We start from the raw sequence: 138,900 nt of genomic DNA on the forward strand, positions 1-138,900 counted from the left end.
TCTCGCAGTACTACCACTACTACCTGCACCAAAAGATGCCCAAAACTCAAGCGCAGAAGCTACGACTTACCTTGAGCAAGGAGCAGTTCATGATGGTAACTATTACTAACTTTTCATTATTTCAAGCAGTCAACTATATGTTTCGTGCTCACATGTCATGCTTCCAAAATTTGCATAGGTTGTTCCTCGTTGGTGCTATGGAAGGCATGACGGATGGGCGAGTTTGGTGGATAGGTGGCTCGGCGCCGATGCAGAGTTTGCTACCAAGAGCATCAAGGCCCGGGCTAACCGTGGAGACGACGGGACACACGGCCAAGGAAACAGGAACCACTGGGGCTTCAAGGCCATGAAGGTATATCTATGTGCATGATGCATTTTTGTTCTTCTTTACGTCATGTTCTTATGTATGGCTGACTTCTATTTGACGTTGTAGGAGGACAAGTTGAAGAGGCCGCTCTCAGACATGGAGTCGTGGAAGCTGGCCCGCGAGCGGAGTCATCGCAAGGAGGGCGAGAGCCAGTACTACGGCAAGACCGAGGAGCACCTGGGGTCTTACATTCATCACTATCAGGAGTTGCATCCGGATGTTCTTGTTGCTGAGGTCGCCCAGTCTCAGATCGACGACACGGCGGTGGTGGCCATCCAGGGGAAGAAGAATGGCCGGTATCCATGTTTCGATGGCTTGATCACTCCTTCGATCTCGTACACACGGCTTCGGGCTAGCAACCCGAGCCAGTTAGAGAGTACGGGGCGTTCACAAACTCCCTTAGCCCGCCAGCATGTTGTAAGTACTTCCTCTTTATCTTTTTCTATCTTGCATTCTCAGTTTATTTTCAGCATTGCTCACTTAGAAACAACCTAAATTATGTAGGCATATAAGGAGTTTGTCGAGCATAGGAATCTCGAGGTGCGGGAGTACTTGAAACGAGTGAAAGCAAACGATGATTACAACCGTCAGATGATGACGGTTAGTTTTGCCCTCTTAAAACCAACCTAAACTTTTGCACTTTCATTCCTTCTGATCTTCTAGTTTGCTTGTTTAACTAACATTCAGGCTATGTTGGCGTCTTGGACTAACCGCACAGATCCACCACAAATGGGACCCCCACCACCACCTGCGGGAGAACCCCCACACATGCCCACGTTCGATGAATGGGTGGCACTAGGCAGTGATGGTTCGGTTAGTACATTTGCCTAACTACTAGCAAACTAGTTCTCATTCATGAAACACTATCATATCATATTTACCGTTAGAATCTTTTTTGAAACATGTAGGGGACCGGTGGCTCGACTCCTGCTCCGTCGACCCCAGTCACTCCGATCTGGCAGAGTGGTGGTTGTCGCGATGACGGTTTTGGCGGAGGTGGTGGTGGTGGTTTTGGCGGAGGTGGTGCTTTTGGCGGAGGTGGTGGTGGTTATGGCGGAGGTGGTGGTTTTGGCGGGGGTGCTCTTGCTTGATGATTCCGTGCATGTGGCCATCGTGCCATGCCTTTCATATTCCTATTTTTATCATGTTTCATGTCTTGCACTACTTTTATGTTCATGAACTTCCATCGGTGATGATCTTTAGATGATGTGATGAACTTGAGTATGTTTAGATGATGATGGTGAACTTGAGTATGTTTAGATGAACTTGAGTATGTTCACATGATGAATTGTCATATTTCTGCATAATTTCATATTGTTCTGTTTTGAAATGCTGTCAAATGAATTGGAAAAGAGAAAACAGGGAAAATAAAAAAAACAAAAAAAACTATGCCTACGGCAAAGCCGTCGGCATATATACGCCCAGGAGTTACGAGGGCTTGCCACGTGGCAAACTATGCCGACGACTTTGTCGTAGGCATAGCCCTGCTGCCAGGAGAAACCAGGAGCTGCCACGTGGTAGACATATGCCTACGGCAAAGCCGTCGGCATAGATTTCCAGCTATGCCGACGGCTTTGCCGTAGGCATAACCCTGCCGCCAGGAGAAGCCGGGGGACGACACGTGGCGCAGGTATGCCGACGGCTAGGTCGTCGGCATAGATTTCCATCTATGCCGACGGCCAAGCCGTCGGCATACCTGCGCCACATGTCGTCTCCTGAATCGCGCTGTTGACGGCGCCGTCCGTTGCCGTCAGACGGAAAACAACGCCGACGGCTAAACTATGCCGACGGCTATCCCACGGCCGTCGGCATATGCACCTATGCCGACGGCTATACTACGCCGATGGTCTGACACATCTACGCTGACGTGATCTACGCCGACGGGGCTATGCCGATGGCGGCCGTAGGCATAGATCTATGCCGACGGCAAAGGACCTATGCCGACGGCCCTGAGCCGTAGGCATAGCCCGCGAGTCCGGTAGTGTTGCCAAGCGCCAAGTAGACAACTTCATCATCGGTGGGGCTAAGAAGAGGGTACATGGGGGTTAAGTTGGTGGGCAGATCATTGCCGAATCCACCGAGTTGCACAAGGTCCATGACGTGGACCTTGTACACCAGCTCCTAGTCCATCTCTTCTTTGCGCAGCGACCAGACGGACACGGCGCGGTTCTTGTTCTGGACATGATCGAGGAAGACGTCGACGGACACAAACAGCACGGTGTTGTTGACGACGCCCACGGTTTGGTAGGCTTTTGGCTGTGCCACCCGAGTGTTGCTGCGGGAGTGATCCACCGACTTTGCGTTGGCCAACTCTTTTGGCAGGGGAAAGATGTCAAACTTGAGCAAGGGCTCGTTGCCACCGCAATTGTTGAAGAGAGTGTCCCAGTGGCAGTACACGCCGCCTCGCAGAAGATCCGCCCAGCAGCCCATGCCGTCGACCGAAAAGGTGACATCAACTTGGTAGTATGGGGAGCTCTTGCCGCTGATGCATGAGGGAAAGCCAGCAAGCTTGACCTCAGACCATGGCATGGTGGAGGAGCCGGGCCGCCATACCAAGAGGGCATCCCCCTGTTGGTCCATCTTCCCCAATAGGACCAGCGCGTAGTCATCCCCGCAGGACGGGCGCGCAATGAGAAGGCGACGAGTGAGGCCCGTGAATATCCAGGAGGGGTCTTCCGGCGCCGGGGCCATGTGAAGCGATCCCCGGACAGCATCGTAGACGACATAGATGATGCGGCTGAATTCATGTAGGAATGTCGTCGTGAGGACGATGACGCCCTCGTCCACCGCTTCGACCGTGGTCAGCGGGCTGCCGCCTTTGAGGACCAGACAAGACAGATTTGTCGAACTGTCGTCTTCATCCTTGGCAAGATGCACACCGATGTGTAGGCTCTGGACTACCTCGTCGGCATAGGGCTGCATCACGGGTGAGAACCCCGAAGCCTTCCTTTCTACACACCTGAGAATCCTGAACGGTTGCTCGGCGATATAATCGAATTCATCTTCGTCCTCGAAGTCCGTGCGCACGCGGCGGTCCAGCAGGCAGCCGGGCGGCAACCTATCTACCTCTGGAGGTAGAGCCATGGAAGCAGCGGCGGGGCGACAGGGGAGGGGGCCGGCGCGGCGCGGGCGGCGGAGGCTAGCTGGCGAGGGCGCGCGAGGCAGGAGACGCCGATCCAGGAGCGAGAGGCGCGGTGCGTTGGCCAACGCGTGGACGCGACGATTATGAATCCTTTCCAAATAATAATGCGAGTAGGATAAGGATTCATCACGTACGCTTATAGTTGGACACTGATCGAGTAGGTTAAGGAGTTGGACACCTAATAGAACCTTCTCGGTCTCAGTCCTTAGAGCAAATCTAGCAAATTCGCTAAAACCCTGTTCCGCAAATCTGATATAAGGGCCATTTGAAAAAAAAAATGCAGTATCGTGAGGCCTTCGACTCGCAAATGTTGACATGTAGTAGAATTTATATAAATGTACAAAATTTATATAAAACCTAGTCATGTCGTACTTGCACTAGCATAAAAAGGGTCATTAGTCCCAGTCCATAAGAGCCTCAGTCCCGATTTTTGAATTTTTTTTCTCGATTTTCAAATTTCTGAATTATTTTATAATTTAATCTCTAATCACCCGCCCCTTATCACTGCTCAATTTAACCTCTAATCTCTAATCACCCCTCATCATTCGAAATCATATAACTTCCCGACCGGTCACCTATCCCTCTCACTACTCCGGCCCGAGCACGCTTAACTTTCGGGTTCTATTCTCCTTCGTTTTCAAGTCTGGACTTGTTGTTTTCCTGACAATAGTAAGATGTCAATCCTATTAACCCTCGGGAGTTTAGCTTGAGCATGAAGTCACACATTTCACTGTTTGAGTTTGAAACTATTATTGTGCAAAACAATAATTATTTAGTAACACTAATATTTCTTAAATAAATAGTTTGACCATAGTTTGACCAGATTTGACCAAAATTCAAAAAAACCGAAATAATTATTTAGTAACACTAATATTTCTTGAATAAGTAGTTTGCCCATAGTTTGACCATTGTTATACCACAATTTGACCAGATTTGACAAAAATTCAAAAAAACTGAAATAATTATTTAGTAACACTAATATTCTTGAATAATTATTTAATAACACTAATACTTCTTGAATAAGTAGTTTGACCATAGTTTGACCAGATTTAACGAAAATACAAAAAAAAGTGAAATTTGAGCATAACTTTTTTTCCTTTTAGAATTTGAGGATTTTAAAAATTTGTAAACAGGTCGTAACATTTTGATATATTATACGTTTTTTTCCGACATCGTATGCAAAAGTTATAGCCGTTTTACATTTTCCCTACATTTTTTGCAAAACATGTCCAAATTTAAGTTCTTAAATTTTCCTAACTAGTAGAGGTAGTAATATAACTACCTCTCGAAGAATTTTATTTTTTGAAGTTTTTATCATTTTCTTTTGATTTTTTCAAAACAAAAAAGGCGATCCGGGGGAGGGGGTAGAGTTTGAAAATGGGACCTTTAGTCCCGGTTTGAGACACAAACCGAGACTAAAGGGCATCGCACCACTATTAGGGAAAAGCCTAGCAGCTGCGCGGGTTTTAGACCTATCAGTAGCGCGGGGTTATGCGCTACTGATAAGGCGCTACAGCTAACGTGTAGCAGTAGCGTGCCTCCTCCCACGCTACTGCTAAATCGACTTAGTAGTAGCGAGTTCCCGGAGGAGCGCTACTGGTAATTAGTAGTAGTGCTTCTCCCTGCCCGCGCTGCTACTATTGTTTCGTATTTTATTTCTTTTTAATTTCATGTTGTATTCGTACACCTTTACACACGTTTTCATACAACAGGAATTTAGAAATTGTTTTTACATCATAATGAGTTATTACATCACAGGGTGAAAGAACCGTGTGGACTAGTTTCAAGTGGATAATCTGTGGTTCTTTCACCCAATGATATAATAAATATCATCATCATATCATATCATTAACAACTTATCATCATCATCATCATCATATCATTGGTCACTAGTCGTAATCACAAGTACTCCTCACATCATCAACTCTAACACATTGTATCACATAAAAAACATATTGTACCTCATAGGACCTACTACATTCTCTTAGGACCTACTATATTCTCTAAGGTAAAATAGCAAAAAACAAGATAGCCCCTGACTCTCCATTATGGAGAATGGAGATTATCCTGTCTCCAATTCTTGTCTTTCGCTTAATGTTACTTCCAAGAACCTCCTTGCGAATGTCCAAACATTTTTTCCATTCTTTGATTAGCATGTGTTCACCGCTTTTAGAAATTCGATATGCACAGGTGAGCTCCTTAGATTCACCCGGCTGTATGTTCATAACTGCAATGCGACCATTCTGATACATCAGATGAGGCACACAATCCATCGGGATTTCCTGTTGAAAAACATAGTAATAACTTCGTAGTTAGCAATGATGTACTAGTTTTAGAAGTATGCAAAAGATGCACGGATGTTGTAATAGTAAAAAATCTTACCAGGGTATCTCCATAGAAGTTAACGTGGTTCAACACGTGCACTAGTGGCACGTATTCACCATAATTTGGAGGAGTTCGATAATAAGTATTGTAATTCTCAAGAAAAGTACAATAAGCAATCAGATGACTTTTCTCCTTATAAGTTAATTCGGAGCCATCAGTGTAGTGGATTTTGTCTACCATCTTCTGCACATTCTTTGAAGATTCAAAATAAGCTGTCAATGGAAATAGGTTGTCAACTATTTTGAAATAAACAATATAAATTAGTTAATAACTATGTTTGAGAAACTCACATTGCGGTAGAATCGGAAGGGTATCAACAAGGACCCAAATGTCCATATTGTCTTGCTCGATGTCAGGATTACCAAGATCCATGGTGACAATCATACCCTCATAAAAACCATACATTTTTGCAAAGTGCTTCCCAATTTTGGCAACCAAAATGGGTTACGCTCTGAGAATTGTACAGATTTACTTCAAAATCGATATCATGATGGGTCCTTAGGTGTATTTTCTTTGTTTCATAATTTTCATGGTCTTCAAAACCCATCATCTCCAAGACATAGCGTCTTGCATGGCATGGGATAAGCTAGTCGAATTGTAAAAGATGAAAATTAGACATTGAAATAGTTGAGTCATGCTTAATTACGAAAAAAACACTTATCGTTGTTGCGTACCGTTTCAACATCGAAGGTCTCCTCGAGCTTAATGATGAAGCGCCGATCTTCATCCAGCTCAACGAACCTGTCGCACATACCTCGATCATCGTGGCACCAGCTGCACTCCCCCGGGAGACTGTCGTCGTCCGAGTACGATATTTCCTACGTTCATAATTCAAAAATTAAACTTGTACATATTCTAGCACAAGTCATGCCAGAATTCACGGAAAAATCCGGCATGACCTTTGCTAAAAAAGGACATATCGAGCGCCTGAAATTTGCCGGAACGGAAATTAATCAACACTCTGGCAAAACATAAGCCACTCGAAGGTGTAACCAAAACATGAAACAATTGCTTAAACTAAAAAATAACAACAAATATGACATGTTCAACTAGTTCTATTAATTCAACTAGTTCTTACTAAATATAAACTTAGTATAAAAAGAAAAAAACTAGTTCTTTCTAAAAATAAAGTAGTTCAACTAGTTATTAATTTACTTACTATACTAGTTCAACTAAAACTTAACTAGTTCTATTAATTCAACTCGTTCTTACTAAATATAAACTTACTATAAATAGAAATAAACTAGTACATCTACTACTACTAATTAACATCTAACTACTACATCTACTACTAATTAACATCTACTACTGCTAATTATACAACTAGTTTACCATCACTACTAGTAATTAATATCCACTACTTCTAAAAAATCGTTATCTATGAACCCTAAATTAACATCCACTACTACTAAAATCATCTACTAACTAAGCAAAGAGAGAGGGGTGGGGAAGGTGTGGGGGCTTACAGAGGGAGAGACGGTGGCGGGGAGGTGCTCGGCGACGGAGGGGCGGCGAGGGAGGGCTCGGGATCGGGAGGCGGCGGTCCTGGGCGGCGGGCTCGGTCGAGGGCGGCGGCGGTGAGGTCGAGGGCGGCGAGAGTATGGTCGAGAGCGGCGGCGGGCGGCGGCGGTGAGGTTGAGGGCGGGCTCGGGCGGCGACAGTGAGGGCAGGCGCGCTCGGGCTCGGACGGCGGCGACAGGAGTAGGGGAACAGGCCGGGGGGAAAGGAGGACTTAGCGAAATTTTGAGCCGGGGGGTGGTTAACTCGAACTAGCAGTAGCGCTCATATGGAAAACGCGTTATAGCTAACTTATCTATAGCGCGCTTCAGTGAAAACCGCTACTGCTAATGGAAGCAGTTATATAAAAAAATATACATTGGTCATCATTGATCTTTTTGTGTATAATCTAAATAGTCATAATGAATCCTCACTGTACCTGTATAGGTACAGGCGAGGATTCATATTGCAACCACAAATCATACACATATAGTTCAATGAAGACCAAGTGCTCGAGATAGGTTGAGAAGTAGCATATTTAAGGTGGTAAACACCTTGTTCGCTTAGCAGTATGGGACTAAACTTAATTAGTTGCGGTGATACTTAGCAGTAGCGTGTTATGAAGAAAACTGCTGCTACTAAGTTCTTTAGCAGTAGCGCGTCCATGGGAAGGGCGCTACTACTATATCTAGCCTGGGGGCAACACCGTGGCAATTATAGTAGTAGCGCTCTTTCACCTAGAGCGCTACTGCTACTTAGTCATTAGTAGCGCTCTTTTCTGAAGCTCGCTACTGCTAATTAGCAGTAGCGTTTGTTTTTAAGCCGCGCTGCTGCTAATATTCTGTGTATAAGGTTTTCCCTAGTAGTGCACCCTTTAGTCCCGGTTCGTGTCTCAAACCGGGACTAAAGGTCTAATCTTTAGTCCCGGTTTGAGACACAAACCGGGACTAAAGGGCATCGCACTCTTTAGTCTCGGTTCGTGTCTCAAAGCGGGACTAAAGGGCTTAGGTGAACCGGGACTAATGCCTTAGCCGCACGAACCGGGACCAATGCTCACATTAGTCCCAGTTTGTGACTGAACCAGGACTAATGTGAATATTGCCCTGTGACCAAAGCCCTGTTTTCTACTAGTGTTGTTCACACCCAAAATCATGTGCATAAATGAATGCGCAATCAAACAAAATAAAACACGATCAAATCACCACCGACCATTAAACAAATCAAGCAACATCATCATTATTGCGAAGATCGCCGCCACCACCACCAGCCATAGAACCTCGATGACCATCTTCATCCACATTGACCTCCACCTCCATTGCCGAAAGCTTCACCACCTCCACCGGGAACACCACCAAACCCACCACCACCACCAATGCCGAAGCCAACACAACTCTAAACCCACCACCACCACCAATGTCGAAGCCAACACAACTCTAAACTCACCACCACCACCACCACCAATGTCGAAGCCAACACAACTCCAAACCCATCACCACCACCAATGCCGAAGTTCGTCTGCATGCGGCGGGCCAGCAGGTACCCAGGTGGCAACCTATCTAGGTGTGGAGGTAGAGCCATGGAAGCGGCGGCTGGAAAACAGGGGAGGGAGGCAGGGGGAGAGGGGAGGGGGCAGGGCGGGGTAGGCTAGGTTTTCCTTTTTTAAAAGATGCTAGATTTTTCTTGGGGAAGATGGCGATGGGGAATCTTGTGGCAGATGTGGACGCATGAGGTAGGTGGCTAGGTGCACAGTCGACCCGCTAGCTCTTTCGGTCTCTTGGACGTCCACGCAAACTTGACCAACTAGGCCCAGCTGGACCGGCTCCCCACACGCGAACATGGGCAGGCTCAGGTGCGGGGCGGGGCTCCCGTGATTTTTTCTGTTTCTTTTTTTTGTTTTCTTTTATTTGTTTCTGATTCTTCAAAAAAGTTTGAGGTTTCAAAAAAAGTTTAAAATTTCAAAAAAAATGTTCACTAATGCAATAAAAATGTTCATGAATTCACAAAAAAAATGTTTGCAACTTCACAAAATGAACATTTCTTGAATTTTGATGAACATTGTTTGTATTTTGATGAACACAATCTGATATTTGCATGAACATTTTTCAAATTTACTAGTAGGATGCCCGTGCTATGCTATGGGGTCACACAAGATTCGTAGATTTAAGTTATAGTGAGGAACATATATGTTGCTATAAACAATAAAAAATACCGACACATTGATTGAACAATGTTATAGTTGATGTGTACATATTTAAGCATGATCAAACATATGGTATCCAATCGATAAACCGTGTAATCAAAGCCAAACATTTCGTTTTTCATCTGGGTGGATTTAAGTTATAGTGAAGAACACATATGTTGCTATAGACAGTAAAGACGCGATGTTATATTGTTGATCTGTACATATTAAGCCCGGTCAAACTAAACCATGTCATCGAAGCCAAACATTTCCTTCTCCATCTTCGCCTCGCCAGAAGACTTGTTGTTTTTCCTACTCACCTTTCGCATTGCTCACTCTATCCAGAACTTGCCCAATACTGCAAGCTGCAGGAAACCACAAAGTTTGTTTAGGGTACAATACAAAACTTGCCAACAGACACAAAATTAGTACATGCACATAGACACAAAATTAGTACTGGACATGTTCTTACTCCAGGTTTTATGCAACTGGGACAACCCTAAATAACATACAACAATGCAATTGTGGTGTTGTTCAACAAGACATCTCGTCTTCTATTGGAAGTTTGACACCACGCAAACAGAAAAGAATTCTGAGCAAAAACAGTAGTCGCATGGTGACATGAAGTTTGCCGAAATTACAGAGATAAGACATTCAATCACAGCAATAGAAAATTGTTCGTGAACATACATGCAGTCCTAGATCAGTAGTCTTCACTGAAGCCTGCTACACGACTAATTTCTTTGTAGACATACACTGAGATAAATTAGTTTGATTTATTAACAAACTAACAGAAGAATAGATGCAATGGACTCACCATGCTCGTCATTGACCCTTTGCGAAGCTACCTTCTATCCTGAAATCTGCAGGAAAAATCAAAATCAACATCGGAGACACATTAGAACGAGCTTATCTCGCGAAATACACACCTAATCGAACAGGAAGTAAACTTAAAAAGAATCCATGACAGACATACATGCCCATCTTCTATTGGCAGTTTGGCATCGGATCCACCGGGAAGGAGTAGTTCGCTACCGGCGGAAATCCTCTGTGCCTGCAACATCCGGGCATACTCATGGCGGTCCTACCGCTGGTAGCCTCCATGGGCAGCACAGAAAAAGGGCCTGACGCCGGCACACCATCATCACCAACTCGGTCTTTTTATAGAAGTAGATCTCTTTTACATTTCCTGCTTACTTCAAAGGAGCAAATGTAACCCAATATGTTTAATTGGTAACTGAAAGCAGGCATCATAGGTTAATTATCAACATAGATTCATGCATAATCAAACATAATTTGAGCAGATAAAACATGATGTCACATTTTGTATTGGAAATAGACTTAAATTTGTAACTTTTAACATTCAGCATCAAAACTATGAGGATGACTTTATGAAGAATATGCTCAAAACTTATGATTGTCTTGGCCAAAATAAACAAACTGCATAGATATGTACCAATGATTTTTTTACAATCAGTACCTGGCTAACCGCACTCATGCAATGAGAGAAACATGGTAGTGCAGTACTACACATGTAGGGAAGTGTGAAAGGAACAGAGCATGTGATTCTGAATCAAACTTGCAACCCGTTCTCCGCACCAAAAATCACCAAAAACACACCAGATGAAATACCTAGCAGCAATGTTTTGCCGATTAGACCATACTGACTCCATGAACATCCAATTCAATTGGGGTCTCAGGGGCTGCATGGAGGACCCCTGGACCTTCTTGAAGCATGCCCTGAAGGAGAAGTTCGTGCAAGCATGGACGGTGATCTATCTAGAAGGTACAGCTCCACCAAGCGCTCAGGAAGAAAAATCTAGAACTATGAGAACCCCAAGAGCTGAAGCATTGCAAGCCCAGATATTCACCCAAAGTTAATGTCAAAAGCACCCGGTGCTTCTACTACATAACTGAAATAGATCAAACCAGCCTTTGTGTGTCATTTGGTGCTTTGCTGGAGATCTAGTTACAATTCAAAGGCCCGAATAGAAAAGATGCAGAAATTACGAACCTGATATTTATAGACTATGTAGTACATTGGACACTGTTATTTGACCACAAACATGGTCGAGTACTTCAATCAACTCAGAAAAATCTCTTCTGCCAGGCTGAGGGCTTCCAATCGAGATGGGGATAGCAGCAAGGTGTGCAAGTAATGGAACAGATGACTTATGTGGGAGGAGAGACCAGTTGCAGACGACATAGAGGTCCTAGGGGAGTAACGCTTACTCGAAGGGGATGGCTGTGGAGCACTTCTGCCGGGAGGGATTAGTAGCTGGCGATGCCGTTGCCGAGGATGCGTAGTGGGTAGCAGCATATGTGGAGGTCGGCGAGGAGAGGGGGGAGGTGGTGGGTGGCGGAACTGCTGCATTAGAGCCTTGGATGAGGAAGCAGAAGAGTCCTCATGGACTCCGGGGACGGACAGCACCGACGGCGAACTTGTCGACATAGGCATCGAAGGAGAAGGGGAAGGGGAGGAGGAGATGGCAGTGAGAAGGGAGAGGTGTTGGGCATCGGTCTGCTGCATCGGAGGAGTAGGCAGGAGACGCGTTGCAGACTCGGTGAACGGATGTCGCCGGTGACGTACTTGCCGATGTCGGCGTTGTAGGAGACGAGCTAGGGGGAAGGAAGAGACGATGGGGAGGAAGGTGGATGTGGGTGTGGGCGGTTAGGCTGCTGCGGTAGAGAGGAGTTGGGAGCGGACGGCGTCGGCGGTGTGCAGAGCGGCAGCAGCTGCTGCCACTTCGATTCCACTTTTTTCCAGAAGGGTCAATTGCTTGGCTGAGTGGATAAGGCGGGACTGGATGGATATGGAGGAAGAAAATGAGGGGTTTCTTTGTAAACATGAAGTGGAGTTGCTCCTATGCGTCAGATGTAGATCAGACGGTCAAAAATGATAGATGGCAGGAACACCAATGATACGTCTCCAACGTATCTATAATTTTTGATTCCTCCATGCTATATTATCTACTGTTTTAGACATTATTGGGCTTTATTATCCACTTTTATATTATTTTTGGGACTAACCTATTAACCAGAGGCCCAGCCCAGAATTGTTATTTTTGCCTGTTTTAGGGTTTCGAAGAAAAGGAATATCAAACGGAGTCCAAACGGAATGAAACCTTCGGGAACGTGATTTTCTCAACAGATAAGACCCGGGAGACTTGGACCCTACGCCAAGGCACGTAACAGGAGGCCACGAGTTAGGGGGCGCGCCCTACCCTACCAGGCGCGCCCCCACCCTTGTGGGCCCCCTGTTGCTCCATCGACGTACTTCTTCCTCCTATATATACCCACGTACCCCCAAATGATCAAAAACGGAGCCAAAACCCTAATTCCACCGCCGTAACTTTCTGTATTCACGAGATCCCATCTTGGAGCCTATCCCGGAGCTCCGCCGGAGGGGGCATCGATCACGGAGGGCTTCTACATCAACACCATAGCCCCTCCGATGAAGTGTGAGTAGTTTACCTCAGACCTACGGGTCCATAATTAGTAGCTAGATGGCTTCTTCTCTCTTTTTGGATCTCAATACAATGTTCGCCCCCTCTCTTGTGGAGATCTATTCGATGTAATCTTCTTTTTGTGGTGTGTTTGTTGAGATCGATGAATTGTGGGTTTATGATCAAGTCTATCTATGAATAATATTTGAATCTTATCTGAATTCTTTTATGTATGATTGGTTATCTTTGCAAGTCTCTTCGAATTATCAGTTTGGTTTGGCCTACTAGATTGATCTTTCTTGCAATGGGAGAAGTGCTTAGCTTTGGGTTCAATCTTGCGGTGTCCTTTCACGATGACAGTAAGGGCAGCAAGGCACAATATTGTATCGTTGCCATCGAGGATAACAAGATGGGGTTTTCTTCATATTGCATGAGTCTATCCCTCTACATCATGTCATCTTGCTTAAGGCGTTACTCTGTTTTTAACTTAATACTCTAGATGCATGCTGGATAGCGGTCGATGAGTGGAGTAATAGTAGTAGATGCAGGCAGGAGTCGGTCTACTTGTCTCGGACGTGATGCCTATATACATGATCATACCTAGATATTCTCATAACTATGCTCAATTATGTCAATTGCTCAACAGTAATTTATTCACTGCTACGTCTTGAGCTTGCGTTGGTTTTCCCCGAAGAGGAAGGGATGATGCAGCAGAGTAGCGTAAGTATTTCCCTTAGTTTTTTGAGAACCAAGGTATCAATCCAATAGGAGCCCATGCTCAAGTCCCTATTACCTGCACAAAGCGATAGCTACTCACAACCAACGCGGTTAGGGGTTGTCAATCCCTTCACGGTCACTTACGAGAGTGAGATCTGATAGATATAATATTTTTGGTATTTTTGGTATAAATATGCAAAGTAAAAAGTAAAAGTAAAGTAAAAGCAAAGCAAGATTAAAGTAATGGAGATTGATATGATGAGAATAGACCCGGGGGCCATAGGTTTCACTAGTGGCTTCTCTCAAGAGCATAAGTATTCTACGGTGGGTGAACAAATTACTGTTGAGCAATTGACAGAATTGAGCATAGTTATGAGAATATCTAGGTATGATCATGTATATAGGCATCACGTCCGTAACAAGTAGATCGAAACGATTCTGCATCTAGTACTATTACTCCACTCATCGACCGCTATCCAGCATGCATCTAGAGTATTAAGTTAAAAACAGAGTAACGCCTTAAGCAAGATGACATGATGTAGAGAGATAAATTCATGCAATATGAAATAAACCCCATCTTGCTATACTTGATGGCAACGATACAATACGTGCCTTGCTGCCCCTTCTGTCACTAGGTAAGGACACCACAAGATCGAATCCAAAGCTAAGAACTTCTCCCATGGCAAGAACTACCAATCTAGTTGGCCAAACCAAACGGATAATTCGAAGAGACTTGCAAAGATAACCAATCATACATAAAAGAATTCAGATAAGATTCAAATATTATTCATAGATAGACTTGATCATAAACCCACAATTCATCGGTCTCAACAAACACACCGCAAAAAGAAGATTACATCGAATAGATCTCCACAAGAGAGGGGAGAACTTTGTATTGAGATTCAAAGAGAGAGAAGAAGCCATCTAGCTACTAACTATGGACCCGAATATCTGAGGTAAACTACTCACACTTCATCGGAGAGGCTATGATGATGTAGAAGCCCTCCGTGATGACGGCCCTCTTCCGGCGGAGCTCCAGAACAGGCCCCAAGATGGGATCTCGTGGATACAGAAAGTTGCGGCGATGGAATTAGGTTTTTGGCTCATGTTCTGATCGTTTGGGGGTATGTGTGTATATATAGGTGGAAGAAGTACGCCAGAGGAGCAACGAGGGGCCCACGAGGCAGGGGCCACGCACTAGGGGGGCGCCCCACCCTCGTGACCGCCTCTTTTGTTCCTTGGAGCAGGGTCCAAGTCTTCTGGATCATGTTCGGTGAGAAAATCACGTTCCCGAAGATTTTATTCCGTTTGGACTCCGTTTGATATTCCGTTTCTTCGAAACACTGAAATAGGCAAAAAAACAGCAATTCTGGGCTGGGCCTCCGGTTAATAGGTTAGTCCCAAAAATAATATAAAAGTGGGAAATAAAGCCCAATATAGTCCAAAACAGTAGATAATATAGCATGGAGCAATCAAAAATTATAGATACGTTGGAGAAGTATCAGGCATCCCCAAGCTTAATTCCTGCTCGTCCTCGAGTAGGTAAATGATAAAAAGAGAATTTTTGATGCAGAGTGCTACTTGGCATAATTTCAATGCAAATCTTCTTAATTGTGGTATGAATATTCAGATTAGAAAAATTCAAGACAAAAGTTTATATTGACATAAAAAATAATACTTCAAGCATACTAACAAAGCAATTATGTCTTCTCAAAATAACATGGCCAAAGAAAGTTATCCCTACAAAATCATATAGTCTGGCTATGCTCCATCTTCACCACACAAAGTATTTAAATCATGCACAACCCCGATGACAAGCCAAGCAATTGTTTCACACTTTAACTTTTTCAATCTTCACGCAATACATGAGCATGAGCCATGGATATAGCACTACAGGTGGAATAGAATGGTGGTTGTGGAGAAGACAAAAAGGAGAAGATGGTCTCACATCAACTAGGTGTATCAACGGGCTATGGAGATGCCCACCAATAGATATCAATGTGCGTGAGTAGGGATTGCCATGCAACGGATGCACTATAGCTATAAGTATATGAAAGCTCAAAAAGAAACTAAGCGGGTGTGCATCCAACTTGCTTGCTCACGAAGACCTAGGGCAATTTTTTGAGGAAGCCCATCATTGGAATATACAAGCCAAGTTCTATAATGTAAAATTCCCACTAGTATATGAAAGTGATAACATGAGAGACTCTCTACTATGAAGATCATGGTGCTACTTTGAAGCACAAGTGTGGTAAAAGGATAGTAACATTGTCCCTTCTCTCTTTTTCTCTCATCATTTTTTTATTTGGGCCTTTTCTCTTTTTTTATGGCCTCTTTTTATTTGGGCTTCTTTGGCCTCTTTTTTATTTATTTTATTTTTCGTCCGGAGTCTCATCCCGACTTATGGGGGAATCATAGTCTCCATCATTCTTTCCTCGCTGGGACAATGCTCTAATAATGATGATCATCACACTTTTATTTTTCTTATAACTTAACAATTACAACTCGATACTTAGAACAAAATATGACTCTATGTGAATGCATCTGGCGATGTACCGGGATATGCAATATGACAAGGATGGAATGTGTCATGATGAACTAGATGGTGGAAAGTTGCATGGCAATATATCTCGGAATGGCTATGGAAATGCCATAATAGGTAGGTATGGTGGCTGTTTTGAGGAAGGTATATGGTAGGTGTATGATACCGGCAAAAAAGTGCGCGGTATTAGAGAGGCTAGCAAAGGTGGAAGGGTGAGAGTGCGTATAATCCATGGACTCAACATTAGTCATAAAGAATTCATATACTTACTGCAAAAATCTAGAAGTTATCAAAGCAAAGTATTACGCGCATGCTCCTAGGGGGATAGATTGGTAGGAAAAGACCATCGCTCATCCCCGACCGCCACTCATAAGGAAGACAATCAATAAACAAATCATGCTCCGACTTCATCACATAACGGTTCACCATACGTGCATGCTACAGGAATCACAAACCTTAACACAAGTATTCTTTAAATTCACAACTGCTCAACTAGCATGACTTTAATATTATCACCTCCATATCTCAAAACAATTATCGTGCTTCAATCTTTTCTTACTATTCAACACACTCAAAAGAAAGTTTCACAAATCTTGAATACCAAGCATATTATTATTAAGCAAATTACCATCCTATTAAGAGACTCTCAAAATAATTTAAGTGAAGCATGAGAGATCAATAGTTTCTTTAAAACAAATCCACCACCGTGCTCTAAAAGATCTAAGTGAGGCACATAGAGCAAAATTATAATGCTCAAAAGATATAAGTGAAGCACACAGAGCAAAATTATCTAGCTCAAAAGATATAAGTGAAGCACATAGAGCAAAACTACTTAGCTCAAAAGATATAAGTGATGCACATAGAGTAAAACTACTTAGCTCAAAAGATATAAGTGAAGCACATAAAGTATTCTATCAAATTTTAATTCATGTATGGCTCTCTCAAAAGGTGTGTACAACAAGGATGATTGTGGCATATTAAGACACAAAGACACAAATAATACAAGACGCTCCAAGCAAAACACATATCATGTTGGTGAATAAAAATATAGCTCCAAGTATTACCGATGGAAGTGGACGAAAGAGGGGATGCCTTCTGGGGCATCCCCGAGCTTTGACTTCTTGGTGTCCTTGGATTATCTTGGGGGTGCCATGGGCATCCCCAAGCTTAGGCTCTTGCCACTCCTTGTTCCATGATCCATCAAAAGAATTCACCCAAAACTTGAAAACTTCACAACACAAAACTCAAAATAGAAAACTCGTGAGCTCCGTTAGCGAAAGAAAACAAAAGACCACTTCAAGGTACTGTAATGAACTCATTCTTTATTTATATTGGTGTTAAACCTACTGTATTCCAAATTCTCTATGGATTATAAATTATTTTACTAGCCATAGATTCATCAAAATAAGCAAACAACACACGGAAAACAGAATCTGTCAAAAATAGAACAGTCTGTAGTAATCTGTAGCTAGCGCAAGATATGGAACCCCAAAAATTCTAAAATAAATTGCTGGACGTGAGGAATTTATCTATTAATCATCTGCAAAAATAATTAACTAAATATCACTTTCCAAATAAAAATGACAGCAGTTCTCGTGAGCGCTAAAGTTTATGTTTTTTACAGCAAGTTCAACAAGACTTTCCCCAAGTCTTCCCAACGGTTCTACTTGGCACAAACACTAATTAAACAAAAAAAACACAACCAAAACAGAGGCTAAATAATTTATTTATTACTAAACAGGAGCAAAAAGCAAGGAATAAAAATAAAATTGGGTTGCCTCCCAACAAGCGCTATCGTTTAACGCCCCTAGCTAGACATAACAATCAAGAATAGATCTAGGTATTCCCATCTTTGGTAAGCAATCCATAAGTGGTCCTCATAATAGATTCATAAGGTAATTTAATTTTATTTCTAGGAAAGTGTTCCATGCTTTTCCTTAATGGAAATTGGAATCTAATATTCCCTTCCTTCATATCAATAATGGCACCAACCGTTCTAAGGAAAGGTCTACCAAGAATAATAGGGGAAGAAGGATTGCAATCTATATCAAGAACAATGAAATCTACGGGCACATAATTCCTATTTGCAACAATAAGAACATCATTAATCCTTACCATAGGTTTCTTAATAGTGGAATCTGCAAGATGCAAGTTTAGAGAGCAATCATCAAAGTTACGGAAATCTAGTAAATCACACAAAGTCTTGAGAATAGTAGAGACACTAGCACCCAAATCACACAAAGCATAAAACTCATGATCTTTAATTTTAATTTTAATAGTTGGTTCCCACTCATCATAGAGTTTTCTAGGGATAGAAACTTTCAACTCAAGTTTTTCTTCATAAGATTGCATCAAGGCATCAGCAATATGTTCAGTGAAGGCTTTATTTTGACTATAAGCATGTGGAGAATTTAGCACGGATTGCAACAAGGAAATACAATCAATTAAAGAGCAACTTTCATAATTAAATTCCTTGAAATCCAATATAGTGGGTTTAGCAACATCTAGATTTTTATTTCTTTCAATCCCACTTTCATCAATTTCATCATTAGGATCTAAATACTCCGAATTTTTAGAATGCCCTCTAGGTAAAGGAAGATCATATTCAGTTTCATCAAGATTCATATTGCAAAACAAAGATTTAATAGGGGACACATCAATAACTTTTAGATCTTCATCTTGATTTTCATAGGTATTGGAAGAACACGCTTTAATAAAGGCATCTTTGGAAGCACGCATCCTAGCGGTTCTTTCCTTGCACTCATGAATGGAAATTCTCATAGCTTTGAGAGACTCATTGATATCATGCTTAGGAGGAATAGATCTAAGCTTTAAAGAATCAACCTCAAGAGAAATTCTATCAACGTTTCTAGCCAAATCATCAACTTTAAGCAATTTCTCCTCAAGCAAAGCATTAACATTCTTTTGTGAATTCATAAACTCTTTAACATTATTCTGAAATTCAGAGGGCATCTTATTATAATTTCCATAAGAGTTGTTGTAGGAATTAGCATAATTATTAGAAGGATTACTAGGATATGGCCTAGGATTAAAATTCCCTCTATAAGCGTTGTTACCAAAATTATTCCTACCAACAAAATTCACATCCATAGATTCATTGTTATTCTCAATCAAAGTAGACAAAGGCATATCATTAGGATCAGAAGAAACACTCTTAGTAGCAAATAATTTCATAAGTTCATCCATCTTTCCACTCAACACATTAATTTCTTCTATCGCATGCACTTTTTTATTAGAAGATCTTTCAGTATGCCATTGAGAATAATTAACCATAATATTATCTAGGAGTTTAGTAGCATCTCCTAAAGTGATTTCCATAAAAGTGCCTCCCGCGGCCGAATCTAAAAGATTTCTAGAAGCAAAATTCAATCCGGCATAAATTTTGTATGATCATCCACAAATTCAAACCATGAGTAGGGCAATTACGTATCATTAATTCCATTCTCTCCCAAGCTTGTGCAACATGTTCATGATCAAGTTGTTTAAAGTTCATAATATCGTTTCTAAGAGAGATGATCTTAGCGGGAGGAAAATACTTAGAGATAAAAGCATCTTTGCACTTGTTCCATGAATCAATACTATTCTTAGGCAAAGACGAAAACCAAGCTTTAGCACGATCTCTAAGCGAAAAAGGAAATAGCTTCAATTTAACAGCATCATTATTGACATCTTTTTTCTTTTGCATATCACATAAATCAATGAAGCTATTCAGATGAGTAGCGGCATCTTCACTAGGAAGGCCCGCGAATTGATCTTTCATAACAAGATTCAATAAAGCAGTATTAGTTTCACAAGATTCAGCATCGGTAAGAGGAGAAATCGGAGTGCTAAGGAAATTATTATTGTTGGTATTGGTGAAGTCACACAATTTAGTAGTATCTTGAGCCATCGCGACAAGCAAGCAATCTAACACACGAGCAAACAAAAAGCAAGCGGGCAAAAAGAGGCAAATAGAGAGGGGGGATAGGGAGAGAGAGGGTGAATAAAATGGCAAGGGTGAATGGGGGGAGAGGAAAACGAGAGGCAAATGGCAAATAATGTAATGCGAGAGATAGGGATTGTGTTGGGTACTTGGTATGCTGACTTTTTGCATAGAATCCCCGGCAACGGCGCCAGAAATCCTTCTTGCTACGTCTTGAGCTTGCGTTGGTTTTCTCCGAAGAGGAAGGGATGATGCAGCAGAGTAGCGTAAGTATTTCCCTCAGTTTTTTGAGAACCAAGGTACCAATCCAGTAGGAGCCCACGCTCAAGTCCCTCGTACCTGCACAAAGCGATAGCTACTCGCAACCAACGCGATTAGGGGTTGTCAATCCCTTCACGGTCACTTACGAGAGTGAGATCTGATAGATACAATATTTTTGGTATTTTTGGTATAAAGATGCAAAGTAAAAAGTAAAAGCAAAGTAAAAGCAAAGCAAGATTAAAGTAATGGAGATTGATATGATGAGAATAGACCCTGGGGCCATAGGTTTCACTAGTGGCTTCTCTCAAGAGCATAAGTATTCTACGGTGGGTGAACAAATTACTGTTGAGCAATTGACAGAACTGAGCATAGTTATGAGAATACATAGGTATGATCATGTATATAGGCATCACGTCCGTAACAAGTAGATCGAAATGATTCTGCATCTACTACTATTACTCCACTCATCGACCGCTATCCAGCATGCATCTAGAGTATTAAGTTAAAAACAGAGTAACGCCTTAAGCAAGATGACATGATGTAGAGAGATAAATTCATGCAATATGAAATAAACCCCATCTTGTTATCCTCGATGGCAATGATACAATACGTGCCTTGCTGCCCATTCTGTCACTGGGTAAGGACACCGCAAGATCGAACCCAAAGCTAAGCACTTCTCCCATGTCAAGAACTACCAATCTAGTTGGCCAAACCAAACGGATAATTCGAAGAGACTTGAAAAGATAACCAATCATACATAAAATAATTCATAGAAGATTCAAATATTATTCATAGATAGACTTGATCATAAACCCACAATTCATCGGTCTCAACAAACACACCGCAAAAAGAAGATTACATCGAATAGATCTCCACAAGAGAGGGGGAGAACTTTGTATTGAGATTCAAAGAGAGAGAAGAAGCCATCTAGCTACTAACTATGGACCCGAAGGTCTGAGATAAACTACTCACACTTCATCAGAGAGGCTATGATGATGTAGAAGCCCTCCGTGATGACGGCCCTCTTCCGGTGGAGCTCCGGAATAGGCCCCAAGATGGGTTCTCGTGGATACAGAAAGTTGCGGCAGTGGAATTAGGTTTTTGGCTCCTGTTCTGATCGTTTGGGGGTACGTGTGTATATATAGGAGGAAGAAGTACGCCGGGGGAACAACGAGGGGCCCACGAGGCAGGGGGCGCGCCCTAGGGGGATGTGCCCCCACCCTCGTGACCGCCTCTTTTGTTCCTTGGAGCAGGGTCCAAGTCTCCTACATCACGTTCAGTGAGAAAATCACGTTCCCGAAGATTTTATTCCGTTTGGACTCCGTTTGATATTCCGTTTCTTCGAAACACTGAAATAGGCAAAAAAACAGCAATTCTGGGCTGGGCCTCTGGTTAATAGGTTAGTCCCAAAATAATATAAAAGTGGAAAATAAAGCCCAATATAGTCCAAAACAGTAGATAATATAGCATGGAGCAATCAAAAATTATAGATACGTTGGAGACGTATCATTCACCCACCGTAGAATACTTATGCTCTCGACAGAAGCCACTAGTGAAACCTATGGCCCCCGGGTCTATCTCTGTCATATCAATCTCCTACTACTTAGTTATTTACTTTGTTATTTCCTTTGCCTTTATTTTACTTTGCATCTTTATCATAAAAATACCAAAAAATATTATCTTATCATATCTATCAGATCTCACTCTCGTAAGTGGCCCTATAGGGATTGGCAACCCCTATTTGTGTTGGTTGCGAGGATTTATTTGTTTTGTGCAGGTGCGAGGGACTCGCGCGTAGCCTCCTACTGGATTGATACCTTGGTTCTCAAAAACTGAGGGAAATACTTACGCTACTTTGCTGCATCATCCCTTCCTCTTCGGGGAAAACCAACGTTGTGCTAAAAGAGGTAGCAAGAAGGATTTCTGGCGCCGTTGCCAGGGAGGTCTACGCAAAAGTGAACATACCAAGTACCCATCACATACCCTTATCTCCCGCATTACATTATTTGCCATTTGCATCTTGTTTTCCTCTCCCCCACTTCACCCTTGCCGTTTTATTTGCCCTCTCTCTCTCTATCCTCCATCTCTTTCTCTATTTGCCTCTTTTTGTCCGCTTGCTTTTTGTTTGCTTGTGTGTTAGTTTGCTTGCTTGTCACGATGGCTCAAGGTAATACTAAATTGTGTGACTTCACCAATGCCAACAACAATGATTTTATTAGCACTCCGATTGCTCCTCTTACCGATGCTGAATCTTGTGAAATTAATGCTGCTTTGCTGAATCTTGTCATGAAAGATCTGTTCTCCGGCCTTCCTAGTGAAGATGCCACTACCCATCTAAATAGCTTCGTTGATTTGTGTGACATGCAAAAGAAGAAAGATGTGGATAATGATATTGTTAAATTGAAGCTATTTCCTTTTTCGCTTAGAGATCGTGCTAAAGCTTGGTTTTTGTCTTTGCCTAAAAATAGTATTGATTCATGGAACAAGTGCAAAGATGCTTTTATCTCTAAGTATTTTCCTCCCGCTAAGATCCTCTCTATTAGAAACGATATTATGAACTTTAAGCAACTTGATCATGAACATGTTGCACAAGCTTGGGAGAGAATGAAATTAATGATACGCAATTGCCCTACTCATGGTTTAAATTTGTGGATGATTATACAAAAATTTTATGCCGGATTGAATTTTGCTTCTAGAAATCTTTTAGATTCGGCCGCGGGAGGCACTTTTATGGAAATCACTTTAGGAGAAGCTACTAAACTCCTAGATAATATTATGGTTAATTATTCTCAATGGCATACTGAAAGATCTACTAATAAAAAGGTGCATGCGATAGAAGAAATTAATGTTTTGAGTGGAAAGATGGATGAACTTATGAAATTATTTGCTAATAAGAGTGTTTCTTCTGATCCTAATGATATGCCCTTGTCTACTTTGATTGAGAATAATAATGAATCTATGGATGTGAATTTTGTTGGTAGGAACAATTTTGGTAACAACGCGTATAGAGGAAATTTCAATCCTAGGCCTTATCCTAGTAATCCCTCTAATAATTATGGTAATTCCTACAACAATTCTTATGGAAATTATAATAAGATGCCCTCTGATTTTGATTCTAATATTAAAGAATTTATTACTTCGCAAAAGAATTTTAATGCTATGATTGAAGAAAAATTGCTTAAGATTGATGATTTGGCTAGGAACATTGATAGAATTGCTCTTGATGTTGATTCTTTGAAACTTAGATCTATTCCACCTAAGCATGATATCAATGAGTCTCTCAAAGCCATGAGAATTTCCATTGATGAGTGCAAAGAAAGAACCGCTAGGATGCGTGCTAAGAAAGATGCCTTTATAAAAGCGTGTTCTTCTAGTTCCTATGAAAATAATGATGAAGATCTAAAAGTTATTGATGTGTCCCCTATTAAATCTTTGTTTTGCAATATGAATCTTGATAATGATGGGACTGAATATGATCCACCTTTACCTAGAAGGCGTTCCAAGAATTCTGAATTTGTTGATCTTGATGCTAAATTTGATAAAAGTGGGATTGAAGAAATTAAAACCCTAGATGTTGCTAAACCCACTATTATGGATTTCAGGGAATTTAACTATGAAAATTGCTCTTTGATTGATTGTATTTCCTTGTTGCAATCCGTGCTAAATTCTCCTCACGCTTATAGTCAAAATAAAGCGTTTACTAAACATATCGTTGATGCCTTGATGCAATCTTATGAAGAAAAACTTGAATTGGAAGTTTCTATCCCTAGAAAACTTTATGATGAGTGGGAACCAACTATTAAAATTAAAATTAAAGATCATGAATGCTATGCTTTATGTGATTTGGGTGCTAGTGTTTCCACGATTCCAAAGACTTTGTGTGATTTGTTAGGTTTCCGTGATTTTGATGATTGCTCTCTAAACTTGCACCTTGCGGATTCCACTATTAAGAAACCTATGGGAAGAATTAATGATGTTCTTATTGTTGCAAATAGGAATTATGTGCCCGTAGATTTTATTGTTCTTGACATAGATTGCAATCCTTCATGTCCTATTATTCTTGGTAGACCTTTCCTTAGAACGATTGGTGCAATTATTGATATGAAGGAAGGAAATATTAGATTCCAATTTCCATTAAGGAAAGGCATGGAACACTTTCCTAGAAATAAAATTAAATTACCTTATGAATCTATTATGAGAGCCACTTATGGATTGCCTACCAAAGATGGCAATACCTAGATCTATTCTTGCTTGTTATGCCTAGCTAGGGGCGTTAAACGATAGCGCTTGTTGGGAGGCAACCCAATTTTATTTTTATTCCTTGCTTTTTGCTCCTGTTTAGTAATAAATAAATTATTTAGCCTCTGTTTTGGTTGTGTTTTTTGTGTTTAATTAGTGTTTGTGCCAAGTAGAACCGTTGGGAAGACTTGGGGAAAGTCTTGTTGAACTTGCTGTAAAAAACAGAAACTTTAGCGCTCACGAGAACTGCTGTCATTTTTATTTGGAAAGTGATATTTAGTTAATTCTTTTTGCAGATAATTAATAGATAAATTACTCACGTCCAGAAATTTATTTTAGAATTTTTCGGGTTCCAGATCTTGCGCTAGCTACAGATTACTACAGACTGTTCTGTTTTTGACAGATTCTGTTTTTCGTGTGTTGTTTGCTTATTTTGATGAATCTATGGCTAGTAAATTAGTTTATAAACCATAGAGAAGTTGGAATACAGTATGTATAACACCCATATAAATAAATAATGAGTTCATTACATTACCTTGAAGTGGTCTTTTGTTTTCTTTCGCTAACGGAGCTCACGAGATTTTCTACTTTAAGTTTTGTGTTGTGAAGTTTTCAAGTTTTGGGTAAAGATTTGATGGATTATGGAACAAGGAGTGGCAAGAGCCTAAGCTTGGGGATGCCCATGGCACCCCCAAGATAATCTAAGGACACCTAAAGCCAAAGCTTGGGGATGCCCGGAAGGCATCCCCTCTTTCGTCTACTTCTATCGGTAACTTTACTTGGAGCTATATTTTTATTCGCCACATGATATGTGTTTTGCTTGGAGCGTCTTGTATTATTTGAGTCTTTGCTTGTTAGTTTACCACAATCATCCTTGCTGTACACACCTTTTGAGAGAGCCATACATGATTTGGAATTTGTTAGAATACTCTATGTGCTTCGCTTATATCTTTTGAGTTATATAATTTTGCTCTAGTGCTTCACTTATATCTTTTAGAGCACGGTGGTGGATTTGTTTTATAGAAACTATTGATCTCTCATGCTTCACTTAGATTATTTTGAGAGTCTTAATAGCATGGTAATTTGCTTAAAATCCTAATATGCTTGGTATGCAAGATTAATAATAAAACTTTCTTATGAGTGTGTTGAATACTAAGAGAAGTTTGATGCTTGATGATTGTTTTGAGACATGGAGGTAATAATATCAAAGTCGTGCTAGTTGAGTAGTTGTGAAATTGAGAAATACTTGTGTTGAGGTTTGCAAGTCCCGTAGCATGCACGTATGGTAAACGTTATGCAACAAATTTGAAACATGAGGTGTTATTTGATTGTCTTCCTTATAAGTGGCGGTCGGGGACGAGCGATGGTCTTTTCCTACCAATCTATCCCCCTAGGAGCATGCGCGTAGTACCGAGGTTTTTGATGACTTGTAGATTTTTGCAATAAGTATGTGAGTTCTTTATGACTAATGTTGAGTCCATGGATTATACACACTCTCACCCTTCCATCCTTGCTAGCCTCTTCGGTACCGTGCATTGCCCTTTCTCACATTGAGAGTTGGTGCAAAATTCGCCGGTGCATCCAAACCCCGTGATATGATACACTCTTTCACACATAAACCTCCTTATATCTTCCTCAAAACAGCCACCATACCTACCTATTATGGCATTTCCATAGCCATTCCGAGATATATTGACATGCAACTTTCCATCATTCCGTTCATCATGACACATTCATCATTGTCATATTGCTTAGCATGGTCATGTAGTTGACATAGTATTTGTGGCAAAGCCACCATTCATAATTCTTTCATACATGTCACTCTTGATCCATTGCATATCCCGGTACACCGCCGGAGGCATTCATATAGTTGTATGTCATCTTTTGTTGATATACAAGCCATCTTTTGTTCTAGTATCGAGTTGTAATCATTGAGTTGTAAATAAATAGAAGTGTGATGATCATCATTTTCTAGAGCATTGTCCCAAGTGAGGAATATATAAAAAGAGAAAGGCCATAAAAAGAGAAGGCCCAAAAAAGAGAAAGGACATAAAAAAGAGAAAAGGCCCAAAAGAAAAAAAATGAGAGAAAAAGAGAGAAGGGACAATGTTACTATCCTTTGACACACTTGTGCTTCAAAGTAGCACCATGATCTTCATAGTAGAGAGTCTCTCATGTTATCACTTTCATATACTAGTGGTAATTTTTCATTATAGAACTTGACTTGTATATTCCAACAATGGGCCTCCTCAAGTGCCCTAGGTCTTCATGAGCAACAAGTTGGATGCACACCCACTAGTTTCTTCTGTTGAGCTTTCATACATTTATAGCTCTAGTGCATCCGTTGCATGGCAATCCCTACTCCTTGCATTAACATCAATCGGTGGGCATCTCCATAGCCCATTGATTAGCCTCGTTGATGTGAGACTTCCTCCTTTTTGTCTTCTCCACATAACCCCCCTCATTATATTCTATTCCACCTATAGTGCTATGTCCATGGCTCACGCTCATATATTGCGTGAAAGTTTATAGGTTTGAGATTACTAAAGTATGAAACAATTGCTTGGCTTGTCATCGGGGTTGTGCATGATGATAACATTCTTGTGTGACGAAAATGAAACATGACTAAACCATATGATTTTTTAGGGATGAACTTTCTTTGGCCATGTTATTTTGAGAAGTATTATCATTTTTATGTCAATATGAACTTTTGTCTTGAATCTTTCGGATCTGAATATTCATACCACAATTAAGAAGAATTACATTAAAATTATGCCAAGTAGCACTCCGCATCAAAAATTCTGTTTTTATCATTTACCTACTCGCGGACGAGCAGGAATTAAGCTTGGGGATGCTTGATACGTCTCCAACGTATCTATAATTTTTGATTGCTCCATGCTATATTATCTACTGTTTTGGACATTATTGGGCTTTATTATCCACTTTTATATTATTTTTGGGACTAACCTATTAACCGGAGGCCCAGCCCAGAATTGATGTTTTTTGCCTGTTTTAGGGTTTCGAAGAAAAGGAATATCAAACGGAGTCCAAATGGAGTGAAACCTTCAGGAACGTGATTTTCTCACCGAATACAACTCAGGAGACTTGGACCCTACGTCAAGACAATAACAGGAGGCCACGAGGTAGGGGGGCGCGCCTACCCCCCAGGCGCGCCCTCCACCCTCGTGGGCCCCCTGTTGCTCCACCGACGTACTTCTTCCTCCAATATATACCCACGTACCCCCAAACGATCAAAAACGGAGCCAAAACCCTAATTCCACCGCCGTAACTTTCTGTATCCACGAGATCCCATCTTGGGGCCTGTTTCGGAGCTCCACCGGAGGGGGCATCGATCACGGAGGGCTTCTACATCAACACCATAGCCCCTCTGATGAAGTGTGAGTAGTTTACCTCAGACCTACAGGTCCATAGTTAGTAGCTAGATGGCTTCTTCTCTCTTTTTGGATCTCAATACAATGTTCGCCCCCTCTCTTGTGGAGATCTATTCGATGTAATCTTCTTTTTGCGGTGTGTTTGTTGAGACCGATGAATTGTGGGTTCATGACCAAGTCTATCTATGAATAATATTTGAATCTTCTCTGAATTCTTTTATGTATGATTGGTTATCTTTGCAAGTCTCTTCGAATTATCAGTTTGGTTTGGCCTACTAGATTGATCTTTCTTGCAATGGGAGAAGTGCTTAGCTTTGGGTTCAATCTTACGGTGTCCTTTCCCGGTGACAGTAAGGACAGCAAGGCACGTATTGTATTGTTGCCATCGAGGATAACAAGATGGGGTTTTCTTCATATTGCATGAGTCTATCCCTCTACATCATGTCATCTTGCTTAAGGTGTTACTCTGTTTTTAACTTAATACTCTAGATGCATGCTGGATAGCGGTCGATGAGTGGAATAATAGTAGTAGATGCAGGTAGGAGTCGATCTACTTGTCTCGAACATGATGCCTATATACATGATCATACCTAGATGTTCTCATAACTATGCTCAATTCTGTCAATTGCTCAACAGTAATTTGTTCACCCACTGTAGAATACTTATGCTCTCGAGAGAAGCCACTAGTGAAACCTATGGCCCCCGGGTCTATCTCTATCATATCAATCTCCTACTACTTAGTTATTTACTTTGCCTTTATTTTACTTTGCATCTTTATCATAAAAATACCAAAAATATTATCTTATCATATCTATCAGATCTCACTCTCGTAAGTGGCCATAGGGATTGACAACCCCTATTTGCGTTGGTTGCGAGGATTTATTTGTTTTGTGCAGGTGCGAGGGACTCGCGCGTAGCCTCCTACTGGATTGATACCTTGGTTCTCAAAAACTGAGGAAAATACTTACGCAACTTTGCTGCATCATCTCTTCCTCTTCGGGGAAAACCAACGCAGTGTTAAAAGAGGTAGCAACCATCACCACCAACTATGATTTTTATAGGAGTAGAGCGATAAATTTTTCGAATTTCATGAAAAAAGTTAAATTCAATGAATTTTTTTATTTGATGGACAAAATTTGAATTCTAAAACGTTTTTCGAGTTCAATGAACCTTTTTAATATAATGAATAAATTTTTAATTCGATGAACGGATTTTGAATTTCAAAAATTGTTCACCGATTTGAATCAAATTTCAAAAAATATTCACCAATTTGAAATATATTCCTGGACTTAAAAATGTTTATAAATTTGGAAAGAAAGAAACGAACACAATTAAAAAACGAAAAATTGAAATATCAAGGAAAAAATGAAAAATAAAAAGAGAAAAAACAGAAAGAAAAAGAAAAAACGGTTTGGGTACGAGCTAGTTGGGCCTGCCCACATGTACGCAGTGGGAAGTGAGGCTGGGCATGCGTGCCATGATGGCGCGGCCCATTTAGTTTTTTATTTTATTTTTTACAGCCCAATAGGCTAAATAATACGTGAGCTAATATGCTGAAAGTGTCGAACATATGCCTGTGTCTGGAGGCTGGGCACGTGCGTCGGCACGACATGGCCCATGTACTAAATGTGCTCTCAAGGGTTGTCATGTCAGGCACGCAATCTATTGTTCGTTGTTGCATTTATTTACAATGGTAGCGAATTTTGATGTCCAGTGAATGTAGTCTATGTAGTAGTCGTAATATCCTAATATAAATGACTTGTTTATTTATTTGTTTAGTTACTGTAATTTTATTTATACACGGTCTAATGAACGAACGTCCCGTTAGCCGTTAACAGGTCGTAGTACCCCATGGGCATATACTGGCCGTATGGGCCACATACACACCGTGGTGACCATGTGCCACATACCGCATAGTAACAATGGGTCATCTACGCACGTACGAACCAGTAGATCATTGATAGCACGCGTTGCCATGTCCATTTATTTGTCCATTAAAATGGGTTGAAATTCAGTAAATACTAGAAGATTCCTGCATGTTGTTGCGGAACCATTTGCAACAACCATGTTTTTATGTAAAGAACAGGTAAAAAAATTAAACTCAATGGGCTATGTAATCTAGCAAGATGTATACAAAAATTAAGTGATGATTCAGAACATGTTCAGTAAAATATTGCTGGCAATAACAAAATATATATGCAAGAATGAACTCCAACACCAATGACAGAATCGGAGCACCAACTACCAGGCTTGCAAATGAACCACTGAATGTTTTTTCTAAATGTCGGAAGCTGGTTTCTGAAAGACAAAAGTGAAGCACAAGCCAAAAGGGGCAAGCTGAGTGGTTCTGCCTCCTGCCTCGTATGGAATGATCGATATAGCAAACGGAGATGGGGCACGAGAATATCACCATTTCATCATATGCGCATGGTACCAGTACGCCCGTCCACCCTATGTAGGATGGACGAAAAGAAAGACAACAAAATTGTCTCATGTATACTTTTTTCGAAAAGGAGGTCATCTCCCGACCTCTACATCAGAACGATGCATATGGCCATATTATTAATAAGCAAAAGATTCAACAAGTTTTCATGTCTCAAAAAGATAAAAAAATGCTCACAGAGAGTAATAACACATAAAACAGGATAGTCACAACCGGCAGACAAAAAGTAGATAGGAAACTAATCATCTATCCTACTATATGACCGTCATCCAAACCGGTTAAAGATATCCCATGCTACCATCTCCCACCGGATAGACCCAGTAACCATACGCTCCTTGGCATCCGTCGGAGTGAGTGGCGACTACATACGGATCAATGCAGTGGCCTGAAAAATAACCTGTGAGAAATTAGTATGTGTTGTTCTGTAAAAAAACCAAATCGTTCTTGCAGTTCCATACTGCTCATAATAAAGCACATACTCCTACAAGGATATGTCTCGCCGTTTCTGACTCTACTCCATCTAGCCACGTCTCAAATAACGTGTGGATGGTATTCAGAGGAGTAATGTTAAATGCTATGTGGACAGACCGCCATAATTTTTTTGCCATTGGGCAATCAAGAAAGAGGTGTTTGATAGATTCATCATGGTCACGAAGCTACATCTTCTAGATCCTATCCAGTTGCATTTTGCCAAATTGTTCTTAGTTAGAATGACTTGTTTATGGACAAACCACATAAACACTTTAATTTTTAAGGGCACTTTGACTTTCCAAACATGCTTTGATCGAGGTATAGAGCCGGTGTTGATAATATCCAAATACATGAATTTAACCGAAAACTCTCCATTCTTGGTTAGTTTCCAGTGCAACTGGTCTGACTATTGAGTAAGTTGAACATCCATCGATCTTCTCACAAGATGGAGCCAAACTTCCCAACGGTTTCCCGCTAAAGTCCTCCTGAATTGAATATTGAGAGGATTGGACTGTAATACTGATGCAATGGAAGCGTCTCTTCGCTGAACAATATTATAGATAGAAGGATATTGGATTGCGAGGGGCATCTCCCCTAACTATGTATCCTCCCAAAATCTCATGGTAGTATCATTTCCAACAATAATTTTTGTCTGATGAAGAAGACTGATTTCACTCTCACTAGTCCCTTCCAAAAAGGTGAATCGGTCGGTCTGACCATCATCTGGGATAACGTTTTTAAATGTAGGTATTTATTACAGAGAATCTGGGCCCATGTGGCATCGGTCTCTACAGATAGCTTATACAACCACTTACTGAGAAGACATCTGTTCTTCACCTCTAAATTTTCAATACCAAGACCCCCTTGGTCTTTGGGCCTGCAGATTATATCCATTTAGCGAGTCTGTATTTTCATTGTAACTCATCGCTCTGCCAGAAGAAGCGCGATCGATAGAAGTCCGGTATTTTCCGAACTCCAACTGGTACCTCAAAAAAACAAGAGAAACATTGGCATACTCGTGAGTACCGAATTAATGAGAATTAGTCGGCCTCCATATGACATAAGCTTGCCCTTCCATGTAACACCCACGATGCGGCTATATCTCCCATGTGTCGGAGCACGACTTAGAGGCATAACCGCATAGTAGGCATGTCGCAAGAGGGGTAATCTTTACACATCCCATGTACTGAATAAGAAAGGGATAAAGAGTTGGCTTACAATCGTCACTTCACACAATACATGAATATAGCATTACATCATCTAGAATACAATCAAGGTCCGACTATGGAACCAAATAAAGAAAGACAACCCCTAATGCTAGATCCCCGATCGCCCCGACTGGGCTCCACTACTGATCAACTGGAAACGAAACAACACAACAAAACGATCTTCATCGAGCTCCCACTTGAGCTGGGTTGCGTCACCTGCACTATTATCATCGGCACCTGCAACTGTTTGAAGTAATCTGTGAGTCACGGGGACTCATCAATCTCACACCCGCGAAATCAAGACTATTTAAGCTTATGGGTAGGAAAAGGTAGTGAGGTGGAACTGCAGCAAGCACTAGCATATATGGTGGCTAACTTACGCAAATGAGAGCGAGAAGAGAAGCAAAGCACGGTCATGAACTAGAAGTGATCAAGAAGTGATCCTGAAACTACTTACATTCAAGCATAACACAAGAACCGTGTTCACTTCCCGGACTCCGCCGGAAAGAGACCATCACGGCTACACACACTTTTGATTCATTTTAATTAAGTTAAGTGTCAAGTTCTCTACAACCGGACATTAACAAATTCCCATCTACCCATAACCACAGGCACGGCTTTCGAAAGTTCAAAACCCTACAGGGGTGTCCCAACTTAGCCCATCACAAGCTCTCACGGTCAACGAAGAATATTCCTTCTCCCAGGAAGACCCGATCAGACTCGGAATCCCGGTTACAAGACATTTCGACAATGGTAAAACAAGACCAGCAAAGCCACCCGAATGTGCCGACAAATCCCGATAGGAGCTGCATATATCTCGTTCTCAGGGCACATCGGATAAGCAATCCATACAACTAAAACCAAACCTCAAGTTTCCCCGAGGTGGCGCTGCAAGGGGCTCTAGTTTGGACCAACACTCAGAGGAGCACTGGCCCGGGGGGGTTAAAATAAAGATGATCCTTGAGTCTGCAGAACCCAAGGGAAAAAGGCTTAGGTGGCAAATGGTAAAACCAAGGTTGGGCCTTGCTGGAGGAGTTTTATTCAAAGCGAACTGTCAAGGGGTTCCCATAACACCCAACCGCATAAGGAATGCAAAATGAAGGAACATAACACCGGTATGATGGAAACTAGGGCGGCAAGAGTGGAACAAAACACCAGGCATAAGGCCGAGCCTTCCACCCTTTACCAAGTGTATAGATGCATTAAAGTAAACAAGATATAATAATGATATCCCAACAATATCCATGTTCCAACATGGAACAAACTCCATCTTCACCTGCAACTAGCAACGCTATAAGAGGGGCTGAGCAAAGCGGTAACATAGCCAAACAACGGTTTGCTAGAAAAGGTGGGTTAGAGGCTTGACATGGCAATATGGGAGGCATGATATAGCAAGTGGTATGTATCGCGGCATAGCAAAAGAGCGAGCAACTAGCAAGCAAAGATAGGAGTGATTTTGAGGGTATGGTCATCTTGCCTGAGATCCCGCAAGGAAGAAGAACGAGTCCATGAAGAAGACAAACGGACGAAGTCAAACGAATCCTCACAAACGCGATGTTAACGGAACCAACCCGAAGAAGCACACCGGAAAGAAGCAAACAACATGGTAATCAACCATCACATAATCATGGCATGATGGACAACCAAGTATGATGCATGTCCGGTTTAAAGAAGCATGGCATGGCAAAGTGCACAAACAACACTACAAGTTAAGTGGAGCTCAATATGCAACGAGTTGCATATTGACGGAACACCACATTCAAGTTATTTAGTTTGATCTCGTTTATGTACCCAACAATATTAAATGTTGATTAACATGGCAAGAGGTGAAGCAAAAGATAACTACCTATCTAGGCAAGTTTAAATGAGGCCGGAACAACAAACAACAAGTCCGGAAAAATCCTCATGTGCAATTTAAGGATTTGGTACTGTTCTGCCCTAAACCATATTTTAGAGTTGTTAAACATGCAAAGTATGGCCACCATGTTAAACTAGGAATTTTTCTACCCCATTTACATATAAAGTTTATTTAAAATGGAGCTACGGTTATTTAGTTATGAAATAAATCATTTTACATGGCAATATGGGAAAATATATGCAAACATCATTTTAAAAAATTTAAACATGGATGAAAGTTTTGCAAATTATGAAACTAGGCAAAATTCTAAGCAAGTTACATATATAAAGTTTTTACATGTGATGCATAGTTTGTGGGTTATTAAATGCATGTTCTAGAGGGGCTATTCTGCAAAACTGGCAGTCTCAGGAAAAAACAGGAATTCGCAGAGCCTAAAAAAACCTATACGGGTTGAATCTGGCAGGCTAGCCCAACAGGTAAAAAAACAAGAGGGGGCGCTGGGGTGTGGCCTCACCCAGGCGGTGGAGAGGTAGGCCGGGGGGAGTGGGCCTGGGCGCTGGCAGGCCGGCCCACTTGGGTGCTGGATGGGTTGTGCCCCTGCCAATCCCACTGGATCGAGGCAGGGACGAGCGCGGTCAACAGGCGCATTCTCCTCGCTCGTTCACAAAGCAGAGGACGCAGGGGGACGGCGACACGGCTGGACGGCGGCAAAGTAGCAGCGGAGGGCGGCGTATGACGCGGTGCCACGCACGACGGAGGGCGCCGTGGATCAGAAGAAGAGGAGGGCCTGGGCGCTGGATGCGGCCCACGTGGTCACCTCGCTTGCTCGACCAGGCAGCAGTGGGAGAAGCAGGGGCGCAGGAGATGGGCGCCGGCGACGGAGAAGCTCCAGGGTTGTGGCTTGGCACGGGAGCTGCGGGAATCAAGCGCGGAGGAGGCTGGGAAGCGCGAGGATGGCGGATCCGGCAGCGAGACGACATCCTAGCGAGACCCAAGGTGAGGCAGGTGTCGGTGTCAAAACCGGCGGATCTCGGGTAGGGGGTCCCGAACTGTGCGTCTAGGCCGGATGGTAACAGGAGGCAGGGGACACGATGTTTTGCCCAGGTTCGGGCCCTCTTGATGGAGGTAAAACCCTACGTCCTGCTTGATTGATATTGATGATATGGGTAGTACAAGAGTAGATCTACCACGAGATCAGAGAGGCTAAACCCTAGAAGCTAGCCTATGGTATGATTGTGTGTTCTCCTACGGACTAAAACCCTTCGGTTTATATAGACGCCGGAGAGGGTTAGGGTTACACAAGGTCGGTTACAAAGGAGGAGATATTCATATCCGTATTGCCTAGCTTGCCTTCCACACCAAGTAGAGTCCCATCCGGACACGAGACGAAGTCTTCAATCTTGTATCTTCATAGTCCAACAGTCCAGCCAAAGGATATAGTCCGGCTGTCCGGAGACCCCCTAATCCAGGACTCCCTCAGTAGCCCCTGAACCAGGCTTCAATGACGATGAGTCTGGCGCGCAGTATTGTCTTCGACATTGCAAGGCGGGTTCCTCTCCAAATTCCGTGTACCTGTCGAAATAGTGTCCGGCCTTTTGTGAATGTTGCACTCCTTGGCTTCCATGCCCAATAATGGCCACTTTCCATGTCTCGAGCGAATGTGAAGAGCCAGGGTGTTTTTACATTTACCCCCTAGCTGTGTGAATGAGCTTCCTATTAAAAAGACGAGGATTTAGATCCAAATCACACCATCCTCCCTCGGCGAGCCTTCATCGGAGCGCATTCGACAGAGATCCATTCCATCATGGCCGGTCGACGCAGCTCCTCCTCTCGCTCCCCTAGCCCCAAGCCTGGAGATTGGGAGAGATGTTCCATCCTGCACAGCAAATTAGTGATGCTTCAGACCAAGGGATTTCTTCCCCCAGCATACATGGTCCCATTTCGAGCCGGGCTTGCCACCTATAATGGCGGAGAGGAAGCGAAGAGCCTTCCCAATCCCTCCAAGGGAGAGCGGGTATGCCTTGTCCCTTATTTGGTAAGAGGGCTCGGATTTCCAATTCATCCGTTTCTCCGGGGGCTCCTGGAGTTCTACGGCCTCTAGTTGCATAACCTTACGCCTGCCTCCATGCTGCATATCACGGGATTCGTAGCCCTTTGCAAGTTGTTTTTGGGCTGTGAGTCTCATTTCACTCTGTGGAGGAAGTTGTTCTGTCTTGTGCCCCGTTCTCAGAAGGGGTCAATATATCAAGTGGGCGGAGCCGAAGTTTGGCGTATTGCCGGGACCGGATACCTGTCCGGAACCCCAAAGAAGACGTCCGAAGACTGGCCTTTGGAATGATTTTATATAGAAGACGTCCCCCTCCCGGATCCTATTAGAATCGGCCTTCCTGAGTTCGACAACGCCCCTTTGAAGAAGCGCTGGAGCTGGCGTCCATGGAGCTCCCAGGAAGAAGATGACAGGGACGTTCTTTACCTGATAAGCCGGATAAGTTTTTTGGCTCGATCCGGATTGACCATGATCGAGGTCATGGCCATATGTATTATGCGGGGGGTGCAGCCGCTTCAATATAGAGGCCACCCCATGTGGGATATCAACGGGGAGGATGACGCCACCCGCCACGGTCGCAAAGGGTCGGGATCGGCTGCTGATCTAATAAAGATCTTATCCACTTTGTACAAGGGAGAAGAGGATGAATTCCTTCGTGTCAACCCACAGGGCGGATTCTCTATGTACAATCCTCCGAGCTGGGTAAGCAGAGACTTTTTCTCGCCCATCCGTTTTGTATTCCCGTAGTTAAGTATTCGTCTAGCGATTTCATCGCAGGAGCTGCGCCAGGCTGTAAAGGAGATAAACAACCCTCCTCCACAACCCGAGGACCCTGGACGGTCCCTTGACCCGGCCTCCCAGGAGGATCCAGACATATCTGTGGAGCTGATCGATGGGGTATTTTACCAATCGAGTAATGACAACGCTTTGGTGGCCATTACGGCCAATTACCCTGGGCTACTTCCAGCCTCACAGGTGACTGAGACCGAAGTCCCAGCACTTCGAAAGGGGATCCGTCCTTGCGCTTTTTTGATTGATGTATAACAGCCGTGTTTTGCAGGGGAGGTCCTCGAGGCAGAAGGCCGAGCCTGCGGCAACTAGCCAACAAGGGGCCACGAGGCCAGGCAAGCTGAAAAGACCCGCAGTCCGGATTGAGACACCGGCGCAGCGGTACGGTGTGCCGTCTTTATTGTAAGACATTATTCTCAGAGGCATACTAACCCCCATGCCTTCTTTTTAGGAAAAAGAGCGCTCGCCGGACTATACCCGGAGAGGCTACCAATCGCGCCTCCACCAGCCAGGCTCCAAGGCCGGATTCGGAGGCGGGAACGAATACGAGGCGTGCGCCGGGCGCTCCTCCGACAGAGGATGCGGATAAACTGTCCGCCACCAATTCGAGCTGGAAAGTGCCATGAACCACAGGCGTCGCCGGACTGTTCTTCGTGACGCTTGTTTCTCCCAAGAGGCATTGGATGCCTTCAACTCGGGAGACGCGTACCTCCGTGCTGCTCAAAATGGTCTAGCCAGAGCCACGGAGCAGTATGTAAAAGACATACGTGTGAGAAAATTTGGTGATTATATATATCAGTAGCCCCTGAGACTTGAAACAGTTAGGATAACTAATTTAAGAATCATTTGTTATGCAGGTTCTTACAGAAAAGAATACTCAACTGTCCCAGGAGCTGGAAGAGTGCAAAGCCCAACTTCAGGCCGCACTGGCCGTGGCAGGGGAGCCCAAAGAGACCCCCTCTGGTAACATATCCTTCGAATGATAAGTATCATATTAGAAGGCGGTGTATATGCAGATCTGATGATAAAATTGCAGATGACGCTGGATTAAATCCGGATAAGCAATAGCTCATACGCCAGCTGAAGGCCGGTGAGAGCGTGCTTACGAGGGTGAGGCAGGAGAAGAATGATCTCCTAGATGCCAACACCAAGCTAGGCGTGGAAATAAAAGATGTTCGTGCCCAACTGTTGGACTCTGTTAAGGAGAATCGGCGGCTTCGACGCGGCATATTTAGTAAGTGCTTGAACGAACTTTGAAAAAGAGTTCGGCTAGGAAGCTGGCTGACAGAGTTATGTCTGTAGGTATGCTAACAGGTCGTCCTGCCGAGGAGATGCCTGGTTCAACGGGTGATCTTCTTCCCGAGCTCTCACAGTTGCACGAACGAGTTCGGCGGGTGATGCAAGGCGTCGCCCAGGCCTTGTGGCCATCCGTCTCCATACCCGAAGGCCTTGGAGAGCTTGCAGAAAAGATAAAGGGAGCACGGCGGCGCTTCCAATTATGGAAGATATCGGCCTGCCGTCAGGGCGCCAAGGAAGCCTGGGCAATGGTGAAGACACGGTACACGAAGGCTGACCCGAACCACATGGCCGAAGTCGGACCTGTGGGGCCTGATGGGAAGGAGATCCCTGTGAGCTTAGTGTACGGCCAAGTAGAATTGGCCACAAAGTATTCCCAACAGGACTGTAGACTAGACAGCCTATTGGATGGTATTGAAGAGGAATTCAAACAGTCAAATTGACTATGTAATTTTAAAGTGACATGTATAATGCCTTCTAGCCGGATTGTAGATCGTTTGTCGTGGCGGACCTTTTTGCTTCAACCTCGGGACCCGACAGTCTGGAGTGTATCCGAATACCCTCTCAGTTATGTAAGAACCGGGGCATGCGTGGAGACCAGGCGTAGGGGTCATTAGTGCTTTATCAGACAAGTGCCCAACTAGTTATGTTATATTACATGGGTAGTAAGAAACATCTTCCAGGGACAATTGTTCCGATAAGGGTTCCTTTCCCTGGGTAAGCATGCCCTAAAGTGCATGTCCGGACTGTGATAAGAAGCACAGAAAAATCATCTGGGGGCAGATATGGATAATAAAAGTCATCTTTTGTTCACCGACCGAATATTCCCTTAAGAACGCTAGCTTTCAGCTTCACCCAGTCTGAGGTACACGTCCGGCTGACCCGGCGGTAACAATCGCAGAGGTGCTCCCCTTATGCCCTAGCCGAATTAACGGGAACGTAGGGCATAAATACAAGAGCCAGGCAACCCAGCTTGGCCAAAACTTAAGTCATATCGATGCATATAATGGTGAAAAAAGGTACATGCGGAAGTATAACACATGTGTTGGGCGTGAGGCCCAGGTAAATAACTTAAGCTTCTGTGAAAGAAGCCCCCAGGTATGAAGAGTGCGGCTAGCGCATCTGTAATGTACGAGTGAGGCACAAGGTGACCCTTGAAGGCCTAGAGAAATAAAAGAAAGAAAGGGAAACAAGACAGATGATGCATATGCAGAAAATGGACAAAGGGAGGGGACTAACATAGAGTCTGGTGCTAAGCGTAGAATCTTCGAAGCCTGGCTGCGTTCCATGGGTTCGGCTCGAGTCGACTAGTCGATGCATCCCGCAGTCGGTACGCTCCACCAGTCAGAACTTGGTCGATAATGAAGGGACCTTCCCATTTGGGCTCGAGCTTGTTCTTTTTCTTATCCGGCAGCCGTAGAACTAGTTCGCCAACGTTATAAGTTTTGGCCCGTACTTCTCTGCTTTGGTATCTGCGAGCCTGTTGCTGGTAAAATGCGGAACGGGCTTTGGCTATGTCGCGCTCTTCCTCCAAGGTGTCCAGACTGTCCTGCCGATCGAGCTCGGCTTCTCTTTCTTCGTACATGCGCACTCGAGGTGAGTCATGAATTATATCACGGGGCAGGACTGCCTCTGCGCCGTACACCATAAAAAATGGTGTATATCCGGTACTACGATTCGGCGTGGTCCGCAGCCCCCAGAGTATGAAGTCGAGCTCCTCTACCCAGTGCGTGTCAGACTCCGTTAAGGAGCGCACTAATCTGGGTTTAATGCCACTCATTATAAGACCAGTTTGCTCGTTCGACTTGACCGTTGGTTTGTGGGTGATAGACTGAAGCATAATCGAGCTTGATGCCCATTTTGCTGCACCAGAGTTTTACCTCGTCGACCGTGAAATTCGTGCCGTTATCAGTGATGATGCTGTGGGGGATGCCGTAACGGTGTACAACCCCGGATATGAAATCTATCACCGGTCCGGATTCGGCTGTTTTAACCGGTTTAGCCTCTATCCATTTGGTGAATTTATCCACCATGACCAATAAGTATTTTTTCTTGTGGGTTCCCCCTTTAAGGGGTCCAACCATGTCAAGCCCCCAGACCGCGAAGGGCCATGTAATGGGGATTGTTTGGAGGGCGGTGGGTGGCATGTGGCTTTGATTTGCAAAGAGCTGGCAACCGGCGCAACGTTGGACCAAGTCCTGTGCATCTGCCCGGGCCGTTGGCCAATAGAATCCTGTACGGAAGGCCTTGCTTACAAGAGCCCGGGCTGCGGCGTGATGACCGCCGAGTCCGGCGTGAATTTCTGCCAAAAGGTTCCGCCCTTCCTCTTCGGAGATGCACCTTTGAAGGACTCCGGTAGCGCTTTTTTGTACAATTCTCCCTCATGGACCCTGTAGGCCTTGGATCGCCGCACTATGCAGCGTGCCTCATTTTGGTCCTCCGGAAGTTCCTGTCTAGTTAGGTAGGCCAGGAATGGTTCTGTCCACGGGGCAATAATGGCCATTATTTCGTGGGCTGAATGTGTTATTTCGGTGGCGGGGCCTCCGATTGTGTCAGAGAGTTCGGTATCGGGTATTTTGGCCGGATCTGGACTGTTGTTACCGGTGTCCCCTTCCCATGCTACGGATGGCTTGAAGAGCCTTTTTAGAAATATGTTGGGAGGGACCGCGTCGCGTTTTGCGCTGATGCGGGCGAGGATATCCGCCGCCTGATTGTTTTCCCGAGCCACATGGTGAAATTCGAGCCCCTCAAACCGAGCTGACATTTTTAGGACGGCATTGCGATAAGCTGCCATTTTCGGATCCTTGGCATCAAAGTCTCCATTTATTTGGGATATCGCGAGGTTCGAATCCCCGCGCACCTCTAGGCGTTGAATGCCCATGGATACTGCCATCCGGAGACCATGTAGAAGGGCCTCATATTCAGCTGCGTTGTTGGAGTCCGTATACATTATCTGTAGTACGTACTGAAATGAATCTCCTGTTGGGGACGTCAAAACGACGCCAGCCCCCAGACCAGTCAACATTTTGGAGCCGTCGAAGTGCATGATCCAGTTTGAATATGTGTCATACTCCTTAGGGAGTTCGGCTTCTGTCCACTCGGCGATGAAGTCAGCCAAAATTTGCGATTTAATAGCTCGTCGTGGCTTGTAAGTTATGTCAAACGGGAGGAGCTCAATGGCCCATTTGGCAATCCGGCCCGTCGCATCGTGGTTGTTTATAATATCGTTAAGTGGTACTTCTGAGGCTACCATTATCGAACACTCTTGAAAGTAGTGTCGCAGCTTCCGGGATGCCATAAATACCGCGTACGCTATCTTTTGATAATGTGGGTACCATGATTTGCATGGAGTAAGGACAGTGGACACATAGTATACCGGCTTTTGAAGGGGGGATTTGTGTTTGTCCGCTTCTCGTTCGACGACGAGCACTGCGCTTAATACTTGATGAGTTGCCGCAATGTATAATAGCATTGGTTCGCCAATGTTTGGCGCGGCCAGGACTGGGTTTGTTGCCAATATGGCTTTTATTTCATTGAGTCCGACCGTGGCGGCATCCGTCCACTCGAAGTGTTCGGTGCGCCGGAGGAGGCGATAAAGGGGTAATGCCTTTTCTCCCAAGCGGGAGATAAAGCAGCTTAGAGCCGCCACGCATCCAGTCAATTTTTGTATTTGTTTGAGGTCTGTTGGGGTAGCCAACTGTGACAACACTCAGATTTTGGCCGAATTAGCTTCAATACCTCTACTGGAGACAATGAATCCCAGGAGCTTTCCAGCTGGTACGCCGAAAACGCATTTTTCCGGATTGAGCTTGATGTCATATGTTCGGAGGTTATCGAATGTGAGCCTCAATTCGTCTACTAGAGTTTCGACATGCTTGGTTTTAACGACCACGTCATCTATGTATGCCTCCACTGTTTTGCCGATCTGGTTTACCAGACATGTCTGAATCATGCACTGATATGTTGCGCCGGCGTTTTTGAGCCCGAAGGGCATTGTGTTGAAGCAGAATGGGCCGTATGGTGTGATGAATGCCGTTGCGGCTTGGTCTGGCTCTGCCATTTTAATTTGATGGTAGCCGGAGTATGCATCGAGGAAACACAATGAATCGTGTCTTGTGGTGGCGTCGATGATTTGATCGATGCGGGGGAGGGGGAAAGGATCCTTTGGGCAGGCCTTGTTAAGGTCCTTAAAATCGGTGCACAAGCGCCAGGATTTGTCCTTCTTTGGTACCATCACCAGGTTTGCTAGCCAGTCCGGATGTTTTATGTCTCTGATGAATCCAGCCTCCAATAGCTTGGCTAGTTCCTCTCCCATGGCTTGTCTCTTAGGTTCGGAGAAACGCCGAAGAGCCTGCTTAACTGGCTTGAATCCTTTTAGAATATTTAGGTTGTGCTCAGCCAGCCAGCGTGGGATTCCTGGCATGTCTGAAGGGTGTCAGGCAAAAATGTCCAGTTCTTGCGTAGGAACTCTCGTAGTGCGGCGTCGGCATCAGGGTTTAATTGTGCCCCGATGGAAGCTATTTTTGTAGGGTCTATTGGATGGACTTGGAATTTGACTATCTCGTCCGCCGGTTTAAAGGAGGTGGACTTGGATCTTTTATCGAGTATCACATCGTTCCTGTTCACCGTGGAGCGCAGCGCAGTTAGTTCCTCGGCCGCTAGGGCTTCGGATAGTGCCTCGAGGGCCAGTGCGGTTGTCTTATTTTCGGCGTGGAGTGCTATGTCCGGATCACTAGCAAGAGTGATGATTCCGTTGGGCCCGGGCATTTTGAGCTTCATGTACCCGTAATGGGGTATGGCTTGGAAGATTGTAAACGCCTCCCGCCCTAGTAGAGCGTGGTATCTGCTGCTGAACGGGGCCACTTGGAATTTAATTTCTTCGGACCTGTAATTATCCGACGTGCCGAATACCACATCTAGTGTGATTTTCCCAGCACATCGTGCTTCCCGACTGGGGATGATTCCTCTAAAAGTTGTGCTACTTTTCTCAATGCGGCTCCAGTCTATTTCCATCTTTTGAAGAGTATCCTCATAGATGAGGTTTAATCCGCTCCCGCTGTCCATGAGTACCTTGGTGAGTCGAAAGCCGTCCATGATTGGACTGAGGACCAGTGCGGCTGGTGCTCGGGCTGTTCGGAATTTGGGTTCATCACTAGCATTGAAGGTAATAGCCGTGTCACTCCAAGGATTTATTTCTGCTACGTGGCAGATTTCGGCCATGCTGCGGAGTGTTCGCTTGCGTCTATTATTTGACGCGAAGGTCTTAAAGACCGTTAACACCGTATTGTTGTCCACGGGATGGTGCTCTGTGGTATTTGGGAGGAGTAGATCCTCACCACTTTTGGCCACCTGCCGGAGTATCCAACATACTCTAAGGTTGTGCGTTGGTATTGCATCCGCTGTACTATGAATTTTGCAGGGTCCGTTGAGCCATCCCTCCAATACAGTTCCTTGCCCCATAGAGGGCTTTTGCTTTTTGGTAGTTAACCCAGGTGTATTGTGATAATGTCCCCTTTTATTTCGGACTGGGTTTATATTCAGAGCCGGATTATCCCAAAATTTTATTTCGGTTTTCTAGGCGCTTCCCATCACACAGTACTTTCGTACTATGGACACCAAGTCGGCAAAGCGTGTAATTTCGCGGCGACTTATGGCGTTGAGGATTCCCTTGTCCGTGCAATTATTGCAGAGGAATGAAATTGCGTCTTCCTTGCTGCAGTCCTTTATCCTGTTCATGACCAGGAGGAATCTGGCCCAGTAATGGTGTACTGTTTCTTCGGGCTCTTGCCTAATTTGGGATAGATCGCTTATGTTTGGGTGGGTGGGTTTAATTAAGCCCGAATCTTCACCCAATCTGAGACTCAGGGGCCAAGGAGTTTCCAAACTCAGAAGTTTGGATTCTTGGATGTTTTCCGATAAATCTAGCCCACTGCCTGACTCTAGGTTCAGGCCTTGAGTGACGTCCTCCCCTCCGCGGGTATCCGGCTTGGAGGGATCAGGAATCCGGACATAGCTAGTCCTTAAGATAGACTAGCTAAATACCCGTGCGTTGCTACGGGATGAAACAATATCTAAAGAGAGGTAACGTGAGGCCGATTGTCATCGGCCATGGTGGCGTAAACTATGTTCTGGCATCATTGGTATATTGGTATATATCCGCTACTTCCTGGAGAAGGGTGGCGAGATTATCAATGGCTATGACTTTAGCGATCCTCGACGATTGTCGTCAATACAACAACCCAGGTCTTTGCGGGCTCTATCACATGTCGACATCCGGACGGGACGCCAATGTGTCATGTTGCATGCTCATGGATGAATAATAAGCCAGATCGCGCGACCTAGCCCGGCGTCCGGTGTAGGCAGTCGAGACTTCATACATAGTCATGGTGGGGGAGCCACCTTTGTGTCTGTGATCGATGAGCAATCAAGGCAATGTCGTTCGAGTCGACCACATCCGAACGAAAGACGGGCTGGCGACATAGAATCCCTAGCGTAAAAACCCTTGTTTTTCACTTGACATGTTGATGGAAAGCTTGATTTGGTTACACGTAGACAAATTTACTCCTTCTGTCCAGGATCATAGGTCTGGTGATCCATGAAGCAACATCCCATTTTATTATTAGATCACTGGGAAAAATCTCCATTTAAATAGACGTAATTAAATGACTGACTAACTAATTGCATACAGTCGCGGGTAAGGCAGGGATTAGACGGGAGAAAACTGACACAATGTTTAGACATTAATGGTGTATGCTGATTTGGCACTCAATTTCCAAATTAAAAATACCTAATTCTTTATGGGCGAGGCCGGGACTGGACAAGAGAAAACCGGACGATTTTTAGGCATTAAGGGTTGCGTGTTAATTGGGCCAAATAAGCATATTTTTTCCATAAAACTCTCAACTTGCTAGGTTTCAGTGGCACAAGTTGCAACTTTTTTTTATTCTTACCTTGATCTCTCTCTCGGATAAAGAGGATGTGGATCAAGTCACAACAAAACTTTTCTAACTGAAACAAACCACTGGGTGGGTTTCCTCTTTTCTTTATGGGCGCTGATCTGCACCGGTGCATCGGCCTAGATTTGGGCCGGTCGCCTAGCAGCCGCCCGATTGGAGCAATCAGATTCGTTCGATCTGCATCTCTCCTTCCTCCCGCACAGGTCCAGCCCGTGCCGCCTCCGCCTTCGCACCCGCGCCGCCACCTCGCTCTCATCCGCGGCTAACGGCCACCACGGTGTTGCCACCGCTCGTCCCCCCCCCCCCCATGTTTGTCGTGCTCGTCGTCTATTGTCGCCATGAACGAAGACATTTGTTTGATGGAAAAATCATGGCGGCCGTCCTGGCAACATATTTCATCACTGGATGAACCAAAACAGATACATAGTTGTAGTAAAAAAACATTATGGCTGTCTGCTACCGGTTGTAGCTCACCATGCAGGTCGCAATCACACGGCCGCCATCGTGGCAACGATTTTAATGATGATCGTAGCAAAGCATGGTCACGGTTGTAGTAAAAGAACATCATGGTCGTCGCCGCTAGTTGTAGTCGTCGTGCAAGTCGTGAACATTAGTGTCTTCTGTTGTAGCAAATCACCATGCCGGTTCCAGCAAATGAACACCGTGGTTCCAACATTTTTCGTTGCCGGTTCCAACATCTAGCGAGAGCGGGTTGCAGCATCTATGGGCGCGTGGTCACCGCGGTCACCACCTCATAGTAGCAAAAAATCATGCCGGTTCCAGCATCTATCCAGAGCGTTCGCAGCATCTGCAAGTGTGGTCACCGCCCATAGTAGCAAAAAATTATGCCCGTTGTAGCACTTTGGCTCACCGATCGTATCATATTTGGACACCGGTTGTAGCACCGCTCGCTTGTCAGAGGCATCCTGGTGTTTGGCCTCATCGCGCGCGTCCATGGCGAAGGGAGCGGGCATGGTGACGGGCGCATCCATGGCGACGATGGGATCTGAAGGAGGAAGACCAATGTAACGCCCTCGATGCGGCTATATCTCCCACGTGTCGAAGCATGACTTAGAGGCATAACCGCATTGAAAGCAATGTCGCAAGTGAGGTAATCTTCACACAACCCATGTACTTCATAAGGGAAAAGATACATAGTTGGCTTACAATCGCCACTTCACACAATTATATGAATAAAGCATTACATCATCCAAATACACACAAGGTCCGACTACGGAACCAAAATAAAAGAAGAGTACCCCAAATGCTATACAGATCCCCGATCGTCCCGACTGGGCTCCACTACTGATCAACTGGAAACGGAACAACCCAAAGAACGAGATCTTCAACGAGCTCCTCCTTGAGCTCGGTTGCGTCATCTACACGGTATCCTCGGCACCTGCAAGCTAGTTTTGGAAGTATCTGTGAGCCACGGGGACTCAGCAATCTCACACCCTCACGATCAAGACTATTTAAGCTTATGGGTAAGGTAAAAGGTATGAGGTGGAGCTGCAGCAAGCGACTAGCATATATGGTGGCTCACATACGCAAATGAGAGCGAGAAGAGAAGGCAAAGCGCGATTGAGAAACTATGATCAAGAGGTGATCCTAGAACAACCTACGTCAAACATAAATCCAACACCGTGTTCACTTCCCGGACTCCGCCGGAAAGAGACCATCACGGTTACACACGCGGTTGATGTGTTTTAATTAAGATCAACTTCAAGTTTTCTACAACCGGACATTAACAAATTTCCATCTGCCCATAACCGCGGGCACGGCTTTCGAAAGTTCAAATCCCTGCAGGGGTGTCCCAACTTAGCCCATCACAAGCTCTCACGGTCAACGAAGGATATTCCTTCTCCCAAGACATTCCGATCAGACTCGGCATCCAGGTTACAAGACATTTCGACAATGGTAAAACAAGTCCAGCAACACCGCCCGAATGTGCCGACAAATCCCGATAGGAGCTGCACATATCTCGTTCTCAGGGCACACTCAGATGAGCTCTCCATACAACTAAAACCAAACCTCGAGTTTCCCCTAGGGGGCGCTGCACAGGACTCTAGTTTGGACCAACACTCAGAGGAGCACTGGCCCGGGGGGGTTAAAATAAAGATGACCCTTGAGTCTGCAGAACCCAAGGGAAAAAGAGGCTAGGTGGCGAATGGTAAAACCAATGTTGGGCATTGCTGGAAGAGTTTTATTCAAGGCGAACTGTCAAGGGGTTCCCATTATAGCCCAACCGCGTAAGGAACGCAAAATCCGGGAACATAACACCGATATGACGGAAACTAGGGCGGCAAGAGTGGAACAAAATACCAGGCATAAGGCCGAGCCTTACACCCTTTACCAAGTATATAGATGCATTAATTAAATAAGATATATTGTGATATCCCAACAAGTAAACATGTTCCAACAAAGAACAACATCTCCATGTTCCAACAAGGAACAAACTTCAATCTTCACATGCAACTAACAACGCTATAAAAGGGGCTGAGCAAAGCGGTAACATAGCCAAACAACGGTTTGCTAGGACAAGGTGGGTTAGAGGCTTGGTTCAACAATATAGGAGGCATGATAAGCAAGTGGTAGGCATCGCAGCATAGGCATAGCAAAAGAGCGAGCAACTAGGCAAGCAAAGATAGAAGTGATTTCGAGGGTATGGTCATCTTGCCTGAGATCCCGCAAGGAAGAAGAACGAGTCCATGAAGAAGACAAACGGACGTAGTTGAACGGGTCCTCACAAACGCGACGTTATCGGAACCAACCCGAAGAAGCAACATCAGAAAGAAGCACACAACATAGTAAACAACTACCACACGATCATGGCATGATGCACAACAAGTATGATGCATGTCCGGTTTAATGATGCATATCATGGCATGGCAAAGTGCAACAAACAACACTACAAATTAAGTGGAGCTCAATATGCAACGAGTTGCATATTGACAAAACACCACAACACGTTATTTAGTTCAATCTCGTTTATGTACCCAACAAGATTAAATGTTGTTAGCATGGCAAGAGGGTGAAGCAAATGAAAACTACCTATCTAGTCAAGTTTAAATGAGGCCGGAAACAACGAACAACAATTCCGGTAAATCCCCATATACATATATTAAGTTTGGTGCTGTTCTTCCCTAATCCATATTTCATAGTTGTTAAACATGCAAATTGGTGCCACCATGTTAAACTAGGCATTTTTCTAACCCAAATACATATAAAGTTTGTTTAAAACCGAGCTACGGTTATTAAGTTATGAATTAAATCATTTTAGCAAGTTATTTAAGCAAATTTAAACAAACATCATTTTAAGCATTTTAAACATGGATGAAAATGACATATTATGAAACTACACAAAATTCTAAGCAACTTTCATATATAAAACATTTTAATCCGATGCACGGTTGGTGAGTTATGAAATGCATGAACTAGAGGGACTAATCTGTAAAACAGTAGTTTTCTGGAAAATAGCTAAATGCAGCAGCAGGAAATAAAAATGCAACGGGCTGAATCTGGTTGGCCCAACAATGCACAGGGACTGGAGGAGGGGCTTCTCACATCGGGCTTGGCCTGGTTGGTGGGAGGAGGGAGGCCTGGCGCTGGCTTGCGGCTGGGTTGGACTAGCGAAGGGGAGGCAGGCTGGGCCTCTGGCGATCGACAGAAGGCAGCCCAGGCGCGGTCTTGAGCAAGGCGTGGTCAACGGGGCGAGCGGCTGTGCTGCGAGCGGGCGACCTAGTGTTGCTCGCACCAACAGAAGCAGCAGCAGGTCACGGCGACACGGAAGACGACTAGAGGCGAGATGCAGAGGCAGGGGACCCGCGGGCGCGGCGGATCCGACCAGTACGAGGGTCGAGGAGGCGGTTCCCGGCGACGAGGATCTTCGGCGGTGGCACTACATGATGGGGCAAAGTAGGCAGCAGCGGGATCGTGCGGGCGATGTAGAGGACGGCGGCGGACTTGGCGTGGCTCCTGGATCCGGGCGCAAGCGAGGCTGGCGACGCGACAAAGGAGGCAGCGAAGACGGCCCCGGGCGTGGGATGGCACCAGGAGTCCAGGACGGGGCACCAGCGAGGATCCATGGAGGCAGAGCTCCATTTCGTGGCCATGGAGATCTCCCTGTCCAACGAGAAAGGAGAGAGAGAGAGACAGCATGAGAGAGAGGGAGACCGAGGAGGAAAAGGGGGAAGAAGGAGGAGGGGAGGTCGGTGTTGCTGCTGCTTTCACCGGCGGCAAGCTCCGGCGCGGGCGGAGGCCATCAGGCACGGGAGTGGCTCGGGGCTAAGCTCGTGAAGGGGAACGCGAGGCTGCAGAGAGAGAAGCTGTGGATCTCGTAGATCAAGGGGAGAAGGCCGGATCAGTGGATCGGGCAGGGGAGATCCTGAGGGGGGATTTGGTCAGGCGGCGGCGGCGATGGGACAAACTCCTAGGTTTTAGGGTTTGATGTGATATATATACACCAGGTGGATTAGGTTAGGGGCTACCTCATCCCTTCGATCGTAATCGGACGGTCGCGAATAAAATAGTTAGGGAGCCCAAATAAGAAAACGATGACGTTTTGTAGATGTTTGGGGATGATCCGGACACAACGGTGACGACAGTCCGGGTCGGGTCCGGGACAACTTTTCGGACGCGCGCGCGAGGAGGGCCGCGGGCACTGTGCAAAGAGGGGTTAGGCGAACAAGGTCAAGTGTGTGGACTGAGAGGAGAGAGGGGAATGTAACCCGGCAACCGTTTCCGGAGACCGAAAACGTCCGACGTTAGACCGACTATAATGTCGCTATAGTTTAACGGTTGGGCTATCAAACGAACTCCGAATGCGATGAAACTTGACAGGCGGTCCATCTACACTATAATAAGACCACACATCAACTCTCATCCCATTCCGAGAACATTTTCCGGCCACTTATAAAATACTATTTCGGACATGCCGCGGGCGCGTGCAAGGGTGTCTTGGCTCCGGACGGACAACGGACGGAATGAGGAGACCGGGACGGATGCAAGTTTTGAAAAACATGATGATGCAATGCATATGATGACATGATATGAAATGTATGACACACAAGCAAAGACAATGCAACAACGGCGAATAACTGGAGGACACCTGGCACATCGGTCTCGGGGCATTACAACCAAGAGCGCGGCAACCCCCGTGTGTGGATGCGGCTAAGAGAGAAGGGGATTGGAGAAAAAAGATAAGGCGGGGGCAGGGGCTCGCACCAGGCGTGCGATGGCCTCGATTGAGTGGCTCGCATGGGACCGGCCGAAAGTTTCGGCTGGCGCACCGCGTAGAAACGTTTCCCTTTCTTTATTTATTCCTAGCTCATTCCTCTTTCGATTTTTTGCTTTATTTGCAAATTAGCCTTGCTTTCACTCTATTTGATTTCTTTCACCAATACTACTAAGAAACCTCGGATCAAATTACGATGGAAAAGGTTGGCCAAGTAAAGCAACAAATCCTTACGTTCCTTCTTTTCGCTATTATTTTTTTTCTCAAGGTTTATCTCTTGACCAAATCAAACTTGCCTTTTTCCTCTTTCTTTCCTAACTTTCTCCATAGATTCATGATATATAAACATATTTTTTTGGTGAATAGATATATAAACCTATTATATAGTGCATGAATAGAAATATATATTATATTATTTATATTAACATTATTATATTATTTATATTTTTCAGGTCATAAAAGCGAGATGCCTGAGTGAGTATTCAACCTGAAACTTTATGCATACGAAAAATGGAAAAAGAAGTTCATCAAGGTACAATGAGAATACACCACAAAAGCATATGCGCCCTTCAAATGAACAACAACCTTGAGAAAAGCCTACTCATAGGGAGAATACACCTTGTTTGGTCGACCATTATGTATTTTTTGTATGGTCATAAATAGTCATATGAGTGCAAAGCAACAAACAATCAAGGTAAAAACAATAACAATAATAATGAAAGGTGTCGATTACAACAATAGATATCAGACCCATGTAGCTTGACTGAATTTGTTTCTTGAGCACACCCATTTATGTGGTTAGTCCACGGCAAATGAAATACATTGAGTGCTCCAACAAATTCCTAGTAATATAGAAGGCAAAATATACAAACATCATCCATGCGTCTGTACTAAAGTCAGTATAAAATTGAGTCATTTATTTTGAGATGGAGAGAGTACATAAATAGCAGAAGTGGTCAAATATGGTTTGAATAGCAGAAGCTACAAATGATGTGCATTTACAATAAACACAAAACTTGGATGACACCTACACCTGGCCTGCGTACTGAATTCATGTGATCTATTCTTCTCCTTCTATAAAATCAGAATTGCATCAAAGTATGTGCCTATGTAGTATATGTAATATGCAATATAATTGTTCGTATAGGGCTGATCTAGCCGTCGACTTATCGAGTGGTTTAGTACATGAACGAGGTAGTGCAAAGCTGGCTCGAGCAGCAGATCGATTGGATGCTGGCAAGGCGTGCACGTATACAACAAGCATCTGCCTCGATTGATTCCTATGGTGGCTGGATGCTTACGTACATGAAGAATTGATTGATTCCTACGGTGGCTGGATACTTACGTACATGAAGACTCGATGTATTCTCGCCGGCTAGAAACACACATGAGCAACACACACGCTCGCGCGAAAGTGGCACAACATGGGTTGGCCGGAGGCGGCGTGACGGGGTGACACGGGAAAACCGGAGGACCTTTCTATCTCAGCGAAAGTCTCCTTCGTCCAAATTGAATTGGATGAAAATGAGCAGGTCCCAGATAACTATGGGAAAGGCATATAAGAGAGATTAGTGGGAAGGAGATAATTGCATGAAAGGAGAAATGTGTGTTAATGGGAAGGAAGGGATTGTGTCCCGATTTTCTACAGGATAGATGTGCATGAAAGGAAATATGGATTGCATTCTGATTTTTTGAAGAGTAAGAAAAAAGAAATGGAATCTGGAAACGTGGAGGAGATCGCGCAAGGGGTGGGGCTGGCGACTTCCTTCGATCGATGGGAGGGGAGGAAACGAACAAACGACGTACGGACTCGTCCATTAGGAGTAGAGATGAAGGGTTGCCGCATTGTTCCACCACCACTGCAACGTGATGGGTGACCTGGGGAGAGTTGATCTCTCTCAGATCGGGTTTAGGCCCAATCTGATCGTAGTCTGTAGCGACTCCCAGGGCGGTGATGCGATCCAGGAGCTCGTTCAGGGAAGAGAGCTCCATTGGATCTAACTGCTCGGCGAGTTCCGACTTGACGTGAAGATTGCTTTCGATGACCCGAGAAGTCATCGTCGGCACAGCGGCCGAACAGGCGGTCATAAGAAAACCACCTAGCCGGAGAGTTTGGCCGACAACCAAAGCTCCTTTAGCAACAGTGTCGTCTTTAAAGACGGGATGAGACATCCTTCCTGGTGGTCACGGCACAGCCGAACTCTCAATGAAAGCACCAATGTCGGTGTCAAAACCGGCGGATCTCGGGTAGGGGGTCCCGAACTGTGCGTCTAGGCCGGATGGTAACAGGAGGCAGGGGACACGATGTTTTACCCAGGTTCGGGCCCTCTTGATGGAGGTAAAACCCTATGTCCTGCTTGATTGATATATGGGTAGTACAAGAGTAGATCTACCACGAGATCAGAGAGGCTAAACCCTAGAAGCTAGCCTATGGTATGATTGTGTGTTCTCCTACGGACTAAAACCCTTTGGTTTATATAGACACCGGAGAGGGTTAGTGAGGGAGTCCTGGATTAGGGGGTGTTCGGATAGCCGGACTATACCTTCAGCCGGACTCCTGGACTATGAATATACAAGATTGAAGACTTCGTCCCGTGTCCGGAAGGGACTTTCCTTGGCGTGGAAGGCAAGCTTGGCGATACGGATATGTAGATCTCCTACTGTTGTAACCGACTCTAGTAACCCTAACCCTAACCGGTGTCTATATAAACCGGAGGGTTTTAGTCTGTAGGACAACATACACAACAACAATCATACCATAGGCTAGCTTCTAGGGTTTAGCCTCTCTGATCTCGTGGTAGATCTACTCTTGTACTACCCATATCATCAATATTAATCAAGCAGGACGTAGGGTTTTACCTCCATCAAGAGGGCCCGAACCTGGGTAAAACTTCGTGTCCCTTACCTCCTGTTACCATCTGGCCTAGACGCACAGTTCGGGACCCCCTACCTGAGATCCGCCGGTTTTGACACCGACATTGGTGCTTTCATTGAGAGTTCCTCTGTGTCGTCGTCATCAGGAAGGATGCATCGCCCCGTCTTTAAAGACGGCACCGTTGCTAAGGGAGCTTTGGCTGTCGGCCAAACCCTCCGGCTAGGTGGTTTTCTTATGACCGCCTGTTCGACTTCTGCGCCGACAATGACCTCTCGAGCCATCGAAAACAATCTTCATGTCAGCTCAGAACTCGCCGAGCAGTTAGATCCAATGGAACTCTCCTCCATAAACGAGCTCTTGGATCGCTTCGCCGCCCTGGGAGTCGCCACGGATTACGACCAGATTGGGCCTAAACCCGATCTGAGAGAGATTGACTCTCCCCAAGTCACCCATCACGTTGTTGTGGTAGAGGGACAGTGCGGCGACCATTCATCTATCTTAAGGACTCGCTACGTCCGGATTCCCAATCCCTCCAAGCGGACACCCGCGGAGGGGAGGATATCACTTAAGACCTGAACTTAGAATCAGGCGACGGGCTAGATTCATTGGACAACATCCAGGAATCCAAATTTTCGAGTTCGGAAATTCCTCGGCCTCTGAGCCTCAGATGGGGTGAGGCTTCGGATTTAATTCCACCCACCCACCCCAACATAAGTGATCTATCCAAAATTAGGCAAGAACCCGATGAAACAATACATCATTACTGGGCCAGATTCCTCCTGGTTAAAAACAGGCTAAGGGACTGCCGCGAGGAAGACGCAATCTCAATCTTCTGCAATAATTGCACGGACAAGGGAATACTCAACGCCATAAGTCGCCGTGATATTACACGCTTCGCTGACTTGGCGTCCATTGTACGAAAGTATTGTGCGATGGAAAGCGCCTGGAAAATCAAAATAAAATTTTGGGACAATCCGGCCTTGAATACAAACCCAGTCCGAAATAAAAGGGTGCATCATCACCAAACACCCGGGTCAAACACCAAAAAGCAAAAACCCTCTACAGGGCATGGAACCGTACTGGTAGGATGGCTTAATGGACCCTGTAAAATTCACAGTACAGAGGACGCCACACCAACTCACAGCCTTAGAGCATGTTGGATACTCCGGCAGGTGGCCAAAATTGGAGAAAATCTCCTAATTCCGGAGGCCACAGAAAGCCACCCCAAAGACACCAATACGGTATTAACAGTCTTCGACACTTTCGCATCAAATAATATGCAAAAAAAGGACACTCCGCGGCCTTGCCGAAGTCTACCAAGTAGCAAAAATAAACCCATGGAGTGACACGGCTATTACCTTTAACGCCAGTGATGAACCTAAATTCCGAACAGCCCGAGCACCAGCCGCGTTGGTCCTTAGTCCAATAGTGGACGGCTTCCATCTTACCAAGGTACTCATGGACGGCGACAGCGGATTGAACCTCATTTATGAGGAAACCCTTCAAAAAATGGAAATAGACTGGAACCGCATTGAGCGAAGCAGCACAACCTTTAGAGGAATAATCCCCAGTCGGGAAGCGCGCTGTACAGGAAAAATCACACTAGATGTGGTGTTCGTGTTGGGGAACATAGTAATTTCAAAAAAAATTCTACGCACACGCAAGATCATGGTGATGCATAGCAACGAGAGGGGAGAGTGTTGTCTACGTACCCTCGTAGACCGAAGCGGAAGCGTTGACGCAACATAGAGGAAGTAGTCGTACGTCTTCCCGGTCCAACCGATCCAAGCACCGTTACTCCGGCACCTCCGAGTTCTTGGCACACGTTCAGCTCGATGACGCTCCCCGGGCTCCGATCCAGCAAAGCTTCGGGGAGGAGTTCCGTCAGCACGATGGCGTGGTGACGATCTTGATGTTCAACCGTCGCAAGGCTTCGCCTAAGCACCGCTACAATATGACCGAGGTGGAATATGGTGGAAGGGGGCACCGCACACGGCTAAGGAACGATCACGAAGATCAACTTGTGTATCTATGGGGTACCCCATGCCCCCGTATATAAAGGAGTGGAGGAGGGGAGGGCCGGCCCTCTCTATGGCGCGCCCTAGGGGAGTCCTACTCCCACCGGGAGTAGGATTCCCCCTTTCCTAGTCCAACTAGGAGTCCTTCCATGTAGTAGGAGTAGGAGGCAAGGAAGGGGAAGAGGGAAGAGAAGGAAGGAGGGGGCGCAGCCCCTCCCCCTAGTCCAATTCGGACTAGGCCTTGGGGGGCGCGCGGCCTGCCTCTCCCTCTCCCCTAAAGCCCAATAAGGCCCATATACTTCTTCTCCCGTATTCCCGTAACTCCCCGGTACTCCGAAAAATACCAGAACCACTCGAAACCTTTCCGATGTCCGAATATAGTCGTCCAATATATCGATCTTTACGTCTCGACCATTTCGAGACTCCTCATCATGTCCCCGATCTCATCCGGGACTCCGAACTCCTTCGGTACATCAAAACTCATAAACTCATAATATAACTGTCATCGAAACCTTAAGCGTGCGGACCCTACGGGTTCGAGAACAATGTAGACATGACCGAGACATGTCTCCGGTCAATAACCAATAGCGGAACCTGGATGCTCATATTGGCTCCTACATATTCTATGAAGATCTTTATCGGTCAGACCGCGTAACAACATACATTGTTCCCTTTGTCATCGGTATGTTACTTGCCCGAGATTCGATCGTCGGTATCTTAATACCTAGTTCAATCTCATTACTGGCAAGTCTCTTTACTCATTCCGTAATACATCATCTCACAACTAACTCATTAGTTGCAATGCTTGCAAGGCTTATGTGATGTGCATTACCGAGAGGGCCCAGAGATACCTCTCCGACAATCGGAGTGACAAATCCTAATCTCGAAATACGCCAACCCAACATGTACCTTTGGAGACACCTGTAGAGCTCCTTCATAATCACCCAGTTACGTTGTGACGTTTGGTAGCACACAAAGTGTTCCTCCGGTAAACGGGAGTTGCATAATCTCATAGTCATAGGAACATGTATAAGTCATGAAGAAAGCAATAGCAACATACTAAACGATCGGGTGCTAAGCTAATGGAATGGGTCATGTCAATCAGATCATTCATCTAATGATGTGATCCCGTTAATCAAATAACAACTCTTTGTCCATGGTTAGGAAACATAACCATCTTTGATTAACGAGCTAGTCAAGTAGAGGCATACTAGTGACACTCTGTTTGTCTATGTATTCACACATGTATTATGTTTCCGGTTAATACAATTCTAGCATGAATAATAAACATTTATCATGATATAAGGAAATAAATAATAACTTTATTATTGCCTCTAGGGCATATTTCCTTCAGTCTCCCACTTGCACTAGAGTCAATAATCTAGTTCAAATCACCATGTGATTCAACACCAATAGTTCACATCATCATGTGATTAACACCCATAGTTCACATCATTATGTGACCAACACTCAAAGGGTTTACTAGAGTCAATAATCTAGTTCACATCGCTATGTGATTAACACCCAAAGAGTACTAAGGTGTGATCATGTTTTGCTTGTGAGAGAAGTTTAGTCAACGGGTCTGCCACATTCAGATCCGTATGTATTTTGCAAATTTCTATGTCAACAATACTCTTCTCGGAGCTACTCTAGCTAATTGCTCCCACTTTCAATATGTATCTAGATTGAGACTTAGAGTCATCTAGATTAGTGTCAAAACTTGCATCGACGTAACCTTTTACGACGAACCTTTTCGTCACGTCCATAATTGAGAAACATATCCTTATTCCATTAAGGATAATTTTGACCGTTGTCCAGTGATCTACTCCTAGATCACTATTGTACTCCCTTGCTAACATCAGTGCAGGGTATACAATAGATCTGGTACACAGCGTGGCATACTTTATAGAACCTATGGCTGAGGCATAGGGAATGACTTTCATTCTTTTCTATCTTCTGCCGTGGTCGGGTTTTGAGTCTTACTCAATTTCACACCTTGTAACACAGGTAAGAACTCATTCTTTGACTGTTCCAATTTGAGCTACTTCAAAATCTTGTCAAGGTATGTACACATTGAAAAAAAATTATCAAGCGTCTTGATCTATCTCTATAGATCTTGATGCCCAATATGTAAGCAGCTTCACCGAGGTTTTCTTTGAAAAAATCCTTTCAAACACTCCTTTATGCTTTGCAGAATAATTCTACATTATTTCCAATCAACAATATGTCATACACATATACTTATCAGAAATGTTGTAGTGCTCCCACTCACTTTCTTGTAAATACAGGCTTCACCGCAAGTCTGTATAAAACTATATGCTTTGATCAACTTATCAAAGCGTATATTCCAACTCTGAGATGCTTGCACCAGTCCATAGATGGATCGCTGGAGCTTGCATATTTTGTTAGCACTTTTAGGATTGACAAAACCTTCTGGTTGCATCATATACAACTCTTCTTTAAATCCATTAAGGAATATAGTTTTGTTTATCCATTTGCCAAATTTCATAAAAATGCGGCAATTGCAAACATGATTTGGACATACTTAAGCATCACTACGAGTGAGAAAATTTCATCGTAGTCAACACCTTGAACTTTTTCAAAAACCTTTTTCGACAAGTCGAGCTTTGTAGATAGTAACACTACTATCAGCGTCCGTCTTCCTCTTGAAGATCCATTTATTTTCTATGGCTTGCCGATCATCGGGCAAATCCATCAAAGTCCATACTTTGTTCTCATACATGGATCATATCTCAGATTTCATGGCCTCAAACCATTTCGCGGAATCTGGGCTCATCATCGCTTCCTCATAGTTCGCAAGTTCGTCATGGTCTAGTAACATGACTTCCAGAACAGGATTACCATACCACTCTGGTGTGGATCTCACTCTGGTTTACCTACGAGATTCGGTAGTAACTTGATCTAAAGTTAAATGATCATCATCATTAGCTTCCTCACTAATTGGTGTAGTAGTCACAAGAACAGATTTCTGTGATGAACTACTTTCCAATAAGGGAGAAGGTACAATTACCTTATCAAGTTTTCTACTTTCCTCCCACTCACTTCTTTCGAGAGAAACTCCTTCTCTAGAAAGGATCCATTCTTAGCAACGAATGTCTTGCCTTCGGATCTGTGATAGAAGGTGTATCCAACAGTCTCCTTTGGGTATCCTATGAAGACATATTTCTCCGATTTGGGTTTGAGCTTATCAGGATGAAACTTTTTCATATAAGCATCACAATCCCAAACTTTAAGAAACGACAACTTTGGTTTCTTGCCAAACCATAATTCAGATTGTGTCATCTCAACGGATTTAGATGGTGCCCTTTTTAACCTGAATGCAGCTGTCTCTAATGCATAACCCCAAAACGATAGTGGTAGATCGGTAAGAGACATCATAGATTGCACTATATCCAATAAAGTACGGTTATGACGATCGGACACACCATTATGCTGTGGTGTTCCAGATGGCATGAGTTTGTGAAACTATTCCATAATGTTTTAATTGAAGACCAAACTCGTAACTCAAATATTTGTCTCCGCGATCAGATCGTAGAAACCTTATTTTCTTGTCACGATGATTTTCCACTTCACCCTGAAATTATTTGAACTTTTCAAATGTTTCAGACTTATGTTTCATCAAGAAGATATACTCATATCTGCTCAAATCATCTGTGAAGGTCAGAAAATAACGATACCGGCCGCGAGCCTCAACACTCATTGGACTGCATACATCAATATGTATTATTTCCAATTAAGTTTGTTGCTCGCTCCATTGTTCCGGAGAACGGAGTCTTAGTCATCTTGCCCATGAGGCATGGTTCGCAAGCATCAAGTGATTCATAATCAAGTGATTCCAAAAACCCATCAGCATGGAGTTTCTTCATGCGTTTTACACCAATATGACCTAAACGGCAGTGCCACAAATAAGTTGCACTATCATTATTAACTTTGCATCTTTTGGCTTCAATATTATGAATATCTGTAACACTACGATCGAGATCCAATGAACTATTTTCATTGGGTGTATGACCATCGAAGGTTTTATTCATGTAAACAGAACAACAATTATTCTCTGACTTTAATGAATAATCGTATTGCAATAAACATGATCAAATCATATTCATGCTCAACGCAAACACCAAATAACACTTATTTAGTTTCAACACTAATCCCGAAAGTATAGGGAGTGTGCGATGATGATCATATCAATCTTGGAACTACTTCCAACACACATCGTCACCTCACCCTTTACTAGTTTCTGTTTATTCTGCAACTCCCGTTTTGAGTTACTACCCTTAGCAATTGAACCAGTATCAAATGCCGAGGGGTTGCTATAAACACTAGTAAAGTACACATCAATAACACGTATATCCAATATACCTTTGTTTACCTTGCCATCCTTCTTATCCGCCAAATACTTGGGGCAGTTCCACTTCCAGTGACCAGTCCCTTTGCAGTAGAAGCACTTAGTCTCAGGCTTAGGATCAGACTTGGGCTTCTTCACTTGAGCAGCAACTTGCTTGCCGTTCTTCTTGAAGTTCCCCTTCTTCCCTTTTCCCTTTTCTTGAAACTAGTGGTCTTGTCAACCATCAACACTTGATGTTTTTCTTGATTTCTACCTTCGTTGATTTCAGCATCACGAAGAGCTTGGGAGTTGTTTCTGTTATCCCTTGCATATTATAGTTCATCATGAAGTTCTACTAACTTAGTGATGGTGACTAGAGAATTCTGTCAATCACTATCTTATCTGGAAGATTAACTCCCACTTGATTCAAGCGATTGTAGTACCCAGACAATCTAAGCACATGCTCACTAGTTGAGCGATTCTCCTCCATCTTTTAGCTATAGAACTTGTTGGAGACTTCATATCTCTCAACTCGGGTATTTGCTTGAAATATTAACTTCAACTCCTGGAACATCTCGTATGGTCCATGACGTTCAAAGCGTCTTTGAAGTCCCGATTCTAAGACGTTAAGCATGGTGCACTTAAACTATCAAGTAGTCATCATATTGAGCTAGCCAAACGTTCATAACATCTGCATCTGCTCCTGCAATAGGTCTGTCACCTAGCGGTGCATCAAGGACATAATTCTTCTGTGCAGCAATGAGGATAAACCTCAGATCACGGATCCAATCCGCATCATTGCTACTAACATCTTTCAACACAATTTTCTCTAGGAACATATCAGAATAAACATATGAAAGCAACAACGCGAGCTATTGATCTACAACATAGATATGCTAATACTACCAGGACTAAGTTCATGATAAATTAAAGTTCAATTAATCATATTACTTAAGAACTCCCACTTAGGAAAACATCCCTCTAATCCTCTAAGTGATCACGTGATCCAAATCAACTAAACCATAACCGATCATCACGTGAAATGGAGTAGTTTTCAATGGTGAACATCACTATGTTGATCATATCTACTATATGATTCACGCTCGACCTTTCGGTCTCAGTGTTCCGAGGCCATATCTGCATATGCTAGGCTCGTCAAGTTTAACCTGAGTATTCTGCATGTGCAAAACTGGCTTGCACCCGTTGTAGATGGACGCAGAGCTTATCACACCCGATCATCACGTGGTGTCTGGGCACGACGAACTTTGGCAACGGTGCATACTCAGGGAGAACACTTTTATCTTGAAATTTAGTGAGAGCTCATCTTATAATGCTACCGTCAATCAAAGCAAGATAAGATGCATAAAAGATAAACATCACATGCAATCAATATAAGTGATATGATATGGCCATCATCATCTTGTGCTTGTGATCTCAATCTCCGAAGCACCGTCATGATCACCATCGTCACCGGCGCGACACCTTGATCTCCATCGTAGCATCGTTGTCGTCTCGCCAATCTTATGCTTCTATGACTATCGCTACCGCTTAGTGATAAAGTAAAGCATTACAGGGCGATTGCATTGCATACAATAAAGCGACAACCATATGGCTCCTGCCAGTTGCCGATAACTCGGTTACAAAACATGATCATCTCATACAATAAAATTTAGCATCATGCCTTGACCATATCACATCACAACATGCCCTGCAAAAACAAGTTAGACGTCCTCTACTTTGTTTGTTGCAAGTTTTACGTGGCTGCTACGGGCTTAAGCAAGAACCAATCTTACCTACGCATCAAAACCACAACGATAGTTTGTCAAGTTGGTGCTGTTTTAACCTTCGCAAGGACCGGGCGTAGCCACACTCGGTTCAACTAAAGTTGGAAAAACTGACACCCGCCAGCCACCTGTGTGCAAAGCACGGCGGTAGAACCAGTCTCGCGTAAGCGTACGCATAATGTCGGTCCGGGCCGCTTCATCCAACAATACCGCCGAACCAAAGTATGACATGCTGGTAAGCAGTATGACTTATATCGCCCACAACTCACTTGTGTTCTACACGTGCATATAACATCAAACCATAAAACCTAGGCTCTGATGCCACTGTTGGGGAACGTAGTAATTTCAAAAAAAATCCTACGCACACGCAAGATTATGGTGATGCATAGCAACGAGAGGGGAGAGTGTTGTCTACGTACCCTCGTAGACCGAAGCGGAAGCGTTGACGCAACGTAGAGGAAGTAGTTGTACGTCTTCCAGGTCCAACCAATCCAAGCACCGTTACTCCGGCACCTCCGAGTTCTTGGCACACGTTCAGCTCGATGACGCTCCTCGGGCTCCGATCCAGCAAAGCTTCGGGGAGGAGTTCCGTCAGCACGACGGCGTGGTGACGATCTTGATGTTCAACCGTCGCAGGGCTTCGCCTAAGCACCGCTACAATATGACCGAGGTGGAATATGCTGGAAGGGGGCACCGCACACGGCTAAGGAACGATCACGAAGATCAACTTGTGTATCTATGGGGTGCCCCCTGCCCCCGTATATAAAGGAGTGGAGGAGGGGAGGGCCGGCCCTCTCTATGGCGCGCCCTAGGGGAGTCCTACTCCCACCGGGAGTAGGATTCCCCCTTTCCTAGTCCAACTAGGAGTCCTTCCATGTAGTAGGAGTAGGAGACAAGGAAGGGGAAGAGGGAAGAGAAGGAAGGAGGGGGCGCAGCCCCTCCCCCTAGTCCAATTCGGACTTGGCCTTGGGGGGTGCGCGGCCTGCCTCTCCCTCTCCCCTAAAGCCCAATAAAGCCCACTAAGGCCCATATGGTTCCCGGGGGGGTTCGGTAACCTCCCAGTACTCCGGTAAAATCCCGATTTCACCTGGAACACTTCCGATATCCAAACATAGGCTTCCAATATATCAATCTTTATGTCTCGACCATTTCGAGACTCCTCGTCATGTCCGTGATCACATCCGGGACTCCGAACAACCTTCGGTACATCAAAATGCATAAACTCATAATAACTGTCATCGTAACGTTAAGCGTGCGGACCCTACGGTTCGAGAACAATGTAGACATGACTGAGACACATCTCCGGTCAATAACCAATAGCGGGACCTGGATGCCCATATTGGCTCCTACATATTCTACGAAGATCTTTATCGGTCAGACCGCATAACAACATACGTTGTTCCCTTTGTCATCGGTATGTTACTTGCCCGAGATTCGATCGTCGGTATCCAATACCTAGTTCAATCTCGTTACTGGCAAGTCTCTTTACTCGTTCCGTAATACATCATCCTGCAACTAACTCATTAGTTGCAATGCTTGCAAGGCTTATGTGATGTGCATTACCGAGAGGGCCCAGAGATACCTCTCCGACAATCGGAGTGACAAATCCTAATCTCGAAATACGCCAACCCAACATGTACCTTTGGAGACACCTGTAGAGCACCTTTATAATCACCCATTTACGTTGTGACGTTTGGTAGCACACAAAGTGTTCCTCCGGCAAACGGGAGTTGCATAATCTCATAGTCATAGGAACATGTATAAGACATGAAGAAAGCAATAGCAACATACTAAACGATCGGGTGCTAAGCTAATGGAATGGGTCATGTCAATCAGATCATTCATCTAATGATGTGATCCCGTTAATCAAATAACAACTCTTTGTCCATGGTTAGGAAACATAACCATCTTTGATTAACGAGCTAGTCAAGTAGAGGCATACTAGTGACACTCTGTTTGTCTATGTATTCACACATGTATTATGTTTCCGGTTAATACAATTCTAGCATGAATAATAAACATTTATCATGATATAAGGAAATAAATAATAACTTTATTATTGCCTCTAGGGCATATTTCCTTCAGTTTGGCACGCTGGATAATTACAGGTCCGAAGAGATCACGTTCCATGTGGCTTCGTTCAGCAGCGGTTATCACGCTCTGCTAGGGCGGGAAGCGTTTACAATCTTCCAAGCAATACCCCATTACGAGTACATGAAGCTCAAGATGCCTGGGCCTAATGGGATCATCACTCTCGCTAGTGATCCGGACACAGCACTCCACGCCGAAAATAAGACAGCCGCACTGGCCCTCGAGGCACTATCCGAAGCCCTAGCGGCTGAGGAACTGACTGCGCTGCGCTCTACGGTGAATAGGGACAATGTGGTACTCGACAAAAGATCCAAGTCCACCTCCTTTAAACCGGCGGATGAAATAGTCAAATTCCAAGTCCATCCAACGAACCCCAATAAAACAGCTTCCATCGGGGCACAGTTAAACCCTGATTTAGACACCGCACTGCGAGAGTTCCTACGAGAGAACTGGGACATTTTCGCCTGGCACCCTTCAGACATGCCAGGAATCCCACGCAGGCTGGCCGAGCACAACTTAAATATCCAAACAGGATTCAAACCTGTCAAACAGGCTCTTCGGCATTTTTCCGAACCTAAGAGACAGGCCATGGGAGAGGAGCTAGCAAAGCTATTGGAGGCCGGATTCATCAGAGACATAAAACATCTGGACTGGCTAGCAAACCTGGTGATGGTACCAAAGAAGGACAAATCCTAGCGCATGTGTGTTGATTTTAAAGACCTTAACAAGGCTTGCCCAAAGGATCCCTTCCCCCTCCCCCGCATCGATCAAATTATCGACGCTACCACAGGACACGGTTCGTTGTGTTTCCTCGACGCATATTCCGACTACCATCAAATCAAGATGGCAGAGCCAGACCAAGCCACAACGGCATTTATCACACCATACGGCCCATTCTGCTTCAACACGATGCCCTTCGGGCTCAAAAACGCCGGCGCAACATATCAGCGCATGATTCAGACATGTCTGGCAAACCAGATCGGCAAAACAGTGGGAGGCATATGTAGATGATGTGGTCGTCAAAACAAGACATGTCGAATCTCTAGTAGACGACTTGAGGCTCACATTTGATAACCTCCGAACATACGACATCAAGCTCAACCCGGAAAAATGCGTTTTGGCGTTCCAGCCGGAAAGCTCTTGGGCTTCATCGTATCCGGTAGAGGAATTGAAGCAAATCCAGCCAAGATCCGACCTCTGTCGCAACTGGATATCCCAAAGGACCTCAAACAAATACAAAAGTTAACCGGATGCGTGGTGGCTCTAAGCCGCTTTATCTCCCGCTTGGGAGAAAAGGCACTACCCCTTTACCGCCTCCTTCGGCGCACTGAACACTTCGAATGGACGGATGCAGCCACGGCCGGACTTGACAAAATAAAAGCCATACTGGCAACAAACCCAGTCCTGGCCGCGCCAAACATTGGCGAACCAATGCTATTATATATTGCAGCAACACATCAGGTTGTAAGCACAGTGCTCATCGTCAAACGAGAAGCGGACGGACACAAATCCCCCCTTCAAAAGCCGGTCTATTATGTGTCCACTGTCCTCACTCCCTGCAAATCACGGTACCCGCATTATCAAAAGATTGCGTACGCGGTATTCATGGCATCCCGGAAGCTACGACACTACTTTCAAGAGTGTTCAATAACAATAGCCTCGGAAGTACCACTTAACGATATTATAAACAACCGTGATGCAACTGGACGGATTGCAAAATGGGCCATTGAGCTCCTCCCATTCGACATAACTTATAAGGCACGGCGAGCCATCAAGTCGCAAGTCTTGGCCGACTTCGTCGCAGAATGGACGGAGGCCGAACTCCCTAAAGAATACGGCACATATTCAAATTGGATCATGCATTTCGACGGCTCCAAGATGTGGCCGGACTGGGGGCTGGCGTCGTTTTGACGTCCCCCAGAGGAGACACAGTTCAATACGTACTCCAGATTATGTACACGGACTCCAACAATGCAGCCGAATATGAGGCCCTTCTACATGGTCTCCGGATGGTAGTATCCATGGGCATTCAAATGCCTAGAGGTGCGCGGGGACTCGAACCACGCAATATCCCAAATAAATGGAGACTTCGATGCCAAGGATCCAAAAATGGCAGCTTACCGCAACGCCGTCCTAAAAATGTCAGCTCGGTTCGAAGGGCTTGAATTCCACCATGTAGCCCGGGAAAATAATCAGGCGGCAGATGTCCTGGCACGCATCAGTGCGAAACGCGACGTAGTCCCCCCCCCAACATATTCTTGGAAAGGCTATTCAAGCCATCCGTAGTATGGGAAGGGGAGTCGAACAATAACAGCCCGGACCCAACCGCACTGCCCGACACCGAACATTCCGACACAATCGGAGGCTCTGCCAACGAAATAACACCTTCAGCCCACGTAATAATGGCCGTTATCGCCCCGTGGACGTAACCATTCCTCGCCTACCTTATTAGGCAGGAACTCCCCGAGGACCAAAATGAGCCACGCTGCATAGTGCGGCGATCCAAAGCCTACAAAGTCCACGAGGGAGAGCTTTATAAGAAAAGCACTACCGGAGTCCTTCAAAGGTGCATCTCCGAAGAGGAATGGCGGAACCTCCTGGTTGAAATTCATGCCGGACTCGGCGGTCATCACGCGGCAGCTCGGTCCCTTGTAAGCAAGGCCTTCTATACAGGCTTTTATTGGCCGACGGCCCGGGCAGACGCCCAGGACTTAGTCCAACGATGCACCAGTTGCCAGCTCTGTGCAAACTAAAGCCATATGCCACCCACCGCCCTCCAAACTATCCCCATCACTTGGCCCTTCGCGGTCTGGGGGCTTGACATGGTTGGCCCCCTTAAAGGCGGAACCCACAAGCAAAAATACTTACTGGTCATGGTGGATAAGTTCACCAAATGGATAGAAGCCAAGCCTGTTAAGACGGCCGAATCTGGACCAGTGATAGACTTTATATCCGGGGTTGTACACCGTTATGGCGTCCCCCACAGCATCATCACGGATAATGGCACGAACTTTACGACCGACGAGGTAAAACTCTGGTGCAAAAACATGGGCATCAAGCTCGATTATGCTTCCGTCTATCACCCACAAACTAATGGCCAGGTCGAACGTGCAAATGGTCTCATCATGAGCGGCATCAAACCCAGATTAGTGCGGTCCCTCAAGGAATCTAACACGCACTGGGTAGAGGAGCTCGACTCCGTACTCTGGGGGCTGCGGACCACGCCGAATTGCACCACCGGATACACACCATTCTTTATGGTATAGGGCACAGAGGCGGTTTTACCTTGCGACATAATTCATGACTCACCTCAAGTGCGCATGTATGAAGAAAGAGAAGCCGAGCTCGATCGGCAGTACAGCTTGGACGCATTGGAGGAGGAGCGTGATGTGGCAAAAGCCCGTTCCGCATTCTATCAACAGCAGGCTCGAAGATACCAAAGCAGAGAAGTACGGGCCAAAAATTACAACGTTGGCGAATTAGTTCTACGACTACCGGACAAGAAAAAGGACAAACTCAAGCCCAAGTGGGAAGGTCCCTTCATAATTGACCAAGTCCTGACTAGTGGAGCGTACCGCCTGCGGGATGCATCGGATAACCGACTCGAGCCGAACCCATGGAACGCAGCCCGTCTCCGAAGATTCTATGCCTAGCGCCGGACTCTGTGTTCGTCTCCTTCCTCTGTCCATTTTTTATATATTTTATGTCTTACATTTCTCTTCTTCTCTCTCTCTCTCTCTCTCTCTTGCTCTTATAGCCTTTAAAGGCTCATAAAGTGACGCGCTATCCGCGCTCATTAAACCTGGGGGCTTCTTTAAACAGAAGCTTATTCATACGGGCTTCATGCCCAACACATGTGTCACACTTCCGCATGTACCTTTTATTCACCATTATATGCATCGATATGACTTAAGTTTTGGCCAAGCTGGGTTGCCTGGCTCCTGTGCTTACCCCTACGTTCCCGATTGTTCGGCTAGGTGGTAAAGGGAGCACCTCTGCGATTGTTACTGCCGGGTCAGCCGGACGTGTACCTCAGACTGGGTGAAGCCGAAAGCTAGCGTTCTTAAGGGAATATTCGGTCGGTGAACTAAAGATGATCCTTTTTCATTTTTATCTATACGCCCCCAGATGTTTTTCCTGCGTTTCTTTTCGCAGCATGGACATGCACCTTAGGGCATGCCTCCCAGGGAAAGGAACCCCTAACGGAACTATTCTCCCTGGAAGATGTTTCTTACTAACCATGTAATATAACATAACTAGTCGGGCACTTGTCTGTTCATGCACTAATGACCCCTACGCCTGGTCTCCATGCATTCCCCGGTTCCTATATAACCGCATGGGAATTCGGACACACTCCGGACCGTCAGGTCCCGAGGCTGAAGCGAAAAGGTCGGCCATGACAAATGATCTACAATCCGGCTAGAAGGCATTATAAATGTCAATTAAATTACATAGTCATTTTGACTGATTGTATTCCTCTTCAATACCATCTAACAGGCTGTCTAATTTACAGTCCTGCTGGGAATACTTTGCGGCCAACTCTACTTGGCCGTATACTAAGCTTACAGGGATCTCCTTCCCATCGGGCCCTACAGGACCGACCTCGGCCATGTGGTTGGGGTCAGCCTTTGCGTACCGCGTCTTCACCATGGCCCAGGCCTCCCTAGCGCCTTGACGGCAGGCCGATATCTTCCACAATCGGAAGCGCCGCCGTGCTCCCTTTAGCTTCTCCGCAAGCTCTCCAAGACCTTCGGGCATGGAGACGGATGGCCACAGGGCCTGGGCGACGCCTTGCATCGCCTGCCGAACTCGATCGAGCAGTTGCGAGAGCTCGGGAAGAAGGTCACCCGTAGAACCGGGCATCTCCTCTGCAGGACGACCTGTTAGCACACCTACAGACATTGCTCTGTTAGTCGACTTCCCCGCCGAACTTTCTTTCAAAGGTTCGTTCAAGCACTTACTAAATATGCCGCGCCGAAGCCGCTGATTCTCCTTCACAGAGTCTGACAGCTGGCACGAACATCTTTCGGCTCGACGCCCAGCTTGGTGTTGGCATCTTGGAGATCGTTCTTCTCCCGCCTCACCTTTGTCAGCACCTTCTCACCAGCCTTTAGCTGGCGTAGGAGGTGTTGCCTTTCCGGATTCAATCCGGCGCCATCTGCAATCTCATTTGTCAGATTCGCACCCATGACGTGCTTCGCAAAATACTTATCTTTCGAAGTGTATATTATCAGAGGGGGTCTCCTTGGGCTCCCCTGCCGCGGCTAGTGCAGCCTCAAGTTGGGCTTTGCACTCTTCCAGCTCCTTGGACAGTAGGGAATTCTTTTCTGTAAGAACCTGCATAACAAATGATCCTTAAAATAGTTATTCTAACTGTTTCAAGTCTCGGGGGCTACTGGTATATATATATAATTACCAAAATTTTCTTACCCGTATGTCTTTTACATATTGCTCCGTGGCTCTAGCTAGACCATTTTGAGCAGCACGGAGGTACGCATCTCCCGACTTGAAGGCATCTAACGCCTCTTGGGAGAAACAAGCATCACAAAGAATTGTCCGGCGACGCCTGTGGTTCATGGCACTCTCCACCTCAGAGTTGGTGGTAGACAACTCGTCCACATCCTCCATCGAAGGAGCGTCCGGTGCACGCCTTGTGTTCGGCTCCACTTCCAGACCAGGCTTTGGAGCCTTGTTGGTGGAGGCGCGATTGGCAGTCTCTCCGAATATAGTTCGGTGAGGTCTCTTTGTCCTGAAGAGAGCACGAGTGTTAATGTGCCTTGAAGGTGTAACACCTGGGATAAGGGGGCGCGCCATAACTTTGCGCTGATGTCTCGGTCTGGACTGCATCTCTTTTCTGCCCACAGGGCCCTGCGGCCCCTCGTTGGCTTGTCACCGCAGGTTCGGCCTCCCGTTTCTGGGAGGCCGGGATTAGCCCTGGGTAATCAGCCGTAATGGCCACCAAGGCGTTGTCCTTGCTCAATTGATGGAACACTCTATCAATCAGCTCCACAAATAAGTCCGGATCCTCTTGAGAGGCCGGGTCGAGGCACCGTCCTGGGTCCTCGGGTTGTGGAGGAGGGCTGCTTATTTCTTTAACAGCCGGGCGCAGTTCCTGCGTTGAAATCACTAGATTGAATATTTAACAATGGGGATATAAAACGGATGGGCAAGATGTGACCACTCACCCAGCTTGGAGGATTGTACATGGAAAATCCACCCTTTGGGTTGACGCGGAGAAAATCCTCCTCTTCTCCCTTGTACAAAGCGGACAAGGTCTTTATTAGAGCCACAGCTGAATCCGGCCCCTTACGGCCGTAGCGGGTGGTGTCGTCCTCCCCGTTGAAATCCCACATGGGGTGGCCTCTATACTATAGCGGCTGCACCCCTCGCATGATGCATGCGGCCATGACCCCGATCATGGTTAGTCTGGAATGAGCTAACAATCTTATCCGGCCCATCAGGTAAATAATGTCCCTGTCACTTTCCCTCTGAGGGCTCTGTGGACGCCATCTTAGGCGTTTCTTTAAGGGAGCACTGTCGAATTCAGGGAGGCCGATCCGGACAGGATCAGGCAGCGGGACGTCTTCTATATAAAACCATTCTGAGGGCCAGTCTTCGGACGCCTTCTTTGGGGTTCCGGGCAGATATCCGGTCCCGGCGATGCGCCACACTTCGGCTCCGCCCACTTGATACATTGATCCCTTCTTGGAATGGGGCACGAGGCAGAATAGCTCTTTCCATAGCCCGAAATGAGCCTCAACACCCAAGAACAGCTCGCAGAGGGCTACAAAGCCCGCGATATGCAATACGGAGGTAGGCATGAGATTATGTAGCTGGAGGCCGTAGAACTCCAGCAGCCCCCGGAGAAATGGATGGATTGGAAATCCGAGTCCCCTTATTAAATAAGGGACGAGGCACACCCGCTCTCCTTTGGAGGGATTAGGGGCACTCTCCGCTTGCTCTCTGCCATTATAGACGGCAAGACCGGCTCGAACCGGGATCATATAGGCCGGGGGGGAGAAATCCCTTGGTCTGGAGCGTCACTAGCTCGCTATGCGGGACGGAGCATCTCTCCCAATATCCAGGCTTAGGGCTGGAAGGGCGAAGGGAGGAGTTGCGGCGGCTGGCCATGGTGGAATGGACCTTTGTCGGATGCGCTCTGATGAACACTCGCGAAAGGGAGAAGGTGTGTTTTGGATCTAAATCCTCGTCCCCTTAAATAGGTCAGCTCATTTACGCGGCTAGGGGTGTGAATGTAAAAACACTCAGACTTTTCATATTCGTTTGACACGTGGGAAGCTGCCATTATTGGGTGTAGAAGCCAAGGAGCGCAACATCTGCAAGAAACCGGACTTTATTTCAACAGGTACACGGAATTTGGAGGAGAACCCACCTTGCAATGCCGAAGACAATCTACGCGCCGGACTCATCATCATTGAAGCCTGGTTCGGGGGCTACTGAGGGAGTCCTGGATTAGGGGGTGTTCGGATAGCCGTACTATACCTTCAGCCGGACTCCTAGACTATGAAGATACAAGATTGAAGACTTCGTTCCATGTCCGGAAGGGACTTTCCTTGGCGTGGAAGGCAAGCTTGGCGATACGGATATGTAGATCTCCTACCATTGTAACCGACTCTATGTAACCCTAACCCTATCCAGTGTCTATATAAACCGGAGGATTTTAGTCCGTAGGACAACATACACAACAACAATCATACCATAGGCTAGCTTCTAGGGTTTAGCCTCTCTGATCTCGTGGTAGATCTACTCTTGTACTACCCATATCATCAATATTAATCAAGCAGGACGTAGGGTTTTACCTCCATCAAGAGGGCCCGAACCTGGGTAAAACTTCGTGTCCCTTGCCTCCTATTACCATCCGGCCTAGACGCACAGTTCGGGACCCCCTACCCGAGATCCGCCGGTTTTGACACCGATAGTTAGGGTTACACAAGGTCGGTTACAAAGAAGGAGATATTCATATCCGTATTGCCTAGCTTGCCTTCCACGCCAAGTAGAGTCCCATCCAGACACGAGATGAAGTCCTCAATCTTGTATCTTCATAGTCCAACAGTCTGGCTGTCCGGAGACCCCCTAATCCAGGACTCCCTCAGCAGGGGTCGGCGGCCATGGGGGCGATGGGGTCCTGTCGAGGGCGGCGTTCTCCGGCGAGGCACCAGAACCAAGCTGCTGCGAGGGAGCGATGGAGATGGCGGGGCGACTCCATGCGGCGGCGGGGCTTGGTCGGCACAAGCGTCGAGGAAGGAGCTCCGGCCAGGCTCCATGGCGTTGCGGCTCCTGCGCGAAGAACAGAGAGAGAGGGAACCGGGAGAGAGAGAGAGAGAGAGCAACGAGGGAGAGAAAGGGAAAGAGAAGGCCGAAAGGGAGGCAGGGGCGCGCAGGGCAGCGGAGCTCCAGTGACGCAACTTCTCCAGCTGACTTGCACGAGCAGGAGAGGATTTGGGATCAGGGGCGGGGGCGTCTGGTTGGCCTGGTGCTGAAAAACGAGGGATGAGACCAGGTGGGGGCGGGATGGATCCCGAGAGAGTGGCGGCGGGGATGGATTGGATGGATGGAAGGATGGGACAGGATCCCTAATTTCTAGGGTTGTCCATTATATACGCTGGTGGATTAGGTTAGGGGCTAACGAAACTCTCCGATCGTAAATGGACGATCGAGAATAAAAGGTTAAACGAGTCCAAATAAGAAAATGGTGATGTTTTGTAGATGTATGGGGATGATCCGGACCCAACGGTGACGACTGCCCGGGTCGGGTCCGGGGCAGCTTTCGGGCGCGCGCGAGGAGGGTCGCGGGCTGATGAGAGAGGTTAGCTAGGGCCTGGCGGTGAGTAGTGGACTGTGTAGACGATCTAGGGAGGAAAGAAAGGGGAACCCCGGCAACAGTTTTCGGAGACTGAAAACGTCCGACGATTTGACCGACTATATTGTCGCTATAGTTATCCGTTGGGGCATCAAACGAACTCCGAATGCGATGAAACTTGGCAGGCGGCTTACCTACAACATAACAACACCGCATGCCAACTTTCAACCCATTCCGAGAATATTTTCCAGCCACTTATAAAATACTATTTCAGACATGCCGCGGGCACGTGCAAGTGTGTCTGGGCTCAGAACGGACAACGGAAGGAACGGGGAGACCTGGACGGATGCAAGTTTTGAAAACATGATGATGTAATGCGGATGATGACATGGCAAGATGCGACACGCAAGCAAATGACAAGGCAACAACAACAAAAAACTGGAAGACACCTGGCGCGTCGGTCTCGGGGCGTTACATTCCAGCAGCTTAGTTTCTTTTCAAATCGATCCTCAATGCACTTCCACTCTTTGTTGGAAAGCTTGCGATGGTGTATTAGTATACCCAAATACGTAAAGGACAAGGAACCTAATTCACACCCGAACAAGTGTTTGTAAGCTTCTTATTTGTCTTTAGCTCTTCCAAAGTATAACTATTCACTTTTATGAAAGTTAATCTTTAACCCCGACAAATGTTCGAATAAGCATAACACAAGCTTCATGTTTCTTGCTTTTGCCAAATCATGCTCCATAAAGATGATAGTATCATCGACGTACTGTAAGATAGACACTCCTCCGTCCACTAGATGCGGGACGAGCCCGCCTACCTGGCCATTGTCCTTAGCTCTTCCTATTAGGATCGTCAACATGTCCACCACTATGTTGAACAGAATAGGTGACATCGGGTCTCCTTGCCTCAGACACTTGTGTGTCTGGAAATAATGACCTATGTCATCATTCACTTTGATTCCGACACTTCCTTTTTACGTGAAAGAATCTACTTGGTTTCTCTAGGAATGATCGAATCCTTTTCATCCGTAAGGCCTGCTAAAGAAATGACCATTTAACCTTATCGTACGCTTTATCAAAATCCACCTTAAAACTACCCCAGCTAGTTTTTTCGTGTAGATTTCATGGAGCGTTTCATGTAGGACCACAACCTCAATTATCTCACGTATATGAGTACCTAAATTCATCAAAACCTATTCTCTCTAATTGAGTAACCATTATGACTTACATAAATAGAAATTATCAAGTGTTATCTTTGGTTGGTTGTAGGAAGAGGATTTGAAGCACTAGGATACTCCACCCCTCTATACGAGTATTAAATTCAAAAAATAAATCAAATAAATTTAAAAAAATTGAAATTTTGGGATGTCAAACCTGTGTGTCCAACCTACTTATGTGTGTAGTTTTGTGAAAAAATACCAAGAAATATATTTCTTAGTAAAAAGACAAAATATCCTATCTCTACTTGCTTAAAAAAAAGTAGTGTTCCTTTTGCTGTCAGGCAGAACTCTTCTTTAACCGGTTCCCCCCTCTCACCACGTCCCATCATTGATTTTTTTGCCTAGCCGGTTTTTTGTCCCATGGCACCTTATCATACGTTGCTTAATCACATTAATACCTTCCATACGTCGTTCAATCAATTAAACCTTCTCATACGTCCTTCACATTAATCATGTTAATCGCAGAAGAAGAAGAAGAAGAAGAAGAAGAAGAAGAAGAAGAAGAAGAAGAAGAAGAAGAAGAAGAAGAAGAAGAAGAAGAAAGAAGGAGGAGGAGGAGGAGGAGGAGGAGGAGGAGCAGAAAGAGGAGGAGGAGGAGGAGGAGGAGGAGGAGGAGGAGGAGGAGAAGAAGAAGAAGAAGAAGAAGAAGAAGAAGAAGAAGAAGAAGGAGGAGGAGGAGGAGGAGGAGGAGGAGGAGGAGGAGGAGGAGGAGAGGTCATTGATTAATGGTCATCGACCCATTTATAAGAACAAAAATGGGTTGGCAAACACAACCTCGCTGAAGAAGGTCATCGAAGTTTGAATTTGGGCACAACTGCATGTGGGATTGAGTTAGGTTAAGCCAAGAGTGAATTTGGAGGCACTGATGAGTGAGACAATTGAAAGGGAGTGTTTATGGTTCATACATCGCCTTTGTTGCTCACTATGCAGAAGTATGATAATTGATTTTGAAGAGGAAAATAAGATTGTGAAAGGTATATCCTTTCCCTGCGCCAAATATGACACAACGATTTAGATTTGTCTGACTCGCAACTCTTTCTTTGACACACACACACAAAAAAAAAGCACACGAGAGGCGGGTGAGATTTTTGTTTAGGTCAGGGTAGTCTGAAAGCAGACATGACAGCGGACCGAACGCCCGCAAAACCCCTCACTTTGCCTCGGATTTGGTGGAAAAAAACACGTCTAGAGCACATCCCAACCGTTCGAAGGACTGATGCAGGATCATGTTGCATGGCAAAAGACTTCTAAATCGGTTGCGTCTGTTTAGGCCCTGTTCGGGACGAAGGAAAAATGCAAAAAACTCAAAGGAAAGTGATTCCGAAGGATTTCTTTTCTTTTTGACCGTTCGGAACAAAGGATTCTCTTCTTTCCAATCCGCCGGAAAGTTTTGATAACCTGCATTTTCACCCAATTTTTTCACACCGGCCGAGGCTGTGGAAGGGAAAAGACTACCGATCCATGCAAGCAGGGACCCACATCAGCTGTAAAAATAGTTAATCTCTACACCTTGAGGCCCACATACACAAGAAACCAAGCAAAATGGGACCCACATGTGCTGATTTCGTGGGATTTCTTCTCCTGCGTATCGAACGCCAACTCTGTAGCTTCATGTGGCATCTTCTGTTCCACTGTTTTGCACCTCTCTTCCTTCCCCTTTCCTCTGTTTTTCCCTAAACCTGTGTATTCTTATCCTCCGATCCGAACAGGGCCTTAAGGGTCGGCGTTGGAGAATGGAGATGCGTTAGAAGAGGAAAGGAGATGAATCTAGGGCCACGCCACTTTTCCCCATTCCCTGCTCCGTCCAGTTCTCCCCCCAAACAGAGCGAAAGCAGGAAAACACACAAGAAGAAAGAAGAAGAAGAATCGAGAAGGGGAAATGGCGGAATCGAACTCGTACGAGGAGCAGCGCCGGAGGCAGATTGAGGAGAACCGCCGGAAGCTGGAGGAGATCCGCCTGCACCACCTCTCCGCCGCCGTCCGCGAGGCCGCCGCCAGGCCCAAGCCCAACCCCAAGCCCAGGCCGGTCCGTCAGATCCTCTCCCTTCTTCTTCCTTGCCTCCGGTCGGTCTTCCGTTTCCTTTTCGCCCGTGCCCGTATATATCACTGGTCCGCTCGTCCGGTGTCGCAGAAGCGCAAGGCCCCGGAGCCCGGCGATCTCCGGCGGTCCGGCCGCGTCGCCGGCCTCCCGGAGCAGCCCAACTACCTCGAGGGCGCAAAGCAGCGCGACTACCAGGGACTGTACGCCAATGAAGTTTGGAAAGGGGCAACCGACGAGGAGAAGGCCACCGCCGCCGCCAAGGCCGAGGATCTCCAGCGCCAGATTCACCAGATCCGCTGGCCCGCCTTCGTCAAGCCCATCACCCACGCCTGCGCCAGCAGGGCAAACTTTATGGTATTGTAGCAAGAAAACTTCCACTGAATGTGAGGCAAATGTGGTTCTTGGATCGGATGGATGTTCATTTGGTGGGTCATATGCATCGTGTTATGACAGACAATCCCGAAGCAGTTCACCGAGTACCTCCCGGCGCACGATGAGCCAGTCGTCGTGGTGGATGAGGCGGATGACGAGTCCCACATGATGTACAATGCCAGCAGACAGGGCAGACACTGCTACCTCAGCAAGGGGTGGAGAGAGTTTGCCGTCGACTATGACCTTGAAAATGGCGATTGCTTGGTTTTTCAGCTGATAGAGAGCGCAAAGTTCAAGGTGAGATTTAGCATGCCCTCGGCTCCATGGGTAAAAAACGCTCTGCTTTTACTTTTCGGAACTCCACATTCAGTAGGATTGCATATACAACTTGTTTTCCTGTGAATTTTTTGTGGAATTCCTTGTGTTCCAAATGCGGCCTTATGATTATTGAACATTCCTGAAAGTTGCTTGGTGGTCTCATACTAGTTAACGTTGTTCGTCTGTCGAAACAATGGTCTTTAAGTTTATATACATGAAAAAAATCTGTTAAGTCTACATAATAACTAGACTGTGCACTAGAGTCATTGCGTAGTATTAAACTTCAATGTTCCGTATGTCTTAGGTTTAAATTATAAAGTGGGTTATATGCCATATCCGAAATTGAGACCGGTGAGCTGTGTCTACTTATTCATAGATGAGAAACTAGGCTTGTTTGGACTGCCAATTAATTCTGCACACAGTTTGCAGGAAATTATGTTATTGCTCAGCATCCCTACTGTATATACCTTCATATTCATTCCAGCCAGATCTAAAAGAGCCTCTAGGAATCATTTCATTCATTCATAGTCTTTTAAGTGTCCTCAGTTATATCTTTTTAGATAATGGAAGGAATTCTTTTTAAGTCCTAATTGCGAGGTGGTCGTTTTATTTCACTGCCAAGTGCCATATTGTGCAACCTCATTAGTTATGTAAATGATGCAGGTCTACATTTTTAGAGCAACCCCAGACTATGAAAGCGACCAAACTTCCGAGGACTCTGAGGATGAACAGAAGTGAAGATGTGTGCTTCCAATACATTGTTCGATCGGAGCACAGGTACATTGTTCTTACCATTATTTGCCTAGGTCGAATACTTGAATCCAATATTTCTTTATCTTTTGCCAAAGCTCCGATTTGAGAATTTGCCAAGCTCAGTTTGCGGATAAAAAAATACAAACCCGCTTGCTTATGAGTTATGACCAAACATAACTGTGTTTCCAGCACTGGAGTTAGATCTCATTTCCCTATTGGTTTGAGATTTTGATTATGGCAACCTTATTTTGTTACTTATGCTAGCTATGAAAATACATGGGGAGCTACAGTTTATTCATGAAGTCTGGGACTGTTGCCAAATGCCCAAACTTAATCGATCGACATCAGAGATGTACTCGTAGAAACCGTCAGGATAGTTTTCCTTGTTGTCTTAAATCTTCTCCTTTCGCAAGGGTTCTGTTTGTCTTTATGTCAGTCAGCCCCCTAAGACTCGATCAGCAGTCTGAAGTATACTAAATAAAATGCTCCTGTATACAGTTCTGATTTATCCATATAGATGCTGACATGTCAAATATGTTTGTTTCTTTTGCAGTTTGTTAGAGAAGCAATTTCTTCGATGATGCTGGAGACTCGGCTAATGCAGTTTCGTGCTGGTTGCATGTAGAATCATCGCACTCTCGGTCTCAGTGTAGCAGGATTTTTAACCTAGATAGGAGTAGTAGGTAGCAGATCGTGGTGCAGACCTTGTATGGGTTGAACAATGAACTAATGCATCTAGCCTGATGATGACGGACTCGAGTGCATTTTTCGTGACCGTTCCTGTTTGTTTAAGGTGCCTTTGTCTCTGTCACAGATGGGATGGGTTTTCTCTTCCCGGGTGGGTGCTGAACAGGTAAAATCATCATATTTTAAAGTTTTAAATAAATCTGAAACAAAACATACACATAGATATGGATGTATATTACATGTCTGTAAGTTTTCATGATGAGATAAGTTACGATGTAATAAGCTACAAAAAAAATCATGAACTTCCATAGTGAATTGTGTGCTGGCTAGATATACATGATTTTTCATCATGAAACTGCACATACATGTAGTGTACATCCCTACGTATATGTGTATTTGTTTTCACAATTTGAAACTTCAAAGTTTTTTCTTGAAAAAAAATCTTTTGAAATTTCCGAAAATCGGGCTCCTTGGAGCCTTAGATCCAGAAGCAATTTCCTTTTTTACAGAAAGGAAAAATGTGAGTTTAAGGGTATGAGTTCGTTGGTGGGTTAGAGGATTGAGAAGTTGTTTATTTGCCATAAACCCGTGTTTAATTTCTCACGTACAGAGCACCTTCTTTTATAGACTCCCCATACCCTATGAAATACCCAGGAATGACATGGTTAACTCGTGGCTGCGCTGGTATGCTCTTTTTTTTACTTTGAACTAAAATCACGACAAGTATTTTGAAACGGAGGAAGTACATCTGCTAAAAACAAGAACATATCATTTTAGAAAGTTTTCTTTTTTGGGGGGACTTTTGGAATTTGTGGTGCAGATTTTCAGAAATTTGTGTGTCGGCTTTCGGAATTTGAAACTTTTGAAATTTTGGTTTTCAGAATCCTGAATTCAAGTTTCAACCTTTTGAAATTTGAGCTTTTAGATTTTTGGACTTTTAGAGTTCCAAACTTTCAACTTTTTAGGAAATTAAAATTTCAAAATCACAAAAAAAGAAGAAAAAGTTGAGACTAAAAAGATAAATAATGCCAACATGGTGACCACCCTATAGTTGTTGTTCTGACGCCAAGAACCATATGGTCCAAAAGTAGGGGGGGGGGGGGCGATAGGGCCCGCGGTTCAACGTGAGAGAGTGAATTCGCCAAACAACATCTCACCATAAGCTTGCATCATCTTTCAAGACACTTTTGGACATCACCTAACCACTTTTGGGATCATATGAAGCACTTTGAGAAGCTCTTCTTTCATTCTCTATACCTCCTAGTTCTCTTAAATACCACTAGGCGTTAAGTACATGAACCTACAGGTTCGATAATTATTAGCGGGATATGGACACCCATAAAAATTCTCGCATAGCAACGAAGATCTTTATCGAGTGAACTTTCTGTTATCGCATACAATTCCCTTTGCCTCGTGATACTTACAAAACCCGAGGCGACGGCAGGCTGGTCGCCCTCTGTTGACACCTGATTTTGGCAAGATACAGATTGCAATGAAGATGGTCTCGAGTGAACGGGTTTTTTCAGCATGAAAAGATTCACGTCGCCGAGTGGAACAACTTTGATGTTTCGGTTATATTCATTCGACCTTATCTTACGGACCGAAACTATACTCCAAGTGGCACAATTCAATGTTTCGAGTGGTTTTTGGCCAATCGCGTCCTCAAGATGACCTCGGATGAAGGAGCACTCTTAAGAAATTGTCTTCGTCTCGTCGAGGCAATTGATTTTGATATATAAATCATCTCAATCCGAATTCATATGCAAAAGTTACAGTTAATACGGTCTGGACAAGCCAGAGACCAAAATATTACGCTTGACACCAGACACATGTTGATGAGTGTCTGATGCAATGCGTGAGCAATTAGGCCCTCAAAACGGCCTTGAATTGAAAAACCTTCAACACGGAAAAGTTTCTTCTCGTCGAGCCGATCGATTTTCATATATAATTTTTCTCAGTCCGAGGTCGTATGCAATCTGGAGAGGCAAATCAAGATCAGGCTGTGTTTTTAGTCGGGAAATCCGAGTGAAAAGTTTACCATCCGAGTGAAAACCTACCGATCGAGTAAAAGGTCGAGTGAAAACTTATCGATCGAGTAAAAGATTGGCTTCCGAGTGAAAATATAGTAATCCGAGTGAAATTACCATCCGAGTGAAGTTATTCCGAGTGAAAAGATTACCGTCGGAATGAAAACTTGACGTTCAAGTAAGATATTGCCTCCCTAGTGAAATATAGTCATCCGAGTGAAAGATTGTCTTCCGAGTGAAATTATAGTCATCCGAGTGAAAGATTGTCTTCCGAGTGAAAGACTCTAACATCTGAGTGAAAAGGTCCAGTCGGACGAAAAACTCTAATATCCGAGTGGATGAGCTCGGATCCGAGTGAAACTGAAGACGTGCCCGAAAGGTAATTCAGATGACCTCGGATGGAAAAGTGATCAACACGGAAGTTGTGCGCATCGTCAAAACGGTGAACTTTGGTTTTGGAGTCATTATGATATGAGATAGTATACGGCCTGTAAGTTCACTACGAGACTCGGACAATCCAGTCTGTTATATGATCGAGTCCGAGTGGATATTAAAGATGGCTTCGTAGAATATTCAAGATTGTCTTATTTGGAAAAGTGTTCAACACAAGAATTGTTCGTCTCGTCGAGGCGCACAAGTTTCATATTTGGGCCATCTTGATCGGAGGTCATATGCAAGCTCGGCGGCCCGCGCAAGGAGGAAGACAGAAGTTGGGCCAGATTCAAACTGAATCCGAGTTGGAATAGAACTAGGACTCTAGGACGTGAATTGATGTAATTTTTTTGTAAGGAAAGCCTAGATGAATCCTTTGCTTGTACGGGAAGTCCAGCCGCCTCTTATATATGTTGGGGTGATGGCGATTGAACAACACCAATCGAACCAATCAATCTATTACACTTTTGTGTTCATCTATCTTTATTCCCTACCCTTGTATCTTTCTTTCTCGTTCTTCGTTCGTTCTTCGCGTTGGAGGGCAGCGATCCACGAGGCTCTAGGGGCGAGCGAATCGACCTAGGGCAGCCCATAGCCGCCGCACTCCCTGACGGGGTCCCTCCCGGGCGTGTGGGGTTTCGGGTCTTCAAAAGCGCCCGTCGATTGTCTTGCGTATAGCGCTGTCGGTCGGGTCTCCTTCGACGTGAGCTGCGGTGCATCACCCCCGGCGTCGAGGGTACACGGTGACGTGTTCGTGTGTCAAAACACTTTTTGGCGACTCCGCTGGGGACGAAGCTTTGAACAGTATCCAACCTGTTTTTGCTACGAGGAGAGCGTCATCAAGCGGCTGCAATCTACAACGGTATCATCAATCTCCTTACGTAGATGCAAATAGCCATTATGTTGATGTTGCTAGATCTTTCAATGGACATGTCATGTCGGCTAGCCCTAACGAGCAAAGGCCGACTAGTTATTCCGTTGGAGAAACTTGGAATTTACAGAATCGCGACATGCAACTTATGAATCTGAACTTTCGTGCATCGGCAACATCTTTCAATATGCCGGTGAATGACATGATTTGTTCAAGTGATCAATATATGACACCTCATGTACAGGAGGGCGTCTCACAGTTTTATCCATCGGCAGCCGACTCGCAATATGCGGGTTCATCCCCAAACATGCCGATGGATGGGGGAATAGGCCATACTTCTGTTAGCTACTAGATGATTCCCCGCGCGTTGCTGCGGGAATTGTTAGTCCTATTCACATGATAATATATAAATTCTACAGCTAGACTTCAAACTTATGTTTAATCTCATCAGTTCCTAGGATGAGCAAAAAATGACAATACATGGTTAACAATGATGCATTTCCATATTTCACAAAGCAAAGAGACATTATGGGATAAAATAATCATAACAGAACCACAACTCTCAAGAAAATCGTGGAAAATCCTAGGATGAGCAAAAAATGACAATACATGGTTAACAATGATGCATTTCCATATTTCACAAAGCAAAGAGACATTATGGGATAAAATAATCATAACAGAACCACAACTCTCAAGAAAATCGTGGAAAATGACCATCTCATATTATTATTACCAAACCTTGTTAAAAATAGAAGTGTTGTCATGTAGAGAAATGATCTTATGACTGCAGCTGACCGGATCTTTGATCTTGGTCCGGTGATATATACCTTGAATCTGTAACTTGTGACAGATAGAAGTAAGAGAAGTGAGAAAACACTTCATAGTCATCGGCAGTCTCGTAAATTTTGGGTGGAACATCCATCAATCCAGATAAAAAAGTGAATATGAGCATCCTGATGACCAAAGTCCAATGGTGAGTCGGGGCGTGGCGACCAATTTGATGTTCAGTTACTACTACCAAAGACAGCATATGCACCAGTCGTAGTCACCGATTGGGATACGATGCAAGGGTTCACTTCCATAAATTTGAAGCCACGCAGGCAAAAAACAAACTCCAAATTTGGCTTCCCAATTTCCGGATAGAGGGTCCTCCCTGATCCATGGCGGGATGATGGCACCGCCGTGGACTTCTCTGAACAGTACCTGCAACACAAAAGAGCGGGCAATCCTAGATTCCTTTTACTTCACACGCGGTGCTGCAATGCCTTCTAATTAATCAATCAAGCTACTGCATGTGGTGGAGCCATGGAGTTGTGCTTGGATGATTGGATTGGCTATGTACGCCGGCTACATAGTTAGCTGGATTGAAGCTGATGACCTTCTTAAGCATGACCTGGAACATATCAGCCTCTTGAGATATGGGCCTCCATGGCCTGGATCTGTGGTGACACCGACGGAGACGTGACCTCGCCGTCGGCCTCGTCGTGCTGCTGTGTATGCAGCGGATTGGGACGCTTGGGGTGCTGTCGATTGGGAGGCTGCCGGAGTAGAAGGAGATGTGATACCAGCCGCCGCGCCGGACTATATAGAGGGGAAATAGTGATTGATGGGTTCGACAAAAGGAAGGGAGACGGACCGGTCTCGCTTCCCCTGCTGCGGTCTGTCTCTCTTCCCCTGTTGTCGTTCTGTATTGTTAGCTAGGCTGCGGATGGTCTCTCTTCCCCTGCTGGTAATGGATCGCCGACGTGGTCATTCTGTAAGACGAAACTTTTGGGCTACTCCGTGGCTATCAAACGACAGCAGGATTTTATGGTGACATGGTGGATTATGAGGGTAGAAAATAAATGCCATGGTGGATTGTGGTGGATTAGCGGAGTGGAGGATTAGTGCTGATGTGGCAAGAGGAGAATGGATGATGATGTGGATAGCTTGCATGCTTAGATAAATAAGGTAGTGGGGGTGAACTTCTTATGTATATAGGATTTGGTCGGTTATCCTCAAACATCATATACTACACCTCGTCAGATTAATTGTTCAGTGGCGTATGAAACTAAAAATATTCATGACTCGGCTCACCTTCATGGTTATGGCCGAGTGAATGGAGATTCTATAGGAGCATATGTGCCTAATATTGCAGGAGATGAGGTGGCTCTAGCTGCATTAAAATTTTTAGCCCAAAATAAGAAGATTAGTGCTATTTGCCTTGAGCAACACAACAAGGGATTGGTTCCTGATTATGAGGCAATAAGAGCTAGGGTTTTGAAAGAAGACGAAGTGTTGATTGATCAAATTGTCGAGAGAAAATATTCAACAACGATGCACATGCCTTCACCTATCATTGCAGCATGTTATACACCCCCTATACAATCGCAAAATTTTGGCAACATTAATTCATTGCCGAAAGATCCTAAAAGTATTGGGGGGCAAGCCGATCCAAGCAGGGCTGAGTTTAAAGAAAAATATGTGGCCCAAGTGGACAAGAACAAGCCAGAGCTCATAGGGAATAGCGTCAACGGCTTTACTACGCCAACTGTTGAGGAATTACCAGCAGAATATCAACATGCTTATGAAGCACACAAGAAGAGACATGGAGAGGAATATTTGCAAGAATATGTCAAGTCCCTTCTTCCATTCAGCAATCATGATGGTTCCTCTGTGATGTTGAGGCAAGCCAAAAAAGAAGTTTTGCAAGCAAATCAGCAAGAAAGGGTTCACTTGGCTAATACCGTTGATTTAGTTGAAACCGAGTCAAATATGATTAAGTTGTGTACATATGAGTTGAACGGTTCCTTTAGTCACAAGACAATGGTGGATTCAATTGAAACCCGATTGAGCACCGAGACATTGAAGGCCGAGTGCGTTGCATCGAGCCAGCCGAGTGCATCGTGCCAGCCGAGTACATCATACCAGCCGAGTGCATCATTCCAGACAAATGCATCGCCAGCTATAGTTGAGTGCATCAAGCCAATTATTGCCACCTGTACCAAAACAGAAGATGCAAGCTTCACCGAGCTAAGAAACGGTAAACACAACAAATTGGCCCTGCTCAATTTTTCTGGATGTGAGGGAGCTTACATGCTGCCCTATGAGTTCCGTGCCAAAGAAATTGATGAGCATCAAGAGAAAAGTTATATGGCCAAACAAAGTTTGGCTAGTGATGAAGATCAAGAACCAGAGCATGCAGTCAAGCAAAGTTCAACTGACAAAGAGCGTCCGAGTGAAATCCACTTGGGCAATCCGACTGAAATATACTCGAGCAATCCAAGTGAAATCTACTCAGGCAATCCGAGTGATGAGGTACAAGATCCAGAAGAAGAGGAAGAGGTGTTGGAGAATTTATTCAGAAGTGGAGCAAGATATTGTTCCAGTGGTGCAACCATCTTCTCCTTCCAAAGTCTTCACAAAGGTACACCTAGCAGACAGTTTACTCAATTTTCGATTCGGTCAAAATCATACTGTTGATGCACCCATTAGTAAGATTCTAATTAATTTTGGAAGACCAATCGAGATGAGTAATCTGTTTGTTAGAAATGATCTTATCACTAATCATGCTAGGCAACATATGGTATCATTCATAGAGGCTAATAGTGACAGCTTATCACAACCAAAGTTGTTCCCGTCATGCCAACTGAAATTTATATTCATATGGACAACTTTGTTTGTTTCATGCTTGGCTAACATTTGGTCTCAGGTGAGACGTATATTCTGTGATTATTTTGGTTGCAGGAATATAAAGCCAGGTCCAAAGTCCTTCGAGATAGCCGATTCAAAAGCATCGGGAAAGGACGACAAAAATCAGTGCATAGCCGAGTCAAATGACACTAAGCTGGCACCACTCGGTTGTTTTGTTTCAGATCCAGTATTACAATATCGGTTAATGGACCAGGAGTGTACGTCCAGTGCAGGCATAGTTGATCACATCATTGGTACATCGCTGACTAATCTTATTATTATAATTGATCACAATGTCGAGCCGTCAAGACAAGGGCGAATGTTCGAGAAAAATGTGAAAGATTGCAACATGATCCATCAAGTCGAGCAATTGGACAAAATAAGGATTGGAGTTTGTTGAGGTGCGATCATTTGGCCAGTCGGATCAGATTGGTATTGAAGGCAATCAAATGTTGACTCGGCTATCTCCAGCCGATTCATCTAAAAGTGCATAGGTACACACCAATGATGACGGGGTCAGGTCTTCGAGCAAGGATATTGTTAAAAAATGCATCCAGAACAATCTTGAAGACGGAAATTCCATCAAAGCTACAATGGCGACATCTAGCACTGGGGGGCAATGACAAAATTCAAAGACCGATGCACACACAACTAAGGAAAGCAAAGGCAATGGTAAGCACAAAGGTAAAAAGCCGAAAGTCACTTTCGCATAGTTATTAGAAAAATATCAGAAGATAAGTGAGGCAAAGAGTGCTTATCGGCCGAGTGAAACAAAAGCATCGAAGTCGCCCCCAAGACATAAATTTGAAGACCGGGATTACCGAAGGAAGAAGTTGAGCAAACAGACTCCATATCCTCATTTTGGGCCACGAATGCCGATGTCATGGATACCTCCCCCTGCCGGCTATTATTCATATCAATCATGGGGCAAGTATAAATCAAGGACACACCATCCATCATATTCTAAACCACCTCACCAAATCTATGAAGCTCTCAGTGGATCATCGTTTGTTCAAAAACCACATGTTAAAGACCGGCTCAACCAAAAAGAATCGGTATGGACCTCAGCAAAGAAGATGGACGTGGTCAAGCAAGTGTACCGAGTGAAAAAGGACGGCTGCAAATGTGCTATTTCAGATCCGACTCCAAATGACAAGAAGCCAACCGAGTCTATGTTGGCTGCTAAGGACAAGAAAGTGAAGCAAGTAAATTTCAAGGATCCAATCGCCGAGTTTGGATAGGCCAAGCCGGAGATGCCCAAAGCCAGGAAGAACTTGCTAGTGCATAAACCAAAGTCTCAGCCGGGACGCCCACTCGGCTTACCATATTTGCAACAAAAGAAGTTGAATCGGCTTAGGGCCAAAGATCTGGAGAAGAGGAACATGGCCTGGGCTCCTAAGGGAAATCCTCAAGTCAAGAGCGGCATCACATCTCCTGTTGCGAAGCCAGCAGAAATAAGGGAGTACACACGTAAAGCCTATAGGCGAGGACGACAATTTTCATCTCACTATAGGAGCCTCCAGGAGGCGTGTCATCCACATTCTTCAATCGTACCATCAAAATCAACGCTATGGAATTTATCCTCAGCCGAAACATCTGACTTATTTCGGCTATTCACACTTTGGTGGACAGACTCCCGAGCTCCTTTGAGATGAGAACGCATGGCCGATATTTGCATATCGCCCTCATAATTCATTGTGTTGGCAAAGCCGGCATCTGGCTAATGGTGTTCACCATGGTTGATCTTCTACTCCTATAGCCGATGCTCAGTGTTTGCCAATACTGGCGAGGCCGACTTAATTATTGAGTTGACCAACAATCAAGGTTCTAGTGCATAAAAGAGCCCCGACTCCAAATGTTATTTATTTGCAGGATTCAAGTCAGGAGACAGACGTTGTTCGGCGGAGGCTTGATGGTGTACTTTGATAACGAGTTGAGTCGCCGAACAGTTGACAGTATTCCTTTGAGGTGCATGGTCATAATCGTTCAGCAACCATCTTCGTTGAAGGGTTCTAATATTCCCAGGGAACGCCTGGACAAATGCAAGGTCCGGATTGACATAAGAAACTTACGTGGAAGCCTTGTGACATCCAATTGTTGTTTTCAGACAACTATTATCCAAGAGGCTCTACCGAAGAAGCAACAAACATGAGCATATGGACGATTAAAATTATCATACTCAACATGCACAGCCAATGGAGTGTTGACATCGTGCTTAAACATTACCCTAAGCAAGGTATTTTCTGGCACGCAAGCTCTGCCAGAAAACAGGGGGGCATGTGTTGACGCCTGATTTTGGCAAGATACAGATTGCAATGAAGATGGTCTCGAGTGAACGGGTTTTTTCAGCATGAAAAGATTCACGTCGCCGAGTGAAACAACTTTGATGTTTCGGTTATATTCATTCGACCTTATCTTACGGACCGAAACTATACTCCAAGTGGCATAATTCAATGTTTCGAGTGGTTTTTGGCCAATCACGTTTTTAAGATGACCTCGGATGAAGGAGCACTCTTAAGAAATTGTCTTCGTCTCGTCGAGGCAATCAATTTTGATATATAAATCATCTCAATCCGAGTTCATATGCAAAAGTTACAGTTAATACGGTCTGGACAAGCCAGAGACCAAAATATTACGCTTGACACCAGACACATGTTGATGAGTGTCTGATGCAATGCGTGAGCAATTAGGCCCTCAAGACGGCCTTGAATTGAAAAACCTTCAACACGGAAAAGTTTCTTCTTGTTGAGCCGATCGATTTTCATATATAATTTGTCTCAATCCGAGGTCGTATGCAACCTGGAGAGGCAAATCAAGATCAGGCTGTGTTTTTAGTCGGGAAATCTGAGTGAAAAGTTTACCATCCGAGTGAAAACCTACCGATCGAGTAAAAGGTCGAGTGAAAACTTATCCATCGAGTAAAAGATTGGCTTCCGAGTGAAAATATAGTAATCCGAGTGAAATTACCATCCGAGTGAAGTTATTCCGAGTGAAAAGATTACCGTCGGAATGAAAACTTGACGTTCAAGTAAGATATTGCCTTCCGAGTGAAATATAGTCATCCGAGTGAAAGATTGTCTCCCGGGTGAAATTATAGTCATCTGAGTGAAAGATTGTCTTCCGAGTGAAAGACTCTAACATCCGAGTGAAAAGGTCGAGTCGGACGAAAAACTCTAATATTCGAGTGGATGAGCTCGGATCCGAGTGAAACTGAAGATGTGCCCGAAAGGTAATCCAGATGACCTCGGATGGAAAAGTGATCAACACGGAAGTTGTGCGCATCGTCAAAACGGTGAACTTTGGTTTTGGAGTCATTATGATATGAGATAGTATACGACCTGTAAGTTCACTACGAGACTCGGACAATCTAGTCTATTATATGACCGAGTCCGACTGGATATTAAAGATGGCTTCGTAGAATATTCAAGATTGTCTTATTTGGAAAAGTGTTCAACATAAAAATTGTTCGTCTCATCGAGGCGCACAAGTTTCATATTTGGGCCGTCTTGATCAGAGGTCATATGCAAGCTCGGCTGCCCGCGCAAGGAGGAAGACAGAAGTTGGGCCAGATTCAGATTGAATCCGAGTTGGAATAGAATTAGGACTCTACGACGTGAATTGATGTAATTTTTTGTAAGGAAAGCCTAGATGAATCCTTTGCTTGTACGGGAAGTCCAGCCGCCTCTTATCTTATATACCTAAGAGATTGATCCCCACTAACCTATTTATCTTAACATGCAAGCATGCCACATCACCATACAATTATAGATGGGATAAGGCCCACCATAACATACAACCATGCATGATAAAGACCCACCACCACATGCAACCATGCATGGGAAAATAATTATCATTCTATTGTTCAACTTAAATTCAATAAATATTTTATCACATATAATAAGTCATATGCATGTTTAATTTTGGTTCATGTGTTGTTAATCTAAAAATTTATATTTTACACAATCTAATCTTATTGAAATATATTGCAACCAATTCCCGCAGCAACGCGCGGGGCATCATCTAGTATATGTTGGGGGTGATGGCCGATTGAACAACACCAATCGAACCAATCAATCTATTACACTTTTGTGTTCATCTATCTTTATTCCCTACCCTTGTATCTTTCTTTCTCGTTCTTCGTTCGTTCTTCGCGTTGGAGGGCAGCGATCCATGAGGCTCTAGGGGCGAGCGAATCGACCTAGGGCAGCCCATAGCCGCCGCACTCCCTGACGGGGTCCCTCCCGGGCGTGTGGGGTTTCGGGTCTTCAAAAGCGCCCGTCGACTGTCTTGCGTATCGCGCTGTCGGTCGGGTCTCCTTCGACGTGAGCTGCGGTGCATCACTCCCGGCGTCAAGGGTACACGGTGACGTGTTCTTGTGTCAACACCCTCGTGCCCGGCCGCTCGTTTGCGATGAAGCTGACGACGAGGAACAAGAGGAGATGAATTGACCGTTGAATCGGAGCCGGGAGAAACACGTACCATAAGGAAAGGTACGAGGCTGTGTTACCTGGGGCCTATTTGGTTGCCCGCATGCAGCCCAACCAGGTCCGCGCGGGATGTGCGCAGCCTGTTTGGTTGGCTGGGCTGCATGCGGTTTGAGGCCCGCACGACTCAAAGCAGCCCGCAGCCTGGCCCGGCGGAACTGCCGAATCGGCAGTTTCTCGCGAGCCTGGCCGGGCGCAGCCGCGCGTGCGGGGCAGTTGCACGCCTCGGGCAGCGCGGGAGACGGAGGCGACATCTCATTACTCGCCCCCCACTCTCCTGTCACCGCCTAGGCGCACTGTTCCCACCACTCCCTCTCTCTCCCTCACCGCCCCTCCCTCTCCTCTCCTCTGCTCCGATGGCTCCGCCATGCCCACCGCTGCGCCGCCCTCTGACCCCGGTCGACCAGCACATCGCCAGCATCCAGGAGCGCTGGCTGGCCGGGCTCTAGAACTCGGGCCGCGACCTGGCCTCGGCGCTGCGGGCGCCGTCCCCCATCTGCTGCCGGCCTCCACGAGCGCCGGCCAATGCAGTGTCGGCCGCTCGTGCTCCGCCGCCGATTCTGGACCTCGTGGTCCTGGGCTCAGCGCCGGCGCCGTCGACGGAGCCGCCCCTTCTTGGGACATCATTGGGCTCGGGGGTTTTCTTGACCCCCGTCCAAGGGTTTTCTCCGGTCGGCGGGCCGTCCTTCTCGACCTCCGGCATGGCATTCAGCACGGGGCCGGCTCGTCTTCTGCTCCGCCACCTCTATCGTTCCCGCCGGGGTTTTCACCCCGGCCTCGGTTCGCCGCGGCTGCGCGTGCTCCGGTGAGTCAAATCAACCTCAAATCTTGCTCCTAGATGTAGATTTGCAGTTAATTTCTTAGGCATGTGCTAGGATTGATAGGATTCTAGCAGATCCGATTGGATGCGATCCCAATCGAATCCAATCGGACTGATCTGTTCTTGTTATGTACAATGTGTGTGCTAGTGCTTGTGTTCATGCTAGAATGCTAGTAGCTGTGTTACATGCTAGATTCATGTTCATGCTAGAATCCTAGAATCATGCTAGTTCGAGTCCTACTACATGCTAGTAGCTGTGTTCATGCTAGAATCATGTTCATGTTGAGTGATGAATGCTAGAATCATGTTGACTGATGGCATGTTCATGTTAGGATCATGTCCTTGTTTCATGTTGCATGTTGAAGCTAGGGTTTGTGCCATGAGTGGATGTTATACGTGCATGTAGTAGGACCATTTTAGGATGGTCCCAAATCTGCATGGCTGCATATGGGTGTTATTGACACTTGTTGTTGCTATTTTTAGATGTTTCCTTGTTTAGGATAGTGCAGTGATCAGTGCCACTTGCAGCAAAGAAGATGCCACTGATCAGTGACTTGCCAAACAACAAGTGTCATTGATAAGTGGCATTTGCCCGGCACTTGCTATTGGGCAAAATGGCACTTATCAATGGCACTTGCTATTGGGCAAGTCACTGATCAATGTCATTGATCATTGCCATTTGCACCACAGCGGGTAGATGAGTGCTCTTTCCCAACACCAAGTGTCACTGATCATTGCCATTTGTCCATGAGCACATGCCACTGATCAGTGGCACTTGCTGTTGGGAAAATGCCACTGATCAGTGGAATTTGCTTGCTTGCTTGCTTGCTTTGTTTGATACTAATACTTGTCATGTTGCCCGACAAGATACTGAAGACTGACTGAGATGTGGCGGGTGGAGGAGCTCAGGTCGTGGCCAGAGCTGAGCGCGCCGAGGATTTCATCCCCACGAACAGGTGGCTCGGGACGATGGACCTACCTGGCAGGATCACCTTCATGAGCGTGCCTCGTTCAAGGGGACGATCTCCGAGGCAGGGCCACGAGGAGGGAGCCAGGGAGCCGGTGACATTCTACCTGAAGATCAAGGACAACAAGGACCTCGCCATGCTCGTCGTCCGTCCCAAGTTCGCGGAGGTGATGAACACCTGGCTGGTCATCAAGCGACTCCCGCGCGTGATCAGGCTCTCAGCCAACAAGCGGTGCGTGTTCTGGGTGTAGGTCCAGAACTTCGAGGGCCAGATGGTGCTTGGCCGGGGGTGGAACTACTTCTGCCGCCGCCACTGCATCGTCCCCGGCGACCTCGTCATTGTGCGCATCTCCGGACTCGGACTGAAGGTTTATATCTACAACCACGACTCATCGGTGATGTGCGGGTATCGTTGCAGCAGGCACAACTGCCTTGGTGGCATCGAGCAGGCTATGTAGTTAAGTTAAGTCAGGTGTTAGTGGAGAACTTTTAGGGTGTGTGGCGAGACTTGTGCTGGGAACATGTTCATATTTTGGCCAGGAGCAGCACCCTGGCACAGCAGGGAAGGAGGATGCCCCTGCTCTTAATCTAGACTTATGCTATCTGGTTAAGTAGTTTGCTGTGTTAAGTTTGCTGTCATTACATTGCTTGCTTTGTTTGATCTTGCTGTTGTGATGTTGTTGTTGTACTGATCATGTGTGGTGGTAAGGCCACCACATTTGAATGGGGTGAGCAGAACACAAACGCTGTTTGCAACCAAACAGCTGAAGTTTGCATCTTCTCACACCCTAAGCACAAATGCGGGCAACCAAACAGCAGGGGGGTAAGTGCCTCTCGATGCGATGCAGGCAACCAAACAGGTTGCATCTGCTGCATATGAGGCTGTTTCTCAGCAATCGGGCTGGCTAGAGATGGGCATGCAATGCAACTACTGTTGCAAACTGAAACCAAACACGCCCCTGGTAGCTCGGAGGGTCTGTTGGGAAGGCCCGTGTGGGCTCTAGCGGGTTCCAATTTGCCGGTGCGGCCTTTTACCGATGCAATCCATCCCTGCTTTGAGGCCCGTATGTCCCTCGGATTTTTTTATGGTAGAGCCTTTGTGAGCCACGATTCGATATTGACACATTCTTATTATCCGTAGATCGCTATAGAGAGCCTATAAAATAGGTGACTCGGGTGGAACCCTAGCATAGCCGCCATCCCTTCCCTCTTCGATCCTGCTCCCCCCACCGCCGCCGAAGGACGCCTCCAGTCAAAGGCCGCGAGGCTGTCGGCGGTGGCGGGTCCTCATCCTTCTCGCGCGACTGATGGCGGCAGGAGCACCATCCTTTCTCGCGTTGTGGGGTCTCCGTCCAGAGATTCCTGGCGGCCCTAGACGTCGTGGTTCATTCGGTGGAGATGAGCGCCTGGGCGGTGGCCCCGGATTTCTTTAGCGACCTCAACTATCGTTGTAGCCACGAGGGCGGCACGGCGATTGGTTCGGGGGCTCGGTGCAGCTCAGCTATTCATCTTCACATGGTGCGGGTGGTGGCTGCGGTGCCTGTTGAGAACCGGTGGGTGGCGCCGTCCTTGGGTTCTTTTTGCTCTAAGATGGTGTTCCGCCGATTGCCGACCCTCATGGATCTGACCATTGACGAGTTCCGGAATGCTCCGCCGGAGATCTTCATTGGGTGCTTGATGCCTGTAGATTGCTGGATTGGATGGGATTCAATCGTGTGCACCCCTGTTTTAGCCCGAGTTGCTTCACGTGGGTGTGACGCGAAGGTTCGGTGCCTGTTGACATTATGGGACATGTCGGTATTTCGATTTCCATGGTGAAGACAGTGGCGGAGAACGTCATGGTGGCTGAGGCCTAAGGCCTTGTAATGGAGGATCGAGTCTTTGTGGTTATGAGTACTTTGCTTGGTGATTCGTGACTCGTAGCAGCAACATCGGCAGGTGGGGGTGGCAACACAAGTGGAGTATAGAGTCTTATCTTTCAGGGTGAAACTCAATGTCTGGCCTTAATTGGTTGTGCCTGGCAGTGACCTTGTTGAAGGCATTGTTTTGAGAGCGTGGATCTTCTCAGAGTAAAAACCTAAGATCTATGATTGGGCGATGACGATGCTTGTGCACTGCTTCCTTCTTGGAGACGTCGCTTTCGAAGAATTTGGACTTCGGGAGTTGTCTAGGTGGTGGTCCGTGCTGCAGCTACAAGAAATTGATTACTGCAGCGTGATCTTTATTTTTTTCTTATTATTATTTTTGGTTGTGTGCATCTGTAATGTGTTTACGACATTGCGTTGTTGCAGAGACCGAATGCAATTGGTATCTCTGCGATACTAAATATATTTCTCTTTGTCAAAACATAAAATATTTAAACAAGAGGAACGGATTTTCAATGGCAGAATCGTGGGCTCCTAGAATAATGGCTATGCATTCGGCGCGGTGGTTGAAGAAAGCCGGGCCTCTAGGGCCACGTTACTTTTCCCCACTCCCTGCCCAGCCCAGTTCACCAGGGCGGCTGGAAAACACACACCCAAGAAGAGGAAGAGGGAGCAGAATCGAGAAGGGGCAATGGCGGAATCCAACTCGTACGAGGAGCAGCGCCGGAGGCAGGTGGAGGAGAACCGCCGGAAGCTGGATGAGCTGCGCCTGCACCACCTCTCCGCCGCCGTCCGCGAGGCCGCCGCCAGGCCCAGGCCCAAGCCCAAGCCCAAGCCGGTCCGTCAGATCCTCTCCCTTCTTCCTTGCCTCCGGTCGGTCTTCCGTCTCTCCCGTACTTATATGACTCGTCCGCCGCCTCGGTGTCGCAGAAGCGGAAGGCCCCGGGGCCCGGCGAGCTCCGGCGGTCCGGCCGCGTCGCCGGCCTCCCGGAGCAGCCCAACTACCTCAAGGGCGCGCAGCAGCGCGACTACGAGGAAGTGTACGCCGCATATGACGCTCGTATTTGGAAAGGACCGACCGACGAACAGAGGGCCGCCGCCGTCGCCAAGGCCGAGGAGCTCCGGCGCCGGATCCACCGCATTCGCCGGCCCGCCTTCGTCAAGACCATGACCCACGTCTGCGCCAGCAGGGCAAAACCGATGGTATTGTATTGGAGCAAGAAAACTGAGGCAATGTGGTTCTTGGATCGGATGATTGTTGATTTTTTTTTTGCGGGGGTTATATTCGTTGTGACAGATGATCCCGACGCACTTCATCGAGCACCTCCCCGCGCACGATGAGGCGGTCGTCTTGGTGAATGAGGCGGATGTCGAGTTCAAAATGCTGTGCAGTGCCAGCAAACAGGGCAGGCACCGCTACCTCAGCAAGGGGTGGAGAGAGTTTGCCGTCCACCATGACCTTGAAAATGGCGATTGCTTGGTTTTCCATCTGATAGAGAGCGCAATGTTCAAGGTGAGATTCAGCATCCCCTCCATTCCATGGGTAAAAAACACTATACTTTTACTTTTAGGAACTCCACATTCAGTGCGAATGCATATATAGAACTTGTTTTCATGTGGAATTCCTTGTGTTCCAAATGTCGCCTTGCGATTCTTAAACATTCTTGAAAGTTGCTTGGTGGCCTCGTACTCGTTCATGCGTTCGTCTGTCCAAACAATGGTCTTTAAGTTTATATACATGAGAAAAACCTGTTATGTCTACATAATACCTAGTTACCTACTAGAGTCATTGCTTAGTACTATCAAACTTCAATGTTTTTCGCATGTCTTAGGTTTAAATTATAAAGTGGGTTATATGCTATATCTAAAATTCAGACTGGTGAGCTGTGTCTACTTATTCATAGATGTGAAACTAGGCTTGTTTGGACTGTCAATTAATTCTGCACACAGTTTGCAGGAGAAGATGTTATGCTCAGCATCCCTACTGTATATACCTTCATTCCAACTAGATCTAGAAGGGCCTCTAGGAATTATTTCATTCATAGGCCTTTGATTGTCCAGTTATATCTTTTTAGATAATGGAAGGGATTCTTTTAAGGCCCAATCATGAGTGGACGTTGTATCTCACTGCTAAGTGCATGTTGTACAACCTCATTGGTTATGTAAATGATGCAGGTCTACATTTTCAGAGCAAACCCAGACTATGAAAACGACCAAACTTCCGATGACTCTGAGGATGAACAGTAATGAAGATGTGTGCTTCCCACACAATGTTCAATCGGAGCACAGGTACATTGTTTTTACCATTGTTTGCTTAGGTTGAATTCCATACCATCATTTGCCTAGGTCGAATGCTTGAATTCAATTGCGGATGCGCCAATTTCATAATTGGCTAAGCTCAGTTTGCGGATAAAAAAAATACAAACCCGCTTGCTTATATACGAGTTCTGAAGAAACAAAACTGCATTTCCAGCACTGTAGTTTTCCAGCCTGTAGTTAGATCTTTTCATGGAACGCACAAGCCGTTTCTCCCATTTCCCTATTCGTTTGAGATTTCGAGCATCGCAACCTTATTTTGTTACTTCTGCTAGCTATTTTTTTCTAGAATACACACAAGCATACGTATCGTATATTTATAGAAGACTAGCAAAAAGGCCCGTGCGTTGCAACGGGAGAAGAAAAATCCTCTCATATCTCTATCTGGGTCAGTTGGACAAACTATGCGTGGCCGGTTGGCAGGTTATCGACAATTTTATTTTGTGCTAGCTCTCCGGACCTAGGCCACAGTGCGCTGCGAGGTGGGCTTCCTTCAGTGGGCCAAAACGGGTGGCAAGTAACAAAACCAGATAGCGTACGTTAAATTAATTGAAACGGGACCAAGTGAAGCGGGACGAAACCAAGAATATCATCTCCCTTTAATAGTAGGTATAGAAAAGAGTGAGAAACCCATCCACATGTCTACAAGATGGCTACTAGCCAGAGTTGCACGCAACTACTCACTCAAGTTCCACCTATGCAACCTATGAAAGAAAGAAGAAATGTCCGACTGAAATATCCACGCTAACTGCCAAGTCCTACCCTCTTCGTGTATCGTTGCAGAACGGCCACAGTTGAAGTAGTAGCCCCATCGATCACAATAGTATTGCGGTGTTTCCATATCTGCAAACAGACGAGCAAGATAATTGTGTGGAAATCTTTCCGTAAAGTTGCCCGTGGTTGCGTCGAAGCACTCCAAGATAGCAAGTTGTCTGTCCCACTCGGCGTCGAGTCCTCACGCCCCCAAGCAAGAAGCACCTGATGCGAGACTGATCGCGCAAAAACACAGGATGCCAATAGGTGGCTGATCGTCTCTGGCAACTGGCAACAAAGTGGGCAGGCCTCCTGATGCGGAAGACCATGGCGCGAGAGGCGATCCGAGGTCCAACATCTGCTCTTATAGGCAAGCCAGGCAAACAGCGTGCATCTCAACTACGCTCTGGAGTCCCACACTACGGTGGCAGCCAGGTCTTTTTCACGTCCAAAGTATCGGCTCGCGTAGGCAGAACTCACCGTGTACTGCCCCGAGGTCTCACATGCCCACCTGACCTTGTCCACCACGCCCAGATTTAGCTCCACCTCCATAACCAACTCCCATAGGTTTAGGTACTCGTAGATCTCGGCCGCGGTCATATCCGGCCCGACATCCAAAGGCCAAGCCCCAGCCAGAGCGTCCCCAACTGTCCTGCTTTTCCGGATCCTGGGAGGGACACAATTGTAGAGCCGAGGAGCGATCTCCTGAATGCGTCTTCCCTGTAGCCAACGATCTTCCCAGAAGAACGAGCCTGCACCGTTGCCCACATCGACGAATACGGCCGCGCGGTAAACAGCAAGCAATTCAGCTGAGACATTGATCTCGAACTCAGCCCACGGTCTCTCCTGGCCTACCATCTGCAGCCACAGCCATCGAGCCCCCAAGGTGACATTCATCCACTTAAGATCAGGCAGGCCTAGTCCTCCAGTCCACTTCGGCGTGCAGACGGGCGCCAAGTCACGGCACACTTCGCTCCGTGGGTGTCCGAGCTCCCTGCCCAAAAGAAGCCCCGACATATCTTGTTCATGCCCGCCAAGACCTCGGGTGGCACATCCAGTGCCATCATCATGTGAATCGGCACTGCACAAAGAACGGATTGCACAAGCATGAGTCTTCCAGATTTGTCCATGTATGCCGCCCTCCACCGCTCCACATTGGCAAGCTTGTGGCCATCCCATCTACCACTTCCTGGAATTGCATCGCCGTTGATTTTCTGATTGTTAGTGGCAGACCGAAATACCGGCAGGGGAACGATCCCAATGGGCAACTGAGCCCTAACTTTAGTTGATCAGCCTGCTCCACAGAGCACCGAATAGGTATGACAGTGGATTTTGCAGGGTTTATCTTGAGGCCCGAGGCCTCACCGAAGTCCTGTAGGATGGCCGAACAGAGCGCCACGTCCACTGTGTTTGGCTTGACGTTGTCGGCGAAGAAAGGCAGGCGGTGCTTTAGGCCCCTTCTGGCCAGCGGAGTGAACATCCCATACGAATCAGCGTACTTGCACATATGGTGCAGGCCCTCCATAACCAGTATAAACATCAATGGCAATAAAGGATCGTCCTGACGCAGCCCTCGCTCCGCCGCGATGCTCGCTCCCGGCATGCCATTCATCAAAACTCTCGTTGAGGTGGTCGATAGCATGCCACATATCCAGGAGACCCAGATATTTCCAAACCGCATCTTTCTTAGCACTTGGGGGCCTGCAGTTTATTCATGAAGTCTGGGACTTCTCTATTGCCAAATGCCGAAACTGATCGATCGATATCGAAGATGTACTCGTAGAAACTGTCAGGATAGTTTTCTTTGTTGTCTTAAATCCTATGCTCTTTGCAAAGCTTCTGCTTGTCTTGCCTCAGTCTGTCAGTCAGCCTCCTTAGGCTCGATCAGCAGTTTAGTATGCTAAATAAAATGCTCTTGTATACAGTTCTGATCTATCTGTATAAATGCTGACATGTCAAATATGTTTGTTACTTTTGCAGTTTGTTAGAGAAGCAATTTCTTCGATGATGCTGGAGACTCGGCTAATGCGGTTTTGTGCTGGTTGCATGAATGTAGAGTCGTCGCACTCTCAGTCTCGGTGTAGCGGGATTTTTAACCTAGACCTAAACTAGATGGGAGTAGGAGGTAACAGCGCGTGGTGCAGACCTTGTATGGGTTGAACTACTGAATGATTGTAGACTGATGATGGTCTCGAGTGCATTTTTTCGTGGCTGTTCCTGTTTGTTTCCGGCTACTAAAATGATTGGGTTCGATGGTTACAAGATGGTGATCCAAACACAAAATTGTTTCATTTGGTGCCTAAAAATGGGCGCAGGGCTAAGAATTTTATCCCGGACCGGCGATTAGACTGACTGAACGATGATGAGTGGATTGTGGATCAACCTACCAAACAGAAGATCTTCCATGACACATACTCCCTCCGTTCTTAAATGTAAGTCTTTCTACAGATTTCAATATGTACTACATACGGATGTATATATGTATACTGATGTAGACCGAACCTCATGATGAGATCCGATCTGTTATTGCGGTCCGATCTTTCATGACACTCCAACAATAGCAGCAACCTCTCGTCTGCTTGCGATGTACGCGAAATAGAAGGATTGGACCTTACGGTCCAGCACAAGAAAACCAATCTCGACGACGGCTATTTCCTCGCAGAAATCGCAACAAAGAGGTTTTTTAAAACTTCCTCCAAAACTTAGGGTTTTTCAGACAGCTTTTCCCAAAACTTACGGGTGTCTACCCTAAAAACACATCATGTTTATTCTTCAAAATATAACCTCCTTTACATAACGCTCAGGCTTGATTTTATATAGCAGCAACGGACCTGAATAATCGCGAGTGGACATGCGGCCACGCGCTGCCGAAATCCACACCGCATGCCCTCGTGTGATTCGTGCAACCAAAATACACGCAAGTTGTATAATGGTTCCAGCCTATCGTATAACAGCAATAATTCAAAGACATGGTCAGCCGACATGAGTAATGGTGAAGTTAAAACATGCCAGTGCGATTCAATCCCCCCACCTGCCCTGCAAATCATAAAGCCACCCAGCAAGCGGTCCGTTATCCACCCTTCAAAAAAAAAGAAGAAGTCCCATATCCACCCTTCAAAAAAAAAGAAGAAGTCCCATATCCAGAACCAGGCCTCAAAAACTTCGTCATGCTGCGGGGTGTGAGGCAAACGAGAGATGATTATAGACAGGCATGTGCGCTCGTGCGGCAAGGAAACACACGCATCACAATGGATTTCATGTGCTAATCTATTTTCGTATGTGGGAAACCATCTCCGCGCAGTTATTCCATCGCCTGGGCCGGGCACGTGGGCCTTGTATTCGTACGATCAATTTAATGACGCCTGCTCCACTAGTGTGGCGTATACCACAGCGTATTCCGGAAAGCTGGTAATTAACGTGTCGCATATTGCAAAAGGCCTATAAAAAGTAGCAATCACGATGCGCTAACAGACGGCCGGGATTTCGGCAGCGCGTGGCTGCATGTCTCAAAAATCCACTCCTCAACGGACCCTCCTAGCTTGACCCACAAGGTTACGACACTACTAATTCCTAATCCTATCTTTAGTCCCACATGGTTACATGCTTTATTTTTAGCATGCAATCTTTTACAACGTGTAATTAATTCTAAGCAAAACTGGACTATATTTTGGTGCGTCATTATTTTCTTGATTTGTTCTGGTGGACCCCATCCAACTTCCCTTAAACATTGACCGCTCCACACGTTGCACGTCTTTGAGGTTGCCTCATATTTCTTGCGTAGTAGGAATAAAAACATGAATCTTCCCTTACTCCTTTCTTTAACTCCTTCCATATTTCCAAGTAAATACTCATAACTAAAAGTTTTTTTTTGTCACCACTCATAACTAAAAGTTGCATGGACCGAATAGATTTTTCCTTGTCTAGAAAGAAAACAGAATAGCATCCTAAGTTGGTTTCCACGTCATGTTTTTTTACCTTTATTTCTTGCATCATCTGGCCGCGAGCCTCTACATCTTTGACTTGTGGCAAAGGCATAGATCATTGAAAACATTAGCAGTACTCATGGCCATATCATCTTTAGAGTGTAGATTCACTCATTTTGTTCCGTATATAGTTCATATTGGAATCTCTAGAAAGACTTATATTTAGGAACAGAGGGAGTATATGGAGCTTGGGCTGGATTTTATCCTGGCTCTCCGTAGGTCCTGGGAGGATACCCAAGAACCCAAGCTGCGGCTGGCTCTCTGCATGAATTCAGAGTCGAGGAGCGGCGGCTCAAGGCGTGTGTGTTGGCTCCAAAGCGGGAGTCGGGGAGGGACGGCTCGAGGCATGTGTGTGTTTCGCTCCAAATTCGGAGTCGAGGAGCGGCGGCTCGAGGCGTGTGTGTTCGCTCCAAATCCGGAGTCGAGGAGCGCAACACACACATGCGCACGATGAGGCAGCCGTCTTGGTGGACGAGGCGGATGACGAGTTCCACATGATGTACAATGCCCACAGAAAGGGCAAACACTGTCACTACTACCTCGACAAGGGGTGGAGAGGGTTTGCTGCCGACCATGACCTTGCCGATGGCGATTGCTTGGTTTTCCACATGACGGAGAGGGTAAAGTTCAAGGCGAGATTCAGCATCTCCTCCATTCCATGGATAAAAACGCCCGACTTTTTACTTTTAAGGAACTCCACATTCAGTACGAGTGCGTATATAACTTGTTTTCTAGCAAAAAATTGCGGAACCGCTGTGTTCCAAATGTGGCCTTACGATTCTAAAACATTCCTGAAAGTTGCTTGGTGGTGTCATACTCACTAATGCGTTTGTCTGTTGAGACATTGGTTTCAAGTTTATATACATGAGAAAAACCTGGTATGTCTACTGAATAACTAGACTACATACTAGAGTCATTGGTATGTCTTAGCTTTAAATTATAAAGTGGGTTATATGCCATATCCATAATTGGAAGTTTGAAACTAGCGAGCTGTGTCTACTTATTCATACATGAGAAATTAGGCTTGTTTGGACTGCCAATTAATTCTACACAGAGTTTGCAGGCAACAATGTTATTGCTCAGCATCCCTACAGTATATACCTCCATTCCAACCAAATCTACAAGGGCCTCTAGGAATTATTTCATTCATAGGCCTTTAATTGTCCACAGTCATATCTTTTTTAGATAATGGAAGGGATTCTTTTAATGCCTAATCGTCAGGAGGCCGTTTTATCTCACTGCTAAGTGCATATCGTGCAACCTCATTAGTTATGTAAACGATGCAGGTCTACATTTTTAGAGCAAGCCCAGACTATGAAAGCGACCAAACTTCCAATGACTCTGAGGATGAAGAGTAATGAAGATGTGTGTTTCGAATACAATGTTCGATCGGAGCAGGTACTTTGTTCTTACCATTGTTTCCTAGGTTAAATTTCTTTCCATCGTTCGCCTAGGTTGAAGTGTACTTGGATTAAATGTTTCTTTATCTTTTGCTGAGGCATTGATTTCATAATTGGCCAAGCTCAGTCTGCGGATAAATACAAAAAAACAAACCCACTTGCTTATGAGTTATGGCCAAACATAACTGCGTGTCCTGTACTGGAACTAGATGTTGTGAGGAAACACACTGGTCGTTTCTCCCATTTCCCTATTGTTTCGAGATTTTGAGCCTGACAAGTTAAACTGCAACCTTATTTTGTTGCTTGCTTATGCTAGCCGTGAAAATACACGGGGAACTGCAGTTTATGTACGAACTTTGAGACTTACCCGATGGTCCTTGCAAAGGTTCTGCCTGTCTTGCCTCGGTTGGTCCCCTTAGACTCACTTGATCAGCAGTTCTGTAGTAATACCAATTAAAATGCTCTTGTATACGGTTCTGATCTATCCTTATAGATGTTAATATGTCTTTTGTTGCAGTTTGTAGGAGAAGCACACTCTCCGCTGATGTTGCATTCGGCTACGGCGATTTCGTGCTGGTTGCGTGTAGAGTCGTGTACTTGGGCCCAGTGTAGCAGACCTTGTATTGGTTGAATTAAATGATTGTAGTCTGACGATGATCTCGAGTGCATTTTTAGTGGCTGTTCCTGTTTGTTTTCGGCTACTAAAATGATCACCCTCCTGATCTTGAGTTCTTGGACACTAACACCCTGGATACTGATCATCCTCTTGATCTTGAGTTGTTGGACCCAGACTAAATATGTCCTTATGACACGCAATTGAAACAAATTCTTTTTGATGGAAAAAAGCTTTGGTGGCTGAGGCTGCAAAGTGGGCTCTTGAGCGTGCTGCAGGGTCTGACCATATTCACGGTGGGAAATGTTTGGTGGCGTGGCGCAAAGTCTGCAGCCCAAGAAGTCTTGGTTGAAGCCTACAGATCTGGCTAGACCTTGGCAGTTGGCAAGTCTTGGTGTTTGGGTGGGTCTTTTTAACGATGTGATTGAAAAGCATCATTTAATTAAAGGTCTGTCTAGGTCACATTTAGATGTGACATAACTGTGTCACATCTAAGTATGGCACCAACGCCACCTCATCCTAGCATAAACCCACCCCTCTTGTTTTTTGTTTGTTTTTTATTGTTTGAAACAATTATGTTTCCGTCTGGCACTATACGCAATGGAGTACAGGAGTAGTACGTGTGTGTGGCTGCCTCGCTGGCGCCCCGCTGCTCACGATAACAGCATGCGTTGTGCTGCCGCCTTTCTCTTCCGCTTGGTACGCATTGTACTGTCTTTGCTTCACTTCATGCACGCATTGTGCTATAGCTTTTTTGTGTGCATGATACGCATTGTGCTGCCGCTGCTTGACATGTATACCTTGAAGAATCACACATGTGTGTATCAGTGTACGTATGTATGTACGTACACGGGCGGGCGGCAATGCATGTCTCTCCCAGGCTGGGCATGCGAGGGTCATGTGAGTGGAAACTTATAAAAATGTCCATGAAACTTAAAAATTCCCATATAACTAAAACAACTTGTAAATTTACAAACTTGAAAATGAGAACATCTATTAAAATTCTGAACAACTTTTGAAAATCTTAATATTTTCTAAATTCTAGATTTTTTTGAATTGATGAATGCAATTTTTGAAAAACGCGAACATTTTTCGAATTGGTGAACACAATTTTTTTAAATGCTATCATTTTTACAAAATTCCAAAAGAAATCTTGAAAAACGCAAACAATTGTTGCATTGGTGAACAAACTAGCCTTATCTACAAAAGGATATGCCTCAAAAAGGATGTGTCTTATTTGTATACAACTATGAGATTTCAACGAAAGATGGGGAACTAACTCAATGGGCTGGAGCTAAATATCATATAAATGGTGGCTTTTTCAAAAGAAAACACACATGAAAACTTGGTTCCCTCTCACTCGATTGCATGTCTTAAAAAAGGGTCGAAAATGGGCTTACAAGTGGGACATTTGAAAAAAATGGTTTGAGTGGAAAAAATAAAAATAAAACAATCTTGAGCAGCTAAATAGGGAGAACAAAGAAAAAAATAAAATATTAACTGTCAGGGTGAGGCTCACATTTTGCGTATTGAAGATGGGGTTGTACCTCGAATAAAAATTGGTCGCTCATCCCAATTACAAGTAGATGTGAACTTGTAAATGCGACAAAAAAAATTAGGAGCCCAATTTCAAGTCAATGGTGGATTTGCAATTGGGGTGAAGAATAAAAAAATGTCTGCAAGCCGAAGGTGGACTTGCAAAGTAGGATGAAAACAAACTACAAGACGAGTTGTGGGTCAAGGCTGGAGTTGCAAATGGGACAACTACACAAAACTACGATACGAGTTGCGAGTTGCGGGTGGACTTGCAACTGGGACAACTATAAGCCTAGTTGCGAGTCGAGGGTGGACTTGCAACTAGGATGAAAAACAAACTACACGCCAGTTGCGAATCGAGGATGGACTTATAACTGGGATATAAAATAAACTATGAGTCTAGTTGTGAGTCGAGGGTCGCCTTGTCACTGGGACAACAACACGAATTTATGATACCAGTTGCGTGTCGAGAGTCGACTTGCAACTGCGATGAGAAGAATTACGGGCCCAGTTGTGAGTCAGAGGGTGGTCTTGCAACTGGGACAACAACAAAACTATGGGTCTGGTTGCGAAGTCGAAGGTAGACTTGCAACTGTAATAATACGGAACTACGAGCCCAGTTATCAACATGCAATTGGGACCCTCGACATACACACACACAACACCTAGTTGCGGGTTGATGGTCAATTTGCAACTGGGGGGCCACGAATAAACACACACACCCTAGTTGCGAGTCGATGAGAACTTGCAACTGGGATCGTCAACAAACACACACCCCTAGTTGCGAGGTGATGCTTGACATGCAACTGGGGACCCCTTGACAAAAAGACACACACACACCCCTACTTGCAAGTCGGTTATAAACATGCAAATGGGGACCCTCGACACACACACGCACATCCCCTAGTTGCGAGTTGATGGTCAACTTGCAACTGGGGGCCACGAATAAATACACACACACATACCCCTAGTTGCAAGTCGTTTATCGACATGCAATTAGGGACCCTCGACACTCACACACACACACATCCCCTAGTTGCGAGTTGGTGGTTAACTTGCAACTGGGGGCCACGAATAAAACTCTCTCTCTCTCTCTCTAGTTGCAAGTCAGTTATCAACATGCAATTGGGGACCCTTCACATACACACACACACATCCCCTAGTTGCGAGTGGATGATCAACTTGCAACTGGGGTCACAAATAAAACACACACCGCTAGTTGCGAGTTGATGGTCAACTTGCAACCAGGGGCCACAAATAAAACACACACCTATAGTTGCAAGTCGGTTATCGACATGCAATTGGGGACACTCGACACACACACACACATCCCCTAGTTGCGAGTGGATGGTCAACTTGCAACTGGGGACCACAAATAAAAAACACACACACACCTCTAGTTGCAAGTCGGTTATCGACATGCAATTGGGGACACTCGACACACACACACATCCCCTAATTGTGAGTGGATGATCAACTTGCAACTAGGGGCCACAACTAAAACACACACACACACACATCGCTAGTTGCGAGTTGATGGTCAACTTGCAACTGGGGGCCACAAATAAAACACACACACACCTCTAGTTGTAAGTCGGTTATCGACATGCAATTAAGGACACTCCACACACACACACATCCGCTAGTTGCGAGTGGATGGTCAACTTGCAACTGGGGGCCACAAATAAAACACAAACACACACACACACACACTCACAAAATGCTAACAATTTTTGGAACATTTTTTTGAAAATTCAAAACATATTTCGAAACATGAACATTTTTTAAATTTACGAACATTTTTTGAAAGGTGAACATGTTTCCAAAACATGCGAACAATTTGTAAAAGTCATGATTCTTTTTGGAACTTCTGAACAAAATAAAAAAAACAGGAACAATTTTTTAACTTGAGAACATATTTTGAAATTTTGAAGAAATATTAGAATTCTGGAAAATTAAATAGGAACAAGAAAAAAATTGAAAACAAATAAAAAAGAAAACTAAAAATGTTCACGTTTTATAACATTGCTCAAAACACAACTTAAACAGCACCGTACCGACGTTTCCTGCCATCTCCAAGACAAAGACCAGCCAGGTCAGGTCGTCCTCTTCTTCAGATTTCGAAACAAAAGCAAGCAGAAAATGGAAGGACAAGGGGAGGGGAACAGGCGAACCATAAAGGAGAGTGACGAGATGACGGGCTATACTATTCGTATTCTAAAAAACAAGCCCATAACAAACAAACGCGACGCTCGGCCCAATAAAAAAACAAAAGCATGTCCGCTCCGCTGTAGGCCTCCCGGCCCGACAAAGATGATACACTCGAGACGGGACGCAGTTCGGTCGCGAAGCGTGCGATCACCCGAGCGCGAAAAACAAAGCGCAAAACAGATCGGACGGCTGGACATGTAGATGTGAGATCACTAAAAAACATCTAGATGTGTTTTAGTCATCGAAATTGCTGTACGGACGACAGTCGCCGGCCGAACTGTGGACGACGGGAGGAGTGGACGGTGATGCTCACTTTTGCTAATTGCATGGATGGCTTGATGCGCTGCATCGTCTCCAAATCGTCCACAATGTGTCGGCTGTGTAGGAGCGTTGTTTAGTCATTCTGTTTAATTAATGCAAATACATGAGAAAGTTATTTGTGTTGTTGGTCGCGTGTGTTATACTGATGCTCAATGTGTTATAGGTGGTATTTTCATTTTTGTCAACATAGGGCCAACGTTCAGGGATGATGACACAGGGCTCCGAAGATCTTCTTGTGTCATGGTTGTCATAGAATTTTTTAAGTATTTATGGTCTTTTGTGTTTGCGTTTCAGCGTGCTTGTAAGAGTCGACTACTTTGTACTGTTGCATGATTTGAATGAAAAAATTCTTAAAAAACATAGGGCCAACGAGAAGAGGCGAGTATAGGGCAGAGGGCCACGTCACATTTCCCCTTCCCTGCTCAGTCCAGCTCTCCTCCCAAACAGAGCAGCGCCGGAGGGGAGGAAGCAGAATCGAGAAGGGGCAATGGCGGAATCCAACTCGTACGAGGAGCAGCGCCGGAGGCAGATTGAGGAGAACCGCCGGAAGCTGGAGGAGCTCCGCCTGCACCATCTTTCCGCCGCCGTCCGTGAGGCCGCCGCCAGGCCCAAGCCCAACCCCAAGCCCAGGCCAGTTCGTCAGATCCTCTCCCTTCTTCTTCCTTGCCTCCGGTCTCCCATCTCCTTTTTCTCCCCTACTTATATGACTGGTGCCGCAGAAGCGCAAGGCCCCGGGGCCCGGCGAGCTCCGGCGGTCCGGCCGCGTGGCCGGCCTCCCGGAGCAGCCCAACTACCTCAAGGGCGCACAGCAGCGCGACTACCAGGGAATGTACGACGATGTTATTCGGAAAGGACCGACCGACGCTGACGAACAGATGGCCGCCGCCGCCGCCGCCAAACAAAAGGCGGAGGAGCTCAAGCAACGGATTCACGGCATCCGCTGGCCCGCCTTCGTCAAGCCCGTGACCCACGACTGCGCCAGCAGGGCAGCCGTAATGGTATTATATTATCTTGGATCGGATTGGATGTTGATTCGGTGAGTTATATGCATTGTGTTGTGACTTGTGACAGACAATCCCGAAGCACTTCATCGAGCATCTCCCGGCGCATGATGAGGCGGTCGTCTTGGTGGACGAGGCGGATGACGAGTTCCACATGATGTACAATGCCAGGCACCACTTCCTCGGGAAGGGGTGGAGAGGGTTCGCCGCCCACCATGACCTCGTCGACGGCGATTGCTTGGTTTTCCAACTGACAGAGAGGACAAAGTTCAAGGTGAGATTTAGCATCTTCACCATTCCACGTTCAGTAAGAGGGCATATATATTAACTTGTTCCAAAACCTGTTATGGCTGCATAATAACCAAACTAGACCAAGTCATTGTGTAGTATCAAACCTCAATGTTTTGTATATTACAAGTTTTAGAGTGGTTGGGCTTTTTTAGAACCGTTCGTTGATGTCGATCTAACGGCAGACAAATACGAAGTACTGGGTAGTACTCCGATGAAAGTACGCGAAAGTAGTAAAACGAGTGGGACCGGTACTCGTGACAAGGTGGGGACGCGTTTTAATCTAGGGGCAGTTTAGTCCTAGGAAAATTTACACGCGCCGCCCCTCTCGTCGAATGCATAACCGCCGCCATGGTGCTACACATTCCACAATTACTCATCGGCGGCCATCTCTTCCCTCTCCTCCATGTCCATCGCAGTCATCTCCTCCTTTTTGCCGCTGCAACTTCGCTCCACTCAGGCAACCCCCCCCCCCCACCCCCACCCCCTCTTCGACGGCAGATCGAGCTGATGGCCGGCGGCGAGAACACCGACTTCATGCAGATCACCAGCGGCGACCAGGTCAAGTTGGCCAGGTTGAGGGAGATCCGTTCTTGGTTTGACAACACAAGACAGATGAGCTGGACGGCAATGGCCACTCTCAAGAATTTGGCGAAGAAGGAGAGGGCAAAGCTTTTCCCCCAGCCCGCGCAACCGATTCAGAAGATCGAGATCCTCCTCTGGGCGATGGAGCAGGCCAATTCGTCCAGCGAGTGGACCAGGCGGAGGTGGTGGGCGTTCAGATCCAGGGTAGAGCATCCACTGGATCAGGAACCCATCGTGCACGAGGTGCCGTTGCAGATTGTGCAGCCTCCAACCGAGTCACCGGAGACTTCGAAGCGCAAGATGAGGAGGACAATGGTCGCGACCTCGCTTCCCCGCCGTTCTCCACGCTTCCCTCGCCGCTCTCCTCGTCTGAACGGCGGCGGTAGCTATGTTTAGAGTAAGCTTCCCCACTCCTCATCTTTCTACTGCTCGTGCTTACATCGTGGTGATACTGATCATAATAGTTCAGAGAGGGAATGCTAGATGGCATTTTAATCTCAATGAATTGCATGAACATTTGAGTACATGGATTTGGAGGATGGATTATGATGTATGTGAACCCTAGGGATCATATGAACCCTAGGAAAAAATAGTAATGTTGTAGTGGTAGACACTGAAATATTTCGGTACACACCGGTAGGCACTGAAATATTTCGGAACTGCCCTAGGCAAAATTTGTAATGTTGTAGTGGTGGACACTGAAATATTTCGGTACACACGGTAGGCATTGAAATATTTCGGTACTGCCCTAGGCAAAATTTGTAATGTTGTAGTGGTAGACACTGAAATATTTCGGTACACACCGGTAGGCACTGAAATATTTCGTTACTACAATTTCAGTACACACCGATGCACACTGAATTATTTCACTACCGTAGTTTCAGTACACACCGGTACACACTAAAATATTTCAGTACTGCAAATTCTATACAAAGTTGGCATTTTGTCATTTATGTGTGAATTAATCCATGCATCATATGGCCTAACTTTGTACATGAGTTTGGGTCAATTTCATGTCTATTTATTGTTAAAATTTTTGTCATGCCATGAAACACAAGACAAGTCACTGACCCAAGCTTGCAAAGATGCCATATCAATGTTGCTGATATGACATATGCATGTTTTCACCTAGTCTTGTGTCTGAATTAAAACTGAGCATTTTTTCTTGATGGTATCCATGGATCTAGAACTCCTATGAATTTGCTCATGTTGGATGTTTTGTTCTCCATCATTTGTACTAGCATTCCGTGCGATTAGATGCCATGACAAGACCCCTGGCATATTTATTTTCTTGCCTCCAACATCACATGTGTGTTTTGTAGGAAAAAACCTGGAGTTCACCAGGCTGGCTGAAGTTGTGAGGCTGGGAGGCTGATGGTGCTGCTACTGGCTGATCCTTCTTCTTTCAGTTTTTGTTCGTCATTTCTCAAGCCATTGGACCAGGGCTACTTCCCTATGTGCTGTTAATGTATTAAGTAGTTCCTTCGAATTTGTAGTATTAGTTAGTTTGAATATGGAAGTACCTTAATTTTTAGGAACGAAATGTTGCTATGTATGACCAAGGGTTTCATACCGTAATCTTTGGATAATTAATTATGTGAACTGTTGGATGTGGCGCATAACGAAACTCCTCTACCATTGATACTAGTTCAACATGTCGGTCCAATTAGAGACCAGCCACTACCATATAGAACAGTTAGCATTTCATACTACAACCTGGCACGTAGAAAACATCACACAGTGGAAGCACATCCCTAAGCACCTTGCATTGTACAAAGTCTTAGAGACAAGCCTCTACCATATATAACAGTTACCATGTCACACTACAGCCTATAAAACATCACATAGTGGAATAATCATAGCTAGTAGAGCATTAGGTACCAGTTAATAATAGTTGCAATCCATCACAAGCAATAGTACCTAGATATGAGTAGATATAGGTACGGTAATACACGACAAGTACTCGCAAACAAGAGCTAACATAACAAGTTCATTTCAGATTGAAACATGACCCACTGCAGTTCTAAATGAGGTGGATGGTGATCATCATCCTCAAGTCATGGCGACGGGTGTTCGCAACAATGAGTAGGATGGCCTGTCCTACCCAAAGATTCTTGGCACGAAGGAACTTCTTCCACCCTGCCCTGCTCAAGACAGTGCGACCGTTCGTGTCTACTGCATAGGCACAGCTGGTGATGGAGCCCGTTCTGGTAAGGCGTAGTCCAGCAGCCATGCCTTCTTCGTCCGGGTCGATGCCACAGCTATCAAATAACCTCTTAGGTAATTTCTGAAAACAGTTGACATGATCATATACATTAGTGGAAATAGCAAAACAGTTGACATGATATATAATTATGTCACGTGCAATTATCAACAAAGCATACACTTCAAGACACATATATCATTGGATTCAACACTGAGCATATATATCATCACATCAGTACACTATACGCCAAGCATCAAATTACTACAGTAATTAGGCATATCATTAGATTACTGCGTACACTAAGCATATCATCGCATATTACTACACTACATGCATGTCATAAAATTCTTCACTAAATGAATTCTAAACTAGGCCTCTCATCACAGTACTACAACATGCATATCATATGAACTACTACACTAACTAAGCATGTATATCATGTAATTACCACACTAAGTAACATACCATGATATGCCGTTTAACATTCGCCCTTGTGAGGCGGGTCACGAATGGCTTCCCTAGGTAGTCTTCACGTAGCAGAAGCATGTCCCAGAGGTTGCCGATTTCCTCGTCGCCCAGTCTGAGTCCTTGGGCATACAGGTATTCAACAAGTGGGTTCTCATCATCATCTGAATCTTCATCATCTGAATCAGCACCATCTTCCTCCTCATGAACTTCATCCTCACTATCCGGAATCAAATTTAGATAGATAACAGAAATCCTGGGCCTATCTTTTCTGAAGGAGAAGCTGATCAATTCACCCCCACTAAGACGCATGCGGGCGATGAAACGATCCCAATCATCTCCTCCTATCTGGGTTATCTTTCGCCCCTTCTCGACCTGCATAGTGTATGGGCCCCCAAGAGCATTGAAGGTCACGGTGTCTGCGACGAGCTCATTGAATGCCAATCTCACATTGCATGGTACGATCTATGTAAGATAAAAACAAATAACAGACACAATACATTAGTGGAAATAGCAAAAAAACAAAAAGAATGTACTGTCAGAAGGTTCATATAAATTGTTACCGCTGCAAAAACAAAAGAAGGCTGGAAGTAGATGCCGAACAGCGTGGCAGTAGAAAGGCTGGTCCGGCACCGTGAGTTGCAGCGTCCACATTGTGCTTCCTCCATTCTACACAGAACGTGTTGAACTCTAAGTTGAATTGTACATAGTACAATACAAAGATCATACATATAATAAATCATAGTGATAACCTATACTGGCAATGGCCAATCAATCTATTTTCTATCATCTACGTAATAAAGCAATGCCAATGACAATGGCAATGCCCGTCTCATCTAAACCTGGGAATAGTTCGGCATCCAAACTAAAACCAGTCCAATCCACAGCACACATCAAAACCAAACCAATCCAGATATTTCCATTTAGAATCTAGACCAAACCGAACTATACATGCTCGTCATCCAACCCAGTCCAAACCGTTTTCAACTTTTGGATTGAATCCAAAGGTTCAAACCGTGGACAAAGCCATACGCGAGGGCACGTCATGAATCTAGATCAGACATGGCGTCAAAGCTCGAGAGAGGCGACGAGCTCCGGCCAGCAACAGCGGCTCTTGGATTTGAAGCAGTAGTAGGTGGTAGTGGTGGCTCAAACTAATTGATTGATTTGGTCTCAAACCATAGAAACCAAATCAAGATCCAATCCAAAAACTAAGTTTCAGTCCAAACCAATCGGCTCAAATCCGCCTCCGTAGGGAGACGCGGTTGGGGAAGGGAAGAAGAAGGGAGATCTCACGTACTTGCCGGAGTTGGCGGCGGCCGCGCACCGGCAGCGAAGAGAGGGGTCGTCGAGAGATGGCGGCGACGGCGGCGGCGCTGGTCGAGAAGGGGAGAAAGAAAGATGTGGAGTGGTCGAGACAGGGAGAAAGAAAAATGTGGTACATGTGGTGGCTTGGTTGTGTGGATGACAAGGGGACCCACCTGTGAGACTGATAGCAATTGATGGCAAACCGCAGGAGGTGCACGACCGCGTGCACGACCGACACGTCCCCACGTGGAATGGGGACGGCCGGGTGGGTCTGTCAAGTCAAATCGGCACCCGCGGCTTCTCGGTAACTCCAAGAGGCAGGAGCAGTGCATTTCTTCCCCAAATCGGGTAGAAAACCCTCGTCCTCTCCACATCCTCTCTTCCTTCCTCACCACCTCACCACCCTCTCCTCCTTCCTCACCACCCTCCTCCCTTCCTACGCCTCCCTCCTCCTGTCTTCGACCGACGATGAAGTGCGGGCGTGAAGATGCGGCGGACGAGCCGGAGGCAACCATCGGAGCACAGCAGTCTGCTGCCGTGGTTGTAGCCGTGGGTGCAGCGGCTGAGTCCGCCGTAGCGGCGGAAGCTGGCGGTGCAGCGACCATTGTGCCTGCTCCCGCTGCCATCGCAGCCATCGAGGCACCCGTCGGCGAGCACAAGGTCGGGGAAGATCTGGAGGAGGAGGAGATGAGAAGGCGTAAGCGCAAGGTGCATGACGAAATCGAAGAGCTCATGGAGGAGAACGCCATAAAGGAGTTCGACCTAGATAGCAGGAAGGGAAGCAACTTCGACGAGGATGCCATCGATGAGCTATCTGAGGTAGTACTCTGTTTTTTGCTCTGTTTTTTTCATGACATTAGGGTTTTTCTTGTAAACTAGATGAGCATCAATTTCACTTGGGCGTGCTAGTTCTACGTATGTAGGATTGTAGGGATCTAGCATAGATCTTCATGTTGGATGTGAATTTTTAAATCTGATTCACATTCTGATTCCAGCAGATACTCTAGTTTTTTTTCATGGCATTGGGGTTTGTCTTGTTAACTAGATGAGCATAAGTTTCACAAGAGATACATTAATGAAAGAAGTGGGATAATGAACCCAAATACAAGAAAATGTTCATGGCAGGGATACATTAATGAAAAAGTGGGTTAAACAATGGATATATGGCAGGATTCTCCATTGGCTTCCCAAGGACAGTGACAAAATGCTGCAGTTCCTGATTCATTTTAGTTTATGTAGATGAATTAATTTGCACACATGTTCATATATGATTAGTTTGCACACATGTTCATAGATGATCCATTTGCAATTTCTATATAGATTTCCATTTTGCAAAGGAAGTGATCGCTCCCTTAATAATTATGGGCTGACAGGACATATCCACTGGATACCAAAAAACCAAAACATTTCATCTAGCCAATTTTCCACAGTAATAGATTAGCTGAGTTCTTCTATGTGTACTAATTCACTAATTCACAGGAGGATGACGACGACGTGGACTACATCATGGACAGCAGGCACAGCAAGAGCCGGTACACCCTGAGGCATCTGATTGCTGGGAAGATCAAGTACCGTTTCTTTGGCAAGATTGGGTGCCCTTTCTGTTGCAAGGTGATCGGTGGCGGCATAGATGGCATGATCCAGCATGCCTTCAGCACTGGCAATGGACATGGTAAGAAGCATAAAGCCACTACTCTGGCTAAACATGCTGCCTACGCACGCTTCCTCGAGATTGTCAAAGTCAATGAGCCCTACAACATGCATTGAAGAAGGGAGAGAAGTGATGTGCTGCTAGAGTGCTGCTGCTGCCCCAGGACCGCCGTGTCCTGTTATGTTATGTGTGTTTGTTTGTTGTTGGAGTCTAAAACTGATGTCCTATGGTGTGTCTAAACCTATGCTGAGCGGTGGTTGATCTACCGTTTATGTTAAGAGTTTGCTGCTACTCTGGTTTAGTGTTCCTAGTTGTTAATACTATTTTGGTGATGCATGTTTAAGCCTTGTACAATGCTAGATGCTTAGGGTGGTGCTTAGAAAAATAAACAGGATATTTCTGAAGCACTAGTGCCTATTTCTACAGGAGAGACGCCTAGTTATGCGTCTACCCTGTACAAATAAGCACATGTGCTTAAGAAAAGCCTGGTTTATTTCTATAAGCAACTCCCCTAAGCACCTTGCATTGTACAAGGCCTTAGCAACTCAAGTATCGTATGGTGGTCTATGTTATGGTTGCTGTGTTATTCTGCCGTACGGTGATGCATGCTAGGAACTCTCATAATATGACTATGGTAGTTATAGCTTGACATGACTATGTTTAGTGTATAACTCAGCATGTTCATGCCATATCTATGAGCAATTACAACTGAACTATGCATTAATTTTTGACAAAATTAAAGCATGCAAATGATTGCCGATTCCACCTATTGCCAAATCAAGCTTTGTACTGATGATGCATTAGATATTGCAATAAGTAGAGGATGCTCATGATTGCCAAAAGTACCTATTTCCACTTTTTGATAAGAACTAAACGTGTATCAAATGATGCTAAAAGTAGAGCATGAGCATGAGAATGTATCAATGCATTAGATATTGCAATAAGTAGAGGATGCTCATGATTGCCAAAAGTACATATTTCCACTTTCTGATAAGAACAAAATGTGTATCAAATGATGCTAGAAGTAGAGCATGAGCATGAGCATGTATGAATTGATGATCAATTGATGCTACCTATTTGTGTTTGAATGGGCTCAATAAAGCTGGTGCTGGTTTATGCTCTCTGCGTGACCGTGATGGTAACGAAGACACTTGGTTGGCTATGGTCTTGCTGTCAAATTTAAGTTTCAGTTCTTTAAGACTCTTTGTTTTTGTTGCTTGCTCGGAATCGACTAGCTTTCTCGGGCATCCACGTGCTCTCTTCCTTTTGGGGGAGTTGGGTGCACCATTATTGGGGGAGTTGGCTGCACCGGTATCCTTCTGGGAGTTGGATGTGTCAGGTTCGTTGGAACCATCGGGATTGTTGACTAATTGTACGTCCTCTTCTGAAGCATCAGGTAGAAGTGCTTGCTGGGCATCGTACACCTCCTTCTGTATAAGAGAGAGTGCTGCGTTAGTTCTAATCATGAAACTTATGAAATAAATGATATATTCTTCATGTAGCGCTTGTTGGAAATATGCCCTAGAGGCAATAATAAATTGGTTATTATTATATTTCTTTGTTCATGATAATTGTCTTTTATTCATGCTATAACTGTATTATCCGGAAATCGTAATACACGTGTGAATACATAGACCACAATATGTCCCTAGTGAGCCTCTAGTTGACTAGCTCGTTGTGATCAACAGATAGTCATGGTTTCCTGGCTATGGACATTGGATGTCGTTGATAACGGGATCACATCATTAGGAGAATGATGTGATGGACAAGACCCAATCCTAAGCATAGCACAAAGATCGTGTAGTTCGTTTGCTAGAGCTTTGCCAATGTCAAGTATCTCTTCCTTTGACCATGAGATCGTGTAACTCCTGGATACCGTAGGAGTGCTTTGGGTGTATCAAACGTCACAACGTAACTGGGTGACTATAAAGGTGCACTACAGGTATCTCCGAAAGTATCTATTGTTTTATGCGGATCGAGACTGGGATTTGTCACTCCGTGTAAACGGAGAGGTATCTCTGGGCCCACTCGGTAGGACATCATCATATGCGCAATGTGACCAAGGAGTTGATCACGGGATGATGTGTTACGGAACGAGTAAAGTGACTTGCCGGTAACGAGATTGAACAAGGTATTGGATACCGACGATCGAATCTCGGGCAAGTAACATACCGATAGACAAAGGGAATTGAATACGGGATCGATTGAGTCCTTGACATCGTGGTTCATCCGATGAGATCATCGTGGAACATGTGGGAGCCAACATGGGTATCCAGATCCCGCTGTTGGTTATTGACCGGAGAACGTCTCGGTCATGTCTGCATGTCTCCCGAACCCGTAGGGTCTACACACTTAAGGTTCGATGACGCTAGGGTTATAAAGGAAGCTTGTATGTGGTTACCGAATGTTGTTCGGAGTCCCGGATGAGATCCCGGACGTCACGAGGAGTTCCGGAATGGTCCGGAGGTAAAGATTTATATATAGGAAGTCCTGTTTCGGCCATCGGGACAAGTTTCGGGGTCATCGGTATTGTACCGGGACCACCGGAAGGGTCCCGGGGGCCCACCGGGTGGGGCCACCTGCCCCGGGGGGCCACATGGGCTGTAGGGGGTGCGCCTTGGCCTACATGGGCCAAGGGCACCAGCCCCAAGAGGCCCATGCGCCTAGGGAACCCTAGAGGGAAGAGTCCTCAAGGGGGAAGGCACCTCCGAGGTGCCTTGGGGAGGATGGACTCCTCCCCCCCTCTTGGCCGCCGCACCAGATGCCATCTGGAGGCTGGCCGCCGCCCCTTGGGGTGGGAAACCCTAAAGGGGGCGCAGCCCTCCCCTTCCCCTATATATATGAGGCCTAGGGGCTGCCCATAACACATGATTTGATCTCTCGTTGGTGCAGCCCTGCCCCTCTCCCTCCTCCTCTTCTCCCATGGTGCTTGGCGAAGCCCTGCGGGATTGCCACGCTCCTCCACCACCACCACGCCGTTGTGCTGCTGTTGGATGGAGTCTTCCTCAACCTCTCCCTCTCTCCTTGCTGGATCAAGGCGTGGGAGACGTCACCGGGCTGTACGTGTGTTGAACGCGGAGGTGCCGTCCGTTCGGCACTTGATCATCGGTGATCTGAATCACGACGAGTACGACTCCATCAACCCCGTTCACTTGAACGCTTCCGCTTAGCGATCTACAAGGGTATGTAGATGCACTCCCCTTTCTACTCGTTGCTGGTCTCTCCATAGATAGATCTTGGTGTTACGTAGGAAAATTTTTGAATTTCTGCTACGTTCCCCAACAGTGGCATCATGAGCTAGGTCTATTGCGTAGATTCTTTGCACGAGTAGAACACAAAGTAGTTGTGGGCGTTGATGTTGTTCAATATGCTTACCGTTACTAGTCCAATCTTGTTTCGACGGTATTGTGGGATGAAGCGGCCCGGACCGACCTTACACGTACTCTTACGTGAGACAGGTTCCACCGATTGACATGCACTTGGTGCATAAGGTGGCTAGCGGGTGCCAGTCTCTCCCACTTTAGTCGGAACGGATTCGATGAAAAGGGTCCTTATGAAGGGTAAATAGCAATTGGCATATCACGTTGTGGTCTTGCGTAGGTAAGAAACGTTCTTGCTAGAAACCCATAGCAGCCACGTAAAACATGCAACAACAATTAGAGGACGTCTAACTTGTTTTTGCAGGGTATGCTATGTGATGTGATATGGCCAAGAAGAATGTGATGAATGATATGTGATGTATGAGATTGATCATGTTCTTGTAATAGGATTCACGACTTGCATGTCGATGAGTATGACAACCGGCAGGAGCCATAGGAGTTGTCTTTATTTTTTGTATGACCTGCGTGTCATTGAAGAACGCCATGTAACTTACTTTACTTTATTGCTAAACGCGTTAGCCATAGAAGTAGAAGTAGTCGTTGGCGTGACAACTTCATGAAGACACGATGATGGAGATCATGATGATGGAGATCATGGTGTCATGCCGGTGACGATGATGATCATGGAGCCCCGAAGATGAAGATCAAAAGGAGCAAAATGATATTGGCCATATCATGTCACTATTTGATTGCATGTGATGTTTATCATGTTTATGCATCTTGTTTACTTAGGACGACGGTAGTAAATAAGATGATCCCTTACAAAATTTCAAGAAGTGTTCTCCCCTAACTGTGCACCGTTGCTACAGTTCGTCGCTTCTAAGCACCACGTGATGATCGGGTGTGATGGATTCTTACGTTCACATACAACGGGTGTAAGACAGTTTTACACAGCGAAAACACTTAGGGTTAACTTGACGAGCCTAGCATGTGCAGACATGGCCTCGGAACACGGAGACCGAAAGGTCGAGCATGAGTCGTATAGTAGATACGATCAACATGAAGATGTTCACCGACGTTGACTAGTCCGTCTCACGTGATGATCGGACACGGCCTAGTTGACTCGGATCATGTGATCACTTAGATGACCAGAGGGATGTCTATCTGAGTGGGAGTTCATAAGATGAACTTAATTATCCTGAACATAGTCAAAAGACCTTTTGCAAATTATGTCGTAGCTCGCGCTTTAGTTCTACTGTTTAGATATGTTCCTAGAGAAAATATAGTTGAAAGTTGATAGTAGCGATTATGCGGACAGTAGAAAGCTTATGTCCTTAATGCACCGCTCAGTGTGCTGAACCCCAAACGTCGTTTGTGGATGTTTCGAACATCGAACATACACGTTTTGATAACTACGTGATAGTTCAGTTAAATGGTTTAAGTAGAGGCACCAAAGACGTTTTCGAAACGTCGCGGAACATATGAGATGTTTCGAGGGCTGAAATTGGGATTTCAGGCTCGTGCCCACGTCAAGAGGTATAAGACCTCCGACGATTTTCTTAGCCTGCAAACTAAGGGAGAAAAGCTCAATCGTTGAGCTTGTGCTCAGATTGTCTGAGTACAACAATCACTTGAATCGAGTGGGAGTTGATCTTCCAGATGAGATAGTGATGTTTCTCCAAAGTCATTGCCACCAAGCTGCTAGAGCTTCGTGATGAACTATAACATATCAGGGATAGATATGATGATCCTTGAGGTATTCGCGATGTTTGACACCGCGAAAGTAGAAATCAAGAAGGAGCATCAATTGTTGATGGTTGATGAAACCACTAGTTTCAAGAAGGGCAAGGGAAAGAAGGGATACTTCATGAAACGGCAAATCAGCTGCTGCACCAATGAAGAAACCCGAGGTTGAACCCAAACCCGAGACTAAGTGCTTCTGTAATAAGGGGAACAACCACTGGAGCAGGATTACCCTAGATACTTGGTAGATGAGAAGGCTGGCAAGGTCGATAGAAGTATATTGGATATACATTATGTTAATATGTACTTTACTAGTACTCCTAGTAGCACCAGGGTATTAGATACCGGTTCGGTTGCTAAGTGTTAGTAACTCGAAATAAAAGCTACGGAATAAACGGAGACTAGCTAAAGGTGAGCTGACGATATGTGTTGGAAGTGTTTCCAAGTTTGATGTGATCTAACATCGCACGCTCCCTCTACCATCAAGATTAGTATTAAACCTGAATAAGTGCTCTTGCACCTAAAGGAATGGTTTATTGAATCTTGATCGTAGGGATACACATTTTCATGCCAAAAGATATAAGATAGTAATGATAGTACCACTTACTTGTGGCACTGCCATGTAAGTCATAATGGTATAAAACGCATGAAGAAGCTCCATGTTGATGGATCTTTGGACTCACTCGTTTTTGAAAAGTTTGAGACATGCGAACCATGTCTATTGGTGTATATGCATGAAGAAACTCCATGCAAATGGACCGTTTGGACTCACTTGATTTTGAATCACTTGAGATATGCAAATCATACCACATGGGCAAGATGACTGAAAAGCCTCGTTTTCAGTAAGATGGAACAAGATAGCAACTTGTTGGAAGTAACACATTTTGATGTGTGCAGTCCAATGAGTGCTGAGGCATGCAGTGAATATCGTTATGTTCTTACTTCACAGATGATTCGAGTAGATGTTGAGAATATTTACTTGATGAAACACAAGTCTGAATTATTGAATGGTTCAAGTAATTTCAGAGTGAAGTAGAAGATCATTGTGACAAGAGGATAAAATGTCTATGATATGATCATAGAGATGAATATCTGAGTTACGAGTTTTGGCACACAATTAAGACATTGTGGAAATTGTTTCGCAATTAATACCGCCTGGAACACCATAGTGTGATGGTGTGTCCGAACATCATAGTTGCACCCTATTGGATATGGTGCGTACCATGATGTCTCTTATCGAATTACCACTATTGTTCATGGGTTAGGCATTAGAGACAACCACATTCACTTTAAATAGGGCACCACGTAATTCCGATGAGATGACACCGTATGAATTATGGTTTAGAGAAACCTAAGTTGTCGTTTCTTAAAAGTTTGGGGCTGCGACGCTTATATGAAAAAGTTTCAGGTTGATAAGCTCGAACCCAAAGCGGATAAAATGCATCTTCATAGGAAACCCAAAACAGTTGGGTATACCTCCTAATTCAGATCCGAAAGCAATATGGATTGTTTCTAGAATCGGGTCCTTTCTCGAGGAAAAGTTTCTCTCGAAAGAGTTGAGTGGGAGGATGGTGGAGACTTGATGAGGTTATTGAACCGTCTCTTCAACTAGTGTGTGGCAGGGCACAGGAAGTTGTTCCTGTGGCACCTACACCAATTGAAGTGGAAGCTTATGATATTGATCATGAAACTTCGGATCAAGTCACTACCAAACCTCGTAGGACGACAAGGACACGTACTACTTCGGAGTGGTAAGGTGATCCTGTCTTGAAGGTCATGTTGCTAGACAACAATGAACCTACGAGCTATGGAGAAGCGATGGTGGGCCCGAATTCCGACAAATGGTTAGAAGCCATGAAATCCGAGATAGTATCCATATATCAGAACAAAGCATGGACTTTGATGGACTTGCCCGATGATCGGCAATCCATTGAGATAAATGGATCTTTTAAGAAGAAGACGGACGTGGATGGTAATGTCACCATCTATGAAGCTCGACTTGTGGCGAAGTGTTTTCCGACAAGTTCAAGGAGTTGACTACGATGAGATTTTCTCACTCGTAGCGATGCTTAAAGTCCGTCGGAATCATGTTAGCATTAGCTGCATTTATGAAATCTGGCAGATGGATGTCAAGACAAGTTTCCTTACTAGTTTTCGTAAGGAAAGGTTGTATGCAATACAATCAGAAAAGTTTTGTCGATCCTAAGGATGCTAAAAGGTATGCTAGCTCCAGCGATCCTTCTAAGGACTGGAGTAAGCATCTCGGAGTTGGAATGTACGCTTTGATGAGATGATCAAAGATTTTGGGTTTATACAAAGTTTATGAGAAACTTGTATTTCCAAAGAAGTGAGTGGGAGCACTATAGAATTTCTGATGAGTATATGTTGTTGACATATTGATGATCAGAGATGATGTAGAATTTCTAGAAAGCATATAGGGTTATTTTGAAAGTGTTTTTCAATGGAAAGCCTGGATTAAGCTACTTGAGCATTGAGCATCAAGATCTATAAGGATAGATCAAAATGCTTAATAATACTTTCAAATGAGCACATACCTTGACATGATCTTGAAGGTGTTCAAGATGGACCAGTCAAAGAAGGAGTTCTTGCCTGAGTTGTAAGGTACGAAGTTAAGACTTAAAGCTCGACCACGGCAGAATAGAGAGAAAGGACGAAGGTCGTCCCCTATGCTTAAGACGTAGGCTCTTCAGTATGCTATGCTGTGTACCGCACCTGAAGTGTGCCTTGCCATGAGTCAGTCAAGGGGTACAAGAGTGATCCAAGAATGGCTCACAGGACAGCGGTCAAAGTTATCCTTAGTAACTAGTGGACTAAGGAATTTTCTCGATTATGGAGGTGGTAAAAGAGTTCGTCGTAAAGGTTACGACGATGCAAGCTTGACACCTATCCGGATAGCTCTGAGTAGAGAGACCGGATACATATAATGGAGCAATAATTTAGAATAGCTCCAAGTAGAACAGTTATTTGGAATAGCTCCAAATAGAGCGTGGTAGCTGCATCTAGGAGATGACATAGAGATTTGTAAAGCACACACGGATCTGAAAGGTTCAGACCCGTTGACTAAAACCTCTCTCACAAGCAACATGATCAAACATAAAACTCATTGAGTGTTAATCACATAGTGATGTGAACTAGACTACTGACTCTAGTAAACTCTTGGGTATTAGTCACATGGCGATGTGACCTGTGAGTGTTAATCACATGGCGATGTGAACTAGATTATTGACTCTAGTGCAAGTGGGAGACTGTTGGAAATATGCCCTAGAGGCAATAATAAAAGTGTTATTATTATATTTCCTTGTTCATGATAATTGTCTTTTATTCATGCTATAACTGTATTATCCAGAAATCGTAATACACGTGTGAATACATAGACCACAATATGTCCCTAGTGAGCCTCTAGTTGACTAGCTCGTTGTGATCAACAGATAGTCATGGTTTCCTGGCTATGGACATTGGATGTCGTTGATAACGGGATCACATCATTAGGAGAATGATGTGATGGACAAGACCCAATCCTAAGCCTAGCACAAAAGATCGTGTAGTTCGTTTGCTAGAGCTTTGCCAATGTCAAGTATCTCTTCCTTTGACCATGAGAGCGTGTAACTCCTGGATACCGTAGGAGTGCTTTGGGTGTATCAAACGTCACAACGTAACTGGGTGACTATAAAGGTGCACTACAGGTATCTCCGAAAGTATCTATTGTTTTATGCGGATCGAGACTGGGATTTGTCACTCCGTGTAAACGGAGAGGTATCTCTGGGCCCACTCGGTAGGACATCATCATATGCGCAATGTGACCAAGGAGTTGATCACGGGATGATGTGTTACGGAACGAGTAAAGTGACTTGCCGGTAACGAGATTGAACAAGGTATTGGATACCGACGATCGAATCTCGGGCAAGTAAATACCGCTAGACAAAGGGAATTGTATACGGGATTGATTAAGTCCTTGACATCATGGTTCATCCGATGAGATCATCGTGGAACATGTGGGAGCCAACATGGGTGTCCAGATCCCGCTGTTGGTTATTGACCGGAGAACGTCTCGGTCATGTCTGCATGTCTCCCGAACCCGTAGGGTCTACACACTTAAGGTTCGATGACGCTAGGGTTATAAAGGAAGCTTGTATGTGGTTACCGAATGTTGTTCAGAGTCCCGGATGAGATCCCAGACGTCACGAGGAGTTCCGGAATGGTCCGGAGGTAAAGATTTATATATAGGAAGTCCTGTTTCGGCCATCGGGACAAGTTTCGGGGTCATCGGTATTGTACCGGGACCACCGGAAGGGTCCCGGGGGCCCACCGGGTGGGGCCACCTGCCCCGGGGGGCCACATGGGCTGTTGGGGGTGCGCCTTGGCCTACATGGGCCAAGGGCACCAGCCCCAAGAGGCCCATGCGCCTAGGGAACCCTAGAGGGAAGAGTCCTCAAGGGGGAAGGCACCTCCGAGGTGCCTTGGGGAGGATGGACTCCTCCCCCCCTCTTGGCCGCCGCACCAGATGCCATCTGGAGGCTGGCCGCCGCCCCTTGGGGTGGGAAACCCTAAAGGGGGTGCAGCCCTCCCCTTCCCCTATATATATGAGGCCTAGGGGCTGCCCATAACACATGATTTGATCTCTCGTTGGTGCAGCCCTGCCCCTCTCCCTCCTCCTCTTCTCCCATGGTGCTTGGCGAAGCCCTGCGGGATTGCCACGCTCCTCCACCACCACCACGCCGTTGTGCTGCTGTTGGATGGAGTCTTCCTCAACCTCTCCCTCTCTCCTTGCTGGATCAAGGCGTGGGAGACGTTACCGGGCTGTACGTGTGTTGAACGCGGAGGTGCCGTCCGTTCGGCACTTGATCATCGGTGATCTGAATCACGACGAGTACGACTCCATCAACCCCGTTCACTTGAACGCTTCCGCTTAGCGATCTACAAGGGTATGTAGATGCACTCCCCTTTCTACTCGTTGCTGGTCTCTCCATAGATAGATCTTGGTGTTACGTAGGAAATTTTTTGAATTTCTGCTACGTTCCCCAACAGCGCTAACCATTATGGGGAACTTATATGATTCGAGACGAAGCGCATTGCAATTTGAATGCAGTAAGGCTGTACATATTTTCCACCTGCAAATATCTATCCTTGCCTATATTGGATAACCGACACTGACGTCGGCATAGCTTTCAAGCTAAACAAAGTACAAATTTAAATTAGGCATTCAATTACCTGGTTCAAAATATCGGTCATTTCATCCCCGTTCAATGACAACATGTACTGCAGTGTCCAACCGCACAGGAAGTCCTGCGATGTTTAGTTAAAGATCAGTAATCTTATTCGTGTACGCACATAATAATTTATGAGGCCATGCGTACCCATCGGTCTGTTGTGGTATGTTCTCAAAGCGTTTTTTGGTCCATTTGGCAAAATTGATGTTATTAGCTGGTGATATCAACCTTTTCTTGACAGCTTCGTCAATGCAGAACTGAATCGAGTCCACCTAGGGTACGACGAGTTATACATAGGGTTACGGTACTTTGGGAGCTCATGTTTCATGCGGATCAAAAGAGGCAGCAAGAGAACACTTACAAGAGAATCTTCCTTGGTCTTGTCGCAATGATAATTCATGGAGTTCAGAGTCTGAATTTCTTTTTTGTCAAAATTAAACATCATTAGCATCCAATGGTTTTGGTGTACATTGAGTGGGACATGCACCTGCAGTAAAATTTGGGTCGGGTTGAGAACCGAAATTTTTCGTGTACAGTGTGTACGTAAACTATGAAAGTATGGAAAACGTGTACCTTTCGGCGCCCTACAAATTTTCCTGCTACACGAGCTGACCATGAGGCTGCACGTCCAACAGAAACCACCCCCTTCATTTGTAACAACTTTTCGGTTTCTTGAGGGGATATGATTGAGGTAGTATCATTCTCAATTTGGCTAATGCGAGCATATGCCATAATAACCTGCCAAATTTTCAATCATACAATAATAAGACAGTTGTTGCAGTAATGATGTAGAATAGAGTATAATGGGCTTACATCACCATAAATGTATTTGTCGTCCAAATTTTGCTTCAGATTTTCTGCTGTGAGGGAAATGTCTCCGATTCTAGCTATTTCAATAGGGTCATATGTTCCGCGGATGTAAACGGCTCTCTATGTCCTCATCCGTGAACTTGTAATCATTACCAAAGACAGGCTTCATCGGAGTTAATTGTGGTTCCTCATTGTTTTCCGTCACATGTCTTGCACTTGGTGTACTCGAAGTCCCTGTCGTGAATTGGCTAGTCCTAGGAGTTCCTGTCAGGGATGAATTGCACACATTGACTTGATCCTACAATGAACAAAGGTAGTTCATCATTAGTTTGTTAATTTTAGATATTAACGTGTTGGGCCAATTTTGATCACCTGCATGCCTCCTTTCTGTGATACTGATTGTCGGTTCCTTGTAAATTCGTATTTTAAGTCCTGTAACAATGCAAACAATAATGAACATGAAGGAACATATTCATAAAAAATACAAAATGCACAGTATGACATACATGGAGTTCCCTCCTTAAGTCTTTAATTTCGTCCTCGGCCTTCGACAACCTAGGATTAGTGCCAGTTTTAGTCTTCATGTCGATCAAGTCTTCACCTAGAGTCTGGTATTTGACATCAAATCTGTGCTCAATTTCCATTAACTTCCTGCATACCTTCTTTTCATGATCAGCAATGCGTGCATTCATGACTTCAACTACCATTTCAATCTGTATAAACAAAATAAAACCCCGTTGATAACAATAGCTAAATGAATGAGGTTCCATGACACCTATTTGTGATATTGCAAAAACAAATAGTCTTTGGAGTACATACTTGTTGGCTACTAAATTGTTGTCCTTGTGATGGTGCTCGATACGAATCATGTTGATGCACATGTTCATCTTTTTTTCTTGGAAAATTAATAGAATTCTCGGACGGTCGTTGAGGAGCACAAATTTCCATGACAGCCTATTTTTTAAAATATAATGAACCATTAGTACCAAATAAAAAAGCGAATATAGAAAGTTCAATTGTAGATAGGTACCAGCCCGTTATGAAGACCTCCTTTCTCTTAAGCATCGCATGATCGATGGAGGGGGTCTAGAAGCATACATTAATCGGCCACTACGCACGTGCTCCCAGTACCAATACTACACAATAAATTAGTTCATCACCATACAGATATGTAACAGAACAATAATTAAAGGACATTAAGTAGTGATCTATCACTAACCTGGAGCAGAATTAGATTTCCTTGTAGATTTATGTGATCTCGATTTCTAAACTTGTGAACGGACTTGAAGAAGTGATTAAGTGTGAAACATCCCCAGTTAAATTTCCGAAGGTTTTCAAGATCTGTAACAAGGTTGAGAAATTTTGAGTCCACATAATGTTGTGCTGTTGGTGCTAGAACAGTACCAATTGCGTACAGAACGAACCGCCTCAGGAAATCGCCGTCTGGGGCTTTGGAAGCTCGGATCGCCGTTTCAAGGTCAGAAATCAAAATTTGCCCATTGTTTGCATAGGCGGTAAACAATTCTGTGTCGGTTTGCATTTCCAGATGTGGCTCTATATCCTCCCCTTCTATCGGAATGCCAAATATACCTTGCACGTCCTCTTTTGTTATAGGAATTGGCGTTTTACCGATGGTAATGGATTGCGTGTCCATATCTATGCTCTTGGCTAGTCTGACCAACATTATGCGCCGTAGAGTCACTTCATGCATTTGGGTTAGACCGCCAAGACTGGTTTCTGATATGATGTACTTTTTGTGGTCTTGTGACAACAGTTTCATGGTTTTTCCAAACCTTGTCTGTGAGCATACTAACTTCATATGACCATGCTTTTCGGCGAGTTCCTGTTACATGCCATTAAATATTTCTGAGTACACATGAATTATGTGTACGAAACGATTGTACACAAACAATAAATTACTTACCGCATCGGTAATTTCGGAGATGGGCTTTTCTCCATTATTAAGGTTCGTATCTGATACTGACATTGCTGCCTCGTATGCAATGATAAAATCAGGCTCAATTAATCTGAACAAAATTGGAAAATGTATAACAAAATTAGCAGAGAATTAATTTTAACAAAATTAACTGGGTCATTTAACATATGATCCACTTATGGGTTTAAGCACAGAACCTATTTGGGTGCAAAACCTATGAGGGTTCAACAACTAAAGCATCGGCGGACAATGATTATAAAGAGTTATGATCAGCTAATACCTTATCTCGGAGATGGTGCCACCGAGTAGCTGGCGGCGGTTAGTGCGTCGGAAACTATAAGTGCCGGTATAGCGCGGTCGACGGCGCAAAGGAAAAACGGCGCGTTCACGCGAGGAGGAGGCGGCGAGAAGAACACTGACGTCTGAGCCCTCAGATCACGTTGGCGGTGGGCGGCGAGTGCTGGCCGCCGACTCCTGTATTCCGTGGGCGACCGACGTCTCCGATCTGATCTTGCAGCGGTCATGGGAGGTGCGGACGGCCCGGGTGGTTAGAATGCGGAGCTGTAATCGCGGGATTTAGGGAGGGGTGGGCCACGTGAGTTATGTGAGATTTGGATAAATGATATAAAGAAATTACAAGAAAATCTTGTGAACTCGGTGTGGGGTTTACGGGGTTTAGGGTTTAGGGGTTTAGGGTTATCAGGGGTTAGGGTTATCAGGGTTTAGGGTTGAGTGTTTACATGCAAGCCCGGAAATGCGCGTGTCAGAGAACGTACTTGCATGTATATGTACTAATGATCCCAAACTTTCTTAATGGCATCCCATGACCACATAGAGAATGAATGCATAATGGTTTCCATGTTGGGCAAAATTTTGAATGTTTTTACGGTTTAGTGGGGGGGGGTTAGGGTTATCAGGGTTTAGGGTTTAAGGGTTTTAGGGTTGACGGAACTATGTTTGTCTTACGGTGGACGTAGCACACACACCGGACATTGGTGGAGCGTTGGTCTACAATGGATTCCCTCCGGTAGCATCGATCCGATCCGTTGAATGGTCGGCCGACAAACTTCGTGCCACATAGAGCATGCATCCATCCACTGGACCGGATCAATGTTAAGCAACTAGTGCTTTCGGGGTGTTGACATGCTAGGCCGGAAATGCGCGTGTCAGAGATCGTACTTGCATGTATAATCCCAAACTTTTTTCATGGCATCCCATGACCCCATAGAGAATGCATGCATAATGGTTTCCATGTGGGGCAAAAATTTGAATGTTTTTATGGTTTAGTGGGGGGGGGGGTAGGGTTATCAGGGTTTAGGGTTTAAGGGTTTTAGGGTTGACGGAACCATGTTTGTCTTACGGTGGACGTATCACACACACCGGACATTGATGGAGCGTTGGTCTACAATGAATTCCCTCCGGTACCATCGATCCGGTCCGTTGACTGGCTCGGCCGACAAACTTCGTGCCACATAGAGCATGCATCCATCCACTGGACCGGATCGATGTTTGGTTGGTTTCATACAGGTGAGGAACCCAGCTAGTGCTTTTGGGGTGTTGACATGCTAGGCCGGAAATGCGCGTGTCAGAGATCATACTTGCGTGTATAATCCCAAAAATCTTTCATGGCATCCCATGACCACATAGAGAATGCATGCATAATGGTTTCCATGTGGGGCAAAAATTTAAATGTTTTTACGGTTTAGTGGGAGGGGGGTTTAGGGTTTAAGAGTTTTAGGGTTGACGGAACTATGTTTGTCTTGTGGTGGACGTAGCACACACACCGGACATTGATGGAGCGTTGGTCTACAATGGAGTCCCTCCTCTAGCATCGATCTGGTCCGTCGACTGGCTCGGCCGACATACTTCGTGCCACATAGAGCATGCATGCATCCACTAAACCGGATCAACGTTGGGTTGGTTTACATGTACATGTACAGGGACCCGAAATGCGCGTGTCAGAGATCGTACTTGCGTGTACATGTACCATCCGTTCCATCCAGTGGCTGGGCCGACAACCTTCGTGCCACATTGTTCACATTGTCCAATTAACACTTTGTATAGATTTTTTTCGTAAAAAATGAACGAAATAATGCAACTAATCTAAACGTAACGTTTGGCATGTATCAAACCAAGTTGCCACTATTCCTCAAAAAAAAGAACCCAGTTAGCCACTAATTGCGCCAAACATATCTCGTAATTACGAACGAAAATGGGTTGACAATTATATCTGGAAATTCTTGGACTGAATTTATTGCTCTTCCTTTTCTAGAGAACAATAAGTTAGAATGATGGGCGGCGGGTTGGCACGGGCACGACGATGGCTCGGGCTTGTGTAATATGTGGTTCGACCCGCGGTCAGTGCACATGTTTTCGAAGCCCCGGAAAGATCGCGCTCGTTAAAAAAAACTTGCATCGAAGCGCATTACTTCAAAATAACTAATTAACCCTACAATCACGGATATATACCTTCCCATTCTACCGCATATCTACCCTATCCTAACCACCCCCATCTACCTTGTTTCTCCTCACATAGCCATCGCCGGGATCGCGCCATCGCTTCTCAAGCGACCACACCGACGCCGGATCAAAAAGGTCTCCTCCACGGCTTCTCTCATCTTCGATTGCAGTGCTCATTATTTTTTCCATTGATTCGACCAACAAGTAATTTCCGAAGAGATTAGAAAATCCAGCTTTTGCCATAGTTGAGTAGTTCTGGTGTGATTCGAGTACAGGATGTCATGCAAGAGCTTTTTGATTGATAGTTTGTACTAGTTGATCGTACGAACTGATTATGAATATTTTTTCATGGTCATATTGTTTCGAATTAGTTGGATGAGGGTGTGGATACAGTTTTCATACTATGGGTATATGTGTTGCTGTAGGGACCATGGTCTCAGAGGCGCGTAACATCCGTGCGGAGTACGACAAGTCTTTGCATGAAGCGCGTCGGGAGATCGACTTGAAGGTGCAAAAGGATCGCGCTGAGGTAGATAAGAAACTGAAAAAAGAACGTTCATACGTGGACAGGATGATAAAGGAGGAGCGTGAGGAGTTTTCCCGTAAGATGGCGAAGATGCGTCTTGAGATTGAAGAAAAGTATAAGAGGGACTGTGAGTACATGGAAAAAAAGTTTGTCTTAGGCTACAAGGAAATGCATCAAACGTTGCAGAAGGACCGGAAGCTTGTGGACAGTAGTATACAGACAGAGCGAGTCAGGATGGATGCCTATGTGTTGCAGGCACGTGCGGATATGGACAGTAAGCTGCTACAGGAGCGGTCGGACATCGATTATAAGGCCATGCTGGAGAAGGACCGCTTGGAAGGACATATGTTAGAAGACCGTGCGATCTCACGGCCACCCCGACAACATGTCTTCAATTATTCTCCCCCTGTAAGTATCTCGCACCGATTCTATATATTAAGGACCTACGTATTCTATGATACAAACATCTTCAATTTGTGGCAACCTTATGTCGGCGATTGTATGTAGGCTAAGCATCATGAGACGGCACAGTCGCCATTCACTCAAGACATTGCGATAGAGTCACCCGTTCAATGCCACATCAGTCCACCCCAACAACATATTGTCAATTCTCCCCTTGTAAGTACCTCGCAATGATGCATACCCAAGATATGGTATGACCTTTCAAAACTTGTGTGTAAACCCACTATCGACGTTTCATACGCAGGATAAGAAACCTGTGATGGCAGAGTCCCCAGTCACACCACATGAAGGATACATTCCACATAACAAGGTGAGAAGGTTTGAGATGGCACAATCCCCAGTCACTCCACATGAAGGATACATTCTACAAAAGCAGGTAACAACGCCGCAATGTTGCTATGCACATAAAAAATTATGTTTGCCCCTTTACTCATTGAATGTATTAACTCTGATGTGAGATACTAGGTGCTGGTCATGGAATTTTTTGTTAGTAGGGATGATGAGATGTCACATGTCCCGAGAGCATACTTTGATGAACACCCGACAGAAGTCAGAATTTTTGAACCCGCCAAAGTGACCTACGATCTCATTATGAGTGAAATGAGAGATACTTTTGGTTGCAAACTGGGAGCAGAACTGTACTACTTCTTACCCGGGTCTGCGTGGAAGCTGCCAGAAGGAATGTTCTTGATTGCAGGACCAAATGATGTACAAAAAATGCTTTCTGATCTGAATGGCAGCAAGACATGTCACCTGTACATTGTGTACAATAGAACTACGGGTTATTTTCCCGAGGATGACATTGATTCCGAGGTTCAAATTTTACATGTTACATGCATCTAGTTTATGGCTACGACTTTTTTGAGTTCTTCCTAATACAATTCCTATGGTTTTCTACAGGAAGTGAGAATCCAAGAAATGGAGGGTCTTGCTAGAGAGTTGGCAGAGAAAGACCAAGAACAACTTAAGTTGTATGGTTACATTGATGTTAAAGAGAAAAAGATTGAAGCACATGGGTCGTCTTCAACGACGCAACGCAAGAGGTCACTGGATTTTGGCAGTGCAGAAGACAATATGTAGTAGGCTCAATTGTTTTTCAACCAGTTTAAGCTTCAAACCAGGATTATTTAGTTGCAAACAAACATTTTGTTTTTTGTTTCACACTATGTTCGCAATTATGGTACAATTTATTCATGAGACAGTTCTTTGAACAACAATGCATGTGTTTTATGATCAATCATACAGTTGTTTCTGAGTTGTTTTTGAGATGGCATTGTGTCTAAAGAAGTTTCCATCTATAAAACTTGGCACGCAGTCGCATCGGAATCGCGTATCACGCGAGAGGCGTGTGTCGCACGGGAGCGCGTCGCACGCGAGCTTGTTTTCGGGTAGAAATCATAACATATTTCGGATAGATAAAGTTCACATCCGCCACCCGCGCATGCAAACCCACGTCGCCGCCATTCCCATGCATGCATGCCTCAGGCGCAGACAACGAGACGACCCATCCGAATTAGGCCCATCCGAAGTAGGCCATTATAACCCTCCCCGCACTCCACCTATTCCCCTCGCACTGTGGCCTTCCTCCCTCCATCGCCAGATCCCCCACTCGTCCCCCTCTGTCCGCCGCCCCTGCACGCTGTCGGCGACTCCACCCCCGCCGCCCCCGCGCCCCCCGAACAGGATCGGCCGGATCCATCTCCTCAACCACCGCAGGACAGCGCAGGTACCCCAGTTTCTGTTCACGTCTCAATGGTATCCATGCTGATAATGCTAGGTAGATCGACTGAGTGTAGCAATTTTGTGCCACCAATCCACTTTTCTGGAAAATACTTGCTAGAAAACCATCTGAAACTTGTGATGCTTTCTACTGTATAATATAGGACTTTTCAAAGTTCTATTATGATGGCACTATTGGACACATACAGTAGAGCTGCGTTTTTAGTTGTTATACTTTCAGTTACCATCACTGCTTGGGAAAGGCCGGATTGGATGCATTCAGGTCTGCAGTTGATTGTGTATCATCATAATGTAGGTGTTGTGTTGTGTGATTCTTCATGCTGACAACTTCAGCTTTTTCAGTTATAGTGAAAGGCTTCTGTATAAAAAAAACTACTAAATGATCACAAAAACTTCTAGACAACATTCTGTATGATCTGACCAAAACTTGAACTAAATGATCACCAAAAGTTGAAGGATTTTGCATCACATCACAACCATAAGTGTTCTGCACCAGCATCATAACAATCACATAACTACATAACAAAAGCAAACTTGTTCATCATTACAAAAGCAAACTTGTTCAACATAACAAAAGCTAACTTGTTCAGCATTACAAAAGCAAACTTGTTCAACCACATAACTGCAAACTGAGACACATAATACCACAAACAACTCAATATCCCCAGTAGTAGGGGTCATCCCAATGATCCTCCGCCTGTTGCCAGTACTCCAAACCTTCTTTGACGATTTCAATTTTCTTCCATGCCTCGTAGGTGACATACGCATCTTTCGCTACGTACTCGATGAGGTTGTTTGGCAGTGGGCTGTCCCCCCATAGTTTGTGGTCCAATTCCTTGTTGATCTTCTGCTTCATTTCCTTGTACGATGGGTGGATGAGGCTGGCTGCAAACTTAGCCAAAGCCTGCCACTTCTTTCCATTGTTTGGAACTCTCCATTTGTGGTGCATGTCGACGTACTTGTCGGGGTTGATCTCCAAACCAGACAATTTCAGCTTCTCCTTGTCACCTCCAATGGAGAAGTCAACAAAGGTGTACAGCTTCTTCTCCTGCAGGAGTGGGCGGAGTTCCTTGGGCCTGCATCAAATTAATCTGGTGCATCAAATTCATCTACTTCAAAAACTTCAGAAACTACTAATTAGACATAAAATTCAGAACTAGTATTGCATCTACTCTAGAACTTCAGAACTAGTATTGCATCTACTTCAGAACTTCAGAACTATTGCATCTACTTGAGAAACTTCAGCAACTTCAGAACTATTGCATCTACTTGAGAAACTTCAGAAACTACTAATTAGACAGAAACTTTAGAACTTCAGAACTAGTATTGCATCTACTTCAGAACTTCAGAACTATTGCATCTACTTCAGAAACTTCAGAAACTACAGAAACTACTAATTAGACAGAAACTTCAGAACTTCAGAACTAGTATTGCATCTACTTCAGAACTACAGAACTATTGCGTCTACTTCAGAAACTTCAGAAACTACTAATTAGACAGAAACGTCAGAACTTCAGAAACTTCAGAACTGGATGTTTTTACCATTTGGTTGCCGCGGTGATGTGGTATACTAGGACGAGATCCTCCACGCATAACTGTAGAACTGCAGCCTTTTGCGGAGGTTCGTCTTCCCTCGTATACTCGACATCAATGCCGATCGACCGAGAAAGCATGCCGCCGAGCCTCCTCCTGATCTCGCGGATCCTCTTGTCGGCTTCGTCTGGATTGCTGGTGCATACGACATCCAGCTTCTCCTTCTTCAGGTGGATATCAACCATGAGCGGCACGGTGTAGTCCTGCTTCTGCCCGGGGACCGGAACATCGTCGTCGACCACCAGCGGCTCCTTGCCAGACGCCTCACCTTGGTGATGCTTGGCAGACGGAGGGGAGTTGCTCCATGATGCCTCCGCAATTCTCTTGGCAGATGGAGGGGAGTTGCTCCACGATTCCTCCGCCATTGCCCTCCTGGCCAGCGATGGTGGAGGCAAAGGGGAGTTGCTTGATGGTGGAGGCAGAGGGAGGAAGATGGAGCGGCAATGGAATGAGGAGGGAGGCAGAGGGAGGCAGATTGAGCGGCAATGGAATAGGAGGGGAGTTCCCTGCATCGTGGGGAGTTGCCAGTGGAGGGGAGTCGTGGGGAGTTGCCAGTGGAGGGGAGATGTGGGGAGTTGCCTCGAAAACTCAAACGTCCTGCCCTTTGGCCCTCGAAAAATCTAGAGGGGAGACGTGGGCGCTTTGGTTTGTCCTGTTTCTGAAACAAAACAAAAAAAAATAACAGCCATATTTTGCTCTCACTACAACCATATTAAAAGATCAAAAATGGCACCAAAAAGTCACTGCAGCCATCCTAAATGGCACGAAAACAGCACCAAAACAACATCAGCCAAAACAGCAAAAAATGCATCCATCGATCGTTCTTTATTTTTTCTAACATTCCGTGTTCTGTGCAGTGAGATAGACACAACGCTACAAATGCAGGCTGACAACGCCCGCGATTTCATGACCATCAGGACAGACGGCGACTTCATCCACGCTCCGGTCCCATGAGTTGAGTCAAAAGTAGTGATGCTATGTGTAGTTCTGATACATTGATTGGCTCATGTTGTAACTAAACTTTAATGAATTGTATGTCTCTTTGGTTTGGACAGTCATTCAACTTAGATGTAATCGATGCTATTTATTACTAGGACCATGAATTGTGCTATTAATGTCTTGCTTTTCTCTTCCGATCCTTTTGTTGCATACTTATTTATTGCTTAACATGATAGGTCGGATACCCTAGGGTCGGATACCCTAAGCAAGCAGGTAAAAATGCTAGGGAAAGGGGTTTCCCTAGTGTATCCCCTAGGGAAATCTCCCTAGGGCACGAATGGTGGGGAAATCTCGGTTTCACTAGGGTGAAGAAGGAATACCCTAGGTATAGTCCTCTTTCCCTTGGGTTCTATACCCTAGGGACACAAGCGACAGGTGGCCCGCATGCTGACCTGTAAAGTTGATATCCTTTGGGTTAGTTTCCTTCCCTAGGGAAATATTGTGTAACGGCGACCGTTGTTAGCCTAGTTTAGATCCCTTGGGTTTACAAACCCTAGGGAATCATTATTTCAAAATATTGCATTACTGGGCAAATTAATATTGTTTCGTACAAATTAAACTATAAAAAATAATTGTATATAATCACTTCAAAAATTAGAAAACAATCACATGAAATATATATTTCAACCACCATTATTATAAATAGCAACATCAAAGAGTTTACATAATAGTACCACTCTTTACAAAAGATGGCATCTAGCTCAGTACCTAGAACTCACAAAATGTCATCTACCTAGGTGCCAATTAGTAGCGTGGAATACATACACCATGCATCATATGAGTTACTGATCCAGAATATCACAACCTTAACCAAGTGCATGGCCAAAAGGATAATTGTCCATTTGCTTCCAATTAATCAAAAAAAAAGTTCAGACCACCTCCTTCACCACGACGAGGTATATCTCAAAATGTAGGTAAATCATCACCAGGTGGGGAGAAAGTTCCAGCAGCAACACCATTCGCATCATTACCATTTGCATCAAAGAAGCGGCCAAACATTCCATCTTCCGCTCCACGTAATGTATTATCCATATTTTCAACATCATTTGTTGGTTCGCCGGCAGAGGGCTGCACAAATGTCATTATTAGCATTCTGGGAAATTTTCAATTGTATTTGCCTAACCAACTAAAAAATAAAATGGAAATACCAATTCAGCCCCTATTTGGCAAAAAAATTGAACCAAAATAACAAATGTCCAGAAAATTATGAAATTTTGACAAAAGGACAACCATATGATGCCTACTATTCTGCGAAATTTTCAATCATATTTGCCAAACCAATTAAAAAGTAAAATTAAAATACCAATTCAACACTATTTGGCCAAAAAATTGAACCAAAAAACAAAGTGCAACCATATGTCGACTACTATTCTGGGAAATTTTCACTTGTTTTTGCGCATTTGCTGATATACTACAACATATTCCTTTTATGTTTTCATTTGGCCTATTTGGCGCTATTGCATTCAAAAAGACATAGGTACATACCACTTATGGAGAACAGATCGGAGACGAAGTGGCTAAACTTGGAAAAGCTGGAGGTGGTGGTATAACAATGCATGGAATCTCAGGCACTGGAATTCCTTGAAGGGATGCGATGGTCTGAAATTTTTTAGACAAATTAGAAAGTACAACACAAAGGGAAACAACCAAAAATCATCAATGTCCAGATTTAAAAATAAATTGAGGAAAATGTCATCTCAAACAACAGGAAAACTACTAGAAATCATCAATGTCTCCATGAGATAATTGCAAGTCCTCACCATCTTCTGATTCTGCATCAGAGTCAATTTCTTGATCAGAACACAAATATACAGCTTACAATTTTATGAGATGAAGAAATACACAGTTTTAATCAGAAAACAAATATACACAAATAGACAGTTTTTTTAGGGATCACAACTTCCTGGATGTGAGCTTCATCTTCATGGAGTAAAAAAGATCTCTAAAAAATTCATTTACCGATCCCTAAACTGATGCATCAGACACATATAGGAACATGAGGGAAACATTGTCATGTGAGCTCACCTAATGGAGCCTTTGATTCTGAAGTTGAAGAAGACGCCTATAGTTGCAGCAGGTTGCAGACCGAGGACGTATTGGTCAAGGGCGGCAAGGTAGGAGCAGGGTGGCAGCAGCACGGATGCCTCCGCCTGAAGTTGTTGTCGAGGGCAGCAGGTCGGTCAAGCTCCACGGCGGCGGACCCTCTGCAGCGGCGGCGGCGGACCCTCTACAGGGGCAACGGCGGCGGCGGACCCTCTACAGGGGCAGCCGCGGGAGCCCAGGTCTGCTGCAGATGCAGCAAAGGCGGCGGCGGCGGCCCCTCTACAGCGGCAGCCGCGGGAGCCCAGGTCTGCTGCAGATGCAGCGGCGGCGGCTGCGGCAGCGACAGCCGCGGGAGCCCGGGCCTGCAACGGCGATGGCTTGAAGAGGGCACGGGTGACGCGGCTATGGATGAGGTGCGCCGCCGCAGCTTTGGTGCTATTTTCGCGGCGCTCTCACCGCTGGAGTGGGATTTGGGGGAAAATGTTCGCGCGTGTACAGGGTTGAGCTTTGGGGAATAGGAGGGTTTCGCGCGTTCGGGAGAGAAGATTGGGGAAACTTCGCGCGTCTAAGGGGGTGAAGGGATACGAGCGCGTACAATTTTGCGCGGGCTCGATAAGCGCCAACAGCCAATTCTGGGCGCGTGTATAGCCAATTTAGGCACTACTGATTTTTTGGGAAAAGAAAAGGCACTACTAAACTAGCATCTGGTCAAAAAGATTTACTTGGCTATTATTTTCCATTGTGTATATCTAACCCTCAAAGAAATATGCACTTATTTCCGCCTATTTCACTGACACATGTACATTTACTAATCAAGTGTGTGCACAAAAAGTGATGGGTCGACATATATGTCAAAAAATATATATAGTCAATCAACTTACGTTTTCTTTTTGCACAATTTATGTTATTTTCACATTTATTTTTTCTTGTAGGTTTAAATTTTCTTGATATTCTATATTTGTTGTAAGTATATTTAGAATATAAATCTTAGGGTAAAATACATATTTAAGTGTGTGTAAACCTCCCTACAGTTAACATTACAAACACTAGGGATACTCTACGGCGTTAGTTGGAACGTTAAAGCCCCGTTTACACCATATGTTCAGTCTCTAAAGTTTTATTTCTTCACCCTAGTTATAGATCTTTTCCTAGAGTTAATAAGATAACCCGTAGGGAAACACGCCAGCATGGCTTCAGCATGGTCCCACGCACGGAGTATCCCTTGGGTGCGTAATTAGACCCTAAGGAAACAATACAATCCCTTGGGTTTTCAGTGTGTACCCTAGGAAACCTTTACGTCCCTAGGGTGTCCAATTTAACTCTAGGGAAGTGCTTCAACCCTAGGGCTATTTGCAGATTCTAGTAGTGTGTATTGTCTGTTGTTTGGCTTGTGCATAGAGATGTCGTCGTATGTCATGTACAAGGGTAAGGTTCCCGGAGTCTACGACGACTGGGAGGAGTGTCGTATGTCATCAGCGGTAACAGTTACAAAGGGTACACCACTAGGGCGGAGGTGGAATCTAGATACGCCCGCTATCTAGCGGGAGAGAGGAGGGAGCGTTGGAGGAACCGGATGAAGACCAGTTTCATCGCGATGATGCTCATCGTGATGACCGCAACTCTCTTCTATGTGATGGTAGTTTAGATGATCGATATCGACTTGTAATGTGAAGACAAACTCGCTACTCGCGGTCTCGAGACTTGTAATGTTCTATCTTTGTTCGGTCTTTTGAATTCGGAGACTAATATGATGAATTCTATTCGAAGAGATATCTTCTATTGTATTCGAGGAATGTGATGTTGCTGTGTGGTGTTGTCTATATTCTGTCCAATAATATATTTTGTAACCTGTGAAAATATCAGAAATGTGCATTTTTCGACCACCTCCAAATCACCTCAGTTTTGGCACACATGATCTCTTCCACAAACAAAACTAGGTTTCCAAGTTTTTGTATTTTTTTGAATTTATAATGCCCTCTAGACTGACTGCTAAAAACATCGGTCTATGCCTCAAGGGGGCATTGTAAAATAATTTTTTTCAAAATTTTCTTGCATACACATGTTTTGCACATGTGGGTGACCATGTACAAGAAAATTTGGGTGATTTGGAGGTGGTGGAAAAATTCACGTTTTTTCATAAACTGGCTTAAGTTAAAAGACCAAATGGTCCCTCCGAGAATGCGGGCATTTTTTCAACCACCTCCAAATCACCTCAGTTTTGGCACACATGATCTCTTCCACAAACAAAACTAGGTTTCCAAGTCTTTGTATTTTTTTGTATTTTTTTTGAATTTATAATGCCCTCTAGACTGACTGCTGAAAACATCGGTCTATGCCTCAAGGGGGCATTGTAAAATAATTTTTTTCAAAATTTTCTTGCATACACATGTTTTGCACATGTGGGTGACCATGTACAAGAAAATTTGGGTGATTTGGAGGTGGTGGAAAAATTCACGTTTTTTTCAAAAACTGGCTTAAGTTGACCAAATGGTCCCTCCGGGAATGCGGGCATTTTTTCGAC

The 138,900-nt window shown here is 45.2% G+C and overlaps 3 protein-coding genes and 1 long non-coding RNA gene across 5 annotated transcripts; 3 read left to right on the plus strand and 1 right to left on the minus strand.

The window, feature by feature from the left end:
• Nucleotides 1-75,195: 75,195 nt before the first annotated feature.
• LOC123087772 (B3 domain-containing protein Os06g0194400) lies at nt 75,196-77,849 on the plus strand. The gene is made up of 5 exons (XM_044509879.1): nt 75,196-75,599; nt 75,705-75,968; nt 76,068-76,283; nt 76,968-77,081; nt 77,611-77,849. Exons 1-4 carry the CDS (start codon nt 75,453-75,455, stop codon nt 77,040-77,042), a joined length of 702 nt encoding a protein of 233 aa, XP_044365814.1. The 5' UTR covers nt 75,196-75,452; the 3' UTR covers nt 77,043-77,081; nt 77,611-77,849.
• Nucleotides 77,850-93,466: 15,617 nt separating this feature from the next.
• On the plus strand, nt 93,467-98,242 carry LOC123087773 (B3 domain-containing protein Os06g0194400). 2 transcript variants are annotated; one of them, XR_006441501.1, is made up of 5 exons: nt 93,467-93,720; nt 93,813-94,085; nt 94,180-94,395; nt 95,072-95,171; nt 97,932-98,242. XR_006441501.1 is itself a non-coding variant. In XM_044509880.1 (5 exons), the coding sequence occupies exons 1-4, from the start codon at nt 93,574-93,576 to the stop codon at nt 95,127-95,129; spliced, it is 708 nt and encodes a 235-aa protein (XP_044365815.1). In that variant the 5' UTR covers nt 93,467-93,573; the 3' UTR covers nt 95,130-95,171; nt 97,932-98,242. The 2 variants fall into 2 exon arrangements, 1 of the variants encoding a protein (XP_044365815.1); XM_044509880.1 differs by having other exon boundaries at nt 95,058-95,171.
• An 8,212-nt stretch (nt 98,243-106,454) lies between these two features.
• On the plus strand, nt 106,455-112,220 carry LOC123084146 (B3 domain-containing protein Os06g0194400-like). The gene is made up of 4 exons (XM_044505904.1): nt 106,455-106,649; nt 106,735-107,013; nt 107,087-107,290; nt 112,077-112,220. Exons 1-4 carry the CDS (start codon nt 106,503-106,505, stop codon nt 112,218-112,220), a joined length of 774 nt encoding a protein of 257 aa, XP_044361839.1. The 5' UTR covers nt 106,455-106,502.
• A 22,735-nt stretch (nt 112,221-134,955) lies between these two features.
• On the minus strand, nt 134,956-136,349 carry LOC123087776 (uncharacterized). Its single transcript, XR_006441502.1, has 2 exons — nt 135,822-136,349; nt 134,956-135,404 (listed from the first exon to the last, which is right to left on the minus strand). It is a non-coding gene; the product is annotated as an uncharacterized lncRNA (long non-coding RNA).
• Between the last annotated feature and the right edge of the window lie 2,551 nt (nt 136,350-138,900).

Source organism: Triticum aestivum, chromosome 4A (assembly GCF_018294505.1).
Source record: "Triticum aestivum cultivar Chinese Spring chromosome 4A, IWGSC CS RefSeq v2.1, whole genome shotgun sequence".
Classification (NCBI taxonomy): Eukaryota; Viridiplantae; Streptophyta; class Magnoliopsida; order Poales; family Poaceae; genus Triticum; species Triticum aestivum.

What these genes read in the sequence shown, in the direction of transcription:
- LOC123087772 (XM_044509879.1), top strand. Translation starts at nt 75,453, where the DNA reads ATGGCGGAATCGAACTCGTACGAGGAGCAGCGCCGGAGGCAGATTGAG. An exon ending in CCAGCAGGGCAAACTTTATG is followed by an intron (nt 75,969 to 76,067) that starts GTATTGTAGCAA and finishes GTGTTATGACAG; the next exon opens with ACAATCCCGAAGCAGTTCAC. An exon ending in TAGAGAGCGCAAAGTTCAAG is followed by an intron (nt 76,284 to 76,967) that starts GTGAGATTTAGC and finishes TAAATGATGCAG; the next exon opens with GTCTACATTTTTAGAGCAAC.
- LOC123087773 (XM_044509880.1), top strand. Translation starts at nt 93,574, where the DNA reads ATGGCGGAATCCAACTCGTACGAGGAGCAGCGCCGGAGGCAGGTGGAG. An exon ending in CCAAGCCCAAGCCCAAGCCG is followed by an intron (nt 93,721 to 93,812) that starts GTCCGTCAGATC and finishes TCGGTGTCGCAG; the next exon opens with AAGCGGAAGGCCCCGGGGCC. An exon ending in TAGAGAGCGCAATGTTCAAG is followed by an intron (nt 94,396 to 95,057) that starts GTGAGATTCAGC and finishes TAAATGATGCAG; the next exon opens with GTCTACATTTTCAGAGCAAA.
- LOC123084146 (XM_044505904.1), top strand. Translation starts at nt 106,503, where the DNA reads ATGGCGGAATCCAACTCGTACGAGGAGCAGCGCCGGAGGCAGATTGAG. An exon ending in CCAACCCCAAGCCCAGGCCA is followed by an intron (nt 106,650 to 106,734) that starts GTTCGTCAGATC and finishes CTGGTGCCGCAG; the next exon opens with AAGCGCAAGGCCCCGGGGCC. An exon ending in CAGAGAGGACAAAGTTCAAG is followed by an intron (nt 107,291 to 112,076) that starts GTGAGATTTAGC and finishes GGCAAACCGCAG; the next exon opens with GAGGTGCACGACCGCGTGCA.